Here is a 121,360-nt window from a genome sequence, read left to right as displayed (position 1 = left end):
TGTGATTTAGGATAGAAGACATTCTGGCTCTCTTTCCGATTTCATTAATTTCATAGTCACTCTTCGGATTGTTATCTACCTTGGTATTAGAGTGACAAATTCCTCTAAAATTGAAGTCACAGGCACTGTCACTTATGAATTTGGGGAGGCCAGATTCTTCCATAAAATTTCTTAGCTTTGTAGTGTTCTCATTCACTTCCAAACTGGTCTCTGCATCTGAAGAAAACAAATTATACACAATGAAAGGCATACATAAATATATGTTCTTTCCTCCAGTAACAGAAAATAGACTGAGCTGTATTCTATTTCCTTAGGCAAAAAAAAGTTTTCAGACTTGAACAGGCAGAATCAATCTTTGGAAATGCCATTTGGTCACATCCCCAGCTGGTTTATTTTAGAAAAAGCTTCATCTAAAAAAAAATTGGATCCTCAAAAGAAAGGTGGGACATAAGAAGGCCCAGCCCTCTCATTACCCTTCCCAGTTCAGGCGATAGCTCACAATGGCTGAGAGACCTGACCAATATACCTGCAGCTAAGACTAAAATTCAAACCATGTAACACTCAGCTCTTCCCACAATCCTTGAAGGCCTTTCTCCATTACACTTCCTAGCTTTGCTTCAAATGCCTATTGTTGATTATACTTATAAATTTGTTGATCTCAGGTCACCTTCTTGCTACCCGGTACTGATCAGTTTAGATGTACTATCACATGGTCATCCTTGGTAAATTTCACATACTGAGAAGTAGGTTAATTTTTTGCACTGTTAGTGTTAGATCCAACTTGTCTTATTTTCTTGTCAGATCCAAAGATATTATGCTACTTGTTGTACATATACTAAATACTCACATAAATTCATTATCATATATGATGTCTCATACAGTGTCATGAATCCATCATCCTTCTCTCAGGAAGTGAACAGCATTATTTCCTACTGGTCCTCTAGCACCACGTCCTATTTAGTGGTTCATGAAAAATCATGATGATGTCCAAGGGGTTTTAAAGTCAAAATTCTTTAACGGCACCTTATGCGGTAAAGAATTGCCCAGGTTATTTCCCAATATATTTTCTCCCTGGTACCACAAGCATATGCATACGTGAGCCAGAAGAGGTTCCTTTTTGCAGTGATTCCAGATCATCACAATAAGGTGTGAAATGATTTGTGTTCATGCAGTCATTGCATCAAACTCTGACCACTGCTAAGTGCAACATATTGTTTTAGATTCTCACCCTGTCCTCAAATTGTGCTCACATTGCCACAAGAGTTTTACAGACCGAGCAATTGTGAATGACTTAACTACTCTCAGCAGTGCAATGATCCAAGATAATCCCAAGGAACTAATGAGGAAGCTCACTATGCACCCCCATAGAAAGAACTGATAAAAAGAGCACTTGTGGATTGGACACATATAACCTGGTTGTGAACTTGTGGAGGGGGAAGGAAAGGGAGGGAGGGAGGGAGAAAAATTTGGAACTCTAAATCTTCTGAAAATGAATGTTGAAAACTACCTTTACATGTAACTGGAAAAAATAAAATAAATGTTTGTTGCTAAAAGAAAAAAAAAAGTTTTACATACCAAGTGCAAGTCAGTTCCCAGTGTATGATCACAGGTATGCCCATACTCTCCAGTGCTTTTTGAAAACTGTAGGGGCAGCTAGGTGGTTCAGTGGACAGAGCACCGGCCCTGGAGTCAGGAGGACCTGAGTTCAAATCCAGCCTCAGACACTTAACACTTACTAGCTGTGTGACCCTGGGCAAGCCACTTAACCCCAATTGCCTCACCAAAAAACAGAAAACTGTACCAGACTAGCTGCCTCATTCCATGGTTACCTTGTAATCTTATTTCATGGGCAATGTAATCACTGCATCAGTTAGCATTCTTCCAGTGCAGGTAGGAGGGTTTTTGAAAAACCTGATCAGGACATATATGTATTATAAACCATCTTGAGCCATCACACACATGCTACAGAAAGAGACCTTATAAAATTGCCTCTCTTTCGTGTTTTTGACTTATCTTCTGCTTATGTTGCTATTCTTCTATCCAGCAGATTTTCAAAGGCATAGCTTGACAACCCAGATCAGTCACTCCAAAGTTTCTGTGAGAGTGCAGCCAGTGGTAGAAACATTACAAAGGTTGTTTGATATCTAGAAAGAGCTTATTAAAAAACAAAGCAATATGTGCAGTTGAACTTCAAGTATATTTACCATTTAATACACTACTTGTCATTAGCCAACAGAAAAATCAATCTTTTTCTATCTTGCAACAAGAGTTTGTACAATTCTCCAACCATTTTCTACCTCATCCATGTGTGAAGAAAGCTTTTCACTGTAGTTTAGACATAAATAAAAATGCAGCTGGTTCTGGCTTGTGGAAATTTATTGTGATTTGGGGACCCTGCCTTTGGGCTGAGATTAAAAAGCCTTAGGCCCTCAGGGTTTTTTTCTGTGTAAGGGAGCTTCCCCTCCCCCTCTGCTTAAGCTGCAGGGGCCCCCTGAGCCGGGCTAAGCTGTGCAGACAAAAACCGGAGGCCATGCACACAGCAGGGAGATGCACAAAAACCCTCAGAGATGCTGGGGTTTGCTTCACCCAGCCCCCAGCTCAGCCAGGGAATATGGGGCTCGGCCACCCGGGAGGTGGCCAAAGACTGGTGCTGAAGCTTCTAATTTAAGGTGACCACACATTTAGATTTTAAACGACACAGTTACCAATAATCTCATTGCTAAATCCAATGGTTTTTTCTCAATCCTCATCCTTCTGCACCTCTCTGGAGCCTGTGACACGGTCAATCTTCCCCTTTCCCTCTCTAGATTTAGGGACAATACTTCTCCTGGTTTCCCTCTGACAAAGTTCAAAACTAACCTCATTATCTTTCCCCCAACCCTCCTGTCTTCTCACTTTCTTACTGCCTATCAGAAGCTTGTTAATTCTTATTCTCATGTCTTATCCAGGCCACCCCCCTCCAATCATCCATGTCACCCACTCCTCAGCATCTCTCAAACCCTCACATGCCCCCACATTCAACATTATGGGAAGGCCTGTTGATTCTTCTTTTTTAACATCTCTCCCATACATCCCCTTGTCTCCCATCATTGCCACTTTCTTGGATCAGGCTCCAATCACCTCCCACTGGCAGTATTATGAGAGCCTGATGCTTGGCCTCCCCTCCTCAAGTCCCTCCCCACTCAATCCTCCCTCCAGCTGTCAAATTCATCTTCCTAGAATGCTCTTGTCTTCATGTCACTGCCTACTCCATAAACTCCCTTGGCTCCCTGGCACCAGGATCAAATATAGCATCCTCTGCTTGGCCCTTAAAGCCCTTCATCATCTGCTCCTCACTCTCACCTGACGAGCCCTCCACATGTGTGATGATCAGTGGTACAGGCCTCCTCTTTGTTCCTTGAGCAGGACACTCTCTCTCCTGACTCCATGTTCTCTCTGGCTGCCCCTCATGCTTGCTCTGACTTCCCTGAAGTCCCCCCTACAAGCCTATTTTACAATAAGTCTCCAGTGCTCCTTAGTGCCTTCCCTCTCTTGCTGAGCTCCAATTGATGCTGGACACAGTGGGTTGTTCATAGTTCTTTGTATGTTGTCTTCCCCACTAGACTGTGAAGTCTTTGAGAGCTGGGCTTGTCCACTGCCTTTCTCCGTATTCCTGGTGCTTAACATGGGGTCTGGAACCCAGGAGGTGCTTAAGAAATACTGACCAGAATAAAGCCTAGGAAGGAGTTCCTATAGGATACCTAGTAGGTACTTTCAGGAAAGGACCATGCACCAAAACTTCAGACAGTGACTTCCTGTAGGATCATGGACTTATCACTGGAAGGAAACTGAAAGGCCAAGGACTCTGACCCCCTTGCCTGGAGTACAGAAGGAAACTGGGGCTCAGAGGGGCACTTCCTGGCCCAGGATCCCACTGCAGAAATGTGTCTCAAGACAGATTCAAAATACCACATACAGAGGCCTCTTGTGATAAGAGCCCTCCTACACCTGCTTCCATCTCACTCACCTGGACAGGAGCTCCTTGGGCCTTTTGGCTCCGCCATCCCTGGCTGAAAAGGGAAGGTCAAGTCTTCTCTAAGAACTGGAAGTCCTGGGAATGTAGAATAAGAAAAGGATGAGGATAGAGAGAAATATGCAATTCACTCCCCTCTAGGGACATGAGACAGTTCCCAGGATGCCTCAAGGATGCTCCCCATGGCACTGATTGTTGGGGTCCTTGGAGGGGCCAGAGACCTCGCAGCCCATTTGAAATCAGAAAACTCCATTCTTGTTCACCTCTTTCATTGAAGAATGGGCACATTCCATGTGTTCTCTTTTCTAGAAATCTGAGGCAGCTCTTACTGCGATGGTTAGAGATCTAAACCTGGCACCAGAAAGATCCATTTGAACCATCCTCACACATCGCAGCTGTGGGCCCCAGGGAAGGCTACGTAGCCTCTCTGACTCAGTTCTGTCAACTAGGAAATGGGGACAATAATAGTAACAAACAAACATGGGTGTTGTGAGGATCCAAGGAAAATAACTATCAAGTAGTTTGCCCAGCTCAGAACATAAAAGAAATACAAATAAATGCTTATTGCCTTCCCTGCCTTTCCCACTGTCTGGGCTGGAATCTGAGGGAAGAATAAGGCTAAACTTGGTCTATAAGGCAGGACTAGGTGCAATGAGCAGCACACTGATGCTTGTTAATAAGAAGACGTTTCTAAAGACTAGAAGGGGCTGCCTTGGAAGGCAGAGAGTTCCCTTCACTGTCCATCAAGGAAAAGCTGCATGAGCAGTTTGCAGAGATTCTGTAGACACAAATCATGTCCACTAAAGGAAAGACTGATAACTTCTGAGATTGGCTCCAAGCCTGCTTTGAGTTTTGACCTGAAGCTACATTTAAAAGGAAAGAGGCCACTTCAGGAACAACAGAGAAAAGTCTTAGCTTTCCATCACAAAATTCAAAGGCCTTTCATAGGAAAACCAGGCAGCAGGAGGACCCCGTGTGGAGACCAGCACTTTTGCCCTTAGAGTAAATGAGAAGGACCCAAACACTGCACACCAAGGAGAGAATGAAGACATTCCTTTGATGACAGATTCAGAGTTACCTAAGGAAATGGTTCTTACCCAGGGAAAGAAGGTTCTGGACATTCTCCAGCATGACTTCCCTGTACAGATCTTTCTGAGAATGGTCCAAGAGGCGCCACTCCTCCTCAGTGAAGTCCACAGCCACATCCTTGAGTGTCACCCACTCCTAAACCATCAAAAGTCACAAGATTTAGAGCTGAAAACGACTTCAGAATTCATCTGTCATATCCTCATCAACTTCAAGGAGGAAACTAAAACATAAAGGGGATTTGCCCCAAACTCCTATCACCTTTATGAGTGTGAGAGCCAGCACTTGAAACCACAGTCCTTAAGAGCCCAATGGCATGTTGAAAAAAGCATTTTACATTTGAAGTGAGAATCATGTTGGAATAATAAAAGCTGGAAAAATGTCTTATGTGAAATGCTCCTTCCTATGGAATCAGGGAGAAGGTATATGCTCCACCAGTGAGAGTCTGTGGAGGAAAAAAAGAAAAGGTCCAGTGAAATTCCTCATCGGAAGTGTCCTAAGAGCTATGGGGTAAGACAACTCCATAAAGGCTTTGTGAGAAACTGGCAAGGACCGAGTATTCTGGGGGATGGACAGACGGCATTACCCGAAAGACCAAAGAAAAAGGAATTATCTACTTAGTTTCTTAAAAGGCTGAAATGAAGTCTTATGCAGATGAAAGCCTGAAAGGAATTCTTAAGAGATATTACTCACAGTCCGTACTGAACTGAACGGTGTCAGACTGTTTCCAAACAAGTGAAGAAGAGTTATCTATACTTATATTGAGGGCTTAGGGTGACACTGGGTATGTGTCATAGCCAAAACATCTTATGTCTTTGCTTCATGTTTTGTTTCACTTGTTAAGGGAGCATATTCCTTCATTTTAATATTTAGAAATATAGGAATAAGAGTAACTATGATAAGGAAAGGAGAGTTTGTTCATTTATTAAATATAATGTTGTGCATATATGAGTCATTTAGGTCTTATTTATATAGCAATTATATTTAAACAGATTTGTCCTATATATCATTTATATAAATTGATATGTATGTTATTTATAAAAGTTATTTTAAGATTTAAAATACTAAGCTATATGTATTAGAATATGTCTAGGTATATATGTAATAATGTAGAAAATTTACTTTATATGTCATATATGTGTGTATGTATATGTTATAACTATGTATAAAATATAATTATATATCACAAGTAAAAAGAAAATTTTTAAAAATGTAACATCTCCTTAACTGGGGATGGAGACTGAGCTAATCCACAAGACACTGGTAGCATATTTATGGAAAAATAAATTACTGTGAGAATTGGTATGGCACCCCCTGCTGGAGAGATACTGCAGGGAAGCTCTGCCATGAGGAGAGGGCATGTGAGGAGAAGCCATGTGACTTTAGCATCTGGAACTGACCTTTCCTGGGGTTTTGAAGGTCAGGCCAGCTTCTAGAACTTGCATCTGTAGATCCGCCTGTTAGTTCTGTCAGTCAGGGCTGCCAACCAATTAGCTTGGAGCTGTGTGTGTGTGTGTGTGGACAACCCTGTTTCACAACAGGCTTCTGGGAGAAGGAAGGAAGGGTTGGGGTCTCTTGGGTTCCTGACCACAGTATGGCAGGTCAGATGCTGAGGTCTCTTAGAAATAGTTAGATTTTTACCTCTCTCTCGCCTCACCAACTTCTGATTGCTCTTTAATAAATTCTTAAAAGTCTAAACTCGGGGGCAGCTGGGTGGCGCAGTGGATAGAGCACCGGCCCTGGAGTCAGGAGTACCTGAGTTCAAATCCGGCCTCAGACACTTAACACTTACTAGCTGTGTGACCCTGGGCAAGTCACTTAACCCCCATTGCCTCAGTAAAAAGAAAAAAAAAGTCTAAACTCTTGGTAAAGCTTCTCATTTGGGGCGACCACTCATTAGATTTTAGACATTCTAACTAGAATTTAGCCCCTTCCATTATCTAAGCATACTCATAGAACTCTAGAATGTTAGGAATCGAGAGTCAGGAGAATGAGTTAAGAGGCAGACTGATAAATAAAATACAAAAAGAGCAGCCACATCTACAAATCCTTTGAGACATGGAAGGAGTTATCTATTTTTCTGATCTGCTACATGCAGAACATACGTCTGGTGAATGCATGTGGTATCTGATGCTCTTCCATTTCTAGGAGAATGATGATTTACTTTTTCAGACATTCTATTATTTTGGAGCAATTCTCTCTCTCTCTCTCCTTTTGGTGGGGCAGTGAGGGTTAAGTGACTTGCCCAAGGTTACACAGCTAGTAAGTGTTAAGTGTCTGAGGCCAGATTTGAACTCAGGTCCTCCTGAATCTAAGGCCAGTGCCCTATCCACTGTGCCACCTAGCTGCCCCCTTTTATTTTATTTTATGTATTTTTATTTTTGGAGCAATTCTCTTTCATGTCAATAAAAATCTTTTACTTTTTCATCATTTAGATTTCTTATGTAAAACATCTGCTTTATGTTCTATTTGTAATCTATATTTCATTTTTACTTCCTTTATTTCTATTATTGAACTTCTGAACAATGATTTATTAGTCTTTTCAGACTTTCTGAGATTCTCAAGAATGTAAAGAACTTTCTTTTTCATTGGGGTCTCCCCTGAGGTCACAACACTTCGCTCATAGTGTAAGCAATCTCTATAAGAAGACCATCCATTTATTGGCTGATAATTAATCTGTAAGTGACTCTCTACCTGGCTCCCAACAGAAGCACTGACAACCTTCTCTCCTTCTCCAGCCTCCTACATTCATCCTTCACCACCATGGGGTGAGGTCATGAACTCCAAATCTCCATTTAAGGAGAGAGATTTCTCCCCTGGCTCCATACCACGGCCGGGAAGCTTATTACTGGGATAATCTCATCAGCTTGTGACGTCTCCTCAGCCTTGGTATCTGACTTTATCACTATCCTCCATCTCTGATTACAGTGTGGGACCAAGAACTACAAACCTCCATTTAGGAAGGCCCAGCTCCTGCACCTTCCCATTTCCCACCTGGCTACACTCCATCAGCCTCTCTAACTTCACCATGACCCAGTATCTGGTATCTTCTACCTCCCTCCATTGGCTTGTTCCTTTTAGGTGTTGCCTCCCCCTCTTATAAAGTACAAGCTCCTTCAGGACAGGAACCATGATCCCTTTTTTGTAGTTCAATCCCCAGACCCCACACTGCTGGGCACACAGTAGGAGCTCAATAAATGCCTACTGACCACTGACTCCCTAAACACTCTTCCTGAGCATATTGACTATTGTTTCTCAGAGGCCCACCGTGACCTGAATATCCTCACTTTTCAGTCTTCTTACGCCTTTCTTCCCACCTGCTACGCTCTGATCCAATGGCACAGGCCTCCTTCTTGGGCCAGGAAGAAGACCCTCCATCTCGGGGCTCTGGCCAGCTTCTCTGGCTCTCCAAGGTGGCTGGACTTCGCCTCCTCGCTTGGGGATCCCGCCTTCTACAGAAAGCCTTTCCCAGCTCCTCATCAATCTCGTACCTTCCTTCTTTTAATTATATCCCACTAACCTACCTATAGCTTGTTTGTACAATGTGCTATGCTCGTTGTCACTGCCATTAGACCGGGAGCTCCTTGAAAGTAGACCCTTGGGGGCAGCTAGGTGGCACAGTGGATAGAGCACGGGCCCAGGATTCAGGAGGACCTGAGTTCAAATCTGGCCTCAGACACTTGACACATACTAGCTGCGTGATCCTGGGCAAGTCACTTAACCCCAATTGCCTCACCAAAAACAAACAAACAAAAAAAGAAAGTACAACCTGCTGTTTGCCTCTTTGGGCATACCCACCAGAAACCACAGTGCCTGGCCCTTTATACATGTTCACTGAACAACTGCTTGCATTCTCTCCTCATGTATTCTGATGGTGGCTTCTTGCCTCCATTCTCTAAGAAAGTGGGAAACATTCTCTTTACAAAGCCCAACCATCTACAAGGGTATTTGATGCCCCCACTGTGCTGTTTTCTCCAGTGGTTTGCACCCTCAACTATCCCTACCTCCCCTGACTCCCTCACATTTTCTCAAATTTTTGATCTTTCTCTACTTGCTGGTTCCAAACATACCTATTTTCCCATTATTTTTTTGGTGAAAAAAATCAGAGTTAAGTGACTTCCCCAGGGTCACACAGCTAGCAAGTATCAACTGTCTGAGGCTAGATTTAAACTCAGGTCCTCCTGACTCCAGGGCCCAAAGTGTATTTACTGCCCCACCTAGCTGCCGCTTATCTTCCCCATTCTTAAGGAAACCTTCATTAAACACTCAACAGCCACTGAGATATCATTCTACCTTACCTCCTTTCCTCACCCAAACTCTGAAAAATCTGTCTGAACTCTCTATTCCACTTTCTCACTCACTCTTTAACTCCTTACATATCGGCTTTCCTCCTCACCCTCTTGAAAGTTCTCTCTCTATTTTGATGCATACTCGTAGTTTCTTCAATTACAATGTAAACTCATTGGACCAGGGCTTATTACATTATATGTATCTTTTCACATCACTACTAGTACCGTGACTGGCACAGACTACTACTATCAGAAACATTTGATGATTGATTGGGTCATTTTTCTTGACTTTTTCCTCGTTTTGGATTCTTATTCTCTCTCTCTCTCTTTTTTTTTTTTTTTTTTGATTCTTATTCTCAAAAATGGACCTTCTTGGGATCAGGGCCTAGGTCTATACTTAGCCATTTTCTCCTACCATCCCTGCCTTTGCCCCTTCCCCCTTTTGTTTCCCCCAGTGGGCCATCAGTACCCTTCTCTCAGTCTTGTCCATGCACTATCTCCCATTTCCTCTTCTCCAGACCACAAGAGAATGATCAGCAGCTTTTTCAATGACCTCACATGAGGGAGGAAGGGGGTCTGCTGGGAGCTGTAAGGGCCTAAAATTCTAGCTGTGATGTCTAAAATCTAATGAATGGTCACCTTAAATTAGAAAACATATAGCACCAATCTTTGGACATTAAGCATTTATTAAAGAGTATTAGGAGTTAGTAAAGAGAAACATGTGGAAAAAGTATCCCTATTCTGCCTGTCCCTGCTGCCTCTGCCACCAAGCCCAAGTCAGGAACCAAAAAGGCCTTGCTCCTCCCTCCTTCTTCCAGAAGCCCCCTGTCAAACAGGAAGCCAGGCTATCCTCAAACACAACTCCAAGCTAATTGGCTGGTAACTTTGATTGACACAACAGACAGTAACTTCCAGATGTAAAGACACACATGGATGCCAAGTCACGTGCTTTCTCCTCATGGCAGAGCTTCCCTGCAATATCTTTCTCAACAGGTTGGTAGTGCTCTAATTCTCACAGATCCCAATAGCACAGAAAAACTAGGTAGGTTCCTCTAAAGCAGGAGGGAGCCAGGTTAGTAAAGGCTGAACCGCCAGCTTTCTGAGAAGAAACAATGGAAGTGGGGGGCAGCTACGTAGCGCAGTGGATAAAGCACCGGCCCTGGATTCAGGAGGACCTGAGTTCAAATCCAGCCTCACACATTTGACATTTACTAGCTGTGTGACCCTGGGCAAGTCACTTAACTCTCACTGCCCCGAAAAAAAAAAAGAAAGAAAGAAAGAAACAACGGAAGCACAACATACATTTAAGGCTTGTGTTTATCATGATCATCACTTTCTGGTGTCTAGAAAACCAACAAAACCATTGGCTGAGCATTGGCTGCTTGTCAGGACCGAGGACAGTGCCAGGCACAGAGGAGCCACTTTCTTTTTTTTTTTTTTTTTCGGGGCAGTGAGAGTTAAGTGACTTGCCCAGGGTCACACAGCTAGTAAGTGTCAGGTGTCTGAGGCCGGATTTGAACTCAGGTCCTCCTGAATCCAGGGCTGGTGCTCTATCCACTGCACCACCTAGCTGCCCTCAAGGAGCCACTTTCTAATGCTTATTGACTTGACCTAAGGAATGGTAAATGACAGGGATTCAGAGAGACCTGGGAAGACTTGTGTGAGCTGAGGCAGGAGGGCGATTTCTGCTCTGACACCAACATAGTCAAGGACAAGAGCTGGGGAAGCCTCCGGACCCCTGCTCCAGGCCTGTCCTGAAAAGAGTCAAGTGTGAAGGGGTGTTCCTTGACCTTCAGGTGCTACCAGGGACAGCTTGGCCTGAAGCAATGGAGAAGTGGGGAGAACTTGTGTGTAAGGGGAGGTGCACTAGGCATGAACAAAGAGAGCAAAGACATGATGCCCATGGGATAGGGACTAATGAGGGAGCTGGTGGTGCTTGTCAGTTACTTGTAATGAGGGAGAACCTAAAAAATACACATGGAGGATAGCAATTGGGGGTGGGGAAAGTTTAAAAAGTGCCATTGATACACTTGAAAACACAAAAGAAGAGAGAAAGGTAGTGTGGCTACTGCTGTATTCATTTTTCTATCACTTTTCATGAAGAAAGGATCAAAAGGTAAGAGAGATGGCCAGCTTCAAAGAGAATCTTCTATGTCAGTGGAAATGGCCACATTAGCTGATACTGATAAGGTCTTTGGAGGGGACTGTACTCACCCGGGATGGGGATCTCTGGGTTCCAGGGGCCATAACCTCTGGCTCCAGGCTCCCTGACTGGGCCAGGTCTTGGTCTTCAGCAGGCTGAGCTGGGAAGGAACAAGGATCCCAAAGGGGGAGACATCTGTCCCTTCTCTTCCTAGGCAGGAGGCCGACCTACAAGGATTTACAGAGGGTGAGGTCTCAAAGCAGTTACAAAGACCCTGTTGCTGCCTTCAGGGGAGAGACTCCAACGGACAGAGGAGAGCAGCAGGGAGTGTCTGATTAAGAAAAGTTCTGGGGGGCAGCTAGATGGTGCAGTGGATAGAGCACCGGCCCTGGAGTCAGGAGTACCTGAGTTCAAATCCGACCTCAGACACTTAACACTTACCAGCTGTGTGACCCTGGGCAAGTCACTTAACCCCACTGCCTCACTAAAAAAAAAAGAAAGAAGGAAAAGTTCTGAAAAAACAAGGACTCTTTGCCACCCCCTATAACTCCTTCTCTTTGACCTCCTTGCCCTCCCCCATCCTCCTATAGACTCCCAGGAGGCAGAAGGGGCTTGGGACCCCAGATGGGATGAGACCAGGCAGAGCCTCAGTGACTCCTGAATCAGACCTCCCCATCTAATACTATGGGTGAGATATGAAGACCAGGCACCTGTGACCCAATGGTAAAACTGGGGATGGTGTCCTAGGACCTGTGGGATAGGATAGAGACTTAGGATAAGTAGCAGGGCCACAAAGTGGCCCTGGGAGGGAGGCCTCCTCCTAGTTTACCTAGAGGAAACTCATCAAGAGCTCAGACAGATAAGACAGGGTCAATGGAAAGATCAGCCAGCAGAAGCTGGATACAGGAAGGGATGCCCCCTGAGACCTACTTGGGACCTTCACATGCAGAGCTGACTTTCAAAAGGCTTTGGAAAGATCTTGGGTCTGTGGGATAGCAGAGAGATCTATGGTCCAAGGAAAGAAAGCAGAGTGATCTCAGCTCCAAAGGAAGAAGGCATAGAGACCTCACCTTCAAGGGCTCTGGTTCTGAGACAGCCTTCTAGAGTTAGGTCCTCTTAGGACTAAGAGTCCTTCCTTGCCGCATCTGCAGCCCCAAGATCAAGGCTCACCCTTCCAAAGGAACGCAGGGCTAGGATTTCAGGACCTTGCCTCCCCCTCTCCCCCAAGTCTTACGCTCCATCATCTGGAGTGCCAATACCATTGGAATGACTCCTCTCAGGCTTCCAAATTCCACCCAGGGCTTGAAGTCCACCCCCAAGGCTGGCCAGCCCTGAGAAAAGCCTTCCCCCATTATTCTACCACCCTTCCACCCCCCCCCCCCTTATTCTCAGCATACAGCAGACATTGGCCTCCTTGCTGTTCCTCACAGGTGACTCTCCATCTCCTGACTCTGAATTATCACTGGCTCCTCCCCCTCCTCCTCCATGCCTTTAATTCTGTCCCCCCCCCCCCCCCCCGCCTCTCTGCCTCCTGGTTTCACTGGTGTTATGTCCAGTCTTGTCAAAGCAGACTTTACACTTAGAAAACATCATAATTTTCATAAAGAATATCAATTTTCCCAAGAGTCATTTGCTGCCAGGACCTCAAAGTATATGTATAAAGTACATAGTTTGGGTTAGTCTACTGCCAAATTTTAATAAGGCCATCTTTTTGCTCAGATGGAAAGAGAATCTGAGACCCAGGGCAGAACAAAGGAGGGACAGTGGGAGGTAATGGACAGATGAGGGAGGAGGAGCTCTGATGAATGGCCATCCTGGTGGAAGATGGCTCATGTGAAATTTGGGCCCTGGGGTAGAAGGTGGTGTACCAGAAGACCAAAGTAAAAGAGGGGTCATTCTTAGGGCCACAGCATTGCAGCTGATGAAGGTCAGGGCTAGGGGCAAAGAAGACAGGGACCTTAAGTGCTGGCCCTGAGTGTGATTGGAGGTAAAGGAGGACTCTGGGACTTCATGGCACAGAGAAGGCCTCTTGGACCCTTCCACAGAGAGCTTGGCCCAATGAAGCCCCTTCTGCCTCTTCTGCTTCTCCCATGGTCCACCTTTCCAGGCAAGCTGCCATGGACTCCTCCTCCTGGCAGACCCCCTGGCTGGAAGCAGCAGCCCTTTTAGTTGTGATCACTGTCTCTTAGAAATCGTGTGCTTGCAGGTCTCAGGTAGGTCTGAGCCAGGAGAACAGAGAGATTCCATGGCTTCCCTGTACTTTGACTAGCCTTTTAAGATCAAGAAGTGGTCCTTGATGCCACCTTCATGCCATGCTTTCTCCTTCACTCAGCTCTGTAGCTACCATTCAGAGGCATTGCTCTCCTGATTCAGATCTCTCCTCAATCTCCTCACTCAGCCCAATTCATACCCCCTGACTGCTACTCTTTGACCATCTTTATGCCACAACCTACCAATCTCTTCCCTCTTTTAAATCTGGGAAGCATAGTCCTAACTTTTGCCCTCATATCCCCTAACACTTATCACTGATGCTTTCATAAAGGAAGTGGGTAATGGTTATTATAATGAATTTTTATCCAGTATTTTCCATTTGATGACTCCATGACTTCCATGAGGGAAGTTGTTTAATTTAGAACTTGTGTAGTATGTGCTATATAACTCTAAGGGGGTATGAAAATTTTGGGAGTAGACACTTTGTTATGTGAGAGAACAGAATTACTTTTTTTTAGTGACAACCAAGTAAATTGTGTAACCTAAATTTATACATGACCCAGTCATTGCACGTTTGAGACATTCTCCAGCACCATTCTGCCACATGGTACATGGTGAGAGTAATGGTTGGGTATTGGCAAGGCATGATGGGTGACAGACAACCAAACAAGGGACTAGAGGGTAAATGCTAATAAAAATGTTAATTAACTGGGCTAGTTGTCAAGAGATGGAAAGAATGGCCGGGCAATGTAGAGAAAGGTGTAGGGTTTGATGATTACATGGAGACAAAGAACATGGTTCTTTAGGTACATGGAATGAAGAAGTGATAACATTATAATTAGATAAAGAAATGTAGGAATCCATGAAGACTGAAGGGGAACCCTTTTGGGAGACAGCAAGATCAAGGAAGCAAACATCTTTGGAAGGAGCTCTGGTGAAGGGGAGAAGAAGCTCAGGAGAAATGAGGACCTGCAAAGTCAGCATCCTGGAGGGAGCATCTCTTTGTATGCTGAGGGACAGAGAAAGACTCTGGTCCAGGCACTGAAATCCTTGAGAAAGAAAGGAGACGACTACCCACTGAGGTTAGCAGAGAAGAGCCAGAAACGGGATCAGGTGAAAGATGTGGACTGAATGAAACTCCTAGTTGGAGAGGCTGCTGGTAAGGGTGGGAGAGGCAGAATCTGGAGGTGGGCATCAAGCTGGGCCTGGGGGGAATGTGCTTGCATTTCTTTTGTGCCCAAGATCTGAGCTAGTGACAAGATGGGGATGATGGGCACCCCTCAGGCACCTCCTGCCCATCCACATGGTGGCTGCTTCTGCCATTGGTGAGCTTTGACCTGAACGTGCACTGGGGGAGGGGTCCAGCCTAGCCCTCCCTCACTCCCCACACAGAGCAACCCTGCCCTTACAAGGGCACTTCCTGGTCCTCCCCTTTACAACTGTCCTTTGAGGTGCTCTCACCCCCTCCTCCCACCCCAGGCTCCACTCCCCCCCAGAATGTTCTGTTCCTCTAGGACAAAGCTGGCACGTGCATCCCTAGTGCTCAGCACTGGGATGGGCACACAGCAAGCACTTAATAAATGCTCAGTGACCAAGACCCACTCACTCCCTTTTGCCCTCCCCAGTGGAGACCTGCAGGAATGTAAAAAGGAGTCACGAGTTTCTCCACCGGGACCAAAGTCTCTGCCCCCAGGGCACAAAGGAAAGGGTCCTAATGATGTCATCCTGAGTACCCTCCCCTGCTCCCAGACTGCAGCTGGGGTTCTGGGGACGTGCCCACTGGGCAAGGTGTCCCCCAGCCGGCCTGGGCCACCTCCCCAAGGGCCTTCCTGTCCTCTCCCCTCAGCCTGCCCCCACATGTCTATATGTTTGGGAGCCAGCACGGTGCAATGAGAAGCAAAGCCACTGCCCATTGGGCTTAGACTCCCAAGTCCTGCATTCAGATCCTGCCCCAACCACGTAGTGCCTCTGTCACCGTCAGCTGGGCTGGGCAGCAAGGCCCTTCTAGGACCCCAAGTAGGGGACCAGCTTTGCTAACTGAATATTCCTTCACTAACACTTTTCACATTCACTGTGCAAGATCACAGGGCCTTCATCTGAATCCCTGGAAGGGGAAAATGGATGGAGCCAGGGAGACCTGAGGGCAAACCAGGTCAGCATTTCTACACCCCTTTGAGTGGCCCAGCTGGTTTACAAATCTGGTCTCCTTGATTCCTCACAACAACCTTCTGAGGTAGGTGCCCCGTTTTACAGATGGGGAAACCGAGGCAGCCAAAGATGAAGTGACTTGCCCAGGGTCACACACCCCAAAGAACAACCCTGCCCCTCACTCTGCCCACTCTGGGTGCCTGACCCAGCTTACACTCACCAGCCCTTCCCCTGACTCACACACACTTGCGCGCCCTATCACACTCATGGTCAAGCATGCACACACACAGCCCTGGGCTCCCCTGTCACACACTCGCACACGCAGACTTGCACACACAATGACAGCCTTGCACAAACAACATGCACACACACTCCCAGACACCCCGGCCCCTCCCCAGTCACAGACTCTTGCACCCATACACATTCCCGGGGGGACCCCAACCCTCCCTGTCTTGCTCAGGCAAGAACGTACCCAAGCACACGGAATCGCCCCCGAGCCCTGCGCAGGATCGCGCACACTAACCCCAGCCAGGTAGCACGTCTTCCGGCGGGGAGGGGGGGCGGAGCGAAGCTAGAGGAGGTGGGAGGGGCTCCCCTACTCAGCTGGGAGCCAGAGCGCCTGCGCACTGACGCCTCTAATCCTCCCTCTCCCTGCTTCCCCCCACTCACCAGGCGGCGGCCCAAGAACACGGAGCCCAACTAAATGCTGGGTGCTTAGGAAAGCCACACCTGTGCACTTCTGAATTCCCAGCATGCCCCGGGATCCTGGGGGGGGGGGGCGGCTGCCGGGGGAGGGGCCAAGAAGGGCGCGACGTCATGGGGCAAGCACTCTGAGACTTGGATGTCTCCTCTCCATAAGGAAGGGGGCTGAGAAAGGGAGGGTGGTGGAACATCCCGACCCCGCCCCTTCTGCTCCCTCTTTTGGAGGGTGAGCTCCTGGAAGGTGGGACCTACCCGCACACAGTAGGCGCCTAATAAGTGCTTGTTGATCTAATGGTGCCCCTGCTACCCCCTTCTCTCAGACAGGGAAACTGAGGCAGAGGCTAACAGCTGACCTCTTAAAGGCACAGGATCCCTCCTGTGAAAGTCCGCTGGACCTTTTGGGAAATACTCCCACGACTCTTCTTGGGGGGAACAGGGGTGACCCCCCTCCCCCAGGGGAGAACCTGCCCCTGGAGGAAACCGGAGACACGGGACAGAATCCTGGCCTTGGACCAGGAAGAGCCGAGTTCAACTCTGGCCTCAGATGCCTGCTAGCTGTGAGACCCTGGGCCAGTCATTTCCCCTGTTTGCCTCAGTTTCCTCCACTGTAAAATAAAGACAACAAGGACGGGACCTCATTATTTGTTTATTGGGAAGATTCTCCCCAGTGGAACCGACTCCACCTGAAGCCTGATCCCTACTTGGCACTGAACACCTCCGCCAGTCCCTCCCCCAGCCCCAGATTACAGAAGCCCCTTCCCTGGATCCCCCCAAAGAAGGCCAGGAGCCGCAGCTGAACAAGGGCTCATTGATGAGATGATTGATAAAGAAAATCTATTTTCACTGGTCTGGTGCAGTGGAAGCACCTAATTTCTTTTTATTTTTTTAAAGAGGAAAAGACCTATTTGTACAGAAATATTTACAGCAGCTCTTTCTGTGGTGGCTAAGAACTGGACATCAAAGGGATGCCCATCAATGGAGGAATGGGTAAACAAACTGTGGTATATGGTGGTGATGGAATATTATTGTGCTATAAGAAATGATGAGCAGGATGACTTCAGAAAGGCCTGGAAAGACTTGTATGAACTGATGCAAAGTGAACTAAACAGAACCAGGAGAATGTTGTACACAGTAACAACAATATAAAATGATGAAGAATTGTGAATGACTTAGCTATTCTCAGGACTACAATGAATCCCAAAGGACTAATGATGAAGCATACTATTGGCCTCCTGAGAAAGAGATGATATTGTTTGAATACGGACTGAAGCACTGTTATTTTTCACTTTCTTTCATTGTTTTTCTCTGAATTGAATCTTCTTCCACAAAATGACTAATATGGAAATGTTTTACATGATGGACACCTATAACCTAGATTTGATTGCTTACTGTCTGAGGGAAGGAGGGAGGTAGGGCTAGAATTTGAAACTCAAAACTTTAAAAAACAAATGTCTTAAAAATTGTTTTAGGGACAGCTAGTTGGTGCAGTGGATAGAGCACTGGCCCTGGATTCAGGAGGACCTGAGTTCAAATCTAGCCTCAGACACTTGACACTTTCTAGCTGTGTGGCCCTGGGCAAGTCACTTAACCCCAATTGCCTCACCAAAAAAAAAAAATGTTTTAACATGTAATGGGGGAAAAATTAAATATTTTTAAAAATTTTTATTGTACCTTTTGATCCCTTTTCTTCCCTAAGGGCCCTAACATGATGTTACCTAAAACTCTTTCTCTAGTTCAAGAAGCACAGGAGGATAGAATACACAAACACACACACACACACACACACACACACACACACACACACAAACACACGATCTCTAGAATTAAAGGACCCAAATGTCCATTACCTACTGATGATTTGAATCACAGACCAGTGAACAAAAAAAAATTATGATCTACCTGTCTGCAACTTGTGCTGCCTTAACCCGGCTGCACCTGGTAAGGACCCTGAGAATTCTGGCCAAAGAATCGAATGACAAGATATTTCTAAGGGTCTTGTAAACATCATTTAACCAGTCCCAAATCCCTTTCCAGCCTTTGTACTCCTGCCTCCCCTCCACTTCCCCTCTGACTCAGGGGCGCTGGCCTCCTGGGTGATTTTTGACCAAGGCCCCCCATCCCCTGGGTCTGACCCTTTCCCATGGCTGTCTCATGTTTGGAATCCCCTCCCTCTTCACCTGGGTCTTCAGGCTTTCTTCAAATCTCAGTTAAGATCTCACCTTCTTTAAAAAAAAAGAAAGGCCACCCTGCTTGTGTTAGATGGGAAATTCAAAACTGACCCCCCGCTTTACTTTGGATTACTTATTGAGACTTCTATCTAATCACTGGGCTCAGTGCTTAGGGAATAGATGGAGATCTAATGGTAGAGGTCTTAGTAGTAGAGTTTATGAAAGTTTAACTTTTTTCTCTGCATTCGAACCTGTCTTACCCTGGAAGGGAGGAGAAAAAAAGGAAATGAGTAGCTGAGTAATGACATGTTTTGCTTAGCACTGGACCACTCTAGTGTAGGTAGAACCTGATCACAAAGACTCGAGGTTTTCCTGACCATGGGGACTGTGAGTCAACCTGCTTAGAAGACATTTGCTCACCATGAGACTCTACAGCGGTTGCTGACCAACTCTGGTTTTCTCATTGCCATGAGTCCTGGAAAGCCCGTCTCTGAGTCAAGCAAAACCTAAGCCCACCCTTCACCTCTTCTATAGACCAATCACAGTCTTCATTTCATTTACATCACTGGACCTAATGTAACCAGTTGTATAAAAAGCCATTCTGACCTTCAGGGGGGTCCCTAACTACTGAGGGGCCTTGGACCCTATTTACTGGCAATTGCTAATAAATAGATCATGCTCAGAACTTTGTGCCTTAGTTGCTCTTGATTGCAGATTTTTATTGTGACATAGAGCCAGTTCCCTCTAAGCCTGCCTCCCATCTATCCTGGAGATAGATAGGGCTTGTTTGGACACAGATGCTCAAGTTTTTTCTTCATTAGACTGTGATCTCCTTGAGGGCAGGGCTTTGGGGGGGGGGGATGTATAATCTTCCTTTGTAATCCAAGTAAATTAGCACAGTGCTTTGGCACAGAGGAGCCACCTTCTAAATGCTTATTGATTTGACCTAAGAAATAGCAAATGGGAGCAGCTAGGTGGCGCAGTGGATAGAGCACCGTCCCTGGAGTCAGGAGGACCTGAGTTCAAATTCTGCCTCGGACACTTAACACTTACTTGCTGTATGACCCTGGGCAAGTCACTTAACCCCAATTGCCTCACCAAAAAAAAAAAAGAGAGAGAGAAATGGCAAATCGATTCGGAGACACCAGGGAAGATCAGTGTGTCCTGAGGCAGAAGGAAATGAGCAGAACCAGGAGGACAATGTCTGCTCTGCTGACAGCCCTGCAGAGGACAACGTATGTGTAACAGGATGAGGCTTCTTTGGCTCTGCTGGATTCCACCTTGGGTGATGCTGGTCAGGTCTGTGGATGGGCTGCACTCACCTGGGAGGAGGGTGTCTGGGTCTCAGGGGCCATTCTCTCTGGTTCTAGGTCAAGTTTTGGATTTCTGCAAGCTTAGCTGGGGAGGGAAAAGGATCTCAGAGTGGGGGAAGACATTATCTTTGCCTTCTCTTTCTAGGCTGGACACTGGCCCACGTGGAATGACAGAGGGCAGTGTCACAGAAGTTGCAAAGGCCCTGGCCCTGCCCTCAGGGGAGACTCCTGCACAGGAGGAAGACAGCAGCAGGGTCAGGCTTGGAGGTGAAATTGGTCTGAACCAGAAGGTGACTTGCCCCCCTCTCTAATTCCTTCCCTTTGGCCTCCTACCCCTCCCCCATCCTCCTTCAGAGACCCAGGGGGCAGAAGGGACTGGGGACCCCAGAAGGAAGGAGACCAGGCAGACCCTCCATGACCCCAGACCCAGAGCTCTACTTCCATCTGATACTAGGGGTGAGATATGTAGGTCAGGCAACTGTGACCTGATGGTAAAAGTGGGCATGGCATCCTAGGAACATGGGATTTTGGAACATGATGGGGAGCCTGGACATGAAGCAGCAGGAAGGAGCAGTCCTGGGAGCTGGGCCTTAGAAGGAGGCCTGCTCTTGGCATACCTGGAGAGAGGGAAGATGAGGCTCATAGAAAAGGGTAGCCCACCTGCAGGCTGCAGGGAGGGGCCCTCCTTCATACCTACCTGGGACCTGGAGGTGCAGAGGCAGCTTCCAGAAAGCAGGGAGATCTCAGCTCCAAAGGAAGAAGATGCGAAATCCCAGCTTCTAGGGTCAGTGGGGCCAAGGCCTGGCCTGCCCAACCCCACCCTGCCCTCCACCTTCCGGAATGACCCTTCTTCCCGGCAGCCTCCTCTCAGACTTTCAGACTCCACCCTACAACCTTTTTTTCCACCTGGGCCACACCCACCAGGCTGGTCATCTCTGAGAGCTCCCTTCCCCCAGGCCTCCACCACCTCTCTCCCTCCCAGTCTCACCCTCCTCAGGGACTCAGACCTTCCTCCTTCTCAGCAGGACCTCCTGTCCTTCCAGCTCCCCCCTGCTACATCCATCATCTTCCTCACAAGGATCTGCCCACTGGTTCTCCAAGCCATTCCCCTGGCCTGACTCCCTTCCCCCTCAGGCCTCCCTTTCCTCCCTGAAGCTTAGAGCCCAGACCTTGGCACCCCAACTTAACTGTCCTCCAAGATAAAAACATTCACCACCTTCCTTGGTCAGTTCTTGACCTTCCATATCCCAACCCTGACACTGAGTGGGCCTTTCCTTCTGGCTTGTTTTTCTTCGCTAAGGGACATTCTCTCACTGGAAGACAACTGGATCCTATGGGGGACCTGAGACCAGGAAGTCAGGACACCTGGGTCCCAGGGCATGTGTTACACCACCTTATAAACTGTGAGAAATAGTTATAACTGATATCTTGAGGGGGACCCAGTGTTCTCCCCTTCTTTCTAAGTCCTTTCTTCCACACACACTCCCACTCCAAGGTCCCCTTCTATAAAGTGAGATTCATCTGGGTCAAGCCCAACCCAAGCTTAGAAAGAATCTTGGGTGGAGACAGATTTACTTATCCAGATCAAAGCTTCTTAAACCTCATTTGGGGTGGCAAAACTGAACATGGGGGTCCTGAAAAATGTGGCAGTAAATGTTTTATTTGTTTACCAATTCTATATACCTATGTACCTATATGCTGGGGGTCACCCGTGGAGAAAATTTAAACCCTGATCTGGATAACCGAAGGACTTTACTGATATGATTTAGCCAGCACCAAACCACACCTAGGTGAAAGCCATTGTACTCAGATCAGCTTGGGTGGGGTCTGCATTCTTTCTCTGATGTCTGAGTTTACATGTGGTCTCTGAAAGTTACTAACTGTATTACCCTGAGCCAATTACTTAACCTATTCCTTCCTGAGCTTCCCCATCTTTAGAATCAGGATAATTCTACCTCCCGGGGTTGATGTGAGCATCAAATAGGACAATATTTCTTAAATCACTATGGAAATGCTAGATTTTTAAATGCTTATTATTCCTTGGGTCATAAGTGCAGCCTTAAACATAAGGACACCTTAGTCACTTTCTTTTCATTCATATTGATATTCCAAACAGTGTAGATGAAGGCATTACTTGTAAAGGGTAGAACTCTGGGTTTGGAATCAGGAAGTTTGAGGTTCAAATCCTAACTCAGTTATTCTGTAACTCTGAACAAGGGACAACCTCCCCGTGCTTTGCTTTGCTCATCTCTAGAATGAGATGGGCCCCAGCTTCTATAGTCTCTTCCAGTTCTAAAAATGTGTTCTCCTCAAAAGTCCATTCATCTGTCTCTGTCCACATCCTCTTCCAATTGATATGGGGGGAAAATGGGGTACGGGTTGGGGTTGGGGTTCTTGGGAATTCCTCTTTAAAGAATTACACCCTCTTGCACACAAAACTTAGTTAGAATAAGGTGATAGTTTATTTAGGAGCAAGGGAAGGGAAGGGTGGGGGGAGGGAAACCACGAAAGAAATCCTTGGACTTTTCATGGGGAGATTTGGCATAAAGCACATGACTCAGAGGTACCAAATCTCCCCGAACAGGAGACTGGAAGGTACTTTTATAGGGGACTGATGGGGGTGGCCCATCTGCCAGTGAAAAGTTCCTTTAGTGAGAGAGGACCATCCCCCTCTGGTGGTGACTAAAGGAATTGGGCGAGGGGTGGCTACAGATCCCTCTTCAGAATGCAAAGGCCGAAGCCACACCCAAACTTATCTCCCTAGGGTAAGGGAGACCAGAATGAAGGGTAGGAATCCCAAACTAGCTCAGTCCAATTTGGTTCAGCTTATCTCTCTAGGCATTATCTGTCCTCTGGTTTAGTTTCTCGAGGAGAAGATTCCTTGGTGTGCCCCAGAGAACTTCTGGGGTGCTCTGCGCCCCATGACACAATGTTCTAGGAAGGAGGCCCAGCAACACCAAATCTGAAGCTGGACTAGCAGTAGTCATCCAGACTCTTTTGTCCTCCTTACAAATAAAGATCTTGAGAAATGGAATTGATCGGGTGTGGAATATACAAAAGAATAGTAATGTGTTCACTGAATCCAAAGACCTCCCCTATGGAGCTAGGACTTATCAACCACTACAAAGTGCTGGAAACACGGGAAAGTAATCTGACAGGAAATAGATATAGACTCTGACATTGTAGGCCAAGATTAGCTCCTAATGAGTTCACGACTTAGATGTGAAAGGTCACCTCAGATACATTAGAGGAACCAAGAAGAAGAGACATTTCTGAATAGTGATAAAGTGGTGATGAACACAAAAAGAATATGGTTTGTTTTTGTCACACACAAAAAACCCAATGCATTTAACATTTAAAGGGAATTCCACCTAGATAAGATGGTCTGAATGGGGTGAAGGCCAGAAATGTCCTTGAGAGATGGGACTTTGAGAAAGCAAAAAGAGTATCTTTGGGTCCTACATATAAAATTGGTTATTAATATGAAGAGAAAATAATCATTATTCTCAAAAATGCTGGCTGAATTAACTTGATTAAGTCCCCAGATCATGGGGATTGGAACCATTCTCTTACTGTATGCATTATAAGATCTGACAATATCAACTGTGTTCAAGGAAGGGATTCCATTTTGAATCGAGGCTCCGATCTGCTGAGGATGAGTTGTCTCAAAGGTATGAAAGCCAGGCATATTACTCCACGTACAATTTTATAATTTTCCATAATAATGTCCAGAGAAATTCTGACCAAGACATGTATATCATAAACAAATTTGTAAGCCCTCCTCTACCAATACTACTTTGGTTGTTAGAGGTCTTAATTACTCAGTAAAGCACTTCACAACTTCAGAATTTGGCAACCTTCTTTCAGCAGGGTTGAGAAGATTTTATGAATTTGTTCAAAAAGAAGATCCCAAGATGATTAGTTAGTCCCTAAATAACTTCTCAGATAAAAAGAATTTATGAGGTCTTTTGTACTTTTGCCAAATAGTAAGTTACTCTTTTTTTTTTTTTTTTTGCGGGGCAATGGGGGTTAAGTGACTTCCCCAGGGTCACACAGCTAGTAAGTGTCAAGTGTCTGAGGCTGGATTTGAACTCAGGTACTCCTGAATCCAGGGCTGGTGCTTTATCCACTGCGCCACCTAGCTGCCCCAATACTCAGCAATTTTGAAACATTGTAACCATGTTCTCTACCAGCTTAATTCATCATTTCATAGCACCCAACTCAAAAGAGGACTTGATTTCCTAAGAATACAATTGAATTACCTTTTAGGAATCATTTTTCAAATTAACAATGATTTCACAAAAATCACAATAAAAGAAAAATCAGAAGCATCAGAAGAATAACATTAAGAAATATTATAGATTTTTTAAAAATCTTGTTTTGACAAAACAAATTTGAAACAAAAACTTATTGCCAATCAAATGACCTTGATTCATTTGAATGTATTGACAAATTATCTTGCATAGAAAATCACTCCATCCATCTATCAAATTGCCACTCTGATCACATTGCACTCTAAACGAATCACATTTAGAGACTAGTATAGACCAATTTTGATCTAATTATACTTTTTTTTTGGTGAGGCAATTGGGGTTAAGTGACCTGTCCAGGGTCACACAGCTAGTAAGTGTTAAGTGTCTGAGGTCAGATTTGAACTCAGGTACTCCTGACTCCAGGGCCAGTGCTCTATCCACTGCACCACCTAGCTGCCCTGTTAATTATACTTTTAATTCTAATTCTTACAATTTCTGAACATATTGCCACAATGGGAATTTTAAGTATATTTGGCATTAAGGTATGATCTGCCAATAGGAGATCAAATATCACATTTACCCTGAGAGGAGAACACCTAAGACCACATTATAAGTTTAGGAGAAACTCAGTCTCATCAGATCTCAATTTTCCCAAGGGCCATTTACTGCTCGGTCCTCAAATTATAGGACCCAGTACTTTGTTTCAGTCTATGGCAAAAGTGTTTTCATGGGAGTAGTCTGTCTTCCTTCCTTCCTTTCTTTCTTTCCTTCTTTCTTTCCTTCTTTCTTTCTTTTTTTTTGGCAGGGCAATGGGGGTTAAGTGACTTGCCCAGGGTCACACAGGTAGTAAGCATCAAGTGTCTGAGACCGGATTTGAACTCAGGTCCTCCTGAATCCAGGGCTTGTGCTTTATCCACTGTGCCACCTAGCTGCCCCCTGAGTAGTCTTTCTATTTAAAGAAGGAAGGTCTGGTACTTGGAGCAAATAAAGGAGAGTGAGGTAGGTAATGAAGGGATGAGGGAATCAGACTTCTCAGGGCTGACCAGCCTGGTGAGTAGTAGCCCAGGTAGAATTTGAGCCCTGGGATGGGAGTGGGTAGAATGGAAGGCGAGGGCAGAAGAGGGCTCATTCTCATGACCATGACATTGGAGCTGATAGAGGGCAGGGACAGGGCGAAGAGAAATGCAGGGGTCTGATGTACTGGCCCAAGATTGATTAGAGAATAGAGGTGATCCTAGGACCTCAGAGCCCAATCAAAGAGGACCACTTGGCACTGGGAGGACCCTCCCAGAAAGGGCTGGGTCCACAGAGTTCCCTTCAACCTCTTATGCTTCCCACGTGACACATCTTTCTAGGTAGCTATACCACTAACTCATCTCTGCTCTTGGCTTCCCCTCAGCTGAAAGAGATCACCATCTCCTAGAAGCACAGTGCTTAGCTTGCAGGGCCAAGGTAGGTCTGAGCTAGTGGGTCATAGGCATTAGATGGCTTTCTTGTGTTCTAATTGATCAGCCTTTTAAAATCAAGAAGTAGTCTCTGATGCCAAATTCATGCTCTATGTCCTGCCTCACACTCAGCTTTCCAGCTTGCCCAGAGGCCCTGCTCTTCTGATTGCAGAAAGTTCTTCATGAATAGCCCAACCCAGACTTCCCAGATGCTGCTGTCTGGACATCTGTGTGCCATGCTCCCCTCAATCTCTGTCCTCCTTTAACTCTGGAAAGCATACTCACATCTTTTGGCCACTGATACATTTATCACTGAGGTAGGTAATAGTTGATCTAAGTGTGCTTTTGAGAGAACAGATCTGACCCCATTTCATGTTAGATTTGTTTTTACTACATAGATGTACTAAATGTCTTTTTCAGTACTTTCAAACAACTATAAAATAACACCTTAAAACAAATTCTAGAGTGGCAGAACTAACAAAAAGATGGGGTGAAACAATTTTACATCACAACATTACTTAGAAGATCAGTAGGAAAGGTCTCTCACTTGAGTAAAAGAGGAACACAGTCCGGTGTAGGCATTGACCAGGAAAGTCAGCAGCGGGGTGAAGCCCAAGCAAGCCAATGGGAGACCCTGAGCCCCAGCACAGATCAGCAACTGACACCCCTTAGCCCTGGCACAGCAGATCAGCAACACAGCAGGCCACCTATGAGGCCCTGAGTCCCCAGAGCAGAAGGGCAATGGCTAGACCCTATGGCCCTAGTAGAGCAGGCAAGTGGTCAGGCCCTGTGGTCCTAAAACAGCAGGCCAGTGGACAAGCCTCTAGCCCCTGGCAGAAGACAATTAAGACAGTCCTCCCTTAACCCCAGGAGCACAGCTCAACTTTAAAAGTCATAGAATACCTTTTCCTTAAGATGGCACCAAAGGCGAAGAAGGAAGCGGTTATCCCCCCCAAGATGGAAGCCAACTCCAAGGTTTTGAAGGGCAAGAAGGCAGTATTGAAGGGTATGCACAGCCACAAAAAGAAGAAGATCCGGACATCCCCCACCTTCTGGCAACCCAAGACTCTAAGGCTTCGAAGGCATCCCAAGTACCCTTGGAAAAGTGCCCCAAGGAGAAACAAGCTTGACCACTATACCATCATTAAGTTTCCCTTGACCACTGAGTCTGCTATAAAGAAGATAGAGGACAACAACACCCTTGTCTTCATTGTGGATGTCAAGGCCAACAAGCCTCAGATTAAGCATGCTGTAAAGAAGCTTTGTGACACTGATGTGGCCAAGATCAACACACTGATCAGGCCGGACAGAGAGAAGGCCTATGTCCAACTGGCTCCAGACTATGATGCTTTGGATGTTGCCAACAAAAGTGGAATCATCTAAATGGTATCCAGGAGGACTCAGTTCAAATATTTCCCCAGACACTTGACACTTAATAGCCACATGACCATTCGTTCATCAGCAACTCACTTTACCTGAATTGTCCCGCATACTACTACTATTTAATAAAGAGCACCTACTCTGACTATACAATAAAGAAAAAAAAAAGTCATAGAATAGGGGCAGCTAGGTGGTGCAGTGGATAGAGCACTGGCCCTGGAGTCAGGAGGACCTGAGTTCAAGTCTGGCCTCAGACACTTGACACTTAACTAGCTGTGTGACCCTGGGCAAGTCACTTAACCCCAATTGCCTACCCCCCCCAAAAAAAGTCATAGGATAGGCTGGGAAAATGAACAAAAAAGAACCAGACTCCAGAAAGTTACTACAGTAAAAGGAAAGATCAAAACACAAACTCAGAAGAGGGCAGCAATGTCAAAATGCCTACATGAGAAGACTCAAGTAAAAATGTGAATTGGTCTCAGGCCCAAAAAGAACTCCTGTAGGAGTTCAAAAAGTATTTTTAAACTCAAATATGAGAGGTAGAAGAAAAATTAGGTAAAGAAATAAATGAAAAAAAAGAAATGAATGATGCAAGAATCATGAAAAAAGAGTCAATAGCTTGGTAAGGGTAGCACACAAAATGGGGAAAAAAAGATATACGAAAATTCACTGAAGAAAATAACAGTTTAAAAACCAGAACTAGCCAAAAGGAAATAGAGGTCCAAAAGCTTACTGAAGAAAAAAAAATCATTAACAATTAGAATTGGATAGGTGGAAGATAGTGTCAGATTGGGGGAGGCAGTGTTCAGAAGCAAAACACTGGTAGGAGGGAAGAGTAAAAGGAGAGAGAGAGAAAAGGGGATAAATGGGAAAATAGGATGAAGGGAAATAGTAATCATAACTGTAAATGTGAATGTGATGAACTCATCCATAAAATGGAAGCAGCTGGCATAGTGCATGAAAAAGTAGAATCCTACAATACATTATTTATAAGAAACATACTTGGAGTAGAAACACACATGTAGAGTAAAGGTAAAGCTGCAGCAGAATCTATTATGCTTCAGCTGAAGTAAAAAAATAATAATAATGATCTAAAACAAACAAAAAGCAAAAAGGGTTTTAATTAAAAGAGATAAGGGGGCAGCTCGGTGGCGCAGTGAATAAAGCACCAGACCTGGATTCAGGAGTACCTGGGTTCAAATCCGACCTCAGACACTTGACACTAGCTGTGTGACCCTGGGCAAGTCACTTAACCCCCATTGCCTGTCAAAAAAAAAAAAGAGATAAGGAAGGAAAATACATTTTGCTAAAAGATTCTATAGACAATGAACTGATAGCAGTACTACATATATATGTACCAAATAGTGTAGCATCCAAATTTCTAAAGAAGAATTAAATGACTTACAGGAGGAGATAGTAAAACTATACTAGTGGGGGACCTCAACTTTCCCTTCTCAGAACTAGATAAATCTTACGACAAAATAAATAAGGAAAGTTAAGGAGAGAAATTGAATTTTGGAAAAATTTGATGTGATAGACCTCTGGAAAAAATTGAATATGGATATAAAGGAAGACACCTTTTTCTCAGCTCTACATGACACCTACACAAAAACTGACCATTTACTACAGCTTAAAACCTCACAAGTGCAGAAAGGCAAAAATATTAAATGAATTCTTTCCGCATCATGACACAATAAAAATTATGTTCAAAATGCCATGGAAAGATAGATTAAAAATGGGAAACTAAATAATATAATCCTAAAGAATGAGTTAGTTATAGAGACTAAGGATGTGTCTATCTATTGAGAAATGGCTAAATATGTTTTTGTCTATGAACATTATGGAATATCATTGAGTTGTTAAAAATAACAACTAGGAAATAAATATTTTCAACGGTAAAAAAAAATGAGTTAAAGATCAGATCATAGAAAAAGTCAATTTCATTAAAGAGAATTATGTGAGACAACACCAAAATTTAGAGAACACAACCAAAGCAGTGCTTAGGGGAAACTTTATATCTTTAAATTCTTACATTAATAAAATAAAGACTACATCAATGGGGGGCAGCTAGGTGTCACAGTGGATAAAGCACTGGCCCTGGATTCAGGAGTACTTGAGTTCAAATTCGGTATCAGACACATGACACTTACTAGCTGTGTGACCCTGGGCAAGTCACTTAACCATCATTGCCTCACCAAAACAACAACAACAACAACAACAAAGACTACATCAATGAATTGGGCATGCAACTAAAAAAAAAAAAAAAAACTAGAGGGAGAACAAATGAAAAACCTCCAATTAAACACCAAATTGAAAATCCTAAAAATTAAAGGAGAAATTAATAACATTGAAAATAAGAAAATAGGAAAACTATTGAACTAGTAATTAAAACTAGGAGCTGGTTTAATGGGGGGAAACAACAAAATAGATAAACTATTGGTTAGTTTAAATTTTTAAAAAGGAAGAAAACCAAATTATCAGTATCAAAAAATGAAATGTGGGGGCAGCTAGGTGGCTCAGTGGATAAAGCACCGGCCCTGGATTCAGGAGGACCTGAGTTCAAATGCGGCTTCAGACACTTGACACTTACTAGCTGTGTGACCCTGAGCAAGTCACTTAACCCCCATTGCCCCGCAAAAAAAAAAAAAAAAAGAAATGTGAATTTACCACCAGAAAAGAGGTAATATAAAAATGTAACCTGGTCAGGAAAAGCTACTTAGTAATTGTTTGGGACAAACTGCCTCAGTTTACCTGAATAACTCGAGGAGACCACCAAGTCAAGCAGAGACAGATTTATTACATTCTCATGAGAACAGATGACTCAATGATTGAAATTGAGCTGCAATAATAGACATGCTTTGGGGTTTTATAGGAATTTTGAGGGGAGGGAAGTCCCCACATGCACTAGGGTGCATCCCTATCCTGTCTCACCCAGAGTGCGTGCTTAGCTTGTGATCAATGTATAGAGACATGTATATGTGTAAGGGGAAAAGGGGGAGGGGGAACAAGTTCAAACCAAGGGAAAAGGGAAGAAGGGGGGTGGGGTAATGAGTCTGAGGAATGTCAAAGAAAAGGGGAGGCAAAAATCATTCCCCTATCTTATTGCAATTAATCCATGACAGGGACTGGGGTTTTGACATGTGTGGGGGGGGCAGACTAGTTGGAGACATGATTTTTATTACAGGCCATCAACTAAGATGTAGCTGACAAGTAAGCAGGGGCTAAATTGTGCTAATTGGTAGAACTGACAAGCAATACACTAAACTGTGAAAGAAGCAGTGAAAGAAGGAACTGACTATACTTGCGGAGCTGGGTATCTTCCCAGACCCCATCCTCAAAGTTTAATCTGACTCAAATCCATAATCATTTCATACAGAACTGACGCAAGTCCATCATCTCATACACTAATTTTTTTTATAAAGGCCTTTAAAACCCTAACCATTTAAACCAGACCAAAAAACCCAGTATTTTCTCTATCAATTAGTTAGTTAATGTGTTCCATTTATCCCTTCAAGGTCTTATGATATTTCTTTTGTAATCTTACATTGATCGGGGAAGGGAAGAATTCAGTACTTGTATATGCTGATACATTTCAGAAATGAAAATTACAACCAAAAACTCAAATGACAAACATTTTAAAGTGCTACAGAAGGCATGGCTCTGAAACTCTTTAAATTAAGCTTTATAAAGCAAGAAAAAAGCCGGCATGTGTGAAGCACAGGAGGAACTATTTTTGAGTGTGATTATTCCATACTATATTAAGGTATGACTGGTATAAAGATGAAAAACACTTGACTGAATTAATATCAGATGATTGGTAATAAGCTTTAAATACACAGCATTGTGTATTTCTTTCTTTCCTCCTTTCTTTCTTTCTTTCTTTCTTTCTTTCTTTCTTTCTTTCTTTCTTTCTTTCTTTCTTTCTTTCTTTCTTTCTTTCTTTCTTTCTTTCTTTCTTTCTTTTTGGTGAGGCAATTGGGGTTAAGTGACTTTCCCAGGATCACACAGCTAGTAAGTGTTAAGTGTCTGAGGCCAGATTTGAACTCAGGTACTCCTGACTCCAGGGCCAGTGCTCTATCCACTGTGCCATCTAGCTGCCCCTGTGTATTTATTTCTAAAATCCTAAATTATGAAATTTGAGAACAATTTCATCAAGAATGCTATCTGGGGGCGGCTAGGTGGCGCAGTGGATAAAGCACCGGCCCTGGATTCAGGAGTTCCTGAGTTCAAATCCGGCCTCAGACACTTGACACTTACTAGCTGTGTGACCTTGGGCAAGTCACTTAACCCCCACTGCCCCACCAAAAAAAAAAAGAATGCTATCTGGATGTTGTTATGAATTGAACTTTTAAAAGGTTTGACAAAAAGGTTTGCAAACTGTGTAAATGTTTAATGGGTTATATTTTGTTTTTAATCAGAAAATAATAATAATAACAATAACAACAACAAACTTTTGGGAGAAAAGAGTACAAAATCTTCTTAAGAGATCCCTGTCTGTGAGGTTCCTTTGGAGTTTCTACTAAGGCTAGGTCATAAGATCTTACCAGGCCTTCAGACAGTGTGTTGTGAAGCCCTGCAGTGGTGCAGATAGAGGAATTAGGTCTTCTCCCAGCCAAAGTGGAAACATTTACAAGCCAACTTCAAAGAAAGAATGAGTTTCATTTATGATCATTTGGAAAATCATGAAATTGTAGCTGTTAATAATTAGTAAGTAGAGAAGCTATGTGAGAAACACACAATGATCCCCAGGATTACCACCAGAAGTCATGAGCAAAACAAGCTTTATTAGCAGTCTGCAGAGCAGGTGGACACCTCAGAGAAGTGCCACACAATGCCTGTCACAGCAGGCTCTTTTATCCCATAGTCCCTATTACAAGTTCCCTCCCCTCATTCCTCATTGGTGGAGTACTAGAGAGTCACAATCTTTGAGTCCATCCTACTTTATGAACCCACCCTCCACATACAATACTCCCACTTCATGTCTCATTATAATGTTAAATCTCCACCCAGGGGTGTGTGAGTTAATATGCCATTATCCTATTAAGCAAGGGGTCTACAGCAGGTCAAGTTAATTGGCTGAAGGCTGAGTGGGGATTTGGGGACTTTCCTACCCTGTGCTGACTGTCTGAAGATGAGTAGGGACTTTCCTGACCCTTCCTATTGCTAAACCACAGGGGAAGGGACTTTCCACAGGTTCTGTGGCCTGAGGAGACAACACTTTACAATCCTTTTTCACAGCTACATCTTTGAACCAACTATTCACTGTATGTATGAACCGGTGTTTACTGAATATGAATAAAGGTCCAGAATGTAATTATTCTTACATGAAAAAGCAATAGACAATATTAAGAAATGAGGAAAATAAAAATAACCTGCCCCTAAGCTCTAATTGAGATTTTAGTCTGCTGCTTTTTAAAGTTTTGATTTCACATACAAGTATGTGACCTCTCCTAATGCCACTAGGCTGTCATTCAAGGGAAATGCTTGGGGACAGCTAGGTGGCACAGTGAATAAAGCACCAACCCTGGATTCAGGAGGACCTGAGTTCAAATCCGGCCAAAAGTTGAGGAAATGACCTTACCAAGGGGAAGGTAGGAGGCTCTTGACTTGGTTTTCCCACATAGGTATATCTGACCCTGGCTGTGATACAGTGTGGCTCATGGTGAGCCTTTCTGTACGATCTGCCCACCCTGCATCCCTCCTGATTCTTCCAGCCATTCCCCTACCCTTAAGGCCTCCCTTTCCTCCATGGAGCCTGGAGCCCAGACTTGTGCTCGCCAACTTAATTCTTCTCCAACCTGAAATCCACCTTGGCCCATTTTCATTCTTGACCTGATATACCCCAATCCTGACATTGAGCCTTTCCCTCTCTTGTTTTTCTTCCCTAAGGGACATTCTTTCACTGGAAGACAGATGGATCCTATGGGGGAGTTGAGACCAGGAAGTCAGGACACCTGGGTCCCAGAGCATGTGTTACAACACATGTTATAAACCTCTCATCTTCCCACTTGCACAAAGCTTCCTCTAACTCTAGGGGCTTGCCTAGAGTTAATTGAAAAACATCCATTGGGAAGTCCCACTATTTCCCTCTCCACCCTTCCAAACCTGGATCCAAATGGGAAGGAGAGAGGTGCAGAATGCAGCCCATTTTTTTGTTTGGTTGGTTTTTTTTGGCTGGGTAATGAGGGTTAAGTGACTTGCCCAGGGTCACACAGATAGCAAGTGTCAAGTGTCTGAGGCCAGATTTGAACTCAGGTACTCCTGAATCCAGGGCCTGTGCTTTATCCACTGTGCCACCTAGCTGCCCCTGAATGCAGCACATTTTGATCACAGGGCACAAGGATGGCAGGAAATAAGGATGGAGGATGAGGACTGAAAAATTGCCATCAGCTTTGGCTATCAAGAGTTTAATGATATCTTTGGAAAAAGGACTTTTAGAAGAATGAGGAGCAAAGTCAATTTGTAAGGAATTAAGGAGTGAGGGAGAGCAGAAAGTAGAGAGTTCAGACAGATTTTTCAAGTATTTGGCTCAGAAAAGGAGATGAAATAGAATGATAGTTTAAGGGATGCTGAGGTTTTAGGAGGCTTCATGGCCAGGCACATGGCCAGTGGTGGCCATTCAAAAAGAGGTAAACATCAGTGTCTGCCCTCAAGGACCTTTTAATCTCATAGAAGTGATAGCAAGCACATAACTATGTACAAACAAGGGGACAGCTAGGTGGCACAGTGGATAAAGCACCAGCCCTGGATTCAGGAGGACCTGAGTTCAAATCTGGCTTCAGACACTTGACACTTACTAGCTGTGTGATGCTGGGCAAGTCACTTAACTCTCATTGCCCTGCAAAAAAGCAAAAAAAAAAAAAATACGTACAAACTATTGATGGGTCATAGGGTATAATTAAAAGAAGGAAGTGCCTAGAATGAGGAAGAGCTGGGAAAGGCTTCCTGTAGAAGGTGGGATTTTAGTTGAGACTTGAAAGAATCCAGGAGACAGAGAATTCCAGCCATTTTAAAGAGACAGAGGGGGCAACTAGGTGGCACAGTGGATAAAGCACTGGCCTTGGATTCAGAAGGACCTGAGTTCAAATCCAACCTCAGACACTTGACACTTAACCAGCTGTGTGACCCTAGGCAAGTCACTTAACCCTTATTACCCTGCAAAAAAAAAAAGAGCCAGATAAAATGCCTGGAGCCTAGAGATGGAGTATCTTCTTCCTGGCATAAGAAGGAGGCCAGTGTCATAGGATCAGAGTAGGTAGCAGGAAGTAAGATGTAAGAAGACTGAAAGGGAGGTGATGTTAGGGTATGGTGGGCTTTTAAAGTCAAATTAGATACTCAGATGAGATTGTTTGGGTAGACAGTGGTCAGTAAGCATTTATTAAGCATCTTTCATGTGTCAGGCACTGTGCTAAGGCCTAGGGATTCACATGCAAAAGAAGAAAGATGGTTCCTGCCCTCAAGGACAAGGAAAATTAAGGAGGAAAATAAAACACACAAAAAAAGGAAATACAGAAAGGGGTGGGGGGAGAACACCAGACCTTGGCTCATGGTGGAGAATTCCAAAGTCCCCAAATAGTGTTCTAATGAGAGAGTGAGAGGGTAGAGATGAGGTAAATACTGAGGCTGATGAGATGTTACAGCATGAAGAGCTCATTGTGGTCATCAGCTTCTTGGGGAACAATGGAGAAGTCTGACAGAGACATTCCAAGGTAGAGGAGCCAGGTGAGGAGTGAGGAGATGGGTGAACTGAGCTCTTGGCTTACATGGAGGTGTGGAGGTCATGGCATCATCCCATGGTGGTGGAGGATGGATGTGGGAGGATGGAGAAAGAAACAAGTTGGGAATAGCTCTGTTGAGAGCAGGTTAGAGAATCAATTAGAGATCAATTGTTAATCAATAAAAGGACTGCCTTCCTATAGTAATTGCCCACACTAAGAATAAATACTATGCAGTGAAGAATTATGACTGATGAAATCCTAAAGAAAAGAAAGGTTTGTAAACTCTTGGGAATCAAAAAGTGGGGGGAAAAACAATAAATTCTTTGATTGTTCAGAAATTCAATAATAATAAAAAGGAAGTTTATGGTGGAATATGAATGACAAAGTATAAATCAGATATATTTTTTTTGCAGGGCAATGAGGGTTAAGTGACTTGCCCAGGGTCGCACAGCTTGTTAGTGTCAAGTGTCTGAAGCCAGATTTGAACTCAGGTTCTCTGAATCCAGGGCCAGTGATTTTATCCACTGCGCCACCTAGTTGCCCCCTGTCCTTCATTCTCAAAGAGGATCATGGCATCAGGGTGATATCGTGATTTGCACTGAATTAGATTTAAGTGAGGGAGGGCTGTGCAAGGTCACCAACCTCACTCTCTACTCCAGAATCATCTGGGTCCAGTGTCAAGGTATATATCATGAAATTGGAGATGATTCCAGATGTTTGTGGCAATTGGGGTTAAGTGACTAGCCCAAGGTCACACAGCTAGTGAGTGTCTGAGGTAAGATTTGAACTCAAGTCCTTCCAACTTCAGGGCCAGTGCTATATCCACTGTACCACCTCGATGCCCCTCCACATGAAAGGAAATAATACTAATGGAACCAAATAAAAGAATTATTGGATAAGGTGGCAGGATTGGGACAGTGAAAGATAGGAGTTAAGGATGACACCTAGGTTATAAGTCTGGGGGAGTCCAAAATAATAAAACCTCTGAAAAAGTGAAAGTTATCATTCTACTAGAAATGGAAGAAAATGAAATGGAAGACCATGACAGACCAAATGCAATGGCCAAAGATATGCTCTACATGTAGCAGGTTAGGAAATTAGATGACCCCTCAAGTATTAAGGGATTTGCAGATGGGGCCCCTCTCTTGTGGCCATCAGTCTGGCTCTCAATTCATTCTCTTGATTCTTGATCCCCAACATTCTAAAGTTCTGGGGATCTATTTAAAAAATTTATTCCTCATAAATATTCTCTCAATGTATTTTTCTGTTTTTTTTTCTGTCAATGTCTTAATGGTGAATTGGTTCCATCTCCAGCCATAGTAAATAAAATATTATGTATGTCCATCATAGTTCCTCACTTCTATGTAACTAAATGTGAAAATTTAGGAATAGGTGCTATTAACAAATGAATGCTATCATAAAGCAAAGACAGAAGCTGTTTTGTCTACGATACAGCATACCTAGTGTTACCTCATTTCCTCCAAAAACAATAGATAGCTCTTCTTCACTTGGCTGGAAACAGAGCTATACCAGTCAGTTCACTCCAGATTGTGGGTAGTATCTTTTTTGTGTGTGTGAGGCAATTGGGGTTAAGTGACTTGCCCAGGGTCACACAGCTAGTAAGTGTCAAGTGTCTGAGGCCAGATTTGAATTCAGGTCCTCCTGACTCCAGGGCCGGTGCTTTGTCCACTGTGCCACCTAGCCGCGCCTGGGTAGTATCTTTTAAGAATCTTGTTCATGTTTACACCTTGTTGAGACTTTATTTCATCCTTTTAGGACATTAATTAGGTAATTGCCTTTTCTTTGCTCTCTCTCCGGTGATCACAAGTAACATTCCCCCCAGAATGCACAGCACTTGGCAGCTTCTTACAAACTCTTCACAGACTTATCTTAACATTGTTACTTAGGACACTTCTGATGAGGAGAAGTTTCATGTCACCTCTCTTTCTCCTTCACAGATTCTCATACGTCAGTGTCAGAGCACATACCTTGTCCCTGACTCCACAGGGAGAAGCATTTCCTAGTAAGACATTTCTCCAGCCTTTATTATCCCAACTTGATTCTCACTTCAAATATCAAATGCTTCTCTCAACATGCCATCAGGCTCTTAATGACAATGGTTTCAAGAGTTGGCTTTGACACTCTTCAAGGTGATGAGTTTCAGGCTTCCAGTTGCCAGAGAAGACCTGACCTCCTTTTTTAAGGAAAGGTAAGTGTCACGGACTCTAGAGCCAAAGGCACTTTTGTCCAGGTGAGTAAGATGAAAGCAGATGTACGAGGGCTAGTAACATGATGCATTTCTGTGTTGTAGTGAAGGGAGTACATGGAGCTAATCAAGAGAGGGAAGGCAGTAAGGCTAAAGAGGATTGGAGAAGACTTATTGTAGAATGAGGGGTTGTAGGTGGGACTTCAGAGAAGCCAGAGCAAGCATGAGGGGCAGCCAGGGAAAACACGGAGTATGGAGATAGAGTGTCCTGGTCAAAGAACAAAGAGGAAGCCTGTACCACTAATTATCAAATATGTTGGTAGGGGGAGTCAGGTGAAAGAAGACTGGGGAGGTGGCAGAGGGGCTGATGATGAAGGGCTTTAAGGGCCAAGCAGAGGATGCTATATTTGATCCTGGTGATAAGGAGCCAAGGGAGTTTATGGAGTGAACAGTGACATGAAGAGATCATTTTAGGAAGACTGCTGGGTGGAAGACCAAGTAGATGGGGGAGAAATTCGATATGGGGAGGCCAACAAGAAGAGTCTTGTAATAATACCCCACATGTGAGGTGACTGGGATCTGATCCAAGAAGGTAGCAATTGGGAGACAAGGGGTGTAGACAAGAGATGTTACAAAGGCAGAATAAAAAGGACTTCTTGGGGCAGCTAGGTGGTGCTGTGGATAAAGCACCAGCCTTGGATTCAGGAGTACCTGAGTTCAAATCTGGCCTCAGACACTTGACACTTACTAGCTCTGTGACCCTGGGCAAGTCACTTAACCCCCACTGCCCTGCAAAAAGAGAGAGAGAGAGAGAGAGAGAGAGAGAGAGAGAGAGAGAGAGAGAGAGAGAGAGAGCAAAGGACTTCTCATAATGTTGATTTGGAGGTGTGAGGTACGAGTGTGTGAGAGATGATGAGGAGTAGGTGGTTTCGAGGTTGAGCATGAACAATGGGGAGGTTGATACTGTGGAAATTTATTTTGATTTGGGGACCTTACCTTTAGACTGAGATTAGAAAGCCTTAGGCCCTTAGGGTCTCTTCTATGTGGGAGGTGCTGGTGCCCCTCCCCCTCTGCTTCAGCTGAGCCAAAAAGCCCCATGGGCTGTACAAGATGCCAGGTCAGACAGCTGGAGGGAGGGAGCACTAGCTCCCTCCACCCTGAGCGGAGGTATCCGAGAGATCCTGGACCAGAGTCCGGGCTCTGGCGTAGCCTGTGCTGAGGCACGTGATGCTCGAGCGTCCCCCCAGCCCCAGCTGCAGCCCTGGCTGGTGGATTAGCTTGGTGTGTGGGTGCAAAAAGCCCTGAGATTTGAGTGGAGAAAAGGAAAATATATATAGAATTGGGAGTTAGACAGGAGGGGGCGGCAGACAAGAGACGGGGGGCCACAAGGATGCAGGGAAGGCTAAAGGACTAGGAGCAAGGAGGAAAGGCCGGCGGACAAGATTAAGAGAGGCAGACAAGATTAGAGGGCAGCAAAGGCGGCAGAGGGCAGACTGACAGAGCAGACAGACAGACAGACTGAATAGGAGGCAGTGGAGAACACAGAGGCGGTCAGCACAGGGTATAGGTGGAGTTAGTGAAAGTAGCTGAGCAAGTGAAAGTACCCTAAGGCAAGAGGTGGTTAAGGCCCTTATTGTATTAAAAAGGTTCCAGGGGCAGCAGGTGGAAGCACCAGAATGGAACGCAGTCAGGTTGTACATTTTATTTCCCTGTATTCTTAATTTTAAATAGTATCTCATAAATAAACTCTGCTTTGATTATTTAGTTAAGAGGCTTCTTAATCTTTTGCTTATCAATTTTGGGAGTGGAGCAGTGTGGTGGAACTTTATAAATGGCCCATGCTAAGTTAATAGCAGTCAGATAGCCGAATAGTCAAAAGCCCCCAGATTAGTCCTCCAGTCAGCTTTAGCCCCCAAATTAGGCCTGGTTAATAAAATATTCCACATTTGGATGGCGACCATGGCAGGACTTACAGCCCAATTATAATTTCTCTAAGCTTATAATTTTTCATATAATCATAATTTTTCATAAATTCAATTATATAATTTTTCCAGGTGAGATTAGCTAATAATTATTTTTTTTACAATTCCCTGGATAGTAAAGGGAAAGTAAGAAGAGGAGACATAGAGAGAAGAGAATACCAAGAAAAAGGGTGTGACTAACTGTGTAGAAGGCTGAAGAGATGCCAAGAGTGATGAAGATTAAGAAAAAAAACTATTGAATTTAACAGTCAGGAGATTATTGGTAACTTTGCAGCAAGCCGTTTCAGCTGAAAAATGAAACTGGAACCTGGAATGCAGAGTTAGGAAAAGAACAAGACAAAAGGAGTTGGAAACACAACTTGTAGATGACCTTCTCTAGGCATTTAACCATGAGTGGAAGGAATGAGAAAGGACAATATCTAGTGGAGACAAATGGACCATCTGAGACTTTTTTCAGGATTGAGGAGACTTTATTTTCTTTATGTATTGCAGTAGGGAAGGAATCAATAAATAAAAAGGGTTTGAAAATGAGAGAAAAATGGGGATGATATGGGAAGATATTTGCTGGGGGAGAAGATGGGATGGACTAAAATCATTTATGCATGTAAAGGGGTTTTCTTTGGCAACCAAAGAGGCCCTCTTTTCATGTGCAACCAGGGCAAAGGAAAAGAAGACTTCTGATTTATGTTAGGTGAGATGAGAAAACTCTTGCTAACTGTCCAATTTTAAAGTAAAATATGCAGCTAAGTGTTCAGCTAAGTGCTAGGGAAAGCTAACCAAATGAGAGGGTTGGAAAAACCTGGAAAAGCTGCAGTGGTGAGTGGGGTAGGGAGTCAGTCAGGGAGATGTCAAAGGATTTCATTCTTATACTGAGGGCCCAGAGTAGATCATGTAACCTACCTATGCACTGAACACTGACAGCCCAGATTCATGATTTTCTCTGTCTCCCCGTTCAGCACCATGTGAGTAGGAATGAAGGCCACTGCCCTAAGTGGAAGTCATAATCCAAGGCTGAGCCTTGCACAGGTCATCAACCCAAGGTCCTTCTCCTGATCTCTCTGGCTCCATCCTCGTCTCCATTTCAGAAAACTGTTGGCCAAATTCCTGTGCATGACCATCCCAAGGTTAGGCAGTTGGGAGGTAGAGGCTCCCAGGCATCCCACAGAACCAGACCCTGTGGAAGCCTAGATGCTATTGTTTGGTCCCATCTCCTTGGGGCTGGGACTGTACAAAGGTAACTCTTTGTAGTTGATATGGCATAAGAAAGAAACAGGACTGAGGCCAGAACCTCCACTTGAAGTGTATTGAGACCAGAATCCAGGGAATGAGGCAGTGGTTTGGGCTTGATAGCAGCCCTGAGCCCAGTCTGTTATTAAACATTGATAACTGCCTATTGTGTTCCAACTGCTATATATGCCTGGTTTCAAAGGAAGGGAAAAGATAGTCCCTGCTGTCCAGGAGCTCACTGTCTTGTATACAAATGTGGAGGAGGTTTGAGAAGGAGCCATGGATCATGAGCCTCATTCTTAGCTGAACCAGACAAAAGAGAGTATTTTGCTATGGAAAAACATCCAGTTCAAGAGGGAAATAAGTGGACAGAGGAGGGAGGAAAATAGTAGTTGAAGAAGGAGAGTAGAGCTGGTGAAGAAATAGTCAAGATCATCATCAGATTAGCTCATACTCATATAGTGCCTACTAGGTTCCAAGTGAACTGCACATATTAACTTTGCTGCTCCTCATAACAACCCTCGGAGGTAGGTGCCATTATTGTTCTCTTTTTACCAATGAGGAAAGTGAGACAAACAGGTCCTGTGACTTACCCAGTGTCACACTGATAGAAAGTGCCTGAATCTGGATTTTAACTTAATTTTGACTCCAGGTAGAGTGCTCTCATCCATTGTGCCCCCTAGCTGCCTTTTGGTGGAAAATAACTGCATCATAGAGGAAGCTTCAAATAGGGGAGATAAAAGGATATGAGACTTAAAAAAAAATGTTGCAGCCAGTTATCTGGGACTGGGATGGATGGAAGACAATGTGGACTTAGGAGTGGGGATCATTCCATTTCACTGATCAATTACTGGTATTGATCCCCTTTCCCTTCCCCCACCTACTTTTTGTTTGTAAGGATTGAGGGAGGGGCAAAGAGGAAAGATTAGAGGATATGGAGAAAACCTAATTCTCAAAATAATGGGATGAATCCACCTTTTAAAAAAATGAGGGGGCAGCTAGGTGGCACAGTGGATAAAGCACTGGCCCTGGATTCAGGAGGACCTGAGTTCAAATCCGGCCTCAGACACTTGACACTTACTAGCTGTGTGACCCTGGGCAAGTCACTTAATGCTCATTGCTCTGCAAAAAAAAAAAAAAAAAAAAAGAGCCGAATGCATTAGAAAGCAGAACCAGACAACACGTTGTTCATAAAAAATACCTTTGACACAAAGATTTCCACTTTGTGCCCTTTGACCCCAAGATAACCACTAGAATTGTAAATCCAAAGGATCACAGAAAGATGAAAAAGATCCATTTCAACAGGAAATTATAGCTGCTGTTTTTTTGCTATTGCAAACATCCAGATTCAAATGCCTATGCAGCCTTAATATTACAAGTCATACTATACAAAAATTAAAAGAGAAACAGCTCCTCAGCCTCTCCCAGCTATAGGAAGGAGATGTGATTTTCACCAAACAAGAGAGAGGCAATTCCAAAGGATAAAAAGATAACTGTGATTACTTGAAACAAAAAACTTCTGAACAAAAAACACTGAGGCATCTAAGAGCAAAAGGGAATGTTGAAACCTCTTGGTAACAAAATTTCTCTGTGAAGGGTTGTCTGTATCCTAGACATAGAAACAATTTAGATACATAGGTGTGTGTGTAAACATAGGCTCAAACATACCCTCGTGTGTGCATATGCACCACATATTTCTACTCCTTCTCTTAGCTTCATTTTCACCCCCAGACTTTCCCTTTCCTCTCCAGGTCAGGGAACAAGAACCAGATCAAAGCCCACTGCTCCTGTGCCAGGATGAGGAGTGTCAGTCTATGCCCCAAGGCCCCACTCCCCAGCCCAGTCACTTTTTCCTCCACATTGCAGGGCCCTGTCAACCACTCCCCAGTGGGAGATAAGGGCCAGGAGGGCGGACCTTTGCTAAAAAAGAAATGCCAGAAGGCTCTTTCAGGATCTGGGCCATGGGTTTCTAGCTAGCTTCCCCGCCCCCAACAGCAATCCCACATTCAGGCCTTCTCTGGCCTCCATGCCCTGATCAGTCTTGAGGGTGCCCAGGACCAAGATACCCTGCTTTCTGCTCCTCTCCCCTTCCCATTAGGACCCAGCTTTTGAGGGGCAGAGAGGGAAACAGTGGGACCCTCAGGGGATGGATTTCCGGCGGCAGCCAAGCCCCTGCTCTTAGAGGGAGGGGTGGAGGTGTGTCTAAGGGAGTAGAGGAGAGGTTTATAAGCCCGGTGTCCTGACTGCCTGGCCTCGGTGCCCCCATAGGATCCAGCTGTTTTCCAGGGACAGACTGGCCCTTAGGGAAGATAACGAGATAGAGGGATAGGACCCCTCAGTGTTCAGAATGGGGTGTGGCGGGTCAAGAATGGAGACCGGCCAGGGCAGTAAAGGCTGTCAGGTTCTGGGCAAGTTAAGTGGGGGTGCACGAGTCTGGGCTCCAGGCTGCAGGGAGAACGGGGGCGGGGTGAGGACATGGGGGAAGGGGATGCCTGGGAGAGGCGGGGGGCCGTAGGGTGGCACATCCTGGTGAGGAAGAAGAGGCGTGGAGCAGGCGGAGCTGGAAGAAGGCCAGGGGGTTCTGCTGAGGAGGGGAAGGGAAGGAGGGGGACAAGTGCTGGAGGCCTGGGAAAGGAGGAGCTCTCAGAGAGGACCAGCCTGGGGGGTGTGGCCGGGGTGGAATACGAGCCCTGGGGTGGAGTCTGGGGGCCCGGGAGGAGGGAGAGGGGAAGAAAGGGGCCATCCCATTGGCCGAGGCGTTCCACGTGACGGAGGGCAGGGCCTGGGGAGGAGAGGCAGCCTGGGGCCTGGGGGGCGGGGCAGGGGGGGGGCTCTGGGGACTAGGAGGACCCTCCCAGCGTGGGCGGGCAGAAAACCGGAACTGGAGACTGAGATCTCTCTACCTCCTCCCCCCGGACCGAGATCTCTGTCTTCTGAAAACCATCTCTGCACATGCTAGTCCCAGGTAGGTCTGAACCCCCAAACCCCACTTCTGCTGGCTGCCATCTCCATCGTGGCCCATCTTCCCCATCTGACCCCTTGGTGAGGGTCAGCCAGGCTGGCCAGGAGCAGGCCTCCTAATTGGGCCTGGCTCTCTGGTCTGCCCCTTGCCTCTGCTTCATGTTGAGGCTCCCCTCACATCCCCAAGGTCCTGGGGTGCCATTCCCACTGTTACCGTTGGGCAGCTGACCGACCTTCCCATGTCACCCACAGTATCAGGTGGAGGGAGAGCTCTGAGTAAGGAGTCATTGAGACTCTGCCTGGTCTCCTCCCATTTGGGACCCCAAGCTCTTCCTACTTCTGGGGTCTCAGTGGGAGGATGGGGGAGGGGCAGGAGGCCAAAGACAAGGAGTCTCCTCCTGCTCAGACCAAGTTCACTTCCAAGCCGGACCCTCCCTGCTCCCCTCTTTGGAAGTGCTCTGAGGCTCTAAGCTCTATGATTCCGGGCAGGTCAGCATCCAGCCTAGGAAGAGAAAGCAAAGTCAATGTCTCCCCAACACCAAGATCCTTCTCCTTCCCCAGGTCAGCCTGCAGACAACCAAAGGCTATTCCAAGGAGAGAGCCTGGAGCCAGAGAGAATGACCCCGGGGACCCAGAGACCCCCATCCCAGGTGAGTGCAGCCCATCCACAGACCTGACCATCGTCAGCTAAGGGGGAATCCAGCAGAGCCAAGGAAGCTTTATCCTGTCAGATGGAAGTTGTCCTGTGCCGTGCTGTCAGCAGAGCAGACATGGTCCCCCTGGTTCTGCTCATTTCCTTCTGCCTCAGACCACCCCACTCTTCCCTGCTCTCTCTGAATCCCTCTCACTTGTCATTCTTAGGTCCAGTCAATGAGCATTTAGACAGGGGCTCCTCTGTGCCAAGCACTGTGCCAACCTACTGGGGATGCAAAGGAAGGTTCCAACAATAACAGGCCCTGCCCTCAAGGGGCTCACAGTCTAATGGGGGAGACAGTGTGTCAGCAGCTGGGTCCACAGAAGGTCTCTACAGTATGGATGGGAGGCAGCCTCAGAGGGCAGGCTGGAGCAGGGTCAGGGACCAGGAAAAGCTTGTGTTCAGAAGGTGAGATGTGAGCTGAGAAGGGAAGGAAGCCAGGAGGGGCAGGGGAGGAGGAAGGACACTCCAGGCATGAGAGACAGCCACTGGAAGGGCACAGCATCAGGGATGGAGGGCCTTGGTCAAGGATCAGCCAGGAGGCCAGTGTCCTTGGGCCAGAGAAGAGGCGGGGGAGAGGGAGGTGCAAGAAAACTGGAAAGGGGCTTGGGGCTGGTGCTGTGGTGTCTGTTCTGTGCCGGGAGCCTTAGAAATATTAAATCATTTGATCCTGTGGGGAGAATTGTCAGGGTCCTTGCCAGGGACATGCAGAATAAGGGAACACAGGTGGAAGCCAGACAGGTACATGGCAGGTTGTTGATCCACTCAAGAGTGACGGACACTTGGTTCCTGTGATCTCACAGCTCACATGTTATATGTATGTGTGTGTGTACGTGTACATATACATGTTTGTGTATGTGTACATATACATATAGATGTATATGTGTGCAAATAGAGCTTTATCCCTATCTACATATCTGTCCTCCATCTCTGTGTCTGTCTGTCTTCCTTAGCTCCTTGACCCAGGGTCCTTAAGCAGGGAAAGGAATGGAAAACAGACCCCCCCAAAAAAAAGAAAGAAAGAAAGAAAGAGGATACTTCCACCCTTCAAAGGCCTTTAGCAGCTAGGTGGCACAGCTCACAGCATGCTGGCCTGGAGTCAGGAAGACTGAGTTCAAATCCAGCCTCAAGACACTCACTAACTGTGTGACCCTAGGCTTAACCTACCAACTTAACCCTGTTTGCCTCAGTTTTCTCATCTGTAGAATGGGCTGGAGAAGGAAGTGGCAAACCATTCCAGTATCTTTGCCAAGAAAATCCCAAATGGGGTCAGGAAGATTTGGATAGGACTGAAAAGACATCAACAGCAGGATCTTCTTAGACAATCAGCTGGTGTTAATTAGCCTTTGTTAAGGGCTCTTCTTTGCCCTATTTGGTTGGATCAAAGGAAGGGGGTGAGGTCCTCGGTCTCTTCCTAGTCCTGTGAATTTTCTTTTTGTAATATGGGGCTGAGGGAGGTACTGAAGGAGACATTCAGTGCCTGTCTATGAGGCATCAGGCTTAAGGCCAAGAATTAAAATAGACCAAATGGAGTCAGGTTGGTTTTCCCCAAACTTCACTATGGACACGCTTCCCTGTGAGGTAGGTGCCCTTACTATCTTATTTCACATTGAAGAAACTGAGGCAAACAGTGCCTATGGGTCTTGCCTAGAATCACATAGCTAGTAAGTGTTTGAGGCTAGATTTGAACTCAGCTATTCCTGATTCCAGGCCCAGCATTCTATCCCCAGAGTTAGCATATTCCTATACTTAGGGAAAGGTTTTGCCCCCTCATTTGGAAAGTACCTGGTTCCCCTGAAAAAGAAAGAAGAGTGGTTGAAGTATTTTTTTTTTTGGCCAGGCAATGAGGGTTAAGTGACTTGCCCAGGGTCACACAGCCAGTAAGTGTCAAGTGTCTGAGACCAGATTTGAATTCAGGTCCTCCTGAATCCAAGGCCAGTGCTTTATCCACTGCATCACCTAGCTACCCCCTGAAGTATTTTTCAAAATTCCTAGAAGGGAACAGATTTTGAGAAAGAAACACAGAAAAGTGGAACATCTTAGAAAGGAAAAGGTTGAAATTATCATATGTATTCAATATATCAACTGTTGCCCTTTGCCTCAGGTTCCTTCTCTGTAAGAATGAGGGTAACAATAGCACCACTTTCCAAAGTTGTTTTCAGGCTCATTCAATCAGTACTGGTCAAGGGCCTACTATGTGCCCAACATTCCGTTAAGCCCTGGAGACTGGGAGGAAAAAAGACAGTCTCTTCCCTCAAGGAGGACACAATCTAATGGGGTTGACAACATGTAAACAACTATATACAAAGTTATGAATATACAGGATAAACAGGAAATAATTAACTGAAGGAAGACAGGAGGATTCAGAGAGGGTGGGGAAGGCTTCCTGTAGAAGATAAGATTTTCACTGCAACTTGGAGGCATCCAGGAGGCAGAAATGAGGAGGCAGAGAATTCCAGCCAAGTTGGGAATCCAGAGAAAATGTCTGGAGCCTGGAGATGGGGCATCTTTGCTGGCATAACCAGGAGGTCAGTGTCATTGGAGGAAAGACACCCAGTGCTGAGGATAAGGTGGGAGAAGGATGAAAAAGCAGGTGATGTCTAGGTCGTGATGCATGTTGAAGGCAGGAGAATTTGGTATCTCATCCTGGAGGTGATAGGGAGCCACTGGGGTTTATAGAGTAGGGGAGTAACATGGTAGGCCCAGCAATTTAGGCACTTTAGTCTGTTGGCTAATTGGAGGATGCATTGGAATGAGGAGTGTCTGGAAGTAGACTGACCCACCAGGAGGCTGCTGTAAGAGTCCAAGGGTAAGGTGATGAGGGCTTGCCCCAAGGTGGTTGCAGTATCAGCAGAGGAGGGGGTAGATTGGAGAGATATTGTCCAGGTGGCATCAACAGTACTGGCGAAGGGGGCAGCTAGGTGGAGCAGTGGATAAAGTGCCGGCCCTGGATTCAGGAGTACCTGAGTTCAAATCCGGCCTCAGACACTTGACACTTACTAGCTGTGTGACCCTGGGCAAGTCACTTAATCCCCATTGCCCCGCAAAAAACAAAAAAAACAAAAAACAGTACTGGCGACAGGTTGGATAAAAGGGATGAGAGATAGGAGTCAAGGATGGCACTTCAGTTGTGAGTTTGAGGGACTGGGAGCATGGTGTTGCCCTGACAGTGATATGGAAGGGGGAGGTGGGGGGGGGGGCTTTAGGGAGAAAGATAATGAGCTCCATTTTGGCTGTACTGAGTTAAACGTATCTCTGAGACATCTACTGAGGATGTCTGAAAGGAAGTTGGAGAGGCAGCTCAGGGTAAATGGCCTCAATTTTCAAAACAAAACAAAATAAAAGGCAAGACACTTAGATGAGGGAGTTTGTGTAGCCAAGGGTCAATGAACACAACTTCTTAGAGAGTTTATTAATGGTTTGTTCAGTTTTTCCCCTAAAATGGGCCTGTTTAAGGATTTTATTTGCTCTTCAATTAACCTGGACAATTTGTATTTTTGTAAATATTCATCCATTTCATTTAGATTGTCAACTTTATTGGCATACAGTTGGGCAAAATAGCTTCTAATTATTGCTTTAATTTCTACTTCATTGGTAATGAAATCACCCCTTTCATTATGGATACTAGTAATTTGGTTTTCTTCTTTCTTTTTTTAAATCAAATGATCCAAAGGTTAATCTATCTTATTGGTTTTTTCATAAAACCAGCTCTTAGTTTTATTGATTAATACTATAGTTTTCTTGCCTTCAATTTTATTAATTTCTCCTTTGATTTTTCAGGATTTCTGATTTAGTATTTAATTGGGGATTTTTAATTTGTTCTTTTTCTAGCTTTTTTAGTTGCATGCCCAATTCATTGATCTCCTCTTTCTCTTTTGTATTCACATAAGCATTTAGAGATATAAAATTTCCCCTAAGCACTGCTTTGGCTGCATCCCATAGATTTTGGTATGTTGTCTCATTATTGTCATTCTCTTGGATGAAGTTATTGATTGTTTCTATGATTTGTTGTTTGACCCACTCATTCTTTAGGATGAGATTGGTTAGTTTCCAATTAATTTTCAGTCTACATGTAATTTTTGTTGCATCATGACCTGAGAAGGATACATTTACTATTTCTACCTTTCTACATTAAACTATGAGGTTTTTGTGTCCTAATACATGGTCAATTTTTAGTATGTGGCATGTACTGCTGAGAAAAAGGTATATTCCTTTCTATCCCCATTCAGTTTTCTCCAGATATCTATCATATCTAACTTTTCTAATATCCTAGTTACCTCTTTAACTCCTTTCTTATTTATTTTGTGGTTAGATTTATCTAATTCTGAGAGGGGAAGGTTCAGATTCCCCACTAGTATAGTTGTGCTAGTTCCTCTTGTAACTCATTTAACTTCTCCTCTAAGAATTTGGATGCTATACCACTTGGTGCATACTTGTTTAGTATTGATATTACTTCATTATCTATCATATCTTTAAGCAAGATATAGTTTCCTTCCTTATCTCTTTTAATTAGATCTATCTTTGCTTTTATATTTTCTGAGATAAGAATTGCTACCTATGCTTTTTTGAAGTCAGCTGAAGCATAATATATTCTGCTCCAACCTTCTACCTTTACTCTGTGTGTATCTCTCTTCTTCAGATGTGTTTCTTGTAAACAACATATTGTAGGATTCTGATTTTAATCTACTCTGCTATACTCTTCCATCTTATGGGAGAATTCATGCCATTCACATTCACAGTTAATATTATTAACTGTTTATTTCCCTCCACCCTCTTTTCCCCTTGTACTCTTTCCCACCTTCTTTCACCCTATTCCTCTTCACCAGCATTTTGCTTCTGACTCCTGCCTCCCCCAATCTACCCTCCTTTTTATCAGCCCCCCTCCTTTTTCTTTACCCTTTTCCCCCCTCTTCTGCCCTCCCTTCTCTCAATACCACTCTTTTCTCCTTCCCCTTTTGTTTCCTTAAGGAGTAAGTTAATTCCTTTATACAAATGGGAGTGTATTTTATTCCCTCCTTGAAAGAACTCTGATAAGAGTAAGTTTGAAACAACGCTCACCACTCCCTTCTTTCCCTCTATTGCAATGGGTTCTTTTGGGGCCTCTTCATATGATGTAATTAACTCCATTCCACCCTCCCCCTTTCTCTCCTCCCCCTAGTCTTCTTTTATTCTGCCCCTTAAGTTTCTTTATATCATCACATCAAAGTCAATTTAATAACAATACCTTAACAGAGATACAGATGCCAAGAGTTAAAAGTATTATCTTCCCTTACAGGTATGTAAGCAGTTTAACCTCATTGAAGAACCTTTCCCCACCAATGCCCCTTGTTTACCTCTTTTTTTTTTTTTTGGTGGGGCAATGAGGGTTAAGTGAGTTGTGCAGGTTCACACAGCAAATGTCAAGTGTCCGGATTTCAACTTAGATACTTCTGAATCCAGGGCCAGTGCTTTATCCACCATGCCACCTAGCTGCCCCCTTGTTTACCTTTTTATATTTCTCTTGAGTCTTGTATTTGGAGATCAGATTTTCTGTTCAGTTCTAGTCTTTTTCTCAGGAAGCCTTGGAAGTCCCCTATTTCATTGAATGTCCATGTTTTCCTGAAAGAGAATGATTAATTTTGCTGGGTAGTTGATTATGGGTTGTAATCCAAGCTCCTTTGCCTTCCTGAATTTCAGATTACAAGCCCTGCCATCCTTTAATGTTGAAGCTGCCAGGTCCTGTGCAATCCTAACTGTGGCTCCATGATATTTAAATGGTTTTGTAATGATTGGAATGACGCCACCTACTGGAGACTTGCTGTGGAGAGCTCCACCATGAGGAAAATGCCTCAGAGGCATTGTGGCTTTTCCTTGGCATCAGGAAATGACGTTTGCTCATGGGTGCTGTCTATCAAGTCTATCAGCCAATCAACTGGAGGAGCTTCCTATGGTCTGGGAGGAGACAGGAAGGAGGAAAGGGAGCCTGCGCAGAGAGCGTGGGCTTTTTGGGCTTCCGGACTTGATGGTGGTGGCGGCAGAGGACTTCACAGGAAATTTGAGGAAAGATAGGAATGCCAGGCTGTTAGAATTCTGTTCTCAATCTTTTTCTTTCTATTTTCCAATAAACCCTTAAAAACCTAAACTCGTTTTATCAGTGATTTTTAGTCAGTTTCCCCCAAACTGGGGGAACACATTAGAATCCACATTTAGAATCTTAAATTACACAGTTTCTTTCTGGCTGCTTGTTGTATTTTCTCCCTCACCTGATAATTCTGGAATTTCGCTACAATATTCCTTGAAGTTTTCCTTTTGGGGTCTCTTTCAGGAGGTGATAGGTGGATCCTTTCAATGATGATTTTATCTTCTGGTTCTGCAATTTCAGGGCTGTTCTCCTTGATAATTTCCTGGAATATGTGTCTAGACTCTTTTCCTGATCTTTCACATAGTCCAATAATTCTCAGATTATCTCTCCTAGATCTTTTTTCCAAATCAGTTCTTTTTCCAATGAGATATTTTACAATTTTTTCAGTCTTTTGATTCTGCTTGACAGATTCTTGGTGTCTCATGCTGTTATTAGTTTCCATCTGCCAAATGTTAATTTTTAAGGCATTATTTTCCTCAGTAATCTTTGGTACCTCTATTTCCATTTGGCCAATTTTTTCTCCCATTTGACAATTTTTTTCGCTCATTTGGCCAATTGTATTTTTTAAGGAATTGTTTTCCTCAGTCAATTTTTGTGATTCTTTTTGCAGTATAACTCTCATTTCTCTCAATTCTTTTTCCATTTTTTCTTCTACCTCTCTCATTTGTTTTGTTCTTTTCTGGTGGGGCAGTGTAGGTTAAGTGACTTGCCCAGGGTCACACAGCTAGTAAGTGTTAAGTGTCTGAGGCCGGATTTGAACTCAGATACTCCTGACTCCAGGGTCGGTGCTCTATCCACTGTGCCTCCTAGCTGTCCCTGCTTACTACTTTTTTTTTTTTTTTTGGTGAGGCAGTTGGGGTTAAGTGACTTGCCCAGGGTCACACAGCTGGTAAGTGTGCTTACTACTTTTTGAGATAAGATCTCTCTGCCTTCTCTTGGAGTTGAGATGTGCCCAGATGCTTGGTTGATGTGATGTAGACTGATGGAAGGTTCACTCAGCTGAGGCTGGTTGTAGAAATCTGCCAGTGACCTACAGAGATGATAATTCAATTCATCCAACAGGGAGAGTGTGCAGGGAGCCTTGGGGAAAAATATTCACCAGTCTAGGTTGTGATGTGGTACCTGGGCCATCAAAGGAGACTTGAAAAATATGCTCAGCCATGTGGGAGGTAATGCAGGAGAGAGAACCCCCCCCACCCCAAAAAGGAGAGAGGATCCTGGAGGAGAGAGAGGAGGGTCAGCCTTGTCATCTGAAGACGAGAGCTTTGTTAGAACTGAGAAGATACCATCAGATTTGGTACTGAAGAGATCAATGGGACATTTAGAGAGAACACTTTCAGGAGACTGAAGAGGAAAGCCAGTCTGTAAGGGAGTGAGGAGTGAGAGACAGAGGAAAATGGAGTTCAGGCAGAGTTTTGAAGGAGTTTGGCTTAGAAAAAGTTGTGAGACAGAATGATAACTCAAGGGATGGTTAGGGTTTAGTGAAGGGTTCCTTAAGAGTAGTAGAGGGCAGCTAGGTGGCGCAGTGGATAGAGCACCGGCCCTGGAGTCAGGAGTACCTGAGTTCAAATCTGGCCTCAGACACTTAACACTTACTAGCTGTGTGACCCTGGGCAAGTCACTTAACCCAAATTGCCTCACTAAAAAAAAAAAAAGAGAGAGAGAGTAGTAGAGGCAGGTGTGTTTGAATTTAGCAGGAAAGTAACCAACTGATAGTGATAGGTCAAAATTTGAGAGGAAAAGGGCAGGGATGATTGAGGGAAGACACTGTTGGAGAAGACAGGATTGAATGCCCTTGTACCAAACTGGCCTTAGCAAAGACAAGGGCTCCCACTTTCGTAAAGTGTTCAGGCAAGAAGCCACTGTAAGATTACATGAAGAGGGTTTGAGAAGGAGAGAATGCAAGCTGTTATTCAACCTACACTCAGTGCCTCCAATATGTCAGACACTCTGCTTACTGGTGGCATGCAAAGAGGAAAATAGCAGTTCCTGTCCTCAGGGGGTTTCCAGTCCAAGGGGAGAGAAATCTGGGTGCTTGTACTCAGCTATGTACAAACAAGCTATAGACAGGTTAATGGGATATAATTAATCTTTTTTGGGGGGGGGGGCAGAGCAATGACCGTTAAGTGACTTGCCCAGAGTCACACAGCTAGTAAGTGTCAACTGTGTGAGGCCAGATTTGAACTCAGGTCCTCCTGAATGCACGGCTGGTGCTTTATCCACTGTACCATCTAGCTGCCCCAATGGGATATAATTAAAAGAATGAAGTACCTAGAATGAAGAGGATCTGGGAAAGGCTTCCTGTAGGAGGTGGGATTTTAGTTGAGACTTGAAGGAATCCAGGAGGCAGAGAATTCCAGCCATTTTAAAGAGCCAGAGAAGATGCCTGGAGCTTGGATATATGGAGTGTCTTCTTTCTGGCATAAGAAGGAGGCCAGTGTCATAGGATCAGAGTAGGTAGCAGGAAGTAAGATGTAAGAAAACTGAAAGGGAGGTGATTTTAAGGTCATGGTGGGCTTTTAAAGTCAAATTTGATACTCAGATGGGATTGTTTGGGTAGACAGTGGTCTACAGTAGACAGTTTCTGCCATGTGCCAGGCACTCTGCTAAGGCCTAGGGGTTCCCATACAAAAGAATGAAGATTGTTCTTGCCCTCAGGGAGCTTCTATTTTAAGGGGGAAACAAAACACAAGGAAGTTTTAAAAGGTTGGGAGAGAACACCAGACCTTGGCTCATGGAGAATTCCAAAGTCCCCAAATAGTGTTCTAATCAGAGACTGAGAGGGTAGAGATGAGGTAAATACTGAGGCTGATGAGATGTTACAGGATGCAGAACTCATCCTGGTCATCAGCTTCTTGGGGAACAATGGAGAAGTCTGACAGAGACGTTCCAAGGTAGAGGAGCCAGGTGAGGAGTGAGGAGATGGGTGAGCTGAGCTCTTGGCTTACATGGAGGTGTGGAGGTCATGGCATCATCCCATGGTGGTGGAGGATGGATGTGGGAGGATGGAGAAAGAAACAAGTTGGGAATAGCTCTGTTGAGAGTAGGTTAGAGAATCAATTAGAGATCAATTGTTAATCAATAAAAGGACTGCCTTCCTACAGTAATTGCCCACACTAAGAATAAATACTATGCAGTGAAGAATCATGACTCAAAAAACCCTAAAGAAAAGGAAAACTTTGTAAATTCCTGGGAATCTCAAAAACATAGAGAGAAAGAACAAATTCTTTGATGTTTTTTTTCCAGAAATTTTGCAATAGTAATAGAGGAAGCTAAAAGTGAGATAAAGAGTAGAATAAGAGTTTAAGTCAATGTCTTAAAGAAGAAATCCAAATGATGAATAAATGAAAATCCAGTTTTATCCACATGGCAGAAAATATTACTAATAGAACCAAATAACAGAATTATTGGATAAGGGGAGTGAAATACAGAAGTCAAGGATGACACCCAAGTTATAAGCTTGTGGCACTTGAAAATAATATAATCTCTGAGAAAGTAGATCAAATCATTCTACTAGAAATGGAAGAAAATTAAATGGAAGACCATCAAAGACCATGTGCAATGGCTAATCATGGGGTCTATAGGCAGCAGATTGGAAAAATAGATGGCTCCTTACAGGAATCAAAGGATTAACAGATGAGGCCCATCTCTTGTGGCCATCAGTTTGCCTCAACTCATTCTCTTGACTCTTGATCCCCAGCATTCTAGAGTTCTAGGGATCTATTTCAGTAGTTTATTCCTCATAAATACTCTGTCAGTATCTTTTTTGGGAATTAGCTCATAGTTAGCCCATCATTGTTACTTAATTCTATGTAACTAAACATGAAAATTAAAGAACAGGTGCCATTACAAGGGAAGGCAAACATACAGCAAAGACAGAAGCTGTTTTGTGTATGACACATCATACCTTGTGTCACCTCATGCCCTCAATAGAACAATACATACCTCTTCTTCACTTGACTGAAAATAGTTCTGTGCCACTCAGTTCAGCCCAGATTGTGAGCACTATTTCTTAAGACTCCTTCATGCTTTCATCTCACTGACACTTTATTTCAGCCTTTCAGGAAATTAAGTAGAAAGTGCCTTTTCTTTGCTCTCTCTTCAGTGACCACAGGTAACCTTCCCCTCTGGAATACCCAGGACTTGCCGGCTTCTCACAAACCCGTCATAGAATTTTCTTAAGATTTCACTTATGACACTTCTCATGAGGAGGGATTTCACCTCACCTTCTCTCTTTCTCCACAGACTCTCATCCCTCACTGGTAGAGCACATACTTTCTCTGTGATTTCATAGGGAGAAACATTCAGTAGTAAGATATTTCTCCAGCTTTTATTATTCCTACATCATTGTCACTTCAAATATAAAATGCTTTTCTCAACTTGCATTGGGCTCTTAATGACTATGGTTTCAAGTATTGGCTCTGGCACTCTTAAAGGTGATAGGCGTTTGGGGCAAACCTCTTCTTTGCTTCCTGCTTGAGGTGGATGAGGGTTGGACTAGATGAATTCTGGAGTCTCTCTGCTCAATTTTGTGATTTTTGATGTTTTAGGAGTCGGTGACATTCAAGGATGTAGTTGTGCACTTCACCCTGGAGGAGTGGTGCCTGTTGGACCATTCTCAGAAAAAGCTGTACAAGGAGGTCATGCTGGACAATGTACAGACCCTTCTCTCTGTGGGTAAGGACCTTTGCCTCTGGTAACTCTGAATCTGCCATCAAAGCAGCGTCTTCATTCCCTACCTGCCGGGCAGGGTTTGAGCCTCTCTCAGTTATTTGAAAGGCAGAAGTGCTGGTGTCTCCACAGGCCCCTTCTGCTGCCTGGCTTTCCTGTGACAGGTCTTTGAATTATGTGAGGGGAAGCTGGCATTTCCTTTGTTCCACACAAAGTTGCCAGTATTAGAGAATCTCTGATTCAGAGCTCCTTGTAGAGGTAATGTGCAGTGTAACCTCTAACTGGAGGTGAATTTTGTCTGCGAAATCTCTCACAACTGTTTATGCAGTTTTTCCCTGAAGATGGGCAGTGAAGGGAAATCCTCTAATAGCCAAGGCCTCCCTTTCTCTTTAAGAAGGGTATAGAATTTAGAAAGGTCTTCTTGTTAACAAGCATCACTTTGTAGCTCATTGCTCCTAATCCTGCCTAGTGTTGTGTCTGAGATTCAACAATGAGATAAACTGAAGCACTTCTCGGCAAGATCACCTTTGTTAGCAAGGGAATGCTGCCTGCCAGTAAAATGGACCATTGCTCTACCTCTGGCCAAAGATCCCAAACAGACAGCTCCCCTTTTATAGGTTTTGGGGAACACAGAGCAAAGAACAGAACAGGGAGATCACATCATGGGATTGAAGAGAGAATCATTGTTTGTAGAGCTGAAGCACAGGGAACAATATGATTGATTGGTGATGAGGGCCTAGCAGCAATCTCCCCCTTCTTCCCTGTGACTAAGAAGAGGTCATTGTTGGGAGCACCTGCTTAGGTCTCAGAGGCAACAGAGTGGCCTTTTGGACAGCAAATGAGACATGGTTGAAGGATGGCTTGGTGTCCTAGATATTAAAGTCAGCACCCTAGTATTCATATGCATCCCTCAGGAATGGTTAACTTCCTTGAGCCAACAATGTATCAGTGATTGGCAGGAGAGCTGGATTTTAAAAGATAACCCATTAAAGACCAGCTGGATTCTGAACTAAGTTCACAGAGAAAGACTCATGACCCAAGCAATTAAAGGACAAAAGCTTTTACTGGACAAAATCAATTCATTGTCCATAGACTTAATAAATAAATGATGCTAAACCAATTTATTCTCCTCACTAGTATAATCCGCTACTTTATTCTCCTTCATTGTTCCCTTTAATTGCTGCACATGTGCTTTGTAAAACAGGGGAGGCTATAAGCATTTGTATATACCTACTATGTGCCAGGCATTGTAGTCATTTCTTTTTTTTTTTTTTTTTAGTGAGGCAATTGGGGTTAAGTGATTTGCCCAGGGTCACACAGCTAGTAAGTGTTAAGTCTGAGGTTGGATTTGAACTCAGGTACTCCTGACTCCAGGGCTGGTGCTCTATCCACTGTGCCTCCTAACTGCCCCCATTGTAGTCATTTCTAAGTATTTTCTCATTTGATCCTCACAACATCTCTGATTTTAGTACTGTCATCCCCATTCTATAGCTGAGGAAACTGAGGCAAACAAAAGTGAAGTCATTTGCCCAGAGCCACACAGCTCCTCAGTGTCTGAGGCTGGACTTGACATTAAGCCTTCCTGATTCCAGGCCCAGGGCTCTTACCACTGCATTTCCAGCTGCTTCTAATTGCTACAATATGGAGAACCTGTGAAAGAGGTGGCCAGAGATGGGATTTTCTGATTGCCAACTGCATGATCCCATGATCCCCCCTCCAAAGATCCCAACAACCATTACCATGGAAACCCTCTTTGAAGAATCCTGGGAACCATCCTGTGGTCCTTGCTTGCCCCTCCCCACTGCCTGAAGAGGCCCACATTCCACATTTCTCCCCATCCTCATCCTTTCCTCATTCCCCATGCCTAGGGCTTCCAGTTTCCAGAGAAGACCTGACCTCTTCTCAGGAAGGGGGAGCACCATGGCTTCTGGAGCCAAAAGGCCCAAGGCACCTTAGTCCAGGTGAGTGAGAGATTGTTGTGTTGTAGCGAAGGGAGTGCTAGCCTTGGGGACAGGCAGACCTAATGTGGAAATTCCTTTTTAGATGCTTTATAGCAACACGTTCCAGGGGAAGTCACTGACCTTCTGAGCCTTGCTTTCCCCATCTGTAAAACAAGGTGTTTATACTCCATGGCCTTTCAGTTTCCTTCCAGTGATAAGTCTATGATCGTGTGTAGGTCACTCCTTGGAACTTTGGGGCACAGAACTCTCCTGAAATCATTCAAAAAGGGCTGCAGGTCTCAAGTCAACAAACCTTTATTAAGCACCTGCTTTGTTCCAGGACCTGTGCTTGGCACCAGGGATACAAAGAAAGAGTGAGAAAATAATTATTAACCAGTATATGGGGAAATTCAGCTTCCCCTTTTTGTTACTTGCTGTCAGGCAGACTCACTGTGCCCCTTGGGACCACACCCAGGTAATAGCCAGCCTGCTGGCCTGGTCTGAGCAGGGTCCAAATTCTTTGGATTCTAATCCAGCCAACAGTTCAGTCCTTCAGACCTGATAAAATCCACCTTCAAATACCTGAAGCAGTTGGATCTGATTGATGGAAAATGACCTGCCTCTTACTGAAAAGGGAAAAAAACCTGGAAAAGTAGCCCTGCAGTCTCCTTGAGAGCGTCTCTTTCTCTGTCTATCTCTCTGTTTGTCTTTCTTTCTGTAGGTCTGTCTCTCTTACTCTCAAAACCTTAAGAACCTAGAAGCTCCTTGGTCAATCCCTTACTAGTAGAAAGTGATAAAATCATAATATGTTTGCTCAAAACTGGTGTCTCTTATAAATATTTTACCTGTAAAAAAAAGGGACAAGCTCTGCTCTGAAGGTCTTCACAGTCTAGTAGGGAAGACAACATGCCAACAACTATGAATAACCCCTTATACGCAGGATGAATTGCAGCCAATCAGGAGAGGGAAGCCCCCTTGGCTAAGGAGGCCTGGAGAAGACTTATTGTAGAATGAGGGATTGTAGGTGGGACTTGGGGGAAGCCAGAGTAAGCAGGAGGGGCAGCAGAGAGAACATGGAGTCAGCAGATGGAATGTCCTGGTCCAGATAGAGAGGAGGCCTGTACCACTGATTATTGAACATGTGGAGGGGAGTCAGTGAAAGAAGACTGGAAAGGGAGGAGAGGGGCAGGTGATGAAGGACTGAACAGCCAAGCAGAGGACTCTATATGTGGTCCTTGTGATGGGGAGCCAAGGAGTTTATGGAGTAGGCAGTGACATGAAGAGAGGAACATTTTATTTAGGAAGGTGAGTTTGACAGCTGGAGGGGGGATTGAGTGGATGGGGGAGAGATTTGCTATGCTATGGTGAGGCTAACAAGGAGACTCTTGCAATAGTATCTCAGATATGAGGTAATTGAGGCCTGAACTAAGAAAGATGCAATATTGGGAGGGAAGGGGATATTACCTGGATGCTTGGAAGCAATCTGATGTCAGATTGAGAAGGAATTTGTTGCTCTTAGAATTGGAGTTGGATATAATCATAGCATGAACACCCAAACCATTGCAAGTCTGCCTGATCATGACATTTTGGAATCAATGAAGAAAAATTCTAGAAAATACATGGATAGGGGCAGCTAGGTGGCACAGTGGCTCTGGATTCAGGAGGACCTGAGTTCAAATCCAGCCTCAGACACTTGACACTTACTAGCTGTGTGACCCTGGGCAAGTCACTTAACCTTCATTGCCGCACAAAAAGGAAAAGGCAGGGGTATGTGTGGGGGAGGAGAAAATACATTGATAATGGCTATCCTAAATAAGTGATAGACTAAAACAGATTCTATTCTACCTTGGGAAAAATTTTTTTAAATGGCTGGTAGTCATGTTTTGGTCTGAGACCTAGAAATTGAAAAAAAAATAGATTTGAAATGGTGTACTAGGGTAGTTTTTATACTTAGTGTTTTAATAAATAATGAGGGGCAGCTAGGTGGTGAAGTGGATAAAGCACTGGCCCTGGAGTCAGGAGAACCTGAGTTCAAATGCGGCCTTAGATACTTAACACATACTAGCTGTGTGACCCTAGGCAAGTCACTTAACCCCAATTGCCTCACCAAATAAATAATGAAAATTGTGCAAATTTAATATATCCTCAGCAAATAGCAAAATATCTATCAATTTTAATAGAATATAAGAGAATTCAGTTGGAACACTGAATGTTATTACATGAGAATTAAAAATAAGAAACCTATTTCCCAACAGTCTGTGAAACTGATGAATGACCATATGATCATATGATCATTCATCAAATCTGAGCAATACAAAAAAACAGGAAGATTACCTGAGATTGATAACATAAAAAGTAATTTTTAAAAGGGATTTATAAAAGGTATTAAAAAAGGGGGGGGGGGATAGCACTAGGTGGCACAGTGGATAGAGCACGGGCCCTGGAGTCAGGAGTACCTGAGTTCAAATCTGGCCTCAGACACTTAACACTTACTAGCTGTGTGACCCTAGGCAAGTCACTTAACCCCAATTGCCTCACTAAAAAAAAAAAGGTATTGACATTGAAATGGAGAAAGGCCATTTAGTACTGATGAAGAAGCACATCTAGTCACAGGGGCTGTAGGATGTTTATTAATGGCTTACTGTGAATTTCAGCTAATATCATATTCCTGTGATTCTGCCTGTTTACATTTTAAACTTCTTTTTGCCTGGGGAAGTAGAATAACATTTGGTTTCTTTTCTGACATTAAAGGGGAAATGATATATTTATATGTATATGTGTCTGTGTGCATATATATATATATATGTTTATTTGTTTCTTCAGATGCAGTGACCTGGCTTAAAGTGAAAGAGATGAGTACAATCTTGAGCATTTCTGTGGAAGAATCTGGCCAGCTAAGATTCATGAGTGACAGTCCCTATGACTTCAATGTTAGAGAAATCTATGACTCTGATATCAAGATGGATAAAAATCCAAAGAATTCATGTGAATTTGATGAAGTTGGAAAGAGATTCATACAATATTCCGTCCTATATCACTGTGAGACAGTGTCCCCAAGGAATAACTGTTTTGAGTACAGTAAATATAGGGAATGCTTTACTGAACAGATAGAAGTTATTCAGTCCCATGAGAAGTCTCCTGAAATACAACTGCATCAAGGTAATCAACAGAAAATGACTTTCAGCTTGAATTCAGACCTCAGTGGACATCAGAAAAGTGATATTGGCAAAAAGTTTCATCTATGTAATGAAGGAAGGAAGGCCTTCAGCCAGAACTCTAAACTCATTACTCACCAGAAAACTCACATTAGAAAGGAGCCTGATGAATGTAATGAAGGTGGAACAACCTTATCCCTTCACTCATCTCTTCCTTACCATCCTAGATTTAATATTGGAGAGAAAACATATACATGTAATCAGTGTGAGAAGGCCTTTCATTTGCACTCAGATCTTGTTAAACATCAGAAGATCCATACTGGAGAGAAACCTTATAAATGTAATCAATGTGGAAAATCTTTTACTCATAGTTCCAATCTTTCTGTACATCAGAGAATCCACACAAAAAAGAATCCTTTTGGACATAATCAGGGTGAAAATGCTTCCCAATGGAACTCCAATCTTGCTTCCCATCAGAGAATCCACAAAGGAGAGAAAGCTTATGAATGTAATCAGTGTGGGAAGACTTTCAGCTACAACTGTAGTCTTGCTGTCCATCAGAGAATCCACACAGGAGAGAAACCTTATGAATGTAATCAGTGTGGAAAGACTTTCAGCTACAACTGCAGTCTTGCTGTCCATCAGAGAATCCACACAGGAGAGAAACCTTATGAATGTAATCAATGTGGAAAAGCTTTCACTCATAGCTCCAATCTTTCTGTACATCAGAGAATCCACAAAAAAAGGAATCAGTGTAAAAATGCTTCCCAGTGGAACTTTAATCTTGCTTCCCATCAGAGAATCCACACTGGAAAGAAATCTTATGAATGTAATCAATGTGGAAAGACTTTCCGACAGAACTCCCATCTTGCTGCCCATCAGGCAATCCACACTGGTAAGAAACCTTATGAATGTAATCAATGTGGAAAGACTTTTCGACAGAACTCCAATCTTATTAGACATCGGAGACTACATACTGGAGAGAAACCTTATAAATGTAATCAATGTGGAAAGGCTTTCAAACAGAGTTCCAGTCTTTCTAAACATCAGAGACTCCATACTGGAGAGAAACCTTATGAATGTAATCAGTGTGGGAAGACTTTCCGACAGAACTCTAATCTTAATACACATCAGAGAATCCATAGTGGAGAGAAACCTTATGAATGTAATCATTGTGGAAAGACTTTCCGAACAACATCCCAACTTGCCACTCATCAGAGAATGCACACTGGAGAGAAACCTTATAAATGTAATCAATGTGGAAAGGCTTTTACAAGGAGGTCTGATCTAGCTATACATCAAAGAACCCACACTGGAGAGAAACCTTATGAATGTAATCAATGTGGAAAAGCTTTCACTCGGAGCTTCAATCTTTCTGTACATCAGAGAATCCACTCAAAAAAAAATCCTTATGGACATAATCAGTGTAAAAATGCTTCCCAATGTAACTCCAGTCTTGCTTCCCATCAGAGAATCCACAGTGGAAAGAAACCTTATGAATGTAATCAGTGCGGAATGACTTTCACAAACAACTCCAGTCTTGCTATACATCAGAGAATCCATAGTGGAGAGAAACCTCATGAATGTAATCAATGTGGAAAGGCTTTCAAACAGAATTCCAGTCTTGCTAAACATCAGAGACTCCATACTGGAGAGAAACCTTATGAATGTAATCAGTGTGGGAAGACTTTCCGACAGAAATCCAATCTTAATACACATCAGAGAATCCATAGTGGAGAGAAACCTTATGAATGTAATCAATGTGGAAAAGCTTTTACAAGGAGGTCTGATCTAGCTACACATCAGAGAACCCACACTGGAGAGAAACCTTATGAATGTAATCAGTGTGGGAAGACTTTCAGCTACAATTCCAGTCTTGTTATCCATCAGAGAATCCACACAGGAGAGAGACCTTATGAATGTAATCAATGTGGAAAGGGTTTTACTCAGAGATCCAATCTTTCTGTACATCAGAGAATCCACAGAAAAGAGAATCCCTGGGGTAGCTAGGTGGCACAGTGGATAAAGCACTGGCCTTGGATTCAAGAGGACCTGAGTTCAAATCCAGCCTCAGACACTTGACACTTAACTAGCTGTGTGACTCTGGGAAAGTCACTTAACCCTCATTGCCCTGGCAAAAAAAGAAAGGAAGGAAGGAAGGAAAGGAGCATCCCTGTCTACATAAGCAATATGAAAATGCGGTCTACTGGAATTCCAATCTTGTTGCACATCAATCAGAGAATACACACTAGAGAGAAACCTTATGAACATAATCAATAAGGAAAGGTTTTCTTATTTCATTACAATCTTGCTGAACATAAAAGAATCCACACTGCAGAGAAAGCTGATTGTAATGAATGTGGAAAGGCTCTGCTACAGAGCTGCAGTCTTGGGGAACATCTAAGACTCCATTGTACAGAGAAACTTCTTGAGTGTCATGAACGTGGCAGGTGCTTTAGTTATCAATTCTAAGTCTACTGAACTTGATATAATCCATACTGGGGAGAATCTTTAGAATATTTCTCATCAGAGCATTCGTACTGGAGAAAAGTCATATTAGTATAATGAGGAAAGGCATTGAGATGAAGTACAGAGCTTGTTCCACATAAGAAAAATCATTCTAATGCAGAGCTCTAGATTGGGTCACTGTCAGAAGCCCTTCAGACAGAGATCATCTCTTTACATCAGAGGATTCATATTGGACAGAAAACTTATACATGTTCTCAAAGGGGGATGTGCTTTACTCTGCAAGAGCAATATCAGTAGACAACAGAGTATTCATATTGGAATGAAGGCCTATGAAAGCAATGATTATGGAAAGGTCTTCCTTGACCTAGAGGTCCTACTTGATTGTATCTTAGAGAATTCATGCTAGAGATGAAACTTTTAGATCGAATGAACAAGAGGTCTCTTATTGCAGCACAGACTTGATACATTTCCCAATATAGAGACCTCAATAGATAGCATAGATTTCCTACTGTGCAAAAAGTCCTGTAATTGGAATAGTTTTTGTCATTACTCCTTAATATTTCATGGAATTCATGTCGCTATTATTTCAGCCATTTCCCTATTGATCAGTACTTACTTTGTATCCTGTTCTTTGTTGGCTAAAGAAAAGTCCTTACATAAATATTTTGGTATCTGTTAGATATCTATTTCTGTCATGCTTTCTTCTTTTTGTGTGTGTGGGGGAAGTGGGGGGGGGGATAGGGGTTAAGTGACTTGACTAGGGTCACACAGCTAGTAAGTGTCAAGTATCTGAAGCCAGATCTGAATTCAGGTCCTCCTGATTCCAGGGTCAGTGCTCTATCCACTGCAGCACCTAGTTGTCCCTTGTCATGCTTTCCTTCAGCAACTAGGTAGTGCAGTAGATAGTTTGCTATGCCTGGAAGCACAAGTCCTGAGTTCAAATTTGGTCTCTGAAATTTAGTACCTCCATTATTACCCTTGGCAAGTCATTTGACTACTTCTTGCCTGAGTTTTCCCATCTGTAGAATGTGGATAATAAGAGCACCTGTGAGCCTCCAATTAGACAACATTTGTAAAATGTTCTCAAAGATTTAAATCACTATGGAAATGATTATTATTTCTTGGGTCTCATAATGACATCAGTAGGCTGAACATATGGATAGCTGAGTCACTTTTGTTTTAATTCAAATTCCAAACAGTGTAGATAAAGGCATTTCTTGTAAAGGATAGAACCCTGGGTGTGGAATCAAGAGGGTTTTGATTCAAATCCTGACTCGGGTATTCTGTAGCTCTTTAACTCTGGACAAGGGACAATCTCTACTTGCTTAGCTTTGCTCATCTCTAGAATGAGATTGGCCCCAGCTTCTATGGTCCCTTCCAGCTCTAAAGATGTGTTCTCCTCAAAAGTCCATTCATCTTGGAGCAGCTAGGTGGTGCAGTGGATAGAGCACCAGCCCTGGATTCAGGAGGACCTGAGTTCAAATTTGACCTCAGACACTTTATACACTTACTAGCTGTGTGACCCTGGGCAATTCACCTTACCAAAAAAAAAAGTCCATTCACCTGTCTCTCTCCACATCCTCTTCCAATATTCTAGGAAGGAGGCCCAGCAACACCAAATCTGAAGCTGTACTAGCAGTAGTCATCCAGACTATTTTGTCCTACTTAAAAATAAAGATCTTAAATAAATAAATAAATTTAAAAGGGGGGCAGATAGGTGGCGCAGTGGATAGAGCACTGGCCCTGGAGTCAGGAGGACCTGAATTCAAATCCAGCCTCAGACACTGAACACTTACTAGCTTCGTGACCCTGGGCAAGTCACTTAACCCCAATTGCCTCACTAAAAAAAATAAATTAAAGATCTTGAGAAATAGAATTGATCGGGTGTGTAATAAACAAAAGAAAATGAATGTAGTAACTATGTGTTCACTGAATCCAAAGACCTCCACTATGGAGCTAGGACTTATGAACCACTACAAAGCACTGGGAACACTGGAAAGTAATCTGACAGGAAATAGATAAAGACTTTGACATTGTAGGCCAAGATTAGCTCCTAATGAGTTCATGACTTAGATGTGAAAGGTCACCTCAGATACATTAGAGGAACCAAGAACAAGAGGCATCTCTCTGCATAGTGGAAAAGTGGTGATGAACACAAGAAAAGAATATGACTTGTTTTTGTCACACACAAAAACCAAAGCTCCCCAACCTGCATTGGCCCAGGCTGGCCCAAGACCAAAGTCCCCTGGGGAAATCTACAGCTGTGAAGCCAAGATTCCCAGCATGCGTTGGGCTCTGCAAAGGGCACAAGAAAGCCCCACCCCCCAAAAAAGCCATGGATGACGTCATTGTATAGGCATTCTGGGAAATGTAGTCCCCACGTGTGGCGCCCCTGCCTGGACCTGGCCAGAAGGCCCCGGGCAGCATCTGTTCTTCTAGCTCAGTCCTTTAAGAATGCGCTAAGGGGCAGCTAGGTGGAGCAGTGGATAGAGCACTGGCCCTGGATTCAGGAGAACCTGAGTTCAAGTCTGGCCTCAGACACTTGACACTTACTAGCTCTGTGACCCTGAGCATCTCACTTAACCCCCATTGCCCCGCTCACCACGAGGGCCCAGGGGTGCTGCCCCTCCTGCCGCATAAACTCCAGCTATCCTGGCACTGGCGCCCCACGGCCTCCTACACTTGCAATCGATCAGCCCTGGTCCAGCCAGTGTTGGCGTCACACCAGATACGCCCGAGGCACGCCCCAGTTATCCTCTTGCACACCCAGGCCGACCCAGGGTGGGCTCTCCTGGCGGACCATATCACCACATCACCATCACCATGGCAACAGCTGCCTGCCTCCAGGCTCTGCCTGGTGCCAGCCCAAACTCCACCCAGTCCATCCTTTCTGGGAAACCCAGGTCAGGCCAAGCTCAGTCTCTGCCTGCTGAAGGGTCTTCCAGGAGAAGCACTATTAGAGATGGTGGAACATTCCAGGGGAGGGTCCAGTGTACACCAGGGTTGTGTGTGCTCTTTCCCAGCTGAAGCAGTGGTAAGGAAATGGTGCTGCCAGAGTCTGGGCCTTTAGTGCTGGAGGTGGACTGCGGCAGCACGGGTCACATGGCTCCTGTGTCTGTGATGACTGCGATGAGGGAACCGCTGGAGCCAGCAGAACCCGGAGCTGTGCATCCTTCCAGAGAGGAGCCTCTCTGAACCTAGCTGGGGAGGCCTCCTCTTCCTGGCAGGGTTGGAGTGGGCCTTTAGTGGGGGCAGGTGGCACAAGGCATTCCTCATTCATTTATTCATCCAGGAAGCAGGGAACTGCTAGGGATCAGGAAGGCAGAGACAAAGGCATCCAGTTGATTGTATGATAGTCTCTGAGTTTAGCTTTCATGGTCCTTTCCCAGGAAGTTCAGTGAAGAGGAGGTGGGTGATCCACACAGTGCCACAATCATGTTAGGCTGAGACATCAGCCTCTCCACTAAATCTGATCATAGGATCAGTAGATGAAAGTCCCTGCTGCTCAGGAAGGAGAGCTGAGCATCAGGACTGCAGTGTGTCACAAAGCACAGAGAGCTCTTCCAGGTTTAATATTTTACTGATTCAACTTGTGCAAAAGTTTAATTTTAAAATGACCATGTCCTCCAGTGCAGGTGTGTTAGAGGAGGCTCATCCCAAATGAGTGCAGTCAGTACAGTCTTCCCCAATTTCCTAAGCTCCCTAAACCTGCTCCAATTTATGACAACCCCTGCTTCTCTGGAGAAGAGTTAGGGGACTGGAATGTGCTGGAAACTGGGGCCAGGTGTTGGTGTGCCACTCCTGCCAAGTATTGATTTGCCACAGTGCAGAAATTATAAAAGTAAAATCCTAGGTCTTATGAATATGCTCAAGCATAGGTTCAGGCCTCAGAAAACCTGAACTGTCACAAGGATCATGACAAGACTTGTTAGAGGCAAATTCCATCTGAGTGACAGGAAAATCCTTTATTCATATATTACAATCTTGTATATTTCTCTTAGGCTATTGTGATGGGTAAAACTAAATGTGTGTGGTCACCCTATATCTGTTCCCTGTGTGGGGAAAACTAACTAGGACAACAGTTTAAGAGTTTGGGTATTAAACATTTATTAAAATATATTAGAGCACCAAAAAAGCCAACAATAAAATATATTAGAGGTTAACAAAGAGAGAACAAGTATCTCTGAAAGTATAGGAAAACTCTAACTACGTCAACCACTCCTGGTTCAGCTGCCAACTCCATGAAATTCCCACCACCAACTCACAAAACCAAGTGACAAAAACCAACTGCCTCACACACTGCTTCAAGATGTTTGCTTGAGCATGGTTACATGTTGATGTGAGGTAATTTCGGGAGACTGAACCTTTGCAAAGGTCAACCCATGCTCTCACAGCAGGGGCCTCTGGTAATAATAATATTCCAACACTCTCCCCCCCCCCCCCGTGCTTCATTAAGAATCAGTTTCCTTGGGGACAGCTAGATGGTGCAGTGGATAAAGCACTGGCCTTGGATTCAGGAGGATCTGAGTTCAAATCCAGCCTCAGACACTTGACACTTAACTAGCTGTGTGACCCTCGGCAAGTCACTTTACTCTCATTGCCCTGCCAAAAAAAAAAACAAAAAACAATCAGTTTCCTTAAATGAAGCCATAACATTACATATGCTTATAACTAACATTGTAAAGGTGAAAAAAACAAAAGAGAGAGAGAAAAGAAGTTGAGTGACACGTTGACAAAAACTAAAGGGGGCACTCCCCTTTAGTAGGTGGACATTACAAATCATGTATACAGTGGGAAAAGGAAAACAGAAAAATATCCATTCAAGTGTTTAGAAATCTTTTCTCAGATGATTCTTGGGATGTCCTCTGGGTATAGCTCTGGATTCTGGTTCTGGATCCTGGGCATGGTCTCAGGTGTGGTTGTAAAAAAAGTCTTTCAGGTCTTTCAGATACTGATAATCAGCTAGAAAGTCTCAGCTGGAGAGTTTCCTACAAAATTGATCTTAACACAACTTTAAATAATTTTGCCAATAACCAAATCAAACAATGAGAGTTCTCAAAAACGTGTCTAAGGAAGTTCAGAATCTTTTAGAAATATAATAAAAAACAAAATTGAATTATTTTTTAAAAAAAGTTAATATTACTGTAAATGCTTCTGTGGGGAATAAATTTAGAAGACAATTGGGATTATTGATAAAGAAAATATTTTTAAATTTTTGTTTCATCACTTTTTGCATCATCTGCCTAATTATCCTCATGCCGTTATGAGAAATGAAAGAATCTAATATAACTGGTAACAGATGTCAAGGCCAAAATCAACATTGTATCCATCATGACATCTGAGATAATTATGGGGTTACCATAAAAGAACAGAGAAAGAAAAGAAATGAGCATTCCCTTTTGAGACAGGGTTACTTTTTCCTATGTGCACAGGAAAATGAACAATAGCTAGAGCAGATGGAAGCTTCAAAGCAGATAAAAGATCTTTATTAAATTCTCCATTAGCAATGACTTTGCCAGCACAGGTTAAAAATCCTCTCTGCAGCTATAACATTCCTACAGCATGGCTGACACGAAATACGTATCTAGACCATGTAAACAATAGTACTTTTTCCTCTGGCTACGTGACAGGCTTTTGTGAAGGCCACAAGTTTGGCATCCTGCACACTAAGATGGGAGGACAGAGAAGCTGTCTAGATAGTATCATAATTAGAAACTGCAGCAGCATCTATATAGCGGGTTCCCTCCCGTATAAAAAAGGATCCATCAGTATAGAAAATAAAATCAGGGCTCTCTAAGGGTATATCAAAAAGATCATAATGAGGTTTCTCAGCTATGTCAGCTAGAGAGGTGCAGTCATGCAAAGGCTTTCCTGAGAATGGCAGGTCAGGAAGCAGTCTTGTTGGGTTAAGGACTGTGCAACACTTTAAAGTGATTCTCTCATTTCCTAGCAGGGTTACTTTATACCTAGTGAGCCTTTGGTCTGTAAAAGCCTGTGTCCTATGATGCAGTAAGAGAGCCTAAACTTCATAAGGGCATTGCACGATTAGAGGGTTACCTAAGACCAAATAAGAGGCTTTTTCTAGCAAAAGTGCAGTAGTTGCCATGGCCCAAAGGCAGGATGCTGCTCCAGCAGCTACAGAGTCGAATTGAGTAGAATAATAAGCTATTGGGCACTGGACAGGCCCTAATTTTTGAGTCAGAACCCCAGAAGCTACTCCTCTCTGTTCATGTACAAAAAGAGTAAAAGACTTACTGTAATCTGCGAGTCCTAATGCAAATGCTGAAAGATGCTGGGAATCCAACTGTAAAGGTTCTAGGACAGAATTTTTGGTTAGAGATATAAGAGGCTTAGGTATTTCAGCAAAAGAGGGTCTCCATTGTCTGCAATATCCAGCTGCTCCCAGAATAGCCCTTAGCTGCTTCTTAGTAGAGGGAGTAGAAAGTTGTTGAATAGTCTGAACATGATTAGGTGAGATGGAGCCAGTGCCAGTGGTGAAAACAAAACCCAAATATTCCACCTGAGGTAAGCACCATTGTACCTTTGACTTAGAGACCTTCTGGCCTTTTCTGTGTAGCTCTATTAACAAGTAGCAGCTGTCTTCCTGGCAAATCTCAGCATTAAGTCCAGCCAGGAGTAAGTCATCTACATATTGAACTAGGGTGGAACCTTTAAAGGTAATGGAGGCTAAATCCTGTTGCAAAATTTGAGAGAATAATGTGGGACTGTCATCAAACCCCTGTGGGAGTCTGGTCCAAGTCCACTGTGTATTTTTCCAGGTAAAGGCAAACAAGTATTGGTAATCTTGATGTACTGGTATCAAAAAGAAAGCAGAACAGAGATCTACCACTGTGAAGCATGTTGCCTCACATGGGATTGAGGAAATGATAGTAGCAGGGTTGATAGGCAGCTAGGTGGCACAGTGGATAGAGCACTGGCCCTGAAATCAGGAGGACCTGAGTTCAAATCTCATCTCAGACATTTAATAGCTGTGTGGCCCTGGGCAATTCAACCCCAATTGCTTTAAACATCAGGGGCCATCTCACTTATATATATATCTTGTCACCGGACCCAGATGGCTCTGGAGGAAAGAGTGAGGTGGGTGATCTTGCATAGCCTCCCCTCACTTAAATCCAATTCAGTGCAAGTCATGACATCACCTCTTCAAAAATGAAGGACAAACAGCAACATAAAATCAACAAGTCCATAATCCCATATTTCCTTCAATGTCATAAAAATTAAACTTAGTTAAACAGATTCATAATCTCCTACATCCCCATAGGAAGCAAACTTGCTCAAACAAACACTATAGGCAAAGTCCAGTTACAGATTAAACTACCGTTAGAGGGTTCCCCAATAAGCTGATTGAGGAGGACATAGATGTAGCCAAGGAGGCAGGAATGGCTGAGATTCTTCCTCTGATCTCTCTCTCTCTCTCTCTCTCTCTCTCTCTCTCTCTCTCTCTTTTGTTTTGGTGGGGAAATTAGGGTTAAGTGACTTGCTCAGGGTCACACAGCTAATAAGTGTCAAGTATCTGAGGCTGGATTTGAACTCAGGTACTCCTGAATCCAAGGCCAGTGCTTTATCCATTGCACCACCTAGCTGTCCCCTGATTTCTTCTGTAAGGAACATTTAAGGGTCACACTAAATGTTCACATTCCATGAAACAGGTTTTAGTCAGGTGAGGTAAATCTAATTTTTTTTATTTTGGTGGGACAATGAGGGTTAAGTGACTTGCCCAGGGTAACACAGCTAGTAAGTATCAAGTGTCTGAGGCTGGATTTGAACTCAGGTCCTCCTGAATCCAGGACTGGTGCTTTATCCACAGTGCCACCTTAGCTGCCCCCTTGGTGAGGTGACTATTAACCAAAAGTTGCAAGGGGGAATAAGAGGATATTTTAAAATCCTCAAAGTGATAATAATAACCAGCATTTAGATAGTGGCTTCTATCATTTCCTCAATCCCATGTGAGGCAACATACTTCACAGTGGTAGATCTCTGTTCTGCTTTCTTTTTTTTTTTTTTTTTTTTTTTTTAGTGAGGCAATTGGGGTTAAGTGACTTGCCCAGGGTCACACAGCTAGTTAAGTGTTAAGTGTCTGAGGCCGGATTTGAACTCAGGTACTCCTGACTCCAGGGCCGGTGTTCTATCCACTGCGCCACCTAGCTGCCCCTCTGCTTTCTTTTTGATACCAGTACATCAAGATTACCACCCTGGGAGGTGGGGGTTATGATTATCCCCATTTTACACATGAGGATACTGAGGCAAACAGTTTAAGTGACTTGCCCAGGGTCACACAGTTAGTAAATATCTGAGGCCAGATTTGAGCTTAGGTCTTGCTGACTGACTTCAGGCTCAGCCATCTAGGTACCCCTAACCAAATGAAAAGAAGGATGATGAGGGAATAGAACTTCCAGACCTTAAACTATATTGTAAAGCGGCATTCATCAGAACCATCTGGAATTGGTTAAAACACAGAAAGATAAACAGAAAAGACTAGACCAAGGAGATTGTGAGGGGACGTTCAGTGTTTGATAAGAATACATTTCCTAGGAAAAACTCCTGATTTGATCCAATCTGCTGGCAAAGCAGGCAAATAGTTTCTTCCAAAGGAGGCTCAGACCAAGACCTTTCAGCACACCCCACCACCCAGCCCAAAGGCCAATGCAGCCTTAATATTACAGGTCATACTATACAAAAATTAGAAGAGAAACAGCCTGTCCTAGCTATGGGAAGGAGATGTGATTTTCACCAAACAAGAAACAGGCAATTCCAAAGGATAAAAAGATAACTGTGATTACTTGAAACTGAAAACTTCTGAACAGAAAACATTGAGGGATCTAAGAGAAAAAGGGAAGTGGTCAAATGGGGAAACCTCTTGGTAACAAAATTTCTCTGTGAAGGGTTGTCTGTATCCTAGACATAGAAACAATTTAGATACATAGGTGTGTGTGTAAACATAGGCTCAAACATACCCTCGTGTGTGCATATGCACCACATATTTCTATTCCTTCTCTTAGCTTCATTTTCACCCCCAGACTTTCCCTTTCCTCTCCAGTTGGGGGAACAAGAACCAGATCAAAGCCCACTGCTCCTGTGTCAGGATGAGGAGTGTCAGTCTATGCCCCAAGGCCCCACTCCCCAGCCCAGTCACTTTTTCCTCCACATTGCAGGACCCTGTCAACCACTCCCCAGTGGGAGATAAGGGTCAGGAGGGTGGACCTTTGCTAAAAAAGAAATGCCAGAGGCTCTTTCAGGATCTGGGCCATGAGTTTCTAGCTAGCTCGCCCGCCCCCAACAGCAATCCCACATTTAGGCCTTCTCTGGCTTCCTGTCCTGATCAGTCCTGTGCCCCAGGACCAAGACGTCCAGCTTTCTGCTCCTCTCCCCTTCCCATTAGGACCCAGCTTTGAGTCTGGGCTCCAGGCTGCAGGGAGAACGGGGGCGGGGTGAGGACGCGGGGGAAGGGGATGCCTGGGAGAGCCGGGGGGCCGTAGGGTGGCACATCCTGGTGAGGAAGAAGAGGCGTGGAGCAGGCGGAGCTGGAAGAAGGCCAGGGGGTTCTGCTGAGGAGGGGAAGGCTGAGTCCCAGAGCAGGAAAGGGAAGGAGGGGGACAAGTGCTGGAGGCCTGGGGAAGGAGGAGCTCTCAGAGAGAACCAGCCTGGGGGGTGTGGCCGGGGTGGAATACGAGCCCTGGGGTGGAGTCTGGAGGCCTGGGAGGAGGTGAGAGGGATAAGGGGGCATTCCATTGGCCGAGGCGTTCCACGTGATGGAGGGCAGGGCTTGGGGAAGGGGAGGCAGCCCCGGTCTGGAGGTCCTGGCCCTGGGAGTGATTGGAGGAAAGGGCCCAGCTGGGGCCTCGGGGGCGGGGCAGGGGGGGGCTCTGGGGACTGGGAGGACCCTCCCAGCGTGGGCTGGCAGAAAACAGGAACTTGAGACTGAGATCTCGCTGCCTTCTTCCCCTTAGAGTTGAAATCTTATTGTTTTCTGCCTCGGAGCTGGGATCTCTCTGCCTCCTCCCCCCGGACCGAGATCTCTGTCTTCTGAAAACCATCTCTGCACATGCTAGTCCCAGGTAGGTCTGAACCCCCAAACCCCAATTCTGCTGGCTGCCATCTCCATCGTGGCCCATCTTCCCCATCTGACCCCTTGGTGAGGGTCAGCCAGGCTGGCCAGGAGCAGGCCTCCTAATTGGGCCTGGCTCTCTGGTCTGCCCCTTGCCTCTGCTTCATGTTGAGGCTCCCCTCACATCCCCAAGGTCCTGGGGTGCCATTCCCACTGTTACCATGGGGCAGCTGACCCACCTTCCCCTGTCACCCATAGTATCAGATGGAGGGAGAGCTCTGAGTAAGGAGTCATGGAGACTCTGCCTGGTCTCCTCCCATTTGGGACCCCAAGCTCTTCCTACTTCTGGGGTCTCAGTGGGAGGATGGGGGAGGGGCAGGAGGCCAAAGACAAGGAGTCTCCTCCTGCTCAGACCAAGTTCACTTCCAAGCCGGTCCCTCCCTGCTCCCCTCTTTGGAAGTGCTCTGAGGCTCTAAGCTCTATAATTCTGGGCAGGTCAGCATCCAGCCTAGGAAGAGAAAGCAAAGTCAATGTCTCCCCAACACCAAGATCCTTCTCCCTCCCCAGGCCAGTTTGCAGACAACCAAAGGCTATTCCAAGGAGAGAGCCTGGAGCCAGAGAGAATGACCCCGGGGACCCAGAGACCCCCATCCCAGGTGAGTGCAGCCCATCCACAGACCTGACCATCATCAGCTAAGGTGGAATCCAGCAGAGCCAAGGAAGCTTTATCCTGTCAGACAGAAGTTGTCCTGTGCCGTGCTGTCAGCAGAGCAGACATGGTCCTCCTGGTTCTGCTCATTTCCTTCTGCCTCAGACCACCCCAGTCTTCTCTGATTTCTCTGAATCCCTCTCACTTGTCATCCTTAGGTCCAGTCAATGAGCATTTAGACAGGGGCTCCTCTGTGCCAAGCACCATGCCAACCTACTGGGGATGCAAAGGAAGGTTCCAGCAATAACAGGCCCTGCCCTAAAGGGGCTCACAGTCTAATGGGGGAGACAGTGTGTCAGCAGCTGGGTCCACAGAAGGTCTCTACAGTATGGATGGGAGGCAGCCTCAGAGGGCAGGCTCGAGCAGGGTCAGGGACCAGGAAAAGCTTGTGTTCAGAAGGTGAGATGTGAGCTGAGATGGGAAGGAAGCCAGGAGGGGCAGGGGAGTAGAGGAAGGACACTCCAGGCATGAGAGACAGCCCCTGAAAGGGCACAGCATCAGGGATGGAGGGCCTTGGTCAAGGATCAGCCAGGAGGCCAGTGTCCTTGGGCCAGAGAGGAGGCAGAGGGAGGGAGGTGCAAGAAAAGTGGAAAGGGGCTTGGGGCTGGTGCTGTGGTGTCTGTTCTGTGCCAGGAGCCTTAGAAATATTAAATCATTTGATCCTGTGGGGAGAATTGTCAGGGTCCTTGCCAGGGACGTGCAGAATAAGGGAACACAGGTTGAAGCCAGACAGGTACATGGCAGGTTGTTGACCCACTCAAGAGTGATGGACACTTGGTTCCTGTGATCTCACAAATCACATGTTATATGCATATATATAATTATGTGCATATTTGCATGTGTGTATATGTACATGTGTGTGTACATATACATGTTTGTGTATATCACTTGGAACCGTTTGCCTTCAGTCCCCTCCCTTTCACTCTTTTTCTCCTTCATTCCAGCTCTCCTGCACTTCTTCTCCCTCTGACCTCTCAGCGTCTCTACCTTCATGCTAGATCTCCTCCCTCCTAGCATCTCTCACTGTCTCTCTAGCTCTCCTGTAGCATCCTCCTCTTCTACCTTTTCTCTCTGTAGCAACCCCCGCTTCACCGTAGCGACCCCCCAGCATCTCTGCCTCCCAGGCTATATATCCCTTCTCTGCCATCAAACCTCAGCCTCACCTCACCCCTGCACGCCAAGCTAATTCATTGGCCGAGCCCAGGACTGGAGGGGGCTGTGCCCCTCCACTGCTCGCCCAGGCCTCCACACGTGCTGGGCCTGTGTGAGCCCAGGATCTCCCAGGTATACCCCCTTAGGGCAGAGGGAGCTGGGGCTTTTCCCCAGCCATCCAGCTCCAAGGCCCACTGGGCTTCTCAGCTCAGCTGCTGAAGCAGAGGGGGAAGGGTGCCAGCCCAGCTCATAGAAAATCCCTGAGAGCCTGGGGCTAATTTTTTAGCTGCCCACAGAATCCAGAGAAAATGTCTGGAGCCTGGAGATGGGTCATCTTTGCTGGCATAACCAGGAGGTCAGTGTCATTGGAGGAAAGACACCCAGTGCTGAGGATAAGGTGTGAGAAGGATGAAAAAGCAGGTGATGTCTAGGTCGTGATGCATGTTGAAGGCAGGAGAATTTGGTATCTCATCCTGGAGGTGATAGGGAGCCACTGGGGTTTATAGAGTAGGGGAGTAACATGGTAGGCCCAGCAATTTAGGCACTTTAGTCTGTTGGCTAATTGGAGGATGCATTGGAATGAGGAGTGTCTGGAAGCAGACTGACCCACCAGGAGGCTGCTGTAAGAGTCCAAGGGTAAGGTGATGAGGGCCTGCCCCAAGGTGGTTGCAGTATCAGCAGAGGAGGGGGTGGATTGGAGAGATATTGTCCAGGTGGCATCAACAGTATTGGCAACAGGTGTTGGGAAAATTTCTAAGTCCGACAGAGGAACAGAAACAACAAAGTTTACAGGCTGAAGCAAACAGGTTTATTGAGAGAATTTTAGTCCCACAATAAAGCCGGTCATCCAGGGGTTGAACCCAGAGTTACAAACTCCATGGGTTTATATACCCTTCAAAAAGTTGCACTTATATAACATAGTATTAATCTTAATTAGTTGCACTTCTAAAATTAAAGCATATTCTTAGGAAATCTGAGAAACTGCCTAGTGACCATAATGTCAGCATTTTCCAATACTCTTATCAAGGTCTTATGATGACAACAGGGTGGGTCATAGTCATGCTGCATGACCCCCTCCTATTATTGAAGCATGCCACTGGTGAGCTGCATGAACTCCTTGAGTCAAGCATGTCACTCGTGGTTTCTAAAATACGATATTGCTGACTAGTGGATCTTTTGATATTACTTAATACTTGATATTGGAAAATTAGTCAGAAGAGAGACTTAACCTATTTATATAATCATAATAAAATAATATCTAAATTTAATAAATAACATTTTTTAGTTAATATATTGATTTTTATCTTAATTAAATCACTTACAACTAAGGTAAATCTCTTAAAACTAAAGGATGGGGAAAATCTCACTCACACAGGTTGGATAAAGGGGATGAGAGATAGGAGTCAAGGATGGCACCTCAGTTGTGAGTTTGAGGGACTGGGAGCATGGGGTTGCCCTGACAGTGATAAGAAAGGGGGAGGTGGGGGAAGTTTTAGGGAGAAAGATAATGAGCTCCATTTTGGCTGTACTGAGTTAAACATGTCTCTGAGACATCTACTGAGGATGTCTGAAAGGAAGTTGAAGGAGAGGCAGCTCAGGGTGAATGGCCTCAATTCTCAAAGCAAAATAAAATCAAGACACTTAGATGAGAATGTTTGAGGAGCCAAGGATCAGTCAACACTTATTAAGTGCCTACTGTGTGCCAGGCATTGTCCTGAAGTCTGGAGAGTCAAATATAGAAGAAAGACAGTCCTTGCCCTCCAGTAGCTTATACTCCAAGTGAGGAATACAGCTCAGAAAAGGAAGCTGCAAAGAGGGGTGAGGAGAACACCCTAGAACTCGGGCTGGTGGAGTATTCCATCCCAAGCCCATACTTACTGCTTTAATCCCATACTGAGAGGGGACTGAGGAGGGAGACAGCCATTTCCCAGCATGCCTCACTGTGACCTCACTCCCTGTCTGGGCCCCTCCTGGTGTCATTTCTAGAAGATGTTGTTTCTCTTCATGAAGCTGATCCACTGAGGTCTGTCTCTTCAGCATCAGTGGTTGGAGCATAGCCTTGTACCGCTGGGATCCTGAAGTTTGCCTTGGGTTCCAACAGACGTCATCCTGTCATTTTGGAGAGTCTGCCCCAGGACCACTTTTCTCAGCCTTGGATTGACTAGGGGGGCTGCTCCATTCCTGCTATGAGAGCCATGTGCACAGCAGTGTATGTGGTGACCACCTGAACTCACTTCACCCATTGCCATCCAGTTCAGTTCACTGACACCCAAGATGTCCATGTCTCCATCTTCTGTTTGACCACATCTGGCTTGCCTTGGTTCACGGATCTAATAGTCCTGTGCAATACTGATCTCCACACCATTGCACTTTGCTTTTGTCAACAGACCCATCTGCAGCTGAGCTTGCTTTTGGCTTTGGCCCAGCTGCTGCATTCTTTCTGGGGCTACTTGGGGTTGTCCTCTGCTCTTCCCCAGTGGCACATTGGGCTCCTTCTGGCCTGAGGGGCTTATTCTTCAGTGTCATCTCTTCTAACTGTTTAATCCTTTCTTTCGGTTTTCTTGGGAAAAATACTGTAGTGGTTCGCCATTTCCTTCCCTAGTTCATCCCACTTTGTCTGGTAATCCAGCATGGCATAGCTCCTAGTTTCCTTGAGCCCCTACACAAGCCCCTCTGCCACAACAAGGCAGTGATCCAGGAGGGGGCCACATAGTAGGCCCTCAATACAAGTTTGGTTCTTTGTTTCCTCCATAGAAAATATGTACAAGGTCATTTGCTGAAATCCAACAGAGAAGTTGAACCATGAAAGGCTTCTTGCAGAAAATGCGATTTTACACAAAATTGAAGGAATCCAGTGAAACCAGGAGGCAGAAACAGGAGGAGAGGAGGAGGGCAGCAGGCAAGGCATGGGGGTTGGGGGGGCATGATGGGGAGGAGCCATGAAAATTCTGTTAAGAGATGGAGAGTCACCTGTGAGAAATAGCAAGGAATCCAGTGTCACTAAATCCTGAGAACATGGAGGGGAATAAGGGAGGAAGGAAGGAGGATGGTGGTGGAAGTAGTAGAGGAATAGAGGAGGGGGAAGTTTTAGGAGTGACCAGCCTTGGGGGTGGTAGCCCAGGTGGAATTCCAGCCTTGGTGTGGATCATGGAAGATCGGAAGGAGTCCAGGGCAGAAGAGGGGTCATTCCAGTGGCAATGGTGTTCTAGATGATGGAAGGCAAGGCTTGGGGGAAAGAAGCAGACAGGTTCCTAAGGTCCTGGGCCTGGGTACTGCTGGTAGAAAGCTCTAATTTGGCGGCTTTAGGGTCAGAGCAGGGTGGGGCTCTTGGAGCTAGAACCCACCCAGAAAGCTAGATCAAAAGCAGAGCCCTTAGACCCAAGATCCCTATGCCTTCTTTCCTTGATGATAAGATCTCTCTGCCTTCTTCCCTTGGACCTGAGATGTCTCTGCTTATCAGTTTTGTTTTTTTAAAAAGTATTTTATCATTTCCAGTTAAATATAAAGAAGTTTTCAACATTTGTTTTCTTTTTCTTTTTTGGGGGGGGGTGGGCAGGGAAATGAGGGCTAAGTGACTTGCCCAGGGTCACACAGCTAGTATCAATCAACATTTGTTTTCACAGGATTTTTAGTTCCAAATTTTTCTCCCAACTTCCCTCCTCTCCCTCCTCCCCAAGACAGAAAGCAGTGTGTATAGGTTGTATATGTACGATCACATTAAACATATTTCTACATTAGTCATCTTGTGAAAGAAGAATCAGAGCACAAGGGAAAAACCTCAAAAAAGAAGGAGGTAAAAAAAAAAAAACAGTCCAAAAGCAGAAACAGTATGGTTGAATCTGCATTTATAATTCACAGTTCTTTTTTCTGGATGTTGAGAATATTTTTTATCGTGAGATCTTTGAAACTGTTTTGGATCATTAAACTGCTGAAAAGAGCCAAGCCTATCACCATTGTTCATTACACAATGTTGCTGTTAATGTGTACAAAGTTCTCCTGGTTCTGCTCCTCTCAGCATCAGTTCATGTAAGTTCTTCCAAGTTTCTCTGAACTCCTCCTGCTCATTGTTTCTTACATCACAATAGTATTTCATTACATTCATATACTACAACTTGTTTAGCCATTCCCCTATGGATGGGCATTCCTTCAATTTCCAATTCTTTGCCACCACAAAGAGAGCAGCTATAAATATTTTTGTGCATGTGGGTCCTTTTCCCTTTTCTGTGCTCTCTTTGGGAAACAGAACTTGCAGTGTTACCTCTGGATCAAAGGGTAAAAACAGTCCCATAGCCCTTTGGGCTTAGCTCCAAATTGCTGTCCAGAATGGACAATGCATTATTGTTCCAATTTTTCCACAGCTCCTCCAACATTTATCATTTTCCTTTTTTGTCATATTAGTCAATCTGATAGGTGTGAGGTGGTACCTCAGAGTTGTTTTAATTGGCATCTCTCTAGTCAGTAATGATTTATTTGTTTGTTTGTTTTTTGGTGAGGCAATTCAGGTTAAGTGACTTGCCTAGGGTCACACAGCTAGTAATTGTTAAGTGTCTGAGGCCGGATTTGAACTCAGGTCCTCCTGAATCCAGGGCTGGTGCTCTATCCACTGTACCACCTAGCTGCCCCCATCAATAGTAATTTAGAGCATTTTTTCATATGGGAATAGATAGCCTTGATTTCTTCATCAGAAAACTGTCTGTTCATACCCTTTGACCATTTCTCAGTTGGGGAATGACTTGGATTCTTATAAATTTGATTTAGTTCCCTATATATTTTAGAAATGAGGCTTTTATCAGAAATGTTAGCTGTAAAAATTGTTTCCCAGTTTTCTGCCTCCCTTCTAATTTTGGCTGCATTACTTCTGTTTGTATAAAACCTTTTTAATTTAATGTATTCAAAGTCTTCCATCTTATATTTCATCATATTCTTGTGTGTGTGTGTGTGTGTGTGTGTGTGTGTGGCAATTGGGGTTAAGTGAGTTGCCCAGGGTCACACAGCTAGTAAGTGTTAAGTGTCTGAGGTCGGATTCAGGTACTCCTGAATCCAGGGCTAGTGCTCTACCCACTGCGCCATCTAGCTGCCCCTCATCATATTCTTTATCTCTTGTTTGGACATAAATTGTTTTCCTCTCCATAGATCTGAGAGGTAAACTATTCTTTCATCTCCTAATTTATCTATGATATCACCCTTTATGTCTAAATCTTGAACCCATTTTGACCTTATTTTTGTATACGGTGTAAGATGTTGGTCTATGCCTAGTTTCTGCCATACTATCTTCCAGTTTTCCCAGTAGTTTTTATCAAATACTGAGTTCCTATCCCAGAAGCTGGAGTCTTTGGGTTTATCAAATAGTAGATTACTATAGTCATTTACTATGGTGTCTCCTGTGCCTAACCTATTCCATTGATCTACCACTCTATTTCTTAGCCAGTACCAAATAGTTTTGATGTCTGCCACTTTATAGTAGAGCTTCAGATTTGGTACAGGTAGTACTTCATATTGTCTACTGTTACTTTAAATGGAATTTCTCTTTCTATCTTTTGCTGCTGAACTTTTTGGTCATGTATAGAAATGCTTATGATTTATGTGGGTTTCTTTTATATCCTGCAACTTTGCTAAAGGTGTTCATTGTTTCAAGCAGTTTTTTAGTTGATTCTTTAGGATTCTTTAAGTATACCATCATATCATCTGTAAAGAGTGAAACTTTTGTTTCCTCCTTGCCCATTCTAATTCTTTTAATTCCTTTTTCCTCTCTTATTGCTATAGCTAACATTTCTAGTACAATATTAAATAATAGAGGTGATAATGGTCATCCCTGTTTCACCCCAGATCTTACTGGGAAGGCCTCTAACTTATCTCCATTACATATAATGTTTGCTGATGATTTTAGGTAGATACTGCTTATTTTTTTTTGATCAATCAACATTTACTAAACTTATTAAACCTATATAGGCTGGGTACTGGGGATACAAATATAATCAATAAGATAACCCATACTTGAAAGGAGTAGTAGTAAGGAGGATTTCACTTTAGAGAGGGAAGAAATAATATTTAATTTCCCCTAAAGAAAAGGAGAGAAGGGTGGATTTTGCTATGCAGAGAAAAAGGTAGGAGACTGGAGTTGGGTCACTTAAAAGTGGGGAGATTGGCACTCCCTCCCTGCCCCACTCAGTAGTGGTGTGGGGTCTGTGAAATCCAAACTGTAGGGGGTTGGAGGTTTCCAGATCAGGTTTGAGGGGGAAGAATCCAGATTGGGAGGAAGCCGGGGTTTCAGGAGAGCCAGGCTGTGTCAGGCAGGAAGGTGGACCCCAAGGGTCTCAAACTGGGAGTAATTTTGGCTATGGTTTTACATGTAGATTGGTTGGATTTCTTTCCTGATGAGGGTTATCCCCAGAGAAGCAACAGCAATGTCGAAATCAAAAAGGGGAAACTGGCCTTCCAACTGAAGATGCCTGGGGCAGAGCCAAAAGCATAGGATTTAGGCACAGCTTCATTGGGGTTTCCTTTCCTGCCTGGGTCAAACCACATCTGAATACATTTGTCACTGCCCCAGACAAAAGAGCTTGCATTGTAAGAATGACTTCAAATATTCTCACATAGGGAGGCTGGTGTTGGAAAGTAAAATGTGAAGGGATGGCAGGCAGCCTTAACTGGGCCCTCCTTAATCCCTGAAGGCCAATTCCAACCTTTGTGCCAGTTCTCTTTGCAGGTATAGGAGGTTTGGCAGTCCTCCCACCACTGGTTACAATCCTCCCTGCACAGAGGAACATTCAGGATCTGTTCCTTCCTCCAACTTGAGATCACCGGCTGGATCCAGGGTCCTAGGTTGGGGGAGCACGCATAGAGACATGTGTCCTGGATAAAGTAGTGTTTGCAGGCTGGGGTCATCATCCCACAGTGGTTATAGTTGAAGTGGTACAGTAGGAGGTGTCTTCATGGGTGGCACTGCTGTGTTTGCTGTGCAGCAGGCTCTTTTCTTCCATGGGCTGCACTGGTTATGAAGGTTATCTTCTCTGCCAGACTTGAACTTGTGGTGCTTAGCATCCAAGCAGATGTTGAGCAGATCATTACCCTTCTGAAGCCCTTCAGCCATGGCCATGAGGTCCAGGAACAGCAACCCCTATCCTAGTTGAGTCATGGTTTGAGGGACATGGCTCCAGTAGCTTCTCAGAGATTCTAAAAAAATCTGGAGTGATACTGCTTATTATTTTAAGGAAAGCTTCACCTATTCCTATGCTGTCTAGTGTTTTGTTTTGTTTTTTGGTGAGGCAAGTGGGGTTAAGTGACTTGCCCAGGGTCACACAGCTAGTGTTAAGTGTCTGAGGCCGGATTTGAACTCAGGTCCTCCTGACTCCAGGGCCAGTGCTCTATCCACTGCGCCACCTAGCTGCCCCTCTACTGTTTTTAATAGGAATGAGTATTGTATTTTATCAAAGGCTTTCTCTGCATTTATTGAGATAACTATATGATTTTGGTTAGTTTTGTTATTGATGTGTTTAATTACAGCATTGCATTCTTGGTATAAATCCCACCAGGTCATAGTGTATTCTACTGCTAATGAATTGATGTAATCACCTTGCTAATATTTTATTTAATATTTTTACATCGATATTCATTAGGGAAATTGGTCTATAATTTTCTTTCTCTGTTTTGGCTCTGCCTGGTTTAGGTATCAACACCACGTTTGTGTTATAAAAGGAATTTGGTAGAACTCCTTCTTCACCTTTTTTTTTTTTTTGTATAGCATTGGAATTAATTGTTCTTTAAATGTTTGGTAGAAATCGCTTGTAAAGCCATCTGGGCCTAGAGACTTTTTCTTAGGAAGTTCATTGATGACTTGTTCAATTTCTTTTTCTAAAATGGGCCTATTTAAGGATTTTATTTGCTCTTCAGTTAACCTGGGCATTTTGTATTTTTGTAAATATTCATCCATTTCATTTAGATTGTCAAATTTATTGGCATACAGTTGGGCAAAACAGCTCCTAATTATTGCTTTAATTTCCACTTCATTGGTGGTGAAATCACCGCTTTCATTTTGGATACTGGTAATTTGGTTTTTTTCTTTCTTTTTTTTTTGATCAAATGAACCAAAGGTTTATCTATTTTATTGTTTTTTTTTTCTGTAAAACCAGCTCTTAGTTTTATTGATTAATTCTATAGTTTTCTTGCTTTCAATTTTATAAATTTCTCCTTTGATTTTCAGGATTTCTAATTTAGTATTTAACTGGGGATTTTTAATTTGTTCTTTTCCTAGCTTTTTTAGTTGCATGCCCAATTCATTGATCTCCTCTTTCTCTTTTGTATTCATGTAAGCATTTAGAGATATAAAATTTCCCCTAAGCACTGCTTTGGCTGCATCCCATAGGTTTGGTATGTTGTCTCATTATTGTCATTCTCTTGGATGAAGTTATTGATTGTTTCTATGATTTGTTGTTTGACCCACTCATTCTTTTTTTAAAATTTTTTTTTATTTTAAGTGAGGCAGTTGGGGTTAAGTGACTTTCCCAGGGTCACACAGCTAGTAAGTGTTAAGTGTCTGGGGCCGGATTTGAACTCAGGTCCTCCTGAATCTAGGGCTGGTGCTTTTATCCACTGCGCACCTAGCTGCCCCCTACCCCTGCTTTTTTGAAGTCAGCTGAAGCATAATATATTCTGCTCCAACCTTTTATCTTTACTCTGTGTGTATCTCTCTGCTTCAGATATGTGTCTTGTAAACAACATGTTATAGGATTCTGATTTTCAATCCACTCTGCCATACTCTTCCATCTTATGGGAAAATTCATGCCATTCCCATTCACAGTAAAGATTATTAACTGTTTTTTTCCCTCCACCCTATTTTCCTCTTTGTTTGTACTCTTTCCCATCTTCTTTCACCCTATTCCTCTTCACCAGCATTTTGCTTCTGACTACTGCCTCCCCTAATCTGCCCTCCTTTTTATCAGCCCCCTCTCATTTTTCTTTACCCTTTTCTTCTCTGCTTCTGCCCTCCCCTCTCTCAATACCACCCTTTTCCCCTTCCCCTTTTGGTTCCTTAAGGAGTAAGTTAAGTTCCTTTAGACAAATGGGAGTGTATTTTATTCCCTCCCTGAAACAACTCTGATGAGAGTAAGGTTGAAACAAAGCTCAACCCTCCTTTCTTTCCCTCTATTGAAATGGGTTCCTTTTGGGCCTCTTCATATGATGTAATTAACCCCATTCCACCTTCCTCCTTCCTCTCTTCCCCTTAGTCTTCTGTCTTTCTTTCTTTCATTCTTTCTTTTTTTTTTTTGGTGGGGCAATGAGGGTTAAGTGACTTACCCAGGGTCACACAGCTAGTAAGTGTCAAGGGTCTGAGGCCGGATTTGAACTCTGATCCTTCTGAATCCAAGGCCTGTGCTTTATCCACTGTGCCACCTAGCTGCCCCCCAAGTCTTCTTTTATTCTGCCCCTTAAGTTTCTTTATATCATCACATCAAAATCAATAAGAATACCTTAACAGAGATACAGATGCCAAGAGTTAAAAGTATTATCATCCCTCATAGGTATGTAAGCAGTTTAACCTTTCCCCCCTCAAACCCCCTTGTTTACCACTTTATATTTTTCTTGAGCCTTGTATTTGGAGATCAGATTTTCTGTTCAGTTCTAGTCTTTTTCTCAGGAAGCCTTGGAAGTCCCCTATTTCATTGAATGTCCATGTTTTCCCCTGAAAGAGAATGATCAGTTTTCCTGGGTAGTTGATTATGGGTTGTAATCCAAGCTCCTTTGCCTTCCTGAATATCAGATTGCAAGCCCTACCATCCTTTAATGTTGAAGCTGCCAGGTCCTGTGCAATCCTGACTGTGGCTCCATAATATTTAAATGGTTTCTTTCTGGCTACTTCTTGTATTTTATCCTTCACCTGATAATTCCTGAGTTTGGCTACAATATTTCTTGAAGTTTTCCTTTTGGGGTCTCTTTCAGGAGGTGATGGGTGGACCCTTTCAATGATGATTTTATCTTCTGGTTCTACAATTTCAGGGCAGTTCTCCTTGACAATTTCCTGGAATATGGTATCTAGACTCTTTTCTTGATCATGGCTTTCAGGTACTCCAATAATTCTCAGATTGTCTTTCCTAGATCTATCTTCCAGGTCAGCTGTTTTTCCATTGAGGTATTTCACATTTTCTTCTATTTTTTCAGTCTTTTGATTCTGCTTGACAGATTCTTGCTGTCTCATGGAGTTATTAGTTTCCATTTGCCAAATTTTAATTTTTAAGGCATTATTTTCCTCAGTAATCTTTGGCACCTCTTTTTCCATTTGGCCAATTGTTTTCTCCCGTTTAGCAATTTTTTTCTCTCATTTGGCCAAGTGTATTTTTTAAGGAATTATTTTCCTCAGTCAATTTTTGTGTTTCTTTTTCCAGTGTAACTCTCATTTCTTTTTCCATTTTTTCTCCTATCTGTCTTATTTTCTTTTTAAAAGCCTTTTTGAGTCCTTCAAAGAAGGCTTTTTGGTCTTGAGACAAGATCATCTTCTCACTTGAGTCTTCCCTTGTAGACATTTTGACAAACTCATCTGAGTTTTAATTTTGGTCTTCCCTTTCACCATAGAAGCTGTCAGTGGTAAGGGTCCTTTTTTGTTTCTTGTTCATGTTGTAGCCCATTTTTAAACTTATACAGTTGAAGTCTGCTTCTGGGGCACAGGGGTCACTGTTGCAAACTTCTTACTGCTCTCAGCTGCCCCAGTATTAGCTCCCCCACTCTCAGCTGTGTCAGATTGCAGCAGTGTCCAGCTGCCCACTGATCCAAGCTGAGCAGTTCTGAGCAGTGCTAAGCTGCCCTCCCCTTTCACCCAGGTGAGATAGACCTTTCCTGAAATCTTCTAAATTATCTCAAGTAAGAGGATTGTGTCTATCTGTCTTTTTCTAGGTTCTGTAGTTCCAGAATCTCTTTAGAGGCTTGATTTAGTATTGGTTTTGAGGGAAATACAGGAAAGCTCAGGCAACATCCTGGATTCTCTCCACCATCTTGCCTCTACCCTGGAACTCTGCTTACTACTTTTTGAGATAAGATCTCCCTGCCTTCTCTTGGAGTTGAGATGTGTCAAAATGCTTGGTTGATGTGATGGAGACTGATGGAAGCTTCAATGAGCTGAGGCTGGTTGTGGAAATCTGCCAGTGACCTGCAGAGATGATAATTCAATCAATCCAACAGGCAGAGTGTGGAAGGAGCCTTGGAGAAGAATATTCAACAGTCTAGGTTGTGATGTGGTTCCTGGGACATCAAAGAAGACTTGTAAAGTGTGGTCAGCCATGTTGGAAGTAATGCAGGAGAGACAACCCCCAAAGGAGAGAGGATCCTGGAGGGGAGGAGGGTCAACCTTGTCATCTGAAGAAGAGAGATTAGGACTGAGAAGATACCAGCAGATATGGCACTGAAGAGATCAATGGTACATTTAGAGAGAATACTTTCAGGAGACTAAAGAGGAAAGCCCATCTGTAAGGGAGTGAAGAGTGAGAGACAGAGGAAAATGGAGTTCAGAAAGAGTTTTGAAGGAGTTTCGCTTAGAAAAAGGTGTGAGAGAGAATGATAACTCAAAGGGTGGTAAGGATTTAGTGAAGGGTTCCATAAGAGTAGGAGAGACAGGTGTGTTTGAGTTCAGTAGGAAAGTAACCAGCTGCTAGTGACAGGTCAAAAATTTGAGAGGGGAGGGTGAGGGATGATTGAGGTTGGACATTGTGGGAGAAGACAACATCGATTGCCCATGTGATGTAGGAGGCCAAAAGGGGTTAACAGAAAAACCTAAGACCCAAACTCTAATTCAGATATTAGCTCTAAAAGGGAGTTTGACCCCAGTTAATGGACAACTTGTAAGTCAGGATGCTGGGTTGTCGTGCCCACATAAATCAGTACCCATAATGGGAACAGAGGGGCCTAGGCCAAGGAGACCTGACTACAACAATAAAGGAAATGACAGCCTATAGAAATTCAGACTAGATATAAAAGAAAAATGAAGGTGTTTTGAAACTAGCCATGGGAACCAGAAAGAGACATATGCAGAAAAGGCCAAATTTGTCCCCAGATTCGCCTTATGACATATAAACCCCCAAAACCCACCTCCACTGAAAAAGGTACCCACCTTGTGGGTTGGCTTAGGACCCCAGGAACTCCAAATTAAGATAAGCTCTCTCCTGTAACACCCCAAGGTGGAGAATATTTTAATGGGTAGAACAGGCCCTCCCCAAGGTAGAGATTATTGTAATGAGAATGATAAATTAATTTATCTATACTATAAGTATAACTGTCTTTCCTTACTACTCAAGAGATACCTTTCCACTTCTCTAGTTCTCTCCCTGTGGTCACTCACAGTATTGCAATAAGACTTGGGAAACTGAGTCACTGAGTCTTGTAATTCTTTTGGGGATGACTCACAATCAATTTGACCCCAAATTCTATTTCACATCGCATGTACATGGTTGGCCTTAGCAAAGATAAGGGCTCCCACTTTCTTTTTGTTTGTTTGTTTTTTGTTGTTGATTTTTGTTATTTTGTTTCATTTGGTTTCATTTTGGTTTTTTAGGGTGTTTTTGTTTTTTTTTATGTTTAGAATTTTATTTTTCAAATAAATAAAATAAAACAAAAATAAATTTTGACACCAATTTTTTTAAACTTTGTGTTCCAACTTTTCTTCCTCATATCCTTTCCATTCCCAACCCCAAGAACTGAAGCAATTCAATATAAGTTATACATGAGTAGTCATGGAAAACATCTCTACATTAGCTAGGTTGTGAGAGAAAACAGATCAAAACAAAACTTCAGATTAAGGAATTATCAAAGAAAAAATGTATTTCAATCTGTTTTCAGATATCAGTTTTTTCTCTATAGATGGATTGCAATTTTCATAAGTCCCTCAGGGTTACATTGGATCATTGCCTTGCTGAAGATAACCACTTGCTTTCCAGAAGATTATCTTACACTGTTGCTGTTATTTTGTATGCAGTACATTTTTCTCTGCTTCACTTCATGTGGGTCTTTCCAGGTTTTTCTGATAGCATCCTGTTCATCCTAACTTTTATATAGTACCTTAAACTTGACAAAGAATTTTCTTCACAATAGCCCAGCAGAGTAGGTACCATATGGTTTGCTGTTGTAGTCAATCATCATAACTATTTCCCTCCATCCTATTCCCTTCCCATGATATTTACTCTATTTTCTATCTCCTTTTACCCTATTCCTCCATAAAAAATGTTTTACTTCTTTTTTTTTTTAGGTTTTTTTGTGTGTGTGTGAGGCAATTAGGGTTAAGTGACTTGCCCAGGGTCCCACAGTCAGTAAGTGTTCAGTGTCTGAGGCTGGATTTGAACTCAGGTACTCCTGACTCCAGGGCCAGTGCTCTATCCACTGTGCCATCTAGCTGCCCCCAAAAATGTTTTACTTCTGACTCTCCCCTACCCTGCTCTACCCTCCCTTCATTCACCCTTCCCTCCTTATCCTCTTCCCCTCCTACTTTCCTGTAGGGTGAAATAGATTACTCTTCCCAATTGGGTGTGTATGTTATTCCCTCCTTGAGCCCACTGATGAGGTTAAGGTCTTTGAGCTAATTCTGTGATCAAAATTTTCCTTCTTCCCTCCCTCCTCAATGCTCCCTATGAAATCAAGCAATTCAATATATGTCATACATGTGCTGTTATGCATAACATCTTTACCTTCCTGGAAAGTGTTTTGCTTTTTACTGCTCCCTCCCCCAAACTTCCCTTTCTCCTTTCCTTCTTCCCCCCACCCCCTTATCTCCTTCCCCTCCCACTTTTCCTCAGGGCAAAAATATATTACTATACCCACTTGAGTATGTATTTTATTCCCTCTTTGGGGCTGCCACTTTCTTTCTTTCTTTCTTTTTGTGAGGCAATTGGGGTTAAGTAACTTGCCCAGGGTCACACAGCTAGTAAGTGTCAAGTGTCTAAGGCCGGATTTGAACTCAGGTTGTCCTGAATCCAGGATGTAGGTTAGAGAATCAATTACAGATCAATTATTAATCAATAAAAGGACTGCCTTCCTATAGTAATTGCCCACACTAAGAATAAAGACTATGGAGTGAAGAATCATGATTCACAAAACCCTAAGGAAAATGAAAAGTTTGTAAATTCTTGGGAATCTCAAAAAGTGAATGGGAAAGAACAAATTCTTTAATTTCTTTTCCAGAAATTTTGCAATAGTAATAGAGGAAGCTAAATGTGAGATAAGGAGAAGAATAAGAGTTTAAGTCAATGTCTTAATGAAGAAATCCAATAAAATAATAATAAAAGAAAAACAAATCCAAATGATGAATAAATGAAAATACAATTTTATCCACATGGCAGAGAATATTATTAATAGAACCAAATAACAGAATTATTGGATAAGGGGGGTGAAATATAGAAGTCAAGGAAGACACACAAGTTATAAGTTTGTGGCACTTGAAAATAATAGAACTAAGAAAGTAGGTCAAATCATTCTACTAGAAATGGAAGAAAATTAATTGGAAGAGCATCAAAGACCATGTGCAATGGCTAATCATGTGATCTCTATGCAGCAGATTGGAAAAATAGATGGCCCCTCACAGGAATTAACAGATTAGGCCCATCTCTTGTGGCCATCAGTTTGCCACAATTCATTCTCTTGACTCTTGATCCCCAGCATTCTAGAGTTCCAGGGATCTATTTCAATCATTCATTCCTCATAAATATTCTGTCAGTATCTTTCTTGGGAATTAGCTCATAGTTAGCCCATCATTGTTACTCAATTCTATGTAACTACACATGAAAATTAAGGAAAAAGGGAAAGCAAACATAAAGCAAAGACAGAAGCTGTTTCGTGTATGACACATCATACCTTGTGTCAGTCACCTCGTGCCCTCAGTAGAACAATGCATAACTCTTCTTCACTTGACTGGCAACAGTTCTGTACCACTCAGTTCAGCCAAGATTGTGAGCACTATTTCTTTTTTTCTTTTTTAAGTGAGGCAATTGGGGTTAAGTGACTTGCTCAGGGTCACACAGCTAGTAAGTGTTAAGTGTCTGAGGCTGGATTTGAACTCAGGTCCTCCTGAATCCAGGGCCGGTACTCTATCCACTGTGCCACCTAGCTGCCCCATGAGCACTATTTCTTAAGACTCCTTCATGCTTTCGTCTCACTGAGACTTTATTTCAGACTTTCAGGAAATTAAGTAGAAAGCGCCTTTTCTTTGCTCTCTCTTCAGTGACCACAGGTAACCTTCCCCCCTGGAATACCCAGGACTTGCCGGCTTCTCACAAACCCTTCATAGCATTTTCTTAAGATTTCACTTATGACACTTCTCATGAGGAGGAATTTCACCTCACCTTCTCTCTTTCTCCACAGACTCTCATCCCTCCCTGGTAGAGCACATACTTTCTCTGTGCTTTCATAGGGAGAAACATTCAGTAGTAAGATATTTCTCCAGCTTTTATTCCTGCATCATTGTCACTTCAAATATAAAATGCTTTTCTCAACTTGCATTGGGCTCTTAATGACTATGGTTCCAAGTATTGGCTCTGACACTCTTAAAGGTGATAAGTGTTTGGGGCAAACCTCTTCTGCTTCCTGCTTGAGGTGGATGAGGGTTGGACTAGATGAATTCTGGAGTCTCTCTGCTCAATTTTTTGATTTTTGATGTTTTAGGAGTCGGTGACATTCAAGGATGTAGTTGTGCACTTCACCCTGGAGGAGTGGTGCCTGTTGGACCATTCTCAGAAAGAGCTGTACAAGGAGGTCATGCTGGAGAATGTCCAGACCTTTCTCTCCCTGGGTAAGGACCTTTGCCTCTGGTAACTCTGAATCTGCCATTAAAGCAGCGTCTTCATTCCCTACCTGCTGGGCAGGGTTTGAGCCTCTGTCGGTTATTTGAAAGGCAGAAGTGCTGGTGTCTCCACAGGGCCCTTCTGCTGCCTGGCTTTCCTCTGACAGATCTTTGAATTATGTGAGGGGAAGCTGGCATTTCCTTTGTTCCTCACAAAGTTGCCAGTATTAGAGGACCTCTGATTCAGAGCTCCTTATAGAGGTAATGTGCAGTGTAACCTCTAACTGGAGGTGAATTTTGTCTGCAAAATCTCTCACAACTGTTTATGCAGTGTTTCCCTGAAGATGGGCAGTGAAGGGAAACCCTCTACCAGCTGAGGCCTCCCTTTCTCTTTAAGAAGGGTATAGAATTTAGAAAGGTCTTCTTGTTAACAAGCATCACTTTGTAGCTCATTGCTCCTAATCCTGCCTAGTGTTGTGTCTGAAATTCAACAGTGAGATAAACTGAAGCACTTCTGGGCAAGATCACCTTTGTTAGCAAGGGAATGCTGCCTGCCAGTAAAATGGACCATTGCTCTACCTCTGGCCAAAGATCCCAAACAGACAGCTCCCCTTGTATAGGTTTTGGGGAATACAGAGCAAAGAACAGAACAGGGAGATCACATCATGGGATTGAAGAGAACATCATTGGTTATAGAGCTGAGGCAGAGGGAGAAATATGATAGGTTGGTGATGAGGGCCTAGCAGCAATCCCCCCCTTCTTCCCTGTGACTATGAAGTGGTCATTGTTTGGAACACCTGCTTAGGTCTCAGAGGCAACAAACTAGCGTTTTGAACAGCAAACCAGACATGCTTGAAGGATGGCTTGGTGTCCTAGATGTTAAAGTCAGCACCCTAGTGCATCCGTCAAGCATGGCTAACTTCCTTGAGCCAACGATGGATCAGTGATTGACAGGAGAGCTGGATTTTAAAAGATAACCCATTAAAGACCAGCTGGATTCTGAACTAAGTTCACTGAGAAAGACCCATGACCCAAGCAATTAAAGGACAAAAGCTTTTACTGAAAAAATCAATTCATTGTCCATAGACTTAATAAATAAATAATGCTAAACCAATTTATTCTTCTCACTAGTATAACAAGTTACTTTATTCTCCATCATTGTTCCCTTTAATTGTAGCATATGTGCTTTGTAAAACAGGGGAAGCTATAAGCATTTGTATAGACTTACTATGTGCCAGGCACTTTGCTAAGTCATTTGTAAGTATTTTCTCATTTGATCCTTACAACATCTCTGATTTTAGTACTGTCATCCCCATTCTATAGCTGAGGAAACTGAGGCAAACAAAAGTGAAGTCATTTGCCCAGAGGCACACAGCTCCCAAGTGTTTGAGGCTGGACTTGAAATCAAACCTTCCTGATTCCAGGCCCAGGCCTCTTACCACTGCATTTCCAGCTGCTTCTAATTGCTACATAATTGGAAGCTATGGAGCACCTGTGAAAGAGGTGGCCAAAGATGGGATTTTCTGATTGCCAACTGCATGATCCCATGATCCCCCTCCGAAGATCCTGACATTCATTACCATGGAAATCCTCCTCCTTGAAGAATCCTGGGAACCATCCTGTGGTCCTTGCTTGCCCCTCCCCATTGCCTGAAGAGGCCCACATTCCACATTTCTCCCCATCCTCATCCTTTCCTCATTCCCCATGCCTAGGGCTTCCAGTTTCCAGAGAAGACCTGACCTCTTCTCAGGAAGGGGGAGCACCATGGCTTCTGGAGCCAAAAGGCCCAAGGCACCTTTGTCCAGGTGAGTGAGGTGTAAGCAGCTGTATGAGAGATGTTTGTGTTGTAGTGAAGGGAGTGCTAGCCTTGGGGACAGGCAGACCTGACCTGGAAATTCCTGTTTAGATGCTTTTTAGCAATATGATCCCGAGCATATCACTAACCTCAGAGCCTCAGTTTCCCCATCTGTAAAACAAGGTGTTTAACCTCCATGGCCTTTCAGTTTCCTTCCAGTGATAAGTCTATGATCATGTGTAGGTCACTCCTTGGAACTTTGGGGCACAGAACTCTCCTGAAATCATTCAAAAAGGGCTGCAGGTCTCCAATGGGAATGAACACTGTCCTAGATTTTCTTCAAGTCAACAAACCTTTATAAAGCACCTGCTTCATTCCAGGGATACAAAGAAAGAGTGAGAAAATAATTATTAACCAATATATGGGGAAATTCAGCTTCCCCTTTTTGTTACTTGCTGTCAGCCAGACTCACTGTGCTCCTTGGGACCACACCCAGATAGTAGCCAGCCTGCTGGCCTGGTCTGGGCAGGGTCCAAATTCTTTGGATTCTAATCCAGCCAACAGTTCAGTCCTTCAAACCTGATATAATCTACCTTCAAATACCTGAAACAGTTAGATCTGATTGCTGGAAAATGACCTGCCTCTTACTAAAAAGGGAAAAAAACCTGGAAAAGTAGCCATGCAGTCTCATTCAGAGTCTCTCTCTGTGTGTGTGTGTGTGTGTGTGTGTGTGTGTGTGTGTGTGTGTGTCTGGACCACAAGAACCTAGGGCCCTGCTTGGTCAATCTCTGACTAGTAGAAATTGATAAAATCATAATATGTTTGCCCCAAACTGGTGTCTCTTATAATTATTTTGCCTGTAACAAAAGGGACAAGCTCTGCTCTCAAGGACTTCACAGTCTAGTAGGGAAGACAACATGCAAACAACTTTGAATAACCCATTATGCTCAGGATGAATTGCAGCCAATCAGGAGAGGGAAGCCCCCTTGGCTAAGGAGGCCTGGAGAAGACTTATTGTAGAATGAGGGATTGTAGGTGAGGCTTGAGGGAAGCCACAGCAAGCAGGAGGGGCAGCAGAGAGAACATGGAGTCAGGAGATGGAATGTCCTGGTCCAGATAGAGAGGAGGCCTGTACCACTGATTATTGAATGTGTGGAGGGGAGTCAGTGAAAGAAGACTGGAGAGGGAGGAGAGGGGCAGATGATGAAGGACTGAACAGCCAAGCAGAGGACTCTATATTTGGTCCTTGTGACAGGGAGCCAAGGGAGTTTATGGAGTAGGCAGTGACAGGAAGAGAGGAACATTTTATTTAGGAAGGCTATCTTAAAGAAGTGATGGAGCAAAACAGATACCATTATACCTTGGGGAAAAACATTTTTAATGGGTGGTAGTCCTGTTTGGGTCTGAGATCTGGAAATCAAAAAAATAGATTTGAAGGGGTACACTAGGGTAGTTATTATACTTAGTCATTTAATAAATAATATGAAAATTTAATATATACTGAGCAAATAGAAATATATATATCAGTTTTAATACAATATAAGAGAAGTTAGTTTGAACCCTGAATGTTATTACATGAGAATTAAAAAGAAATATATTTCCCAACAGTCTATGAAATTGATGAATGACCATGTGATCATTCATTAAATCTGAGCACTACGATAAAGCAGGAAGATTATCTGTGATTGACAACATAAAAAGTAAAGATTTTTAAAAAGGATTTTAAAAAGGTGTTAACAGTGCAATGGGGAAGGAGCACATCTAGTCACAGGGGCTGTAGGATATTTATTAATGGCTTTCTATGAATTTGAGCTAATGTCATATTTCAGTGATTGATTCTGCCTATTTAGGTTTGAAACTTCTTTTTGCCTGGAGAAATAGAATAACATTTGGTTTCCTTTCTGCCATTAGAGGGGAAATTATATATATATATATATATATATATATATATGTTTATTTGTTTCTTCAGATGCAGTGACCAGGCTTACAATGAAAGAGATGAGTACAATCTTGAGCATTTCTCTGGAAGAATCTGGTCAGCTAAGATTCATGAGTGACAATCCCTATGACTTCAATGTGAGAGAAATCTATGACTCTGATATCAAGATGGATAAAAATCCAAAGAATCCATGTGAATTTGATGAAGTTGGAAAGAGATTCATACAATATTCCGTCCTATATCACTGTGAGACAGTGTCCCCAAGGAATAACTGTTTTGGGTACAGTAAATATAGGGAATGCTTTACTGAACAGGTAGAACTTATTCAGTCCCATGAGAAGTCTCCTGAAATACAACTGCATCAAGGTAATCAACAGAAAATGACTTTCATCTTGAATTCAGACCTCACTGGACATCAGAAAAGTGAAATTGGCAAAAAGCTTCATCTATGTAATGAAGGAAGGAAGGCCTTCAGCCAGAACTCTAAACTCATTACTCACCAGAAAACTCACATTAGAAAGGAGCCTGATGACTGCAATGAAGGTGGAGCAACCTTATCCCTTCATTCATCTCTACCTTCCCATCCTAGATTTCATACTGGAGAGAAAACATGTTCATGTGATCAGTGTGAGAAGGCCTTTCATTTGAACTCAGATCTAGTTAGACATCAGAAGATTCATACTGGAGAGAAGCCTTATAAATGTAATGAATGTGGGAAGGCCTTTGGCTACAGGTCACGCCTTATTGGCCATCAAAGAATTCACACAGGAGAAAAACCTTATAAATGTAATGAATGTGGGAAGGCCTTCTGCTACAAATCAGTCCTTATTGGGCATCAGAGAATCCACACTGGAGAGAAACCTTATGAATGTCAAAAATGTGGAACTGCTTTCCGATGGAGCATCAGTCTTGCAATACATGAGAGAATTCACACTGGAGAGAAACCTTATGAATGTAATCAATGTGGAAAGACTTTCCACCAGAGTTGCAATCTTGCTGTACATCAAAGAATCCACACTGGAAAGAAACCTTATGAATGTAATCAGTGTGGGAAGGCCTTCTGCTCCAGATCAAGCTTTTTGCACCACCAGAGAATTCACACTGGTGAGAAACCTTATGAATGTAATCAGTGTGGAAAGACTTTCCAACAGAACTGCAGTCTCACTGCCCACCAGAGAATCCACACTGGAGAGAAACCTTACAAATGTAATGAATGTGGGAAGGCCTTCTGCTCCAGATCAAGCTTTTTGCACCATCAGAAAATTCACACTGGAGAGAAACCTTATGAGTGTAATAAATGTGGGAAAGCATTCCAACGTAACTCTGACCTTGCTGCCCATCAGAGAATTCACACTGGAGAAAAACCTTATGAATGTAATCAATGTGGAAAGGCTTTCAGATACCTCTCTAGTCTTGCTAAACATAAGAGAATCCATACTGGAGAGAAATTTTATGAATGTAATCAATGTGAAATGGCTTTCACAAACCACTCCAGCCTTTCTACTCATCAGAGAACCCATACTGCAGAGAAGCCTTATGAATGTAATCAATGTGGAAAGACTTTCCGACAGAACTCTAATCTTATTGCACATCAGAGAACTCACACTGGAAAAAAACCTTATAAATGTAATCAATGTGGAAAAACTTTCCGAAAGAACTCCCATCTTGCTGCCCATCAGACAATCCACACTGGAGAAAAACCTTATGAATGTAATCAGTGTGGAAAGGCTTTTACAAGGAGGTCTGGTCTCATTACACATCAGAGAACTCACACTGGAGAAAAACCTTATGAATGTAATCAATGTGGAAAGGCTTTCACTCAGCGTTCCAATCTTTCTGTACATCAGAGAATCCACAAAAAAGAGAATCCTCATGAACATGATCAGTGTCAAAAGGCTTTCCAATGGGACTTCAGTATTGCTGATTATCAGAGAATCTACAATGAAAAGAAACCTTATGAATGTAATCAATGTGGAAAGGCTTTTACAAGGAGATCCAGTCTTGCTGCACATCAGAGAATCCACACTGGAGAGAGACCTTATGAATGTCATCAGTGTGGAAAGGCTTTCACTCAGAGCTCCAATCTTTCTGTACATCAGAGAATCCACACAAAAGAGAATCCTTATGAAGATGCTCAATGCAGAAAGACTTTCCTATGGAACTCCAATCTTGCTGCACATCAATCAGAGAATCCACACTGGAGAGAACCCTTATGAATATAATCAATGAGGAAGGATTTTGTGATTCACTTACAATGTAGCTAAACATCAGAAAATCCACACTGCTGAGAGACCTTCTGAATGGAATCAATGTGGAAAGTCTCTAGTCTTGCAGAACATGTGATCATCTTGTTACAGAGATACTTCATGAGTGTCATGAAAATGGTAGAGCCTTTAATTAGTTAACACTCTAAGTTTATTGATCATGAGAGAATCTACAGTGGAAAGAAACTTGAGGAATAGAATAAATGTGGTAAAGTTTTCAGGCAACAATCACCTCTTATTTCCCAACAGAGCATTCATACTAGTTAGAAATCTCATCACTGGGCATTGAAATGAAGTACAGAGCTTATTTCAACATCAGAAAAATCATTCTAAGGAGAAGCTTTGTACAAACTCAATTAAAGAAGGCCTTCAGCCAGAGATCATCTCTTCCTTTTCAGCAGAGGGTTCATAGTGGAGAGAAGACTTATTAGTGTTCTCAAAGAGGACATGCTTTTCTCTGGAAGAGAGACATCAGTAGGCAACAATAGCCATATTGGAATGAAGGCTTATAGAAGCAATATTTGTGGGAAGGAAGAGCTTCTTTCACCTAGAGCTGATACTGGACTGTATGTTGGAAAACTCCTATTAGAGATAAAACTCTTGGGTTTGATTAACAAGACAAGGTCATTTACTGCAGGACAGACTCCATTAAAAGTCACAGTATGAGAGATCTCATTAGAAATCCCAGATTTCATATTGTGCATAAAATCCTATAAATGTAATGATTTTATCTCTGAAATCCTGATGTTTCTCAATAATCCTCTAGTTCATGGCATTCATATACTGTGCCTTCTTCAGCCCTTCCCCAATTAATTAGTACTCACTTTGTTTCCTGTTGTTTGCTGGCAAAAAAAAAAAAGTCCTCATATAAATATTTTGATATCTGTTGGACATTTATGTCATGCTTTCTTTCAACAGGTAGGTGGCCCAATGGATAGAGTTCAAATTTGGTCTCTGAAAGTAACTAATTGTATTACCCTGAGCAAATTACCTAGCCTATTCCTGCCAGAGTTTACCCATCTTTAGAATCAGGATAATTAGAGCACCTACCTCCCAGAGTTGATGTGAGCATCAGATGGGACAATATTTCTAAAATGCTCTCCAAAACTTAAATCACTATGGAAATGCTAGATTTGGGGGAGGGTGGGATGGCAGGGCAATGAGGGTTAAATGACTTGTCCAGGGTCACACAGCTAGTAAGTGTCAAGTGTCTGAGGCCAGGTTTGAACTCAGGTCCTCTTTATCCACTGTGCCACCTAGCTTCCCCATTGCTAGAATCTTTAATGTTTATCATTGATTGGGTTATAAGTTTCACAGTGAAGTCAGCAGCCTTAAACATAAGGATAGCTTAGTCACTTTCTTTTAATTCATATTGATATTCCAAACAGTGTAGATGAAGGCATTACCATTACTTGCATTACTCTGGGTTGGAATCAGGAAGTTTGAGGTTCAAATCCTGACTCAGGTACTCTCTAGCTCTGTAACCCTGGACAAGGGACAGCCTCCCCGTGCTTTGCTTTGCTCATCTCTAGAATGAGATGGGCCCCAGCTTCTATAGTCCCTTCCAGCTCTAAAGATGTGTTCTCCTCAAGAGTCCATTCATCTGTCTCTGTCCACACCCTCTTCCACTGTTCTAGGAAGGAGGCCCAGCAACACCAAATCTGAAGCTGTACTAGCAGTAGTCATCCAGACTCTTTTGTCCTCCTTACAAATAAAGATCTTGAGAAATGGAATTGATCAGGTGTGGAATAAACAAGAAAATGAATGTAGTAACTATGTGTTCAATGAATCCAAAGACCTCCCCTATGGAGCTAGGACTTATCAACCACTACAAAGTGCTGGAAACACGGGAAAGTAATCTGGCAGGAAATAGATATAGACTCTGACATTTTAGGCCAAGATTAGCTCCTAATGAGTTCATGACTTAGATGTGAAAGGTCACCTCAGATACATTAGAGGAACCAAGACAAAGAGACATCTCTGCCTAGTGGAAAAGTGGTGATGAACACAGGAAAGTATGTGGCCTTTTTTTTGGTCACACACAAGGAATCCAAAGCATCTAACATGTAAAGGGAGGCAATTAAAGGGGGGGGGGGATTCATAGCAATTTTCCCTCATTGAGGTCTTAAATCCAAGGTCCATAAACAGGACACCTCGATTCCATGCAGCTTTGTAAAGAATGGCTGAACAAATTTTGGCATATGACTGGTGGAAGATGAACAGGTAGCTTCACTGAATGAATGGAAGAATTGTATAAACTTCTGCAGACTGCAGGGAGTAATTGATGATAATCACAACATTGTGAAGGCCAACAACTATTGTTGTTTGGAAGCTCTCACACCTCTGATTATTGTAATGCTCAACTGTTAGAGAAGGGGAGTTACAAAGGTCTGTGCCACCTACCTCCTGATCCAGAGGTGATGGATACAAGATGTGCATTAAAAAGGGCATGTTAGTGTATAACCTATATCTGAATGCTTCCCACCTCAGGGAGTGGGGAGGGAAGGAGGGATAGAATTTGGTTCTCAAAACTTTCAATAAAAATGTTTTTTAGAAAAAGGTACATGTTAGGAATGGGTAGCGTGGGAATTGATTTTGCAAGGAGTAGCTAGGTACCACAGTGGATAAAGCTCAGGCCCTGGATTCAGAAGGACCTGAGTTCAAATCCAGCTTCAGACACTTGACACTTATTACCTGTGTGACCCTGGGCAGGTCACTTAACCTTCATTGCCCCAGGGGGGAAAAAAGGGAATTGATTTTGTTTGACTGGACTTTCATTAGCTTCTTTTTCCCTTCAGTTTTGGATAGGAGAGAATAGTAAAGCGAGAGGGACTACGAATAGGACTTTTCTCCCCACAGTCTCCATCCACCAAAAATAATAAAGGAAATGGATGGATTTTAATATTACATGCAATAGAACAGAAGGAAATCCAGAAGTAATGAGAACAGCTTTGAAAGTACCATGCTGGAGGGCAGCTAGGTGGCGCAGTGGGTAAAGCACCAGCTCTGGATTCAGGAGCACCTGAATTCAAATCCGACCTCAGACACTTGACACTTACTAGCTGTGTGACCCTGGGCAAGTAACTTAACCCTCATTGCCCCCCCCCCCCCAAAAGTACCATGCTGAATTTTTTTATTACTAAAAATGAAAATCAAGCTATGCATATTAGAACTGGTTTCATGTACAATCTTCTTTATCTATTTTATGATCTATGTAAAATGTTCACTTGATTTTATGCTTTTGAATTTCAAAATAAAATAATTAAATATTGATTATTTCCTTTTCCTCCAATTATGAAGGCATGATAAGAAATGGCAAAAATATCTTAATATGACTTTATCTTTTATCAGTGCTTTGGAACATGTTTTCATGTGTCATTTTATGGTTGTCAGGACTTTGGAAAACTTCCTGTACCATTAGCTTTCATCTATTGGCAATGGCTCCTGTTACATAAGGTTGTTTGTTCTCTCCATATCTTGGATATGTAATGGAATGTACTAAATTTGATCATTGACAAAGCTATGCTAAGGTTTAGTAAAAAATCCAGCAATTCAGTTAAAGAAGAAGAATCCAGCTTTCCAGACCAGAATCCAGCTTCCTCCTGATGACATCTTACCACTCCAAGAAGACAAGAGAACTGAGAAAAGACTTCCAAAGACCCCGAAGGGACCTTAAGGACCCCTCCCACCCTCCCTAGTTTTGGCCATAAGCCGGCTAATTCGGTGGATTTTCCAAATACCCCCCCCACGGACTTTCCCTTTGTCTAATCTCCCTTAAAGACTTTAAGCCTCTAAAAGTCTTGCTTTAAACAGAAAAGCCAGCCCAGTTTAAAGGGCAAGATGCTTGAATATTCTACTATCCCTTTGATTTTTCTCATCGGAATGTATTGGGACAGCATAACATCCCGACTTAGAGGAATAGTTTACTCAATGGTCCTTCATAACATTATTGGTTTTTTCCTCATTCAGGCAGCAAAAAGTTTTTTGTATAATAGTATACGTGAGAATCTTTGGGAAAATACGTTTAATATAAGTAGAAATTTTATGCCTGCAATTGAAATACCTTTATCCATAGTTCATACGACTAAGGATTTTATTTTTTTTTGTTTATTTTTTGTTATTGTTATTATCATTGTTATGATATGGGGGAAACTCTCACATATGGAGAGAGACCTCAAAATGGCTGTTTCTACTAGAGATGATCCAAGTTCAGAATCAGATCAGCAGAAACTACTCCCTCTGCAGGAAGCTATAGAACATAGTAAAAAGGGAGTGCCAATTCAAGTCAGAAAATATAGCCCCTTTAGACCAAGTGACTTGAGCGCATGGAAATCTTTCATCCCTAGTTTTGAGAAAAATCCAAACACTGTAATTTCACAGTTAAGGACTATATTTAATGCATATCAACCCAGTTGGGCTGATGTTACTTGCCTTTTGGAAACTTTACTGTCCCCAACTGAGATTACAGATATTATCTCAGCAGGAAATGCCCTTGTTGCGAAAGGTAAGGCCGATGTGGAATGGCCTCTAAAGGATCCAGAGTGGAATTATAATGATGATAGGGATTTCCAAAGATTAAAAGATGCTAGAGAAACACTTCTGAAGGGAATGGAATCTTGCTCTAGAAAACCGGAAAACTGGCAGAAATTTTTAAGCCTACCTCAGGAGGCTAATGAAAGACCAAACAGATTTTATGATAGACTTTGTGAGGCCGCTAGACAGTACACCAGATTGGATCCAGTAGATTTAAGAGATTCCTATATCGTTCTCAACACATTTGTTTATAATTCACTGCCAGAAATACGCAGATACTTTCTGAAACAATGTCCAGACTGGAGAAATCTCACAGTAGATAGAATTAAGGAACTTGCAAATTATGTCTTTGACTCACGTGAGGAAGATCCAGATCACCCTAAACAGAGCATTCTGGCACCAGCGATTCCTAGTCAGCCATGTGAACATCGGAGCAAGGACACTAAGGTGTGTTGTTACTGTCGTAAGGAGGGGCATGAATTGAGAGAATGTAGGACTTGGAGAAGAAATTCTAATTCTAATTACAGGCGAAATCAAAATAGAAATAGATCTTTTCGGAGGAATACAGAAAGGCAGTACCAGAATAATGGTAACCAAGGTCCCCCTCAGAAGAGGACACAGGAATGATGGTGTCTTGGGGAGGAATGGAACATAGATAATGAAAGCCATATATTCCCAGATCCGGATTTTTTGAATGCACTTGTGCCAGTCCATTCACCTCCCCAGAGTAATGAACCACATGTCACCTTAAAAGTGGGGGAAACTTATTATGATTGTCTGCTAGACACAGGAGCCTCTAAATCAGTATTAGTAAGCAAACCAGATGCTGGGTGTAGACCTGTAGGATTTTTGAATGTAGTGGGAGTCTCAGGAAAGAGCCAGAGAGTGGCAAAATTGAATCCTCGCATGGTATCTATGGGGCCCTTAACAGTAGAACATTCATTTTTACTCATGCCTGATGCCCCTGTAAATTTATTAGGTCGTGATCTCCTTTGCAAGCTTAGAGCAACCATATCTTGTGCTCCAGATGGGGCTGTCTCCTTACAATTGCCAGAGGATACTGTTCATTTATTACCAATTTTACTTACAGAAGCTCAAGGAACAGCAGGGGAGGTATCCAAAATCCCCTCTGACATTCCTGAGTCTTTATGGGCCTCATCCCCTAATGAGGTGGGGCTCCTTAAGTCTGCCATGCCTGTTACCTTTAAAGTTAAGGGGGGACCCCCCCCCCTCCATTCCACAGTATCCATTGTCTAGGGAAGCAATAGAAGGGATCACCCCTATAATTGAGGCTTTGAAAAGCCAGGGTATTATTATTCCATGTCATCACTCTCCATGCAATACTCCCATTTTGCCAGTTAAAAAACCCAAGCCTGGGCCAGATGGTAAACCTGTTTATCGTTTTGTGCAAGATCTTAGAGCGATTAATAATTATGTTATTCCTAGACATTCCATAGTTCCAAACCCGGCTACGATAATTTCATCGATTCCCTATGAATCTACATGTTTCACAGTGGTAGACCTTTGCTCTGCCTTTTTCTCCATACCAGTACATGAGGACTTCCAATATTTATTTGCTTTTACCTGGAAAAATAGACAGTGGACCTGGACTAGACTCCCACAGGGATTTGTAGACAGTCCCACATTATTTTCCCAAATTTTACAGCAGGATCTGGCCTCTATTACTTTAAGGGCTCCATACTAGTACAATATGTTGATGACTTACTTTTGGCCTCTCCTAATGCTGAAATTTGTCAGGAAGATAGCCGTCACTTACTGCTGGAGCTGCACAAGAGAGGACACAAGGTTTCCAAGACAAAGGTACAATGGTGTTTGCCCCAGGTAGAATATTTAGGATTTATTTTGGCTGCTGGAACTCGCTCTGTCTCTTCTAAGCGAGTCCAGGCCATTCAACAACTCTCTGCCCCCACTACTAAGAGGCAGTTGAGAGCCATTCTGGGAGCAGCTGGGTACTGTAGACAATGGATACCCTCTTTTGGTGAAATTACTAAACCCCTCATAGCTCTTACAAAAAGTTCTGTTCCAGACATTTTACAGTTGGATCCCAGCATCTCTCAGCCATAAAAGAATTAAAACGGGCCTTGTTATCAGCACCTGCCCTAGGACTGCCAGATTATAGTAAGCCTTTCACTCTCTTTGTGCATGAACAAAGGGGGGTGGCTTCTGGAGTCCTGACTCAGTCACTGGGGCCTAACCAACGTCCTATAGCCTACTATTCAATTCAGCTGGACCCTGTAGCGGCTGGAGCGCCACCTTGCCTTAGAGCAGTGGCGGCCACAGCGCTTTTGGTAGAAAAAGCCTCTGATTTGGTCCTAGGTAACCCTCTAACTGTGCAATGCCCTCACGAAGTGGAGGCTCTCTTACTACGTCACAGGACACAAGCCTTTTCAGATCAAAGGCTGGCTAAGTATGAAATAACCCTGTTAGGTAATGAGAATATCACTTTAAAACGCTGCACAGTTCTTAATCCAGCAACACTACTCCCTAACTTACCATTCTCGGGGGAACGTTACATGACTGTGCTTCTTTAGTTGATATGGCTGAAAAACCCCGTGACGATCTTTTTGATACACCTTTAGAAAATCTGATCTTGTCCTCTATACAGATGGTTCCTCATTTATGAGAGAGGGAACCCGTTTTACTGGAGCTGCTGTAGTTTCTGATTATGACACCCTCTGGGCAGCTTCTCTGCCTTCCCATTTAGTGCACAGGCTGCTGAACTTGTGGCTCTTACACAGGCCCTGTAATATAGCTAAAGATAAGAGTGCCACCATTTTTACTGACTCGAAATATGGCTTTGGCATATGCCACTTTATTGGTATGATTTGGCGTCAACGAGGCTTTCTAACATCCTCGGGCAAGGCTATTGCCAATGGGGACCTTATCAAGGACCTCTTAGATGCCCTAAAACTGCCTTCTTCCCTAGCCGTTGTACATTGCCCTGCCCACACAGGGAATAGTGATCCTGTTTCAAAGGGAAATGCACGAGCCGATTCTGCAGCCAAGCTTGCTGCATTAGAAGCTCCTGAACATGTATTTAACCTTTCACCTTCTGAGGATATTCCTTCTAACCTAACCTATGACGATTCTGAGTAGAAAAGTGGAAAAAGAATTTAAGGCGAAACAGATCAATGGCATCTGGGTGTCTCCGGAAGGTAAGCATTTCTTCCCCGGAAATTCTACCATCAGGTATGCCTCTCTGTTCACAGAAAGGCCATTTAGGTACACAAGGCATTGTAGACTCTATTAAGAGAACCTGGATAGCACCAGGTGTGACTAATACGCATCTCGAATCTGCTTGGGCTGCTCCACATGTCAGTCTTATAATCAGTATGCTTTTAAGGCCAAAGCTTATGGAGGGCGTCCTCTAGCATATACACCTTTTGAGCACTTACAAATTGATTATATTACTATGCCAAAAGCAGGACATTATAAATTTTGCCTTGTTATAGTTGATCAGCTCACTCGGTGGGTAGAGGCCTTTCCCAGCCCCCGAGCCACAGCTGCCTTTGTTGCCAAAATTCTTCTTAAAGAGATAGTACCTCGTTTTGGCCCACCAGCCCGCATCGATTCTGACAAAGGCACACATTTCACTGATTCGATTTTATCCCAAATTACTCTTTCTGGGAGTGACTCCAAAATTCCACCCTCCTATCCAAGCTAACACTTTTTTCCCCAGTTTATACATCACTGGTGGGAGGTGTTACTTCTGTTGCCCTCTATACAGGAATTACAGACCAGGCTACGTGAACTCCATGAGGCAGGAGCTGTGGTCCAGGCAGGACCATTAGACTTTTCATTGCATAACTTCAACCCAGGAGATAAAATATATGTAAAGAATTTTCAGAGAACCAGTGGAACCCAACCTGCCTGGGAAGGACCTTTTCAGGTATTATTGACAACTCCTACTGCCATTAAAATTGGTGAAAAAGACTCATGGATTCATTGCTCTCATGTAAAGCCTGCACCATTCATAGGTGAAGAGATTATCAGATAGACCTGAGGTAGATGCTAAAGAGCTAAAAACCCTAACGATAGCAACTGTTAAAGAGCAAAGAGAGTTCAGAGGAAATAGGCAGTTCCCATTTGATAATCCCACTGATCAGTTAAATGCTTTGGGACTCAGTCTTCGTAAAGTATCAGGAGACAGAAATTGCCTTTTTAGGGCTTTAGCAGACCAGCTAGAAGGTCACTGTAGAAATCATCTCAGACACAGACAAGAAGCTGCTTCTTATATGATTAACCATAGACAAGAGTTTGAGTCTTTTATAGTAAATGACTCCCCTTTTGAAGAATATGTTGATGAATTAAAGAAATTTGGAAAGTGGGGGAGGAAATGCTACAATTGTAGCATTTGCTAAGCAGCATCAGCTGAATGTTGTGGTTCATCAATTAAATCAGCCTTTTTTGAAAATCAGTGGCACAGACAAAACTGATGCTAGAGAACTCCACATTTTCTACCATAAAGAACATTATGATAGCATTAGAAAAATTAATGACAATTCAGAAACCCCTGCCACTTTGACATGCACAGAATTGGAGAACCAGTTGAAACAATGTGGCATACCCCAAATTCTGACTGCTTAAATACTTAACCTTAACAAGCTTTTCCTTCTGCAGGTAAACTGTTTTTTTTGTTTGTTTGTTTTTTGAACCATGAGTTTAATGAGTCTGTTTATGGTATTATGTTTAAAACCTATTGCTTGATTTATCAATGGACATATTGAATATTGACTCATTTCTTTTTGATGAAATTGTTATCACTTTAAGTATCTGTTACTGTCATATTAGATAGAGAATTCATGTATAAGATAATGTGTTTACTTGCTAAAAGATTATGTAATAATGTCTAATATTATCAGTCATTTACATTCATATATCATTTACATGTCATTGTGACTATGTACATTGTGGGTATGGTTTGGAATTATTGTATATATACAAGTACATCATCAGTTATGCAGCATAACATGCATTTTACCATCATACTGTCTTTGGTGAAATTAATATGAGATTTATGAATTATGGAACTTATCATCTCAGAGACTAACTGCTCTTACAATGAGTTTAATTATAGGCCCTGTAGAGAATATATGTACAACAGGAGGAGAGACAGGTACATGTAAGTCTATGGTTTGCTTATGATGGCAACTATATAGACCCACAATTGCTGGACACAGTCCAGTTTCTTCCTCTCTCCTTCTAAAAGTTTTCTTTTTCTTTCACTAAGTCTGATGGCATAGTCAGAATCCATCCACCTATGGCCTACTGGATGTCTCGAAACCATGAGATGTGGTATGATAACCTTTCCATAACATTTTCAGGTGACATAACACGTTACTAAATTTGGCTTTGATCCAGACACATGGTGGTAAGAAGTGTTATAGATTGCATAACTACCTCAACTCTCTATTATATAAAGGAGGGAATGTAATGGAATGTACTAAATTTGATCATTGACAAAGCTATGCTAAGGTTTAGTAAAAATCCAGCAATTCAGTTAAAGAAGAAGAATCCAGCTTTCCAGACCAGAATCCAGCTTCCTCCTGATGACATCTTACCACTCCAAGAAGACAAGAGAACTGAGAAAAGACTTCCAAAGACTTAATTATTTTTTACTGTTTCATCAAGGAACACCTGTTCCTAGAAGAAACAAAGGGGGGAATGTGATGAAATAATGGGATTTAGCAGATACTCAAAGACCCACCTGGAGATTAATCAAGGACTGATTAAATCAAGTGAGAGTGATTGACTGCTGATTAAGCCTACTTCAAGTTAATTGGATTGTATCAAGTTAATTGGATTGTGATCATACCTGGCTATCCCTTAAGAAGGTGTAATTCTCAGAAACTAGACTGTGAACTCAACTTGAGACACCTTCACAAGACAATGGATTTGGATGATGCCAACCAATAACCTTGAAGCAGTGTGTAAGGACCGCCTCTGTTCCAGATCTATAAATAAGCTTCCAAAAACAGCTTGAGAAGGAGTAGCTTTTTTTTTACGGCTTGGCGGGACTCCTGGCGGCGCGCACAGACGGTCTGACTCACTCCAAAGGTGGCCTAAATCGGTTTGGTGAGTTTTTATAAGGATATAGACTAAGCCTAGATTTAAGGACGATTTGTACTGTATTCTATTTTCCTATCCTTCTAATCACAACACCTTGTATACAATAAAGGCTCTATCTAGAAAACCAGAAGCTTCTTCCATTTACTAGTCTGGGAGATAAATTAAGGGAAGGGTTAAGTAGGGGAGATTTATGATCTAATATCCAATTTTAAATCTCACAGATATAAATGACTTTTCTTGATCATTTTCCAGGTAATATTTTATTTATTCTCCATTCTACAATTTCTCTTCTAATTTAATCTTTATTTATTTTTCTTTTGTTCAGTAATTTAATTGTGTCTAACTCTTTGTGACCCTATTTATCATATTTTTAAGCAAAAATACTAGAGTGGTTTACCATTTTCTTCCCCAGTTCATTTTCTAGATGAGGAACTGAGGTATACAGGGCTAAATGACAGGGTTAAATATAGTGATGCAGATGAGTCTTCTGATACTAAGCCCAGTGTTCTATCTACTATGCCACCTAGCTGTCCATGTATTTTATTCAAACATAAATTTTATGCAGTTAGAATTATCTGTTTTTAAAAATATCTTTATCTTAGATCAAGACTTCACCTAAGTACCATTGTGGAAAGTACCTGAGATTGTGGAAAGTACCTGAGTGTTTCTTCTCCTCCTCCTCCTCCTCCTCCTCCTGTTTGTTTTTTGTGAGACAATTGGGGTTAAGTGACTTGCCCAGGGTCACACAGCTAGTAAGTGTCAAATATCTGAGGCTGGATTTGAACTCAGGTCCTCCTGAATCCAGGGCCGGTGTTTTATCCACTGCGCCACCTAGCTACCCCTAGATATAAATTGTTCTGTTGGTTTTACTCACCATATTTTGTATTAGACCACACAAATCTTCCCAGGTTTCTGTGAAATCATTGCCTTCATATTTTTTAAATGGTTATATTCCATCAAATTCATAAGCACTCACTTGTTCAGCCATCCCCAATTGATGGGCATTCCCTCACTTTTAGTTCTTTATCATCGTGAAAAGGATATAAATGTTTTTGTACATCCTCTAATTTGTTATGATAAGACTAATTCCTCACTTAATCTACTCTCCCTCTTATTCCCCCTTCGACCTTTTCATTTCTATTTCCCTGTTTATATACCCAAATATCTCTGTGTGTTCTTTCTGCTTTTGAACAGTTTAGTCAGGTTTCAATGGAAGCTGCTTCCCCTATCTGATCCTTCTTTGTTATATAGACTTCTACCTACACATCTCAATCATGTGAGATCACTTTCCCTTCCCCTCCTCCATCCACTCTATCCCTTTCCTTTTTCCATTCTTTAAGATTATCGAGAGTATCGAGAGTAAAGGATTCACTCTCAGACCTTTTGTCTAATTGCATATCTCCCAAGTTTCAGAGAAGACACCTGTATCATTTCCCCTATTAGAATGCAAGCAGTTTATCCTGATTTAGTGCTTAATGAATGGCTTTTATTTGTATTTCCTGTCCTTTCATGTTTCTCTTGACTCCTGTTTTTGAACTTCAGACTTTCTATGCTGCCCTGCTCTTTTCAAAAGCAATGATTCAAAGCCTTCTGTTTCATTAAAGGGGCACTCTCTCCCTTTGTAGGATTATGTTTGTTTTTGTTGGATAAATTATCCTTAGTTGTAAGCCAATATCCTTTTCTTCTAAAATGTTCTGTGTTCTCTGCTCCTTTATAGTGATGGTTGCTAAATTATGTGTGATTCTGACTGTGTCTCCTCAGTGTCTTAATTATTTCTATAGTCTTGCAGTATTTGGATAGGATAGCCTTGTGAGATTTTCCCCTCCAACACCTAAGAATGAGAGCTCAACACAGTTAACAGCAAATAAATAAGCTGCTAAAAATGAGTAAGCAGAAGAGAAAGAATGACCACAGATAGTTACTGTGGTGATAGATAAGATCTAGGTTCATAGTCAGAAGATAGTGAAGTTCAAAGAGCTACTTCTACTTCAAAGAAAAAATGTTAAATGGCTAGAAGCCCAAAAAGAATTCTTGGAAGAACTTAAAATGGACTTTAAAAATCAAATAAAAGACGTTGAGGAAAAATTAGCAGAAAAAAATAAAAGTATAAAAGAAAATTATGAAAAGAAAGTCAACCAATTGGAAGAGGAGATCCAAAACCTAATCAAAGAAAATAACTTCTTAAAAATTCAGATTGGGTAAGGGGAAGTTAATGACTTCAGAAGACTTGAAGAACAAAACAAAATCAAAAGAATGGAAAAATAGAAGAAACATCTCAGAAAAATTGTAACAGAGAACAGATAGAGGAGAGGCAATATAAGAATTATTGGACTACTTATGATCAAAAAAGAGATTATTAAGGAAAATTGCCTTGAAGTTTTAGAATAAGAAGATAAAATGGTAATTGAAAAAAATCCACTGATCACCACTTGAAAGAGATCACAGGAACATTAAAGCCAAGTTACAAAGCTCCCAGGTCAAGGAAAAAATACTACAAGTAACTAGAAAAAAAAATACTGTGGAACTACAGTCAGGATAACACAAGATTTAGCAGCTTCAATATTAAAAGACTGAAGGGCATGGAAAATTATATTCCAAAGAGCAAGGAAGCTGGGTTTGGAAGCATGAATGACACTTAGCTAAGTGTAATGCTGCATGGAAAAAATGGATATTTAGAAAGAAATTTAGGGTATTTATGAGAAAAATACCAGAACTCAATGGAAGATTTGATCTACAAATTCAGGAGAAACATAGGAAGGTAAACATCAACTATAGGGGATTTAATAAAGTCATATGGCTTACTTCTTAACTTGGAAAATGTTATCTGTAACTCAAGAATATTATCATTACTTGAGTGGTATAAAAGAGCATCCTTAGCAGGATTGAGGTTGAGTGGAATATAATGGGATGATTCTAAAAAATAAAATTGGTGGGGGCATGGGGGAGGCAGCTGGGTGGTACAGTGGAAATAGGCTAATCAGCAGTCAATCACTCTCACTTAATTCAATCAGTTTAGATTAGTCTCCAGGTGGGCCTTTGAGTATCTGCTAAATCCCCTTACACGCATGTGGGCATGTGGAGTTCTCGATTTTTAGGAAAAAGCAGAAGAAAGCTCACTCATGTGTAATTTAAAATTCTAAATGTGGGTTCTAATCTGTCCCCCCAGTTTTGGGGGGAAATTGACTAAAATCACTGATAACACACCTCTTCTTCCTCACCAGGATGTGCCCACCGTATGGCCCCTGGCTCTCCCAGGCATCCCCTTCCCCTCATGCCCCCCCCCCCGCCCCCCGCCTGACAACCTTTACTACCCTGGCCGGTCTCCATTATTGACCCGCCACAGCCCATTCTGAACACTGAGGGGTCCTTTCCCTCTATCTCATTATCTTCCCTATGGGCCAGTCTGTCTCTGGAAAACAGCTGGATCCTATGAGGGCACTGAGGCCAGGCAGTCAGGACATGGCCCTGGATTCAGGGGGACCTGAGTTCAAATGTGGCCTCAGACACTTGACACTTACTAGCTGTATGACCCTGGGCAAGTCACTTAACCCTCATTGTCCCACAAAATAAAATAGGTAGGGAGAGGTAAAATGGAACAATTATCTCATACAAATGAGATATGAATAGAATTATTACAATGGAAGCAGGAGGGAGTGCAGGGGTGGTAGTGCTAGAAACATTCTCATCAGAGCTGGGTTAAAGAAGGAATAACATACATCTAAAAGGGTAAAAAAGTCTTCTTAAGGGCCAGCCAGATGTGCTTACAATACCCTTAAGAGGGTATTGTTCTCAGAAGCTAAAGACTTTGAACTTTACATCCAGACCACCTTGGGGTCCAGTGAACCAATGAATTTGAATGATGCTAGCCAATCAGCTCGAAGAACCTCCCATTTCTGGGAGGAGAACATGAAGGAGGAAGTTGATGCTGGAGGAGGACTTCTTCCTCTTTTGGTTCCAGACATCAGCTTGGTGGCAGGACGTCAAGTGGAAGGTTTAGGAAGTCTAGGATTTCCATGCTATAAGAAATCTATTCTCAATCTTTCACTCTCTTTACTATCTTATATCTTTTAATAAACCCTTAAAAAGCCTAAACTCATTTATGAGTGATTTTAGCCAGTTTCCCCCCAAAACTGGGGGGACAGATTAGAACCCACATTTAGAATTTTAAAATACACATAAGGAAGCCCAAGTTACCAAGTGGTACCATTGAGGACAACATTCCTGAGGTGTCCCTGTCCCATATTTCTAGAGGTGGGTGGCCCATTTCATCATTTATCCTCACTAACCCAGGCAGAGGCCAAGGGTTTTGGGGTGCTGAGGGGGAGGAAGGAGAAAGAGGGGCACCCCCAGCCTGCTGGAAGTCGGTGTTGGACCTGAAAACCTCCTCCCTCAGCACCTCCCTTGCCAACCTGCATTTGCCCAGGTTGGCCCAAGAACAAAGTCCCCTGGGGCAATCTACACCTGTGATGCCAAGATTCCCAGCATGCCTTGGGCTCTGCAAAGGCCACAGGAAAAGGCCCCCCGCCCACAAAAAAAACATGGGTGACTTTATGGCACAGTCATTCTGGGAAATGTAGTCCGCACGTGTGGCGCCACTGCCTGGACCTGGCCAGAAGGCCTCGGAGGGCATCTGTTCCTTTAGCTCAGTCCTTTAAGAAAGCGCTAAGTACTCCCATGAGGGCCCAGGGGAGCTGCCCCTCCTGCCCCATAAATGCCAGCTGTCCTGGCACTGGCACTGGCACCCCATGGCCTCCTACACTTGAGATCGATCAGCCCTGCTCCAGCCCCTGCTGGCCTCACATGTGATGTGCCCAAGCCCCCCCCCCCCCATAACCCTTCCTCCTGCACACCTAGGCTGACCCCCTGAGGGCTCTCCTCCTGTCCCATGTCACCACATCACCATGGCAACAGCTGCCTGCCTCCAGGCTCTGACCCATACCAGCCCAAACTCCATCCAGTTTGTCCTGATCAGGAGACGTTCCTAAAGTGAGCCCCATGCCCTCTCCCACCCCCTACCAGGGTGCAATGTCCCAGGGGGCCTCAGCTCTCCAGGCCTTGACTCCTGGCTGCTGGGGCTTGTCCTCTGAGTCCACCGTGGGCTCTCTTCTCTGCTGACAGAGGTCCTTCTTGGGGCTGCTGAAGTACCTCTCTGGGCTGGCTCTGGCTCCTGATGGAGTAGGTGTGTAGAGCCTTTTCCTGACTGTGGTGTTTCTGGCTGTGCTTCACATCACTGAGTCTACATAGCCCAGGATGGGAGAGGAGAGAGGACCCCATCTTCCCTGGAAAGAGCTGTTTATTGGCAGGGATCTGCATCTTTCTGCACCTCTGGTCCCAGCAGCTGGATGGCTGGGCATTCTCCCCACTTGTCCACACCTCTGACTATTTCAGAGCCTCCAGGGTTGTGTCCAATGTTTAGCCCAGCCAATGGTCAGCCTCATTCTAATTCCAAGAAAGTGTTCATACTTTGTAAAGGGAGCATCACCACCTTCTCATACCTGATTATAGCCTATAACTTTATACAGAGCTGGGGAGAGAAGGGGGACTTCAGCTCTCTACCCCTTACACGAGTAAATGTAACATGCAGAGGATCAGTAATCACAGTTATGGGAATATTATGGGCCCAAGTTACCCCAGAAGTTCTCGGGGTTAAATCAAAGAACCTACGCCTTGAGAAACTAAACCCAATGACAGATATATTTAAGAGACAAGTGGCACTGATGTGGGATGGAATTTGGGGTCAAATTGTTCCGGAGTCATCCCAAAAGCATTACATGACTCAGTGACTCAGTTTCCCAAGTTTTATTGCAATATTGTGAGTGACCACAGGGAGAGAACCAAAATACTGGAAAGGTAACTGTCAAATAAGGAAAGGAAAGACAGTTATATTTATAGTATGGATAAATTGTGTATCAGTCTCATTATAATAATCTCCACCTTGGAGAGGTACAGGGGAGGGCTTATCCTAATTTGGAGTTCCTGGGGTTCTAAGCCAACCCCTGAGGCAGTACCTTTTTCAGTGGAGGTGTGTTTTGGGGGTTTACACATCATAAGGTGAATCTGGGGACAAATTTGGCGTTTTATGTGCATGTCTCTTTCTGGCTAATTTCAAAATATCTCAATTTTTCAATAGAATTTCTATACCCTTGTCATTTCCTTTATTGTCTTCAGGTCTCCTGGGCCTAGGTACCTCTGTTCCTCTTATGGGTACTGATTTCTGTGGGTATGAGAACCTAGCATAAGTTATCCATTAACTGGGGTCTGACTCCCTTTTAGAGCTAATATCTGAATTAGAGCTTGGGTCTTGGGTTTTTCTGTTAACCCCTTTTTGCCTCCTACATCATTTTTGTCTCCTACATCAGCACCAGATTGGGACAGAGCTAGCTCCAGGACCCTCACCCTTCATTTGAGTCTCCCCCACCCCAGGGAGATAAGATTAGGTGTGACTGCTGCCTTTGTGCCTTGAGGAGGAGAGAGATGGTTTAAGAGATCCCCAGCTACCCCTTACCCAATTCCCCCAGCCACCACCAATGGGGGATAATAAACTACTAACTTATTCTATGAGATTTGTGTGCAAGAGGGCATAATTCTTTAAAGAGGAATTCCCAAGAACCTCTTTCCAGAACCCCTACTCCAAACCTCTTTTCCAAACCCCCACCCTATTTCCCCATAGTAACATTCCTGATGGTAAAACATTAACAATGGGGAAATCAACAAGTGTCAGCTGAGCTGAGCTTTGATGGACCTTGGGGTTCTGAGCAGGGGAGGTGAGGAAGGAATGCATTTAGTTAGGACTGACAGCTCATGCAAAAGCAGGGCACACAGGGGGCTGGCATGTCATGTGTGTGTGCGGGGTGGTGGTGGGGGGGGGGACAGACCAGTTTGGCTGGAAGGAAGAGGACTGTAGCCACTCTGGAAGGCCAGGCTGGAGTCCATCAGTGAAGGGTTATACCTACAAAACAGAGAAAGGTGCTTGGACTTTAGGGTGAGGTGGGAAGATGGAGGGAGAGAAAGTGCCCATGCTGGAGTGTGGTGGATACAGCTGTCCAAAGAGTGAGGAAGGAGAGGGAACGTGGCTAGCCTGAGCCCTTCCCTTAAAATGGATGTTCTTGGAGAAAGTGGCCCATGGGGAGCACTGCCAAGGAGGAAGTGTGACCTTCTGACTGAGAAGGCTGATGGGGAAAGTGGATCAAGAAGTCTGGGGTATGGTGCAGAGAGAAGTCTAGGGAGCTCAGAGGACAGGCTGGAGAAGAGTGAAGGAGAGAAGACCTGAGGATGGCATGTGGCTTCAGACAGAAATGGGACAGAGCACAATGGCCACTGCCTTTCTCAGGCTTCCTCCTGGAAACCCAGGTCAGGCCAAGCTCAGCCTCTGCCTGCTGAAGGGCTTCCAGAGAAGCACTATTAGAGGGGGTGGAACATTCAGGGGAGGGTCCAGTGCACACCAGGGTTGTGTGTGCTCTTTCCCAGCTGAAGCAGTGGGAAAGGAAATGGTGCTGCCAGAGTCTGGGCTTTTAGTGTTAGAGGAGGACTGCGGCAGCACGGGTCACATCCTCTGTGTCTGCGATGACTATTGAGGGAACCGCTGCTGCCGACAGAACCCCGGGCTGTGCAGCCTTCCAGAGAGGAGCCTCTCTGAACTAGCTGGGGAGGCCTCCTCTTCCTGGCAGGGTTGGAGTGGCCTTTAGTGGGGGCAGGTGGCACAAGGCATTCCTCATTCATTTATTCATCCAGGAAGCAGGGAATTGTGCTAGGGATCAGAGGCAGGAGCCAAAGGCAATCCAGCTGATTGTATGATAGTCTCTGAGTTTAGCTTTCATGGTCCTGTCCCCAGGAAGTTCAGTGAAGAGGAGGTGCGTGATCCACACAGTGCCACAATCATGTTTGGCTGAGACATCAGCCTCTTCACCTATGGTACCCCTAACCAAATGAAAAGAAAGATGAAGAGGGAATAGAACTTCCAGACCTTAAACAATATTGTAAAGCTGCATTCATCGGAACCATCTGGAATTGGAGATAAAAAACAGAGAGAAAGATAAACAGAAAAGACTAGACCAAGGAGATTGTGAGGGGACGTTCAGTGTTTGATAAGAATACATTTCCTAGGAAAACTCCTGATTTGATCCAATCTGCTGGTGAAAGCATGGCAAGGAGTCTCTTCCAAAGGAGGCTCAGACCAAGACCTTTCAGCACACCCCACCACCCAGCCCAAGGCCAATGCAGCCTTAACATTACAGGTCATACTATACAAAAATTAGGAGAGAAACAGCTCCTCAGCCTGTCCCAGCTATGGGAAGGAGATGTGATTTTCACCAAACAGGAGACAGAGGCAATTCCAAAGGATAAAAAGATAACTGTGATTACTTGAAATAAAAAACTTCTGAACAAAAAACACTGAGCATCTAAGAGCAAAAGGAATGTTGAAACCTCTTGGTAACAAAATTTCTCTGTGAAGGGTTGTCCTGTATCCTTGACATAGAAACAATTTAGATACATAGTGTGTATGTAAATATAGGCCTCAAACATACCCTCGTGTGTGCATATGCACCACATATTTCTACTCTTTCTCTTAGCTTCATTTTCACCCCCAGACTTTCCCTTTCCTCTCCAGGTCGGGGACAAGAACCCAGAGCAAAGCCCACGGCTCCTGTGCCAGATGAGGAGTGTCAGTCTATGGCTCCAAGGCCCCACTCCCCAGCCCAGTCACTTTTTCCTCCACATTGCAGGGCCCGGTCAACCACTCCCCAGTGGGAGATAAGGGCCAGGAGGGTGGACTTTGCTAAAAAAGAAATGCCAGAAGGCTCTTTCAGGATCTGGGCCATGGGTTTTCTAGCTAGCTCGCCCGCCCCCAACAGCAATCCACATTCAGGCCTTCTCTGGCCTCCATGCCCTGGTCAGTCCCTGTGCCCCAGGACCAAGATGCCCTGCTTTCTGCTCCTCTTCCCTTCCCATTAGGACCCAGATTTTGAGGGGCAGAGAGGGAAACAGTGGGACCCTTGGGGATGGATTTTCCGGCGGCAGCCAAAGCCCTGCTCTTAAGAGTGAGGGGCGGAGGTGTGACTAAGGGAGTAGAGGAGAAGTTTTATAAGCCCGGAGTCCAGACTGCCTGGCCTCCATAGGCTGCATAGGCTCCAGCTGTTTTCCAGGGACAGACTGGCCCTTAGGGAAGATAACGAGATAGAGGGAAAGGACCCCTCAGTGTTCAGAATGGGCTGTGGCGGGTCAAGAATGGAGACCGGCCAGGGCAGTAAAGGCTGTCAGGTTCTGGGCAAGTTAAGTGGGGGTGCACGAGTCTGGGCTCCAGGCTGCAGGGAGAACGGGGGCGGGGTGAGGACATGGGGTTAGGGGGATGCCTGGGAGAGGCGGGGGGCCGTAGGGTGGCACATCCTGGTGAGGAAGAAGAGGCGTGGAGCTGGAAGAAGGCCAGGGGGTTCTGCTGAGGCGGGAAAGGCTCTGAGTCCCAGAGCAGGGAAAGGGAAGGAGGGGGACAAGTGCTGGAGGCCCGGGGAAGGAGGAGCTCTCAGAGAGGACCAGCCGGGGAGGTGTGGCCCGGGTGAAATACGAGCCCTGGGGTGGAGTCTGGGGGCCCGGGAGGAGGTGAGAGGGGAAGAAAGAGGCCATCCCATTGGCCGAGGCGTTCCACGTGACGGAGGGCAGGGCTTGGGGAGGAGAGACACCCCCGGTCCGGAGATCCTGGCCCTGGGTGTGATTGGAGGAAAGGGCCCAGCAGGGGTCTCGGGGGCGGGGCAAGGGGGGGGCTCTGGGGACTAGGAGGAGCCTCCCAGCGTGGGCGGGCAGAAAACCGGAACTGGAGACTGAGATCTCTCTGCCCCCTCCCTCCCGGGCTGGGATCTCGCTGCCTTCTTCTGCTCAGAGTTGAAATCTTTCAGTTTTCTGCCTCTGACCTGAGATCTCTCCGCCTCCTTCCCCTGGGGTGAGATCTCTGTCCTCTGAAAACCATCTCTGCACATGCTAGTCCCAGGTAGGTCTGAACCCCCCAAACCCCACTTCTGCCGGCTGCCATCTCCATCGTGGCCCATCTTCCCCATCTGACCCCTTGGTGAGGGTCAGCCAGGCTGGCCAGGAGCAGGCCTCCTTCTTGGGCCTGGCTCTCTGGTCTGCCCCTTGCCTCTGCTTCATGTTGAGGCTCCCCTCACATCCCCAAGGTCCTGGGGTGCCATTCCCACTGTTACCATTGGGCAGCTGACCCACCTTCCCCTGTCACCCATAGTATCAGGTGTAGGGAGAGCTCTGAGTAAGGAGTCATTGAGACTCTGCCTGGTCTCCTCCCATTTGGGACCCCAAGCTCTTCCTACTTCTGGGGTCTCAGTGGGAGGATGGGGGAGGGGCATGAGGCCAAAGACAAGGATTGGGGCAGCTAGGTGGCACAGTGGATAGAGCACTGGCCCTGGATTCAGGAGTACCTGAATTCAAATCCAGCCTCAGACACTTAACAATTACTAGCTGTGTGATCCTGGACAAGTTATTTAACCCCAATTGCGTCACCAAAACCAAGGAAGGGAGGGAGGGAGGGAGGGAGGGAGGAAGGAAGGAAGGAAGGAAGGAAGGAAGGAAGGAAGGAAGGAAGGAAGGAAGGAAGGAAGGAAGGAAGGAAGGAAGGAAGGAAGGAAGGAAGCAAAAGACAAGGAGTTAGAGAGGGGTGTCAACTCCTTCTCCTGCTCAGACCAAGTTCACTTCCAAGCCGACCCTCCTGCTCTGCTCCCCTTTTTGGAAGTGCTCTGAGGCTCTAGCTCTATAATTCCGGGCAGGTCAGCATCCAGCCTAGGAAGAGAAAGCAAAGTCAGTGTCTCCCCAACACCAAGATCCTTCTCCCTCCCCAGGTCAGCCTGCAGACAACCAAGGCTATTCCAAGGAGAGAGCCTGAGCCAGAGAGAATGACCCCGGGGACCCAGAGACCCCCATCCCAGGTGAGTGCAGCCCACCCACAGAGCTGACCAGCATCAGCTAAGGTAGAATCCAGCAGAGCCAAGGAAGCTTTATCCTGTCAGATGGAAGTTGTCCTGTGCGGTGGGGTCAGCAGAGCAGACATGGTCCTCCTGGAAAGAGTGAAAACAAATTCTTTGATTTTTTTCAGAACTTTTGCAATAGTAATAGAAGAAGCTAAGTATGAAATAAGGAGTAGAATAAGAGTTTAAATCAATGTTTTTTTGTTTTTGTTTTTGTTTTTTTTAGTGAGGCAATTGGGGTTAAGTGACTTGCCCAGGGTCACACAGCTAGTAAGTGTTAAGTGTCTGAGGCCGGATTTGAACTCAGGTCCTCCTGACTCCAGGACCGGTGCTCTATACACTGTGCCACATAGCTGCCCCTAAATCAATGTTTAAAGAAGAAGTCCAATGAAATTGTGAGGGCCAAAATTTGATATACGAAGCATTATTTGGGTGACTTGCCTTGATATTGGGATCCTGGAAATATGAGGGACCTTTAAGGTTTACTCTCCCCTTTGAACTTCCCTTTTTAGATATTTCTCCCAGGCCAATAAGAAAGGAGCCTCTAAGCTTTAGTTCACAAAAGGATCAGATTTTATTACTTGGGAATTAATTAAACAGCAAAGGTGAAACTAATAAAAATCAAACATAAGGAAATAGGAAAATAGAAATACAGATAGATATTCTTTTTTTTTTGATATAAGGTATTTTATTTTTTCCGTTACATGTAAAGATAGTTCTCAACTTTTGTTTATACAAGTTTTACAATTTCAGATTTTTCTCCCTCCCTCCCCTCCCTCCCCCCTCCCCTAGACAGCAGGTAATCTGGTATAGGTTATATCTATATATCATATCCATATAGATAGATAGATAGATAGATATACACACACACATATATATACACATAATAACATTAATCCTATGTCTGCATTAATCCTGTTACAAGAGAAAAAATCAGAGCAGTGATGCACAACCTCAAATAGAAAAAAAAAAAACAGCACCCAAAACAAAAGAAACAGTATGGTTCAATCAGCATCTATACTCCACAGTTCTTTTTTTTTTTTCCTGGATTTGGAGATCCTCTTCTATCATGAGTTCCCTGGAACTCTTCTGTACCATTGCATTGGTGAGAATAATATAGTCCATCACAGTTGATCAACACTCAATGCTGATGATACTGTGTACAATTTTCTTCTGGTTCTTCTCATCTCACTCATCATCAGCTCACATAAGACCCTCCAGGTTCTCTGAACTCCTCCTGCTCCAGATAGATATCTTAACTCTAAACTTAACCTATGCAATCCCTCAGACCATTTCCATTAAGCTAGTTCAGAGGAACTTAGGGTTTGCTGTAAGTAACTCACCCACACCTGGACAGTTTACAGTTGCTCTCCCCACCAAGGAAACAGACCGAGAATGACCATACGCCATCACTAGGACAGTCGCCAGACAGAGAGAGAGAGCTAGCATTCAGGAAGTGCCTCCAGAGCTAGCGTTCCGGAAGTGTCCTCCGCCTCCCTTCAGGAGGCATTCAATCTTTTCTCCCCCAAAAGGGGAGGTCCTTCAAAAGCTGCCTATACTGGGGCAGCTAGGTGGTGCAGTGGATAGAGCACTGGCCCTGGAGTCAGGAGTACCTGAGTTCAAATCCGGCCTCAGACACTTAACGCTTACTAGCTGTGTGACCCTGGGCAAGTCACTTAACCCCAATTTCCTCACTAAAAAAAAAAAAAAAGCTGCCTATACCATTCTACTAGAAATGGAAGAACATCAGAGACCATGTGCAATGGCCAATCATGGGGTCTATAGGCAGCAGATTGGAAAAATAGGTGTCTCCTCACAGGAATCAAAGGATTAACAGATGAGGCCCATCTCTTGTGGCCATCAGTTTGCCTCAAGTCATTCTCTTGACTGTTGATCCCCAGCATTCTAGAGTTCTAGGGATCTATTTCAGTAGTCCATTCCTCATAAATACTCTGTCAGTATCTTTCTTGGGAATTAGCTCATAGTTAGCCCATCATTGTTACTCAATTCTATGTAACTACAACATGAAAATTAAGGAAAAAGGGAAGCAAACATAAAGCAAAGACAGAAGCTGTTTCGTGTATGACACATCATACCTTGTGTCACCTCATGCCCTCAATAGAACAATACATACCTCTTCTTCACTTGACTGGCAACAGTTCTGTACCACTCAGTTCAGCCCAGTTTGTGAGCACTATGTCTTAAGACTCCTTCATGCTTTCATCTCACTGAGACTTTATTTCAGCCTTTCAGGAAATTAAGTAGAAAGTGCCTTTTCTTTGCTCTCTCTTCAGTGACCACAGGTAACCTTCCCCTCTGGAATACCCAGGACTTGCCGGCTTCTCATAAACCCTTCATAGCATTTTCTTAAGATTTCACTTATGACACTTCTCGTGAGAGGAATTTCACCTCACCTTCTCTCTTTCTCCACAGACTCTCATCCCTCACTGGTAGAGCACATGCTTTCTCTGTGATTTCATAGGGAGAAACATTCAGTAGTAAGATATTTCTCCAGCTTTTTATATTCCTACATCACTGTCACTTCAAATATAAAATGCTTTTCTCAACTTGCATTGGGCTCTTAAGACCATGGTTCCAAGTATTGGCTCTGGCACTCTTAAAGGTGATAGGCGTTTGGGGCAAACCTCTTCTCTGCTTCCTGCTTGAAGTGGATGAGGGTTGGACTAGATGAATTCTGGAGTCTCTCTGCTCAATTTTGTGATTTTGATGTTTAGGAGTCGGTTACATTCAAGGATGTAGTTGTGCACTTCACCCTGAGGAGTGGTGCCTGTTGGACCATTCTCAGAAAGAGCTGTACAAGGAGGTCATGCTGGAGAATGTCCAGACCTTTCTCCTCCCTGGGTAAGGGACCTTTGCCTCTGGTAACTCTGAATCTGCCATCAAAGCAGCGTCTTCATTCCCTACCTGGTGGGCAGGGTTTGAGCCTCTGTCGGTTATTTGAAAAGGCAGAAGTGCTGGTGTCTCCACAGGGCCCTTCTGCTGCCTGGATTTCCTGTGACAGGTCTGTTGAATTATGGGAGGGGAAGCTGGCATTTCTTTGTTCCACCAAAGTTGCCAGTATTAGAGAATCTCTGATTCAGAGCTCCTTGTAGAGGTAATGTGCAGTGTAACCTCCAACTGAGGTGAATTTTGTCCTGCAAAATCTCTCACAACTGTTTATGCAGTTTTTCCCTGAAGAAGGCAGTGAAGGGAAACCTCTACCAGCCAAGGCCTCCCTTCCTCTTTAAAAAGGGTATAGAATTTAGAAAGGTCTTCTTGTTAACAAGCATCACTTTGTAGCTCATTGCTCCTAATCCTGCCTAGTGTTGTGTCTGAGATTCAACAATGAGATAAACTGAAGCACTTCTGGGCAAGATCACCTTTGTTAGCAAGGGAATGCTGCCTGCCAGTAAAATGGACCATTGCTCTACCTCTGGCCAAAGATCCCAAACAGACAGCTCCCCTTTTATAGGTTTTGGGGAACACAGCAAAGAAGAGAACGGGAGATAACATTGTGGGATTGAAGAGAACATCATTGGTTGTAGAGCTGAGGCACAGGGAGCAATATGATTGGTTGGTGATGAGGGGCTAGCAGCAATCCCCCCCTTCTTCCCTGTGACTATGAAGTGGTCATTGTTGGGAGCACCTGCTTAGGTCTCAGAGGCAACAGAGTGGCCTTTTGGACAGCAAACCAGACATGGTTGAAGGATGGCTTGGTGTCCTAGATATTAAAGTCAGCACCCTAGTATTCATATGCATCCCTCAGGGATGGTTAACTTCCTTGAGCCAACAATGTATCAGTGATT

At 43.8% G+C, this 121,360-nt stretch overlaps 4 protein-coding genes and 1 pseudogene across 5 annotated transcripts in view; 3 read left to right on the top strand and 2 right to left on the bottom strand.

Annotated features, from left to right (window-relative positions):
• The window catches only part of LOC122750061 (zinc finger protein 2 homolog), a 19,357-nt gene extending 2,908 nt beyond the window's left edge, over nucleotides 1-16,449 (bottom strand). Inside the window, exons 1-5 of the mRNA XM_043996709.1 lie at nucleotides 16,362-16,449; nucleotides 11,602-11,757; nucleotides 5,110-5,236; nucleotides 4,007-4,090; nucleotides 1-216 (exon numbers count right to left, since the gene is read on the bottom strand). The exon at nucleotides 1-216 is cut by the window's left edge and continues 1,451 nt beyond it. Of these exons, the coding sequence (XP_043852644.1) occupies nucleotides 1-216; nucleotides 4,007-4,090; nucleotides 5,110-5,236; nucleotides 11,602-11,634 (460 nt within the window). The 5' untranslated portion in view covers nucleotides 11,635-11,757; nucleotides 16,362-16,449. The remainder of the gene's footprint in view (nucleotides 217-4,006; nucleotides 4,091-5,109; nucleotides 5,237-11,601; nucleotides 11,758-16,361) is intronic.
• Nucleotides 16,450-26,685: 10,236 nt separating this feature from the next.
• On the top strand, nucleotides 26,686-27,153 carry LOC122751667 (60S ribosomal protein L23a-like). Its single transcript, XM_043998799.1, has one exon. The coding sequence runs from the start codon at nucleotides 26,686-26,688 to the stop codon at nucleotides 27,151-27,153; it is 468 nt and encodes a 155-aa protein (XP_043854734.1).
• Nucleotides 27,154-43,116: 15,963 nt separating this feature from the next.
• On the top strand, nucleotides 43,117-62,613 carry LOC122749282 (zinc finger protein 665-like). Of its 2 annotated transcripts, XM_043995558.1 has the most exons (5): nucleotides 43,117-43,248; nucleotides 43,806-43,894; nucleotides 54,610-54,736; nucleotides 56,599-56,691; nucleotides 59,494-62,613. In XM_043995558.1, the coding sequence occupies exons 1-5, from the start codon at nucleotides 43,236-43,238 to the stop codon at nucleotides 61,833-61,835; spliced, it is 2,664 nt and encodes an 887-aa protein (XP_043851493.1). In that variant the 5' UTR covers nucleotides 43,117-43,235; the 3' UTR covers nucleotides 61,836-62,613. The 2 variants fall into 2 exon arrangements, with proteins under 2 accessions (XP_043851493.1, XP_043851494.1); XM_043995559.1 differs by lacking the exon at nucleotides 56,599-56,691.
• A 9,619-nt stretch (nucleotides 62,614-72,232) lies between these two features.
• LOC122750467 (zinc finger protein 2 homolog) lies at nucleotides 72,233-99,027 on the top strand. Its single transcript, XM_043997201.1, has 5 exons — nucleotides 72,233-72,370; nucleotides 72,928-73,016; nucleotides 89,852-89,978; nucleotides 91,682-91,774; nucleotides 93,734-99,027. The coding sequence occupies exons 1-5, from the start codon at nucleotides 72,358-72,360 to the stop codon at nucleotides 95,917-95,919; spliced, it is 2,508 nt and encodes an 835-aa protein (XP_043853136.1). The 5' UTR covers nucleotides 72,233-72,357; the 3' UTR covers nucleotides 95,920-99,027.
• LOC122750468 lies at nucleotides 80,603-81,356 on the bottom strand (annotated as a pseudogene).
• Nucleotides 99,028-121,360: the final 22,333 nt, after the last annotated feature.

Source organism: Dromiciops gliroides, chromosome 3, assembly GCF_019393635.1.
Source record: "Dromiciops gliroides isolate mDroGli1 chromosome 3, mDroGli1.pri, whole genome shotgun sequence".
NCBI classification, from domain to species: Eukaryota; Metazoa; Chordata; class Mammalia; order Microbiotheria; family Microbiotheriidae; genus Dromiciops; species Dromiciops gliroides.
Note: the sequence above shows the minus strand (reverse complement) of the source record. Positions and strands in the feature narration are given on the sequence as shown.

Coding starts and splice junctions, on each gene's coding strand:
- LOC122751667 (XM_043998799.1), top strand. CDS start 26,686: ATGGCACCAAAGGCGAAGAAGGAAGCGGTTATCCCCCCCAAGATGGAA.
- LOC122749282 (XM_043995558.1), top strand. Junction 43,895..54,609: donor CCCAGAGACCCCCATCCCAG/GTGAGTGCAGCC, acceptor TTGATGTTTTAG/GAGTCGGTGACATTCAAGGA. Junction 54,737..56,598: donor ACAGACCCTTCTCTCTGTGG/GTAAGGACCTTT, acceptor CCCCATGCCTAG/GGCTTCCAGTTTCCAGAGAA.
- LOC122750467 (XM_043997201.1), top strand. Junction 73,017..89,851: donor CCCAGAGACCCCCATCCCAG/GTGAGTGCAGCC, acceptor TTGATGTTTTAG/GAGTCGGTGACATTCAAGGA. Junction 89,979..91,681: donor CCAGACCTTTCTCTCCCTGG/GTAAGGACCTTT, acceptor CCCCATGCCTAG/GGCTTCCAGTTTCCAGAGAA.